General features: G+C 41.5%; 2 protein-coding genes and 1 non-coding gene across 21 annotated transcripts; 2 read left to right on the plus strand and 1 right to left on the minus strand.

Annotated features, from left to right (window-relative positions):
- Positions 1-3,690: 3,690 nt before the first annotated feature.
- Positions 3,691-12,862, plus strand: HNRNPH1 (heterogeneous nuclear ribonucleoprotein H1). Of its 13 annotated transcripts, none has more exons than XM_022563414.3 (14): positions 3,691-3,792; positions 4,278-4,406; positions 5,731-5,886; positions 6,096-6,239; positions 7,723-7,861; positions 8,814-8,992; positions 9,069-9,140; positions 9,196-9,329; positions 9,475-9,610; positions 9,999-10,058; positions 10,150-10,209; positions 10,906-10,998; positions 11,459-11,508; positions 12,104-12,217. In XM_022563414.3, exons 2-13 carry the CDS (start codon positions 4,310-4,312, stop codon positions 11,506-11,508), a joined length of 1,320 nt encoding a protein of 439 aa, XP_022419122.1. In that variant the 5' UTR covers positions 3,691-3,792; positions 4,278-4,309; the 3' UTR covers positions 12,104-12,217. The 13 variants fall into 13 exon arrangements, with proteins under 13 accessions (XP_022419122.1, XP_030616428.1, XP_022419117.1 ...); XM_030760568.2 differs by having other exon boundaries at positions 9,217-9,329; positions 10,150-10,239; XM_022563413.3 differs by having other exon boundaries at positions 3,692-3,792; positions 10,150-10,239.
- Positions 5,135-70,702, minus strand: RUFY1 (RUN and FYVE domain containing 1). Of its 7 annotated transcripts, none has more exons than XM_089909826.1 (19): positions 70,214-70,702; positions 60,954-61,127; positions 59,540-59,657; positions 54,722-54,847; positions 53,201-53,324; positions 48,480-48,541; positions 45,335-45,400; positions 43,097-43,166; positions 38,852-38,953; positions 37,997-38,113; positions 37,431-37,598; positions 28,883-28,980; positions 23,795-23,914; positions 22,981-23,110; positions 21,211-21,305; positions 18,142-18,190; positions 17,826-17,996; positions 16,385-16,462; positions 5,135-14,495 (listed from the first exon to the last, which is right to left on the minus strand). In XM_089909826.1, exons 1-19 carry the CDS (start codon positions 70,485-70,487, stop codon positions 14,352-14,354), a joined length of 2,286 nt encoding a protein of 761 aa, XP_089765952.1. In that variant the 5' UTR covers positions 70,488-70,702; the 3' UTR covers positions 5,135-14,351. The 7 variants fall into 7 exon arrangements, with proteins under 7 accessions (XP_089765952.1, XP_089765955.1, XP_089765950.1 ...); XM_089909824.1 differs by lacking the exon at positions 5,135-14,495 and adding an exon at positions 14,653-15,289 and having other exon boundaries at positions 70,214-70,693; XM_022563404.3 differs by lacking the exon at positions 5,135-14,495 and adding an exon at positions 14,653-15,289 and having other exon boundaries at positions 54,722-54,823; positions 70,214-70,677.
- Positions 70,703-127,865: 57,163 nt separating this feature from the next.
- LOC115802253 (U6 spliceosomal RNA) lies at positions 127,866-127,972 on the plus strand. The gene has a single exon (XR_004022672.1). It is a non-coding gene; the product is annotated as a U6 spliceosomal RNA (small nuclear RNA).
- Positions 127,973-144,179: the final 16,207 nt, after the last annotated feature.

Below are 144,179 nucleotides of genomic sequence, written 5' to 3' on the forward strand. Positions count from 1 at the left end.
AAAGAAGAAAAAAAAATTTTTTTTATATATGTATAAGATTATACATATATCTTTTCCATATATGTATAATTTTTCTTTATGCATGTGTGTACTTATATTTCCAGGAAGTTGAGCCATACTGTATTATTGCTTCATAATAATGCATAATAATTATTGTTTCGTTTTTTTTTACTCAATGAATATTGTAAACATCTTTCCAAAAATATAATTCTAGTCACCATTTAAAAAAACTGCAAAGTATTGCATTATATAGGTCAGTTTTTCTCAACTTTTTTTTCCTATGACTGTCACCCAAAGGAACCTTTTTAGACAATTTTTTTCCTAATTCTCCCCCATGTGAAATGTTAATAGCATAGATATACTGTATATCTTTTTAGGTACCGTGGCCAAAAACCATTGTTAATAGCCTAGATGTATTCACTCTTCTCCCCACAATCAAGAACCAATTTTGCCCCCTTGGGAGGCTATATTGACCCCGGTGACAATGCATGATAAAGTTGTACTATAATTTATTCAATACGCCATTAGACATTTAAGTTGCTTTTAAAATTTACCTATTTCACGCTGTGATGAACATTCTTACAAATTTAAATCTGTGCAAAAGTAGATGTGGAATGTATGGGTCCAAGGTAAGTGTATTTTTAAGACCTTGAATATACATTGCCAGTAGCCCTCTAGTGTACCGATTTACAGTCCAATGGGCATGGCACTTCCCTGCATTCTTTCCAGCTCTATTATGACTCTTTTTAGTGGTCATTACTTTTTTGTGTCAGAGCCACGTGGCTTGTTGGATCTTTGTTCCCTAGTTGTGGTGTGCAGGCTTAGCTGCCCCGTGGCTTGGGGGATCTTAGTTCCCTGACCAGGGATCAAACCCTCATCCCCTGCATTGGAAGGCGGGTTCTTTACCACTAGACCACCAGGGATGTCCCGAGGTCATCAATTTTAAGACACACCATGTTTTATGTACCACTTATAAAAAAATTTCGCCAATTAAACTAGGACGCGCCACTGGTTCTTAAGGCACATCCCTGTTTTGAGAGGTTAAACTGAAAAAAATGTGCTTTAGAATTGGTGAAAAAGATAATGAATAAATGTGCTTCATCTCTGTATAGGAAAGGGTTTGCTAAGCTTAAAGGCAAACTCAAAGTATCCAGGGCTTTGACTTCACCAAAATTAAAAACCTCTGTATGTCTAAACATTAAAAACAACAACAATTAAAAGGTAATCAAACAGAAAAATGTTTGGGGCAATTATGGCCAAGGTAATAGTCTTAATAAAGACCAAAAGAGCACTGGAGAAAGAAGCTGAACTGACAATTTATATGAGGGAATCAGCATTAATTGTATATAATTTATTCTATTTTACTAATAGTCAAACATGCAAATTAGAGATACGGTTTTTCTCAGTATTAAATTAGCAAAGATTAGAGGAAAGGAAAATTTCAATGCCAGCAAAACGAAGGGATACGGAGCCCTCACCTGCTGCTGAAGAGTGTTGTCAAGTGCGATAACCTTTTACTATAAGTAGCCCTAAAAATATTCAGATTTTTTCATTGAATAATTTTACTCCTAGAAATCTATCCTGAGGAAATGATCTAATATTCTATGATGATTATACATTACATCTACTTATCATGGAAGAAAATCCTAGAAAACTTTAGGAAAGATAAACATCTTAGGGACTTCCCCGGAGGTCCGGTGGTTAGGACTCCGCACTTTCACTGCTGAGGGCCCGGGTTCGATCCCTGGTCAGGGAAATAAGATCCCGCAAGCCAGGCTGCCAAAAAACAAACAAACAAATCTTAGAAGTGTAGCCGTGTTGTTAAAGGGCGAAAACATGATATACTGTGTGTCTTTTTAGGGTTTTTTTTGGCCACGCGGCTTGTGGGATCTTAGTTCCAGGACCAGGGATTCAACCCAGGCCACGGCAGTGAAAGCGCTAAGTCCTTTCACAAGGGAATTCCCGAAAACATGATTTTATAATGCAATACCAGGGGGATCAGGGTTTTCCCCTCATCTAATCAGAAACTAGTGTTCTTAGGTCATTTTTATTTTGCCCTCGCCCTGCAGTTTCCAGAATCCTAGTTCCCTGAACAGGGATGGAACCCAGGCCCTCGGTCCAGTCCCAACCACTGGACCGCCAGGCAACTCCCTTCTTAGGTCATTTTATTAGACCAGAGCTCTTAAATGCTGTAACCTATTAAGAAACCTTGAGAGATATCTTTGTGATGTCCTGGAGAGATAGCACCCAAAAGCAAAAACTGTTTTTGCTTTTGAATCACTCAGAGATAGACCTTCAATCTGTAAGACTTGGGAATCCCACATCTTGGTGACTTCAGCCAAAATGCCCTCTATTTCCTCTAGCTCTTTTTGCAATTGAGGGCAAGGAGCATCATTCACCATGATTGTCCCGTCTGAGTCCCCTTCACACCCAGCAACAGAGTTTTCCTTTTCAAACAGGTCCTATTGCGCCCTGCTGAAGACCTGCCAAAGCCTTCTCGTGTGCTTGGAGTTATCACCCTTGCCAAGGCCTAAATGGCCTTTTAGGATCGGGCCTCGCCTACGTGTGGGACCTTATCTTGGATCATCTTCTCCCTGTTCCATTGATGTCCTCTCCAGTTTTCTCAAACCTGTTAAAACCCGATACGACTTCCAGACCATTGTAGGGACGAAAACGTGCTTTACTTGCATCTTCCCGTGGTGACACTCAGAGAGGCCTTCGCTGTGGTACCCCTGTGTTTATTGCATGTGTCCACCAGGCCGAGGTGGGGAGGACAGCCGGCATCAGACAAGGGGAGGACTGGAAGGCTACGGGAATGGTCCCAGTTTCCGCAGTGCTGCCGGAAATCACGAACATCACTAGTCTCGGGCCATATGCGCACATGGGGTGACCCTGGAATCTTGCCGAACTGAAGGCTTCCACCTGGAGAATGGACATAACAGTATCTACTTAACTTTGGGAGAATTAAGGGGGAACCTGCTAGGGAGAGCGAAGACCGGCGTGCACCGGCGGCTTACCCTACGCTCACGAGGCGCGACGGGACGCGCATCCGGCGACCCCCTCTCGTGCGAGCGCCCAGCCGGCCGACCCCGGGGCGAGGCAGCGGGGGTCGCAGGGTGGGAGTTCGTTAGGGCAAAAGCGGGGTACAGGACTGGGGTCCGGGCCCCAGGCCCAACGGCGGCAGGTAAGGGGCAGTGGCGGCACGAAAGACTTGGACATGCTCCCGGCGCCGCGGGGGTGGCTTCGGGTGCAGGAAGTATGCAGTCCCGCAGCCCCCAGTTTGTCACGGGATGGCTCTAGGGAGAAAAGGAGTATAGGCAGCGCGAGGGAGGGGAGCACTTGTACTTTCAGGTCTGCTAGGACTGCGGATAATAGGCTACGGACACCTCATCACAACCCAGAGCCCGGTACTGTTCCCGTAGGGAACTAATTGCCGCCACACCCCTCCCCCTTCTGGCGGGTAAGTCGAGCGAACGGTTTGAAGGAAGACGCATGCGCGTGAAACTCAAACCGCTAAGGCTCGAATAATCGCGGTAAGGCGCAGGCGCAAAAAAGCCCGGCGGGTTTAAGGAGGTGGGCGGGGCTGACCCCAATACGCATGCGTATAATAATTTACTGGCGGGAGGTGGGCCGGCTCATAATATTACGCATGCGCCCGAGCTCTGTGTGACGCAAGGGGGCGGTGCGGGAACCTAGCTGCGCGTGCGCAGAGCTTGTTCAAAGGGCCTTATTTAGGTTGCGCAGGCGCCCGTTAGCCATTTCGTCTCAGCCGCGCCGAAGCTGTGTGTGCAGGTGAGTGTTTGGTGTTCCATATTTACCACCTAGCGGCCCCCGACGCTACCAGTTTTCCGAGGATTTCTTGTCCCAAGGTCTCTGTAGAGGCTGCGGGGGCTTTAGCAAGGTGCGGGCTGCCGTTAGACACCAGGAATGGTTCGCCTAGTCCTGGCAGGGCCGCTGAGGCCTGCAGGCCGCGCCGACTCTATTGTGTGAGATGTCGGAGGAGGCGGAGCGGAAGCGGCCGCCGCCATTTCCTTGCCTCCACGCTGGCGCTAGGCCGGGTGCCCCCTCGGCTTGGGGCACTGGTACCTGGTGCGCAGAGCGGCCTCGGGGACCCGGCCGCTGGCCAACTGGGCGTTCGGTGTTGGAGTCGCCTGGGTCGGAACGTCCGCACGGGCTCGACCTTTATGGAGGCGCCGCGGGCCGGCAGGGCGTTTCGAGATCAGAGGGCTGTTTAATTTTAACATTTTTCAGGTCTGACCCTCATTCTCATCTTGCAGGCTGTTTCGACGCCAGGACCCCCTAAGAGACGATGATGTTGGGCACCGAAGGCGGCGAGGGATTCGTGGTGAAGGTCCGGGGCTTGCCTTGGTCTTGCTCGGCCGACGAAGTGCAGCGGTTTTTTTCTGGTGAGTCTGAAGCGGAGGCGGGAGTTCAGCCCGGGCTGCAGGGCGGGCGGGGAGGCGGCGGCGGCGGCGGCGGCGGCGGCGGCGGCGGCGGCGGGGTGGGGGGTGGGGGGGCAGAGCCCAGGGCGCCCCCTGGTGGGGCGCGGGCGGCAGCGGTTCCCGCTGTCCTGCTCGCGCCCGGCCGGCCGCTGTTACGCAATGGAAATTGCGAAAGCCCCACCCGCCCGGCCCTCTTGGGGGAATGCGGCCTCTCTGGCGGATTTTTTTTTTTTTTTTTTTTTTTCATTAAGTACTAGGCATTCTGTGGATGTCTTTTAGAAAGGATAAATGGGGATAGATGGGGTTTCCCTTTCAACCTTGAGAACTTTGACCAGCAGCTGAACAAATATAATACCTTTCCAGTTTTGGCGTTTATTTGAAAAGGGGCATTCTGCTTTGGAAAGATAAAATGTCATTTTTTAATTTCAGACAATTTTCCTAATCAAGATTTTGTAACTGAAGAGCTCTTTCTCATAGTTCTTGATCTGGCTCACTTTACAGTTGAGGACACTGAAGCCCAGGAAAGTTTTCTTGCCTATGTAGTTTTTTCCCCAGTATGTAGGTTTCCTGAATAACGTCTGCCAAATGTCCTTGTTCTCATTATTAGTGTAAGATGAGATTGAAAGATATATTTGGGAGAAATTTACAGGCTTTGGAAGGATATTGTAGTACTGACTTACTATCTGAATTTAGTGTGTGTAACGGAAAGCGACCTGTAAAACAAGAACCAAGTACACTGGAAGCCACCTTGCAGTGGGCAAGACTGGGTTTGGCTTCAGCTGTGCAACTTGGAGCATTTTAGCTTGGTAACATTGATCCCCTTTCAGGTGAGTATTGGCCCTGCAATTCGGATACGAGCAAGAAATTGTAATGTTGCTGCTAGTTAAGGTAAAACTGTCAAATACCCTAAATCAAAACTCCAAACCACGTTTATTCAGAAAATGCCATAAAGTCACAAGGTCCAGACGTAAAAGTTTACTGAGGAGTTATAAAAAGGATGTTTAATGGACACTTGAATAGTGAGGACTTGGAGATAACTTCATTAAGAAAGTGCTTTGAGTATTGGATTTTCTTGATGGATTGGGAATATATTTAGGGAATAAGAAAGTTTGGTCATGAGAGGAAAACTGCTTAATTACTGAAAGAGACACCCTAGGAGTTAGTAATACCTTGCTCATTTTAGGCTTTGCAAATGCTCTGCTTTGTAGTGGGGGTGTGTATAGGCATTTCATCACCCAGAGGTGGTCTTTAGTTTTAAATTCTGTATTAACAGTTGTTTTCTTTCCAGACTGCAAAATTCAAAATGGGGCTCAAGGTATTCGTTTCATCTACACCAGAGAAGGCAGACCGAGTGGCGAGGCTTTTGTTGAACTTGAATCAGAAGATGAAGTCAAATTGGCCCTGAAAAAAGACAGAGAAACTATGGGACACAGATATGTTGAAGGTTTGATTTACATTGCCCTAGTAACAGTAAATAAAACATTAAACCAATAGAAATCTATCTTACCCCTTCTGAATTTTAGGTATTTGACCGCATGGAAATGGTCATCTAAGAGTTTATGGCAGCTCTACCTAGATTATCTAAAGACCCAGGAAGTCTGAACTTGGTTTTCTAACTTTCCAAAGTTGACTAATTCTAAGCACCTCTTTCAGTATTCAAGTCAAACAACGTTGAAATGGATTGGGTGTTGAAGCATACTGGTCCAAATAGTCCTGACACGGCCAATGATGGCTTTGTACGGCTTAGAGGACTCCCCTTTGGATGTAGCAAGGAAGAAATTGTTCAGTTCTTCTCAGGTATGTAGTCCTGTTTGTTGCTGAGCAGTGAGTTCTGGCTAGCCTCTGGCAACATGTGATTGAATAGACCTTAAGTTGAGTAGCTTAGATATTTAAACAGGTTGTGAGTATATGCAGATGAATTAATGTTTTCTTTTTCCTGGAGACCTTCAAATAATTTAAGCCCATCTTAAAGGTGGATTAATTAAGTACTTCCAAAATGCTAACTGCCTATATTTAGTATTGTAGTTCAGAGTAGATCTTTGAGGATTGTCCTCAACAACTTAACTACTTTCCTCACATTGCTGTACAGCTAAGTACTTCAAGTTAAAGGTAAGATCCCTTAACATTAGATTAGTATGTTAGGTTGTTGTAATTTATGGCAAGTGTCTATATTGTAAGAGACACTGGGTCATGGGACCAGAAATTCTCTAATCTCATTCTGTTTATAAAAAAAAAAACTTACGGAAACAATTGGTTTAGCCAGGGAATTAAACTTACTGAAAGTCAATCTAATATAAGTGTGGGTTGAATGTAGTCTTTGTATCTGAAGTACAGAAAGTGTTTTGAAATTGTTTTGGGCCTAAAGTATTTGAATGTTTAGCAGAATGTTAGAGCATATATTTTAAATACTGTTGCTTAATATTCATGTTGTGATAAACTGGAATTAAGAACAAGAAATCCTTTCATGGTTTAGTGTAGTATGTGTTAAAATCTTGACTTAACTAGATACATATCAAGTCCTAATATTTTGCCAGAATTTTTGCAATCAAGTCTGTTTTTATTGTTTTTGTCTAAATTGGTGAGAATTGAATGCTATCTGTCAACATCGTTAAATATGAACATAATTTCATATCTTCTAGGAAAGTGCTTTAAGTCCTTTTTGTAAGCTTGGGAATGTTTCCACGGAAAGGATTTTTCATAGACGGAATTTCCAGAAGTGAATCTTACTACTATTAGAGCATAAGAGTGCATGATTGTGCTGTGTTAGATCAGTTGTTTGTTGAAAGCTTAGATTGTATGTTTGTCAATTATATGACTAAACAATGTTTCAATTTGTATATTAAATGTTTAAATATGTAATTTCTTAAAACTGAAGTTCCACTAACTTTAAAACATTGCAATATGAAATGAGGTAAAAGGTGTATCTTGAATTTAGTAAAACTGTTGTCTTTAATGCTTGAAAATTTGTTAAGTTCTTGTATAATTTTCAACATTAAGTTGCATAAATAAATAAGTATTCTTAATTGTTGAATTCTTAATGCATCCTGTGTTCAGCAAGTTTTTTTCTTACATACCATGTCATGGGGTGTGTTAAGAATTAATAGTTTGTTATAATGGAACTTCATATTACTGCAATGAATTTTTAAAGAGTACTTGTTGAAAGCATACCGTTCACCTAAAGTTAAAATTCTGGTGTATTTAAAGCTATAAGAAGAATCATTTCTGGGCTTGTGATGTTAATATTGCCCCCCTACTGGGGTTATTTGTCCTTGGGTTGAAGGGTTGGAAATCGTGCCAAATGGGATAACATTGCCGGTGGACTTCCAGGGGAGGAGTACGGGGGAGGCCTTCGTGCAGTTTGCTTCACAGGAAATAGCTGAAAAGGCTCTAAAGAAACACAAGGAAAGAATAGGGCACAGGTGGGGATGGATGGTTGGTTGGATTTGTCACTTTTCTTATGGTAAACAATTAAATCCATATTCTCTCTGCTTAGAATCAAGGAAGAAAATCTGATTCCTAGTCCCAATTACTTGATGTTTTGCCACAATTTTCAAACTTCTCCTATGTCAAAGTCCCATAGTGCTTTCAGATTAAATTATAGGTTTTGAAATTGTCCCCAGTTAATTTGGTCTGCTTCACAATTTTGTAGGATTCCTAATTAACCCCAGTCACTGGAGTTGAGAGACTATGGTTTTAAAAATGTTAATGCAAACCTGGCTTTAGCTGTAATAACTCCACCTAGTAAATTAATATTACCATAAGAAAATGTGATACTTTCTGATCTTGTTTTTAAAGTTGAAATGCAACAAACTTTCTTGCTGTATAAATGTTTTCTGCATATGTATTAATAAGCATAGCTTTCAAGAAATTGTCACAAAAGGTTTTATTCTCTTTGCTTGTGACTATTTTTCATTGAAGCATGCGCTTACCTATGCTGATTCCTACTAAAAGCATAGGCTGGGGTATTTATTGGCAGAAGGAAATGTGTAGTGTGGGCTAGACTGTTGGTGGAGGCTGGCTTTTTAGCTCACTTGCTATACATAATGCCAATGGATTTAAGACATGAAATGTTGAAAGTTGAGTGGAATTCTTTCCCTCCTAAGACATTTATTTACAGTACTCCTCTCTACCCCTAAGGTTGGGCTTTCTGCCTCAGAGGAGTGAATTTTTTTTCTATAAAGTTTACATTAAATCTTAAAATTGAGTGAATTTCTGGTCATTGCCTGTACAAATATAAGAAATCTGGCTTTAAATATTAGTCAGTTTCATGGCTATGACTACATTGTTTTCTGTGTAACTGAATACCTGTATGAAATGAACTAATGTTTTCTCTCCCTTCCCCACTCCCTTTCCTCTTGAACAATGCTTTAGGTATATCGAAATCTTTAAGAGCAGTCGAGCTGAAGTTAGAACTCACTATGATCCACCACGAAAACTTATGGCCATGCAGCGGCCAGGTCCCTATGACAGACCTGGGGCTGGCAGAGGGTATAACAGCATTGGAAGAGGAGCTGGCTTTGAAAGGATGAGGCGTGGTGCGTACGGTGGAGGTATGTGTGTTGCGCAGGTGTCACGAGGTCTGTTGTTTATGTGACTTATTTAGTGATTGTACTTCTTGCCTTTCAGGTTATGGAGGCTATGATGATTATAATGGCTATAATGATGGCTATGGATTTGGGTCAGATAGATTTGGAAGAGGTAAGGTAAGAATTGAATTTCTCATCTGAGGGATACTTAACTCTTGTTCATTTAGACCTCAATTATTGTTTTTCAGGAATGTCAGATCACAGATACGGGGATGGTGGCTCTACTTTCCAGAGCACAACAGGACACTGTGTACACATGCGGGGATTACCTTACAGAGCTACTGAGAATGACATTTATAATGTAAGTGTAGGATAAATTCATAAGTTGTATATCTCAGTATAACAGTAAAAACATGGTTCTTATTCTACTTAAGTGAAGCAGCATGTTAAAGTTTTGTTTCCTGTAACAATATTTGACTTGATTCTCTGAAATACCTTATATTTAGTTTTTTTCACCACTCAACCCTGTGAGAGTACATATTGAAATTGGTCCCGATGGCAGAGTAACTGGTGAAGCAGATGTCGAGTTTGCAACTCATGAAGATGCTGTGGCAGCTATGTCAAAAGACAAAGCAAATATGCGTAAGTGTGATTTAAGGATCTTCAGGTCTCTTATAGGTAGTTGTGTGACTGATGACGATAAAGGAATAGTAAGGATGAGAAAGATTTGTAATCCAATAATAGGGTTCTACGGGATGTTTAAGAAGTGTGTGGGTTTTTAAAGTTAGTGTGATTAAAAAATTTGTGATAACACTGACTAAGGTATATGCTTAACTGACAAAGCAATTTAGGTGAATGTTTAAGACTGCTTTTTGAAACTTGCATAAAGTAAATCACCTGAGAGAAGCAGCTAGAATTTTTTTTTTTTACTAAAAGTACTTATAGTTCACAGATCTACTTAAAAGAACTAAAAGTGCTTATCTTTTTCTTTCACCAACAAACATTTTCAACTTTTTTTTTCTCATTTCAGAACACAGATATGTAGAACTCTTCTTGAATTCTACAGCAGGAGCAAGCGGTGGTGCTTACGGTAGCCAAATGCTAGGAGGCATGGGTTTGTGTAAATATCACTTTAGTGTCTTTTTTTAAGCTAACCTTGTATGCCTTTTCTCTCATTTCAGAACACAGATATGTAGAACTCTTCTTGAATTCTACAGCAGGAGCAAGCGGTGGTGCTTATGGTAGCCAAATGATGGGAGGCATGGGCTTGTGTAAATATCGTTAGTTTTTTTAAAAACCAAAACGTTTATATCTGTATAAGTCAATTATATAAGTTAAGTTATATATAAGGAGTTAAGCATAATTTAGGCAAAGAAAAGTTTTGATTTGAATAGTATGTGTGCCTTAAATCGTTGTTACATAAAACTGTTAGATAACAAATAAGTTTGAAGTACTTTTGGGGGAGGGGACTACAGAAAGAAACTAGTTGAATTGTTTATAAGTATGAAGTATAAATCTAAAAGTAATATTTAGCAAAAAACACAGGATCAAAATAAATTTTGGGGCATAATCAGGTGTTTAGTGATACCTGTGTATTGACCTACCCTTAATATATCGAATTATGGGGGGAAATCCCACTAAATCCAGTTAAGCATTTTCATAAGGTCTTGTCAAAATGCCTCTACTTACGGAAACGTGGATTCAGTCCTGCTGATGTGTATGCTGTTGGCCTTGTGGTTTATAAGTGTTTGACTAGCTCAAATGATGTATAGAAAGGTAGTCTGGTCATAGACAGTAGGCAGAAGGAGGGCACAGAGGGTTATATATAGTGATGTAAGATCAAGACTGGAAAATAATAGATTAGAATTACAAGCCCGGTACCACCAGGTACCACATTACATAAGGAACAAGGTTCTAATGTTCTCTTAACTTAACAGCAAACCAGTCCAGTTATGGCGGCCCAGCCAGCCAGCAGCTGAGTGGTGGTTATGGAGGCGGCTATGGTGGCCAGAGCAGCATGAGTGGATATGGTAAGTGTGTTTTTTTATATACTTGAGTAAGTTTCAGGCAGGTTTCTTTAGTTGGGAATATTCAGGCTCCTTTTTGGTGAAATTGGGTTATTAAATGTATGCTCTTGATCCTAATATAACTGTTGAAATAGCTTAACTTTCAGAATCAATCATTGGGAGGGGGAAGTATTCTATGAATTCAAAATAGTCATTATTGCAACTTTGAATAATGTTGAGCCAGAAAACATCTGCCTCCATTTGTTAAAACATTAAATAAAATTGTTCACTTTTTCTGTCTTTTTGTTAGCAATAAATCCATTTTAGATGGAGGGAGAATTTTAAATAATAGAATGGTGGTTGGGTTTAGGACCGTATTTACTAGTCAGTTAACCTAGGATTGGTTTTATTAATTATTTTTTCAATTGGTCTAAAGAATGGTGATTTTGGTATTATAGTCTTACCCTACAAAATCCTTTTGCAGACCAAGTTTTACAGGAAAACTCCAGTGATTTTCAATCAAACATTGCATAGGTAAATATTTTCTCGAAAAGTATAATTTAAATTCCCAATAGCAAATACTGATATGTTGTAGTAACACTTTCTATAGCAGGCAATGGCTCTGATTTAACTCCATGGAGGCTGCCATTTTGGGCACAGTGAGTTGCCTTTAGTCCAACTTCGTCGTCTCACTTCCTGCCCGCCATGAATAGGAAAAGCAAGAGATTGCCCCTGTGCTCCCTATTCATATATGCCATTCGATGGACACATTGTGAATGTTTATGGTAAATTTTTTTTTAAAATGCTTTGTTTAGCTTTAAAAACAACATGAAGTAATTTTGCAATTTTTGAAAAACACTAGTTTTCCTTTAAACTTAATTTTCCACGTTGATCCTGAAGCATCCAATTAAATGGTAGCACAAGAGTCTGGCAAGTTGGTACTGCAGAGAAAAGGGGTTAATTGAGATTTGTTTGGAGTCGGGAGTCCCTTTTCCCAAACATGCTTCTCGCCACTTGGACAGCAGCCATTTGTACTCGTATACTTTTTAAACTTTTTCTTGGAATGCTATATTTTAGTTGACTGATAATCTGATACTTATCCTGACTTGTCAAATTGATCTCTTTGCAGGCAGCCAAGGAACAGTGAACAGCAGCTACTACAGTAGTGGAAGCCGAGCATCTATGGGAGTGAACGGAATGGGAGGGATGTCTAGCATGTCCAGTATGAGTGGTGGATGGGGAATGTAATTGATCCTGATCACTGACTCTTGGTCAACATTTTTTAAAAGAAAAACAAAACTTAAGTTTTAACAGTTTTGCAATACAAACTTGTGGTTTATGCTTACTCTAAGTGGAAATCAGGATTGTTTTAAAGACTTAAGGTTCAGTATTTTTGAACACAAACATTCATTTAGGATGTAACTAGGTTGAGTAATCTGTTACTGTTAAATAATTTTCAGCTTTTCTCAAGTTAGTTATATTGTAGGATGTACTTAAGCAGTAGGTGTATTTAGGTTAAAGCAGTTGAATTATGTTAAATGTTGCTTACACCACATTACACTGAACACTGTTTGGATGCATTGTTGAAAGACATGCTTTTTTGTGAAACTCAATATAGGAGCTGTGTCTACAATTAAAAGTGAAACATTTGGCATGTTTGTTAATTCTAGTTTCATTTAATAACCTCTATGGCACGTAAGTTTAAGCTTTTTTTTAAGTTAATGGGGAAAATTTGAGACGCAATACCAATACTTTAGGATTTTGGTCTTGGTGTTTGTTTGAAATTCTGAGGCCTTGATTTAAATCTTTTCATTGTATTGTGATTTTCCTTTTAGGTGTATTGCGCTAAGTGAAACTTGTTGAATAAATCTTCCTTTTAAAAACTGCACTTTGTCTTGTCTGTGCTTCAGTGTCATGTGGACTGTTTCTTGGTGATCTATTCCTGCCCGGGGCGTAGGTGAACAGTGGCCCACGTCTCTGGCTGTGGCAGACAGGCTCTGCAGTTGTGGCCGTTTTGTAGATGTCTTCAGACCTCTCTTCCCTCCAGTGCAACTGAAGGTAAACGTAGCTCTGGGGCCCTGTGGAAGGGCTTGTATGTCTGGCCTGGCTGCACAGGATCTGATCTGAATTTTTGCCTTTGACTTGCTAAGCACTTGCACAAAGCCAAGGGGGAGGCAGAAGTCTCCTCACTGCATGCTATGCATGTCCATGGAAGCCTTCTGAGCATGGCTGAGGAAGTGCCAGAGGCAAGGGGTGGCTGACTAGAGCTGCCCCTTCCTAGTCTGATGGCATCTTTTGAATTTTGTTTATATGGGGTATCTTCTAGAAGGAGCTAGCTCTTAGAGAACTTTCACATTGAGGTTTCAACCTTTATTTTTACCTCATTCCTCAAGATCAAAACGACTTAAGAGCGACATTATTCCATTTATTTACGAAGCTTCTTAAGTAGAATACCAAGTTGTACTTTAGGAGAACAAATGATTCGTTTAAATCAGTAATTGAAACCATTATCGTATATAAGAACTCAATGACATTTGTTTAGTAAAGTAGTAAGCAGTTCTTATAAGTGTAGTTCTAGGATTCCCTTCAGATACTTAACACTAGTTTGGGAATTGCCACTCATTCATCCCTCTAATAGAAAAATTTCACTGTATTGAGGTTAGAGTTAAGAATCGGAGCTGTGAATATAGGCTTGTGCTGTTTGAAGCCACGTGTACATTTTTACTTGCTGTGACTGCTGAAGGTTTCCTCTTTGGTGAGGTGAGTGTACTCTGAAAAATTGCGTGGAATGATAGTCGTTATTTACAGACTGTAGATGGCAGCATTGCGTGAGGGTATGCGTGAAGGGCCCTGCAGTCTGCCTGCCCTGCCCACATGCGCTCTGAAGGCTGGGTGCATACCTTCAGTTGGGTTGGGGATACAGGAATGTTGTACTTGGTAATTTTCTGGGGAGGCACTGTTGAGCATTGCTGTTCAGCTGCTGCCCCTGAGATCTTTACTGAGTTACTCCATGTCTTAGGAATTAGACACAAGGAGGGTTCCTTACCCTGGTCCTCTAGTTTTTCACAAGGAACATCTTTGTTGAAAAACATGCCTTATTGGAGGAAGAAAAGGGACTAGAATTAGAAACTTGAACTCTACAAACATTGTGGTTCTTTGGAACCTTGTAAAAATCTGTAGTTTGGAATGAATGCAGCTTTGGAGCTGGGCACACAGTTTTAGAGGCTGGCCATACAGATTCGTGTTTTTCTGTAAGATGTTAGGAAAAACAGCGAACTTTTTGGCCAACCCAAATATATAAGGGAACGACTTTTGGGCTTTGGTGACAGGTACTTTCTCTGTGCTTGTTGGACTTATCAGCCCAACTTGTCCTTGGCTCAACTGGGCAGAGCAGCCTGCACCCCAGAACACAGCAGGCTCAGGTCTTCACCTCGAAGGCAGTCGCCCTCACCAAGGGCCTCGTCCTGAAATGGGGGTTGCTTTGGGCATCCTGTGAAGCTGACACAGCTCTCCTTCATTTTCTGCACCAGAATGAAAAATAAATGATTTTATTGCAGGGCTAATGATGGGTATTCATGAGTGTGAAACAGCAAATTTCTTGACTCTGTGAAAAATAAATGATTTTATTGCAGGGCTAATAATGATGGATATTAATTCACAAGAGTGTGAAATAGCAAATTTCTTGACTATGAAAAATAAATGATTTTATTGCAGGGCTAATGATGGATATTCACAAGGGTGTGAAATAGCAGATTTCTTGACTCTGAAGCAGGGAAGGCATGCTGGGGCAGCGGGGAGGGAAAGGAATTGATTCACTAGTGGGTCTGCTGCAAAATAGGTTAAATTCTTTGGAAACTGAAAAATGACAATAGCAAAATCATGAAGGTTATATCTGAACCAAAGCCAGTGGTGTCAAGGGAGAATTTCAATCCAGAGGAGCTGAATCCATACAATTTGGAAAGGAGAGGCGCGCAGTTTCTGGTTCCTGCATGTTGTGTTGCAGAGTGACAGCAGCCCAGGCGAGGATCTTGTTCTCTTGGGAAACTAACCTCCCAAGTCCCTGGCCACCTCGAGACCCAAAGAGTTTGGCACTGCTCTGAGGCTGCCCATGCCCATGAAGACAGGCTGGCAACTGGTCCAGAAAGCAGGCCCTGCTGATGCCCCCACCTTAGGAGCCGGTGGAGGAGGAGCAGCGCTGAAGGAGCAGCGTGTGGCAGCTGTCGCACACACGTACTGGCTTGGGGTAGGAGGGCAGGGCCAGCTCATTACTGGAGCACGTGTTGCAGAAGATGTGGCCACAGTTTCGGCAGTGGTGCTAGAGGATGGAAAAGAACTCACGCTCAGAACACGCTGAGCTGCCTGGGTCTGCACACCCGCTCTAGTTTGACCTTTAGAAGTTTAATGCTTTAAAATCCCTCCCTCATGTATCAGTGAGGCATGTACCAATTTGGAATGGGTTCTTGTAGACCTTGTTTCTACATTTATGTTCCTGTAAAATCCATGGAATTTTGGAGGGGTGAGTTAAAGTTTTTTTTCTTTGTGTTTTGTTGGACTTGACAGCTCTTACTGAGTTGGTAGTCCGTGCTACTTAGAGAGCCTGGGTTCATTCTCTGCAATCGCTACATTCCATGGTGGTGACCCAAGGTTTCTTTAGCCAGCCCCTCATGAGAAGGGCATCTTGCTTTTGTAAACAGGGCTGTTGTTTGAACCTTGGGCACATGGCAGACGCCAAGACAAGGACCTGTGTGTCCCTCTATACATCACTTGTGCCAACTGCCCCCCACTCCCCCAGTCAGGCTAGACAATGGACCTTGAACTGGGCCATTCAGTGTGGGGAGCCTTAGTAAAGGCTCTATTTTGTGTGAGATCTATATCCTGCCCCTGTCCTGCCCAACTGGTCAATAAAGGCCCTGTCAACCCTGGACCAAAGGCTGGGCCCAAGACCTCCTCTTCCGGAACCTGAACGCAGGCTACACAGGCATTCACTGGGGGCAAGTGCCCTGGCCAGATTGCCAGTTACCTTTTGGTGCCACTTGGATGCCTGTCCTGAGACTTAAATTGCCCATGGGTTCCCCATAGATTCTGTTTTTGCCCAACTTAGATTTTGGTCCTATTGCTTCCAAAGAATTTTCAGTTGATATACACACTTAGACCATTTCTGCAAACAAGCAGCCCCAACTCCCAAATCATTGAGAGGACTGTGATGGAGACAAGCCCTGTAACTTACCGGCTGGGGTCCCTGAAAGGGGGCAGGCTGGAAGGTTGTCTGCATGGGCCAGCAGACCAGTGAGCATGAATACAATGCAGTGGGCCTAGTCCCACAGGCCTTTTCCAGAACCAGAGGAAGGAGAGCCCAGGCAGGGCACGAACTCAGCCCCTGGGCGAGCAAGTGCAGGGCTACCCCACATACCTTTCTCCGGGAAATGGAAAACTCCTTTTCACACTGCTTACAGTGCGTGGCTTCATCGTCTTTCAGCCAAGTATGGCCCTGAGGAGGAAAGAACACCACAGAATCCCACTTTATGGCTTGGTTCCTGATGAACCTTTAGCTGTGTTCATCTTTCAACCCAGCATCTGCTGTCCCTTCCTAATAGCACCTGGTCTGCTTTTGCGGGACTGCCTCTTCTCCACTAGAAGTGGCCTCACAGGACTGTCCCCCACCCTGACCACAGCTGGAGCTCATGTGCTGCAGCCTGCCCGCCCTCTGGCTTCCTGGTCTCCACAGGTTGCCCCCAGTCCTCAAGCCAGATTCTCCAGCCTTCCCTTAACCTGAGACTCACCCACCCCCTTTCAATAAATGCCCTGTGGCTGAGGTAACCAGAATCAGGATCTGGTTAACTCCAACCCTGGCTGAGACATTATCCAAAGTGCCTCCTGAACTGGCAGGAGGAAGAAGGGCCAACCCTGTCAGCCAGACTAGAAAATCTGTGACAACAGTCCCCACCGTGAGACAGAAGGCAACATGCTGTGGAGACAGTAAGCCCTTCTCCATACACACTGACCCCCAGTCCTCAGGGCATCGTGGGAGGCAGATGTCTCCATTCTGCCCAGGAGCCAACTGAGGCTTAGATGCTTTTGGAGGTCTTTCTAAGGGAAAACTAGGATATGCGATTTATTCAGCCTCAGGGACTGAGGTGGTCAGGGGTCAAGGGCCCTGTGTACTTTCACGGCTCCTTGGCTTTTGTTGGCCACCACTTTCCTGATGACACAGATCTTATGATTGGGAGCTGCAGCACCGCACCCAGGGCTTTCAACCTTGGGTTCACTAGTTCCACGCAGCTCTAGAGTCCCATTTTATGATTTTTATCCTTCCTCTGGCACTGTCAGCTGACGTTTTGTGCACACTTCTGTGCAGTGCAGGGGATACAAAGATAAACAGCTCACAGCAATGACATCCAAGGAGCTTTCGGTCTACAAGGGAGGATACAGTAAACTGATGTGAACTGCAAGTCCAGGCTGCTGTTAGTTGCTGTGACAATTTGCTTCTGACCTGAGGTGCCCTGGTAGTCAGAGGCATTAGGATCTCTGCTCTAGCATACGCTGGAGGGTGCCTTGTGAAGAGGGTGTTTGTGCACTGCTGCCACAGCAGAGCTGAAGCTGAAGGCTAGGAGCTCCTGCACCCTCCTCTCCACACTCTCAGCCCCAGCTTGGTACTGCATGGGGTCACCTGGACCACATGTTCCTGCTCTCCTTTAGCTGTGTGTGCCACTCTGCCCTCCCCAAAATGGTCCAGAAACTTGGCCCAGCTCAGGGCTTAAGTGGTTCCCAGAAATGGCACAGGGCACTTTAGTGGGCCTCTGGCCCCTCACTTGGAGGGAAAGGTCTTACTCTCACTATTAAAAAAAAAATACCTGGATCTTTTCATTTCCTTCATTAGGGTACCTATGATCTGGGCCTAATGTCAAACTACAGCTGACAGCAGAGAAACCAGAACCAGAGGACCTCGGTTCCAGCTTGGGCCCTGCCACTTGCAGCATCGTCATCTCAGCCAAGTTACATGGCTCTGAGCAGCATTTTCTTATCTGTAAATAAGTGACAAGAACCACCAATCAACCACACATTCTCACCTGATTTTTGTGAGAAAACCTAAGAGCATGCTAGGATATTAGCACAAGCTAATAGCTACGAGTAGTGATTCTTATGTTAATAACATTAATAATCCAGTACCTTCAGTGCCTTATTTACTTCTTTGATGTCTTCCATCTTCAGCTTTGACCTTAAAAAAAAAAGAGAGCGAGAAAGAGAGAGATTCATAGCCTCACTAGAGGGGCTTTCAAACTCGAAGTAAACCCACAAAAACTTTTTGGCTTTGTGAAGTCAACAAGACTTGTAAGAGAGGAGTGTGATAACACGAGTTCTTGTAAAATTATTTCCACCTTTTTATAATCCCAGAGTCATCTCACTATTGGCTCATGTCTGGCGCAGTCTGAGGCTGAGCCTGTGGACTGAATCTGGCCTAAGAACAAACTGTTGAATTGGCAAGGATTTAAAAAGACTTTGAAATAGCTGCAAGCATTTAAAAATTGAGAATTATCTCATAAAAGCCCATGTTTCTGGCTTCTCTGGGCAACTATTCCTGAGTGTGACATGTGCTTTAAGTCGGGGCAGGGGAGGGGGGCGCTCCCATATCAGGCGTGGGCTCCCCCATGGCAGGAACCTGAATCTGTAGGCCTCTTAACAGCCCCTTTCCTGCTGCCTGCCTGCTCTGTCTAGAAAGGCCAGGCTCAGGGGGCATGACTGTTTGTTCTTGTTCCATTCTTTTTTAAAATATTTATTTGGTTGCACCGGGTCTTAGTTGCGGCATGTGGGCTCCTTAGTTGCAGCTCGTGGGGTCCTTAGTTGTGGCATGCGAACTCTTAGTTGTGGCATGCATACTGGATCTAGTTCCCTGACCAGGGATCGAACCCAGGCTCCCGGCATTGGGAATCCTAACAACTGCGCCACCAGGGAAGTCCCCTTGTTCCATTCTTGTTCGTGCAAGAATAATTCCTTAGTTCTCCACATAAAAGACAGGACTGAACATTGTCTAAACTGGAAGAATTAAACCACATAAAACGAAACATATGTATTTGTCAAAGCCTTTTTTTAAAAGCTGAGATTAGCCTAAACTGTCACTGGATTAGCCTAATCTAAGTGCCGGAGAGGCAGGCCTCTGAGACACAGGCTAGACTTCTAGGGAAGGATTAGGAAACCAAACATCAAGGCCTTTAAAAGAAAAACCCCTGTGGCCTTCAGGAGTGCTTGGAGGTGCTCCTTCTGTCCCCTGACTGGCTGCAGAAATAGGCCAGTGGGCTGACAGGGCCAGAGGCTGTCTGGGATGGACAAGGTCAAGATGGCAGCCTCAACATATAAGAACTTTCCTGGGAAATACAATTTGAAAAGAATCCAGATGTTCCCAAGATAAACTGGGCAGCTGTGCCTGGAGCTGGTGGAGGCATCTGAGAACAGGCTTCTCTGTCATCTGGTGTTGGCTTGCAAAAAGAAGGGAGGAGGGGAGAAAGCACTAGCCTTGCCGTGGTATGTATCCCTGACATGGCAACACCTACACAACCCGGCTGTGAAGGACATTCTGAAGCTGGGTCAGGCAGCAGTGCTGGGAGGCTGCCAAGTGCAGGGGTGCGTTTTCAAGACCAGAGCCTGTCCGCTTTTCTGAGGCCTGTGGCCTACTAGGAGTGTGTCTCTAACTCTGTTTGCTGTCTGTCCAACATGAAGAGGACAGGCAGGAGAAAAAGTGGGGCTAGCCACCTGAGAAGGGGGGAGGGCACCCCGAGGACACCTCCCTCTCCGTCTGTCTAAACACCACTGCAAATCCAAGAAGCCAGCACCATGCCAGCCTCCACATCTGGTTCTCATTAGTCTCAGGGACGCCCTCAGACCTGGCCTGTGCTCTGAGTGTGGGGTTGACACCTGGCCTTGCCCACTCTCCAGGAGCTCTCCCCACGGTGGGGGCAGCAGCACAGGGCACTCGGCCTGAGAGGTGGCAGGCAGCCCTCAGGGCACAAGGGACCAGCAGCCCTGGGCTGATCTAGAAAGATATGGTGAGTGGGAGAGGATGGCGAATGGGCAGCATCTTCACGTCAAACTATTGAAAAGACCACATTCCCACCAGAGTTATAACATTTTCCTTTCTTGTTTTTCTTCATACTTTTGTGGGTCAGCCCAGAGCACTGCTTGAAACCTTCCAACTTTCCAGACAGAAAAATCCTAAGGTTGTGCACATGTGTGGACTACTTCAGTGTCTAGTTTCTGGTTTATCCTCACGTTATTTCCTATCTCTGGTCCTTTTCTGGTCACAGTGTCTTCTGCACTGGGCCTGAGCCCGGGCTGTGCTGCCCACTATGCCTGCATCAGGACTCAGGTGGGAGCAGTGAGTCAACCTGGGGTCTCTGTGTGAGTGATGGGGAAAGAGGAACTTTCGTTTCTCTGATGGACAGCTCTGCTGGGTGCCACACTGCCCCCGTGGGGGCCAGACCCACCTGTGAGGTAAGTGACAGAGCTGGGAGGTAGAGACTGATTCCTGATGACTTTTTTGCTTAAGCAAGCCAGTGTGAGTTGGATATCTGTCACTGGCAACCAAGAGTCCTGACTCAAAGAGAAAAAGCTACACACTGGGTTTAAAAATGCAATCATCACACAAACGGGCAAGTTCCACAATCTGCAGTGTGACCTATCAGACTGTCCAGAGCAACCTGGCAGGACTGGCACACCAGGGAGGACAGCTGTCAAGTCGAAGGGGAGACAGAACCAGCAGGGTCTGCACTCCTTCAGCATCACCCACTGGAGACAGACAGACTCTGCTAGATGTGAGTATCCAGTCTCAAGAGAGGTTCAGTGGTCACCATACTTGCACTGTGGCAGGCTTACATTCTCAAGCCATAGTCCTCCCTCTGGAGCTAAACACACAACCCTCTCATCACCCATCTTGTTCCCTTGGGACACAGATACTAAGTTTGTGAACATGAGGGTTCTAGTCACTAGCAAAGTATATTCTTGATGAATTAATTAACCCAAACCAGTGCTGTGTCCCTGGCGCCTGACTTCCTGGGTTTAGTGTGTGTGTGGGGGCGTCACCCTTGAATAGCTGGCAGGCCTCTCCAACTGGCCTTCCCTCCTCTGACAAGAGGACACAGGTTTGGGGCTTGAGTGATGCAGTGGGTAGGCTGGTGTGACTCTCCAGGGGGAGGGAGGCCTAGTGGCCCTAATGGAGGCGGTAGACAAGGGGAGTGGGGTTCTTACTGGCTGAGGTGCAGACCCATTTCCTGGAGGGCTTGTTCCTGCTCGTCACAAACCTTCTGTAACTCTGTCTTCTCATCCTGGAGCTCCCGCAGCTCCTAAAGTGAACAAACCAGGTGCTTGACACAGACTTGAAAGTCTTTTTTTTTTAAGGTTTAGTAATCATAGTGACAATTAGGTTGGAATGTTTTTCTTTTTTTTTTCTGTTGTGTTTTTTCTTTTTTGGCCACTCTGCGAGGCATGCAGGATCTTCATTCCCTGACCAGGGATCGAACCTGTGTCCCCTGCAGTGGAAGCGCCAAGTCTTAATCACTGGACCGCTAGGGAAGTCCCTGGAATGTTTTTCAAGAGCAAGAAACAGTTTTGTTGTATTAACCTTCTTCAAGACAGGGTTATTTCATAGGTTCCCTCATGTTTCACCAGAATGGGCAACTGGAAGGGTGAGCACTTCAGGAGTGGCTCTGCAGTGCAAACAGTGACGTGGGGCGAGAAACGTTCAAAACAGACCCTCACGGTGCAAAAAAGGCTTTGCCTATCTGAGTTTCTATGAAAAGACAGATTTGTATCAGGGCAAGCTAGTTTAGGAATAAACTGTTTTTCAGAAAGGGCTGGTCAAAATTTCCGGAGAATGAATGAGCAAGGCTGATGAAGGCCAAGATCTGGGATCTCTTTCATGGCCCTGAGAGTGGCAAGCCCTTCTGGAGGCCCCGAGCCACGGAGTGAAGCTCGCTGGGGATGATGCTGATGACTTTGTAATCTGGGGCCAGCACACCTTGAGGACAAAGGCTGGCAAGGGCAGAGACAAAGACCCAGAAAAGTAACTTGGGTTTTCAGGGCTGACCCCGGGGCAGCAGCGGGGCTTGGGCCTGAGTGGTGGCAGTTCCCCCTTAGCCGCTCCTGGGCCCTGTGCTCCAGAGCCTATTAACACAGGCTCACAGGGGCATGCTGAGGCTTCCCAGCAATGTTAGACACATTGTTTTGTTTCTTTTGCAGGGGTGTGTGTAATTCAAATCTTAGATCAAAGTATTTTGAAGGGGGCATGTTCCATCATGCGGCAAAACTTTCTAGAAGTCCTCTCCTCCACCTCTGAGCCAGAGTGGCTCTTGAGGAAGCAATCCCCACACTGGGCCTAGCAGGCTCTCTCATGAGGGGCTCTAGGTACTTTCCAATGGAAATCAAAGGGCCTTTCTCTCAAATTGCAGCAGTACCCATTACCATGCTCAACGAGACAAAATCTAGGTCTGGGAACTGCCCCCGCTGCAGGGATCCTCCTCCAGGGAAGGTGTGGTGCAGGAAGGCTGCCTGAGGCCTCTGCTCAAGCCCTCCTTCCTCTGCTATCACACCTCAGCCACACAGCCCTTCTCTCTGCTCCTTTGCTGCGACAGACCCTCACACTTCCTGGTGGCTCTGCATGGCTGGCCCTTGTTCAGCATTCAATTGTCTGCTTAACTGTCACTCTCTTCCCAGGCCACCCGCCATGCCAGTGTGGGGATGTTTTACTGTTTTACTCTCTTCACTGTTCTCATTACCGAGTCTCTCTGGTTTGCTCACTGGATTATGATGTGTCTTTGCCTCTTCCTCCTAGAGCAGATGTGGGAACAGTGTCCCAGGCCCGTCCCAGGCCTGGAGCCGGCTGGCGCACAGCGGGGACTGGCCCTGCAGCTGCGGATTCACGAGTCACGCATGTGGCTCACTTGCCCACTGGGAGGCTCTTGAGCAGGAGTTTTTGCAGATGCTAGAAGCTCTTTTTCTCCCCGAGACAGTCTGCCTTACCTTTTTTAATCCTTCTACTTGCTGTAGCTCTGCTCGGAGTAGAGAGGAAGTGTCTTTCTCATGCTGTAATTCTCGCTGAAGAGCCTGTCTTTGCTCTTTTTCTGATTTCAACTCTTTCTCTAGACTTGAGCTGTTTTCGCAAAATGAACTTGAGTTAGTCTCAATGAGAGATTTTCATGGAGGTCCACAATCCACAACCCAGGTCACCACTCAAGAAACGGGGGATTCACAGGAATCTGAACTGCCACGTGAGCATCTAGACCTTTCAACAAGCATGGAAATAAGGTTCCCTCTCCCGCAGGGCCATCTGCACCTCCATAGGAAAGACCAGGAACATGTCATGGAAAGCAGGCACAGGCACACACTTGACAGTTATGCGAATGGAGAGGGAGGAAAAGAGCTCTAACACTTGGGGTCACACACACAGAACCCTCTACTGAGATGGACACCTGAGGAAAAGAGACGTTTATTCTGCAACATTTATCTTGCTTTTTCCAACCCAGAGCCAGCTGACAATGGAGGATATTGGGGGGTCGGGGGCAAATAGAAAGCTGTTACAGAGGGGTAGGAAGTGAACCGCAGCTAAATCCTGATGCCCTTCTCACCAGCTGAGTAGCCTTGGGGACTATACTGAACCCCCTGCAATCGTTTTTCTCATTTGTGAAACAGGGAATAGACGTCTCTTTTCTCATCTGAATCCTAGCTTTGCAGGGGCCACCTCTGAAGTGGACACTGGGACACTGCCCCAATTGGGAGATGGCCTTCCCAGTCCTTCCTGCACCGCTCAGCCACCTGCTGCCGCCAGGGCTCCTACCACTGCTCGAGCAGCTGGGAGAGCTGTTGCTGCAGAGCGCTGCTCCTCCCGCCGAGCTCCTGCTGCAGCTTGTGGCTCCGCTCCTCGGCCCCCTGCCTTGCCCTCTCTGAGTGCTGTAACCTAGACCAAATGAACCAAATCTTTGTAAGGAAAGGATCATTCCTCACATTTACCATATAATTTTTGCATATTCTTGCTGGCTTTCTTTTACATTTAAAAATTAACATATGGTAAAATTGACTCCTTTTTGTGAATAGTTCCTGGAGTTTTAGCACAGGCATAAGTTCATGTAACCATTACTATAATCCATTCTACCAGGTGATACAGAATAGTTCCATCACCCCACAAAACACCTTGGCACTGCCCCTCTGAGTCACACCTTCTCTCCACCCCTAATGTCATATACATGAAATTATACTTCATATAACCTTTTGAGACTGGCTTCTTTTAGCATGTCTTTGCGATCAATCCAAGTTTTTGTGTGTATCAGTGGTCATTCCTTTTTATGGCTGAGTAGAATTTCATTGCATAGATGTACCAGTTTATCCATTCATTTGATGAAAGATATCTGAGCTGCTTTTAGTTTTTGGCAACTATGAACAGAGCTGCTATAAGCATCTGTGTACAGGTTTTTGGGTGAACATGAGTTTTCATTTCTTTTGGGCAAACAGCCAGGAGTGGGATTATTGGGTCATATGGTAACAGTATGTTTGGCTTTTTAAGAAACTGTTTTCCAAAGTGGTTGTACCATTCTGCATTCCCACTGGTAATGTATGACTGTTCCAGTTGCTTTGTAGCCTCTCCAGCACCTGGTACTGTCATTATAAAAATATGTAGCTGTTCTAATAGGTATGCAGTGGCATCTCATTGATTTTAACATGCACTTCCCTAATGGCTACTGATGCTGAACATCTTTTTTTTTTTTTTTTTTAACTCAAGTATTGTTGATTTACAATATTGTATTAGTTTCAGGTGTACAGTAATTTGGTTATACAATACATACATATATATATATATATATATATACACAGCTATATTCTTTTTTTTCCAATTCTTTTCCATCATAGGTTATTACAAGATATTGAATATAGTTCCCTGTGCTACACAGTAAATCTCTGTTGTTTATCTAGTTTATATATGGTGGTGTATATCTGTTAATCCCATACTCCCAATTTATCCCTCCTCCCCTTCCCCTTTGGTAACCATAAGTTTGTTTTCTAAGTCTGTGAGTCTCTTTCTGTGCTGTAAATAAGTTCATTTGTATCATTTTTAGATTCCACATGTAAGTGATATCATGTATTTGTCTTTCTCTGCCTGACTCACTTACACTTGGTATGATAATCTCTAGGTTCATCCATGTTGCTGCAAGTGGCATTATTTCATTCTTTTTTATTGCTGAGTAATATTCCATTGTGTGTGTGTGTGTGTGTGTGTGTGTGTGTATGTATCTCACATCTTCTTTATCCATTCATTTACTGATGGACATTTAGGTTGCTTCCATGTCTCGGCTACTGTAAATAGTAGTATTGCTATCAACATTGGGGTGCACATATCTTTCGAAATTAGAGCTTTCATCTTTTCTGGATATATGCCCAGAAGTGGGACTGCTGGATCATATGGCAACTCTATTTTTAGTTTTTTAAGGAACCATCATATTGTTTTCCATAGTGGCTGCACCAATTTATATTCCCACCAACAGTGTACGAGGGTTCCCTTTTCCTCACACCCGCTCCTGCATTTATTTGTAGACTTTTGATGATGGCCATTCTGACAGGTGTGAGGTAATACTTCATTGTAGTTTCAGTTTGCATTTCTCTAATAACTAGCCATGTTGAGCATCTTTATATGTGCCTATTGTCCTACTGTATGTCTTCTTCGGAGACATGCCTACTTAGGTGTTCTGCCCATTTTTTGTATTGTATTGTATTGTATTTATTTATTTACAGCTGTGTTGGGTATTTGTAGCTGCGCACGGGCTTTCTCTAGTTGCGGTGAGTGGGGGCTACTCTTTGTTGTGGTGTGCGGGCTTCTCATCATGGTGGCTTCTCTTGTTGCGGAGCATGGGCTCTAGGTGCGTGGGCTTCAGTAGTTGTGATACACGGGCTCAGTAGTTGTGGCTCCCAGGCTCTAGAACGCAGGCTCAGCAGTTGTGGTGCACAGGCTTAGTTGCTCTGCAGCATGTGGGATCTTCCCGGACCAGGGATCGAACCCCTGTCCCTTGTATTGGCAGGCAGATTCTTAACCACTATGCTACCAGGGACGTCCCTTCTGCCCATTTTTTGATTGTGTTGTTTCTCTGTTATTGAGTCATTTGAGGTGTTTGTATGTTTTGGAAATTAAGCCCTTGTCAGTTGCATCATTTTGCAAATATTTTCTCCCAGTCCGTAGGTTGTCTTTTCATTTTGTTTATGGTTTCCTTTGCTGTGCAAAAGTTTGTAAGTTTGATTAGGTCCCATTTGTTTATTTTTGCTTTTATTTCTTTTGCCTTGGGAGACTGACCTAAGAAACCATTGCTACAATTTATGTCAGAGAATGTTTTGCCTATGTTCTCTTCTAAGAGTTTTATGGTGTCACGTCTTATATTTAAGTCTTTAAGCCATTTCGAGTTATTTCTGTGTATGATGTGAGGGAGTGTTCTAACTTCAATGATTTACATGAGGCTGTCCAGCTTTCCCAACACCACTTGCTGAAGAGACTGTGTTTTCTCCATTGTATATCCTTCCCTCCTCTGTCAAAGATAAATTGATGTAGGTGTGTGGATTTATTTCTGGGCTCTCTATTCCAATGATCCATATATCTGTTTTTGTGCTAATACCATGCTGTTTTGACTACTATAGCTTTGTAGTATTGTTTGAAGTCTGGAAGGGTTATGCCTCCAGCTTTGTTCTTTTTCCTCAGGATTGCTTTGGCAATTCAGGGTCTTTTGTGGTTCCACATAAATTTTAGGATTATATGTTGTAGTTTTGTGAAAAATGTCATGGGTAATTTGTAGATTGCTTTGGGTAGTATGGTCATTTTAACTATATTAATTCTTCCAACCCTAGAGCATGGGATATCTTTACATTTCTTTGAATCATCTTCAATTTTCAATTTCTTTTATCAATGTTTTGTAGTTCTCTGCGTATAAGTCTTTCATCTCCTTGGTTAGGTTTATTCCTAGGTATTTTTTTTTTTTTGATGCAGTTTTCAACAGCATTTTTTTTTTTTTTTTTTTAACTTTCTCCTTCTGACATTTCATTGTTAGGGTAAAGAAATACAACAGATTTCTGTATATTAATCTTGTATCCTGCTACCTTGACAATCTTTTCATGTGCTTATTTGCCATCCATATGTCCTGTTTGGTGAAGGGTCTGTTTAAGTCTTTTGTCCATTTAAAAATTTTTATTTATTTATTTATTTAAGGCTGCACTGAATTTTAGTGTGGCATGTGGGATCTTTTAGCTGCGGAATGCAGGCTCATAGTTGTGGCATGCAGGCTTCTTAGTTGCGGCATGCATGTGGGATCTAGTTGCCCAATCGATCCCTGGATCCCCAGTTCAATCCCTGGATTGAAACCAGGCCCCCTGCATTGGGAGCATGGAGTCTCACCCACTGGACCACCAGGGAAGTCCTTTGTCCATTTTAGATTGGATTGTTCGTGGAGTTCTGAGAGTTCTTTATATATTTTGGATATAAGTCCTTTGTCAGATATGTGATTTTCAAATTTTCTCCAAATCTATAACTTGTCTTTTTATTCTCTTAAGTGTGTCTTCCACAGAACAAAGTTTTAAATTTTGATAAAGTCCAATTTATCAAGTTTTCTCTTATGGATCATGTTTTTATGTCATGTCTAAGAGCCCTCTGTCTAACCCAAGGCCACAAAGATTTTCTCCTATTTTTTCTTCTAAAAGTTTACAGTTTTAAGTTTTACATGTAGATTTATGATCCATTTTGAGTTAACTTTTGTTTAAAGGTTTGAGGTCTAAATTGAGGTTCATTTTTTGGTGTATGGATATCCAATTGTTCCAATATCACTCACTGAAAAGATTATCCTTTCTCCATTGAACTACCTTTGCACTTTTGTAAAAAAATCAGCCACCTGTATTTGTGCGAGTCTATTTTTTTTTTTTTTTTTGCGGTACGCGGGCCTCTCACTGTTGTGGCCTCTCCCATTGCAGAGCACAGGCTTCAGACGTGCAGGCTCAGCGGCCATGGCCCACGGGCCCAGCAGCTCTGTGGCATGTGGGATCCTCCCGGACTGGGGCAAGAACCCGTGTCCCCTGCATTGGCAGGCAGACTCTCAACCACCACGCCACCAGGGAAGCCCTGTGCGAGTCTATTTTTTGACCCTATTCTGATCCCCTACTGACCTGACATTTACTTATTTATTTTAAAAATTTTTATTTTTTGGTGCGGCATGCGGGATCTTACTTCCTCAACCAGGGATTGAACCCGTGCCCACTGCAGTGGAAGCACAGAGTCTTAACCACTGGACCACCAGCGAAGTCTCTGACCTGATATTTGTTTATTTATTTTAAAAAATTTATTTATTTATTTATTCTTTTGGCTGCGTTTGGTCTTCATTGCTGTGCGCAGGCTTTCTCTGGTTGTGGCGAGCAGGGGCTACTCTCTGTTGCAGTGAGCGGGCTTCTCATTTTTGTGGCTACTCATGTTGTGGAGCACAGGCTCTAGGCGCGCAGGCTCAGTAGTTGTGGCTCGTGGGCTCTAGAGCGCAGGCTCAGTAGTTGTGGCACATGGGCTTAGTTGCTCCACGGCATGTGGGATCTTCCTGGGCCAGGGCTCGAACCTGTGTCCCCTGCATTGGCAGGTGGATTCTTAACCACTGCGCCACCAGGGAAGTCCTAACCTGATATTTAAATCTGAGCTCACTGGATAGTTCTAACCCCCTGAGAGGACAATGTGATGTAGCCCTAAGGTTGATTAAATGAATACATGCTTAGGTAAAGCTGGGGAATCCAGTCCCCTTGCTGGGGACCTGAAGGACAGTCATCCTAACTTGTCTGTACTTTTGAGAGACTCTGAGTAAGTCCCCAGGCCCAAATAATGCCCAGCACCTTCTAGGGAATATCTGCCGGGGGAAGTGTTTACCTTTCTTCCATTTGTTTCATGCTGGACATAACTTGATTGGTTTTTTCTTCAAAAGATGTGATGGCTTCATTCTTCTGTTGTAAACTGCTCTCCGCATTCTATAAAAGCAAAGAAGGAGGGTTATTTTCTGCTTCTCCCTCACCCTCCTGCCTGCTCTGGATTACAAGTGGGTTCAACTATTCTTGTACTTTTTTTTATAACACTTTCAAGAGCGTTTAATTAATTGCTGATCTTCCCCAAAGCCCTGGAAGACAAACTAGGCCAAGGCTCCCACGTCATCAACATAAAGAAAGGTAGAGGGGGAATTTCCTGGAGTTCCAGTGGTTAGAACTTGGTGTTTTCACTGCTGTGGTGCAGGTTCAATCCCTGGTTGGGGAATTAAGATTCTGCAAGCCAGCCGGCCAAAAAAAAAAAGAAAAAAAAAAAGGCAGAGAGGGAGATACTGAAGCCCTCTGTTTGAATAGTCCATGCCCCTTTTTGAAAAGGAATTTCAGAGTCGGATTTGACTCAATGTTACTGAGTCTTCTCATGTGTCAGGCACATCCATGAGTTCACCTGACTCTTGCAGAGTTCTCATGGTGGGCATTGTTAGCCCCCACTTCTCTGAGCAAGAGAGGGAGGCTCAGAAATAGAAAGCACCTGGGAAAAGGTCTGAGCACAAATATGGTGCATCTGGGTTCTTACTCACAACCATGTGACTTTCTGAGTCCAGGCTTTTAACCATGGCAGATGCTGAGTGACTAGGAGGCAGCAAAAGAGCAACATGTTTCTGTGTGCCTACAAGAGACACTCTTAAAATACAAGGATACAGAAAGGCTGAAGACAGAAAGAAGTCCTGATAAATTCTTAAGAATATATAGACTGTAGTGTCTGGCTTTAAAGTAATAAAACTAGACATAAGGAACAAAAGAATAGCTAAACATCTCATATCTGGAAATGGAATAGCATATTACTAAAAACTATTGAGGTAAAAAAAAAAAAGAAAAAAAAAACCAGAAGAGAGATTATGAAATACTTAGAGCTGAAAGACAATGAAAACACTGCAATATTTTACTATATTGAAGATGCACCCTAATTTTATATACCACTATGAAGGAAAAAACTGCTACTTGAAACATGTCATGCCATTGACCGTAAGATGCATCTTGATTTCAGAGATGACAAATGTGAAAAACATGCTTTTTAGGTGAAATACTTCCATCAAAATTAGAGGGCCATAGCTAAAGCAGTTCTTGTGGGTAATTTTTAACTTTAAATAAAATGTTTAATGAAATTAAAAAAGATAAAACAGATGAGCTAAGCATGCATTTCAGAAGTTGAAAATGAGCCACAGAGCAAACCCAAAGAAATAAGAAAGAAAATAATAAAAGTGAGGGTAGAAATCAATGAAAAAGAAATAACAATACACAATAAAGAATATTAGAAAAAAAGCTGGTTCTCTGAAAAGATTATGAGGACAGACACACCTCTGGCAAGACCGGATAAGGAAGAAAGACAAAAAATGCAAAAAGAAAATGCTGAATAAAAGAGATTTAAAAATTCTGCAAAAGAATGTTATAAACAAAAACATTTGAAAACCTAAACAAAATAAGATACATTTTGGAAAAAAATATACCAAAATTGGTCTGAGAAGAAATGGAAAATATGAATAAGCCAGTAAACATTCAATAAATAGAAATGGTAGTCATAGTCTCCCTGCCCAAAAAGCCCAGCCCAGATGAATCCTACAACATGGGTGGGTTCTCAAAACTTTTGGAGAATAGACACTTTCTATCTTATAAGCATTATTTCAGAGAAAGAGAACAGGAAACCTTATTTTATAGTACCAGTCCAACCATGATTCTGAAGCCAAATAAGGCTAGTAAAAGGAAAGAAAGAGGTCTGTCTCGTATATAAACACACAGATTATATATAACATATTGGCTAACTGACTCAAGAGTATATTTAAATATATCACAATCAAGCAGGAATCCAGGAACATAAATGTATAAATTGACACATAAATAAGGGAGAAAAAGAACAGGACTATCACAACAGATAAAATGCAAAAAAGCCCAAAACATTTAATAAGGTTCAATATTTATTTATGAGGAAAACTCTGAGCAAACAAGAAATAGAAAAGAACTTCCTTAACTAAGTAAAGTTTATATATCAACCATCTAGTAAGCATTATTCTTGATGGAGAAATTTTTACACGCATTACTTTTAAGATCAGGACCACAAATCTGCTTACTATTCCAACTACTGTTTAATGTAGTCATGGAGGTCCTGGCCAATGCTAAAAGAAACAAAAAAGAATGAGGAGTACAAAACCTGAGAGTGAAGAAATTAAACTGTCTTTATTTGCCTATGATATGATCAATTACATCTAAAACCAACAGGATTAATAGACAAACTATTAGAACTAGGTGGTGAGCAAGGCTGTCAAACACAAGATCAACCTATAAAGCACAAAAGCACTTCTCTACATCAGCAAGACCTCACTAGGGGATGCAGCCAAAATAAGGCACCCAGCACACTAGCAACAAGAACTAGACAGAATTGAGGAGTTCACCTAGAGAAAATGCAACTCTTACGGAAGAAAAAGGACAAAAAGAGAGTAAACTATAAATTCAATGCAATTCCCATGTAAGAAATTCAGCTGAATTTTTTAAAAAGGAAATTTATACCTTATTCTAAAATTTTTATCAAGAATCAGACTATACTACAAAGCTACAGTAACCAAAACAGCATGATACTGGCACAGAAACAGCACACAGATCAATGGAACAGGATAGAAAGCCCAGAAATAAACCCAAGCACTTATGGTCAATTAATCTACAGCAAAGGAGGCAAGAATATACAATGGAGAAAAGACAATCTCTTCAGTAAGTGGTGCTGGGAAAAGTGTACAGCTACATGTAAAAGAATGAAATTAGAACATTTTCTAACACCATATACAAAAATAAACTTGAAATGGATTAAAGACCTAAATGTAATACTGGATACTATAAGACTCCTAGAGGAAAACATAGGCAGAGCACTCTTTGACATAAATCAGAGAAATATTTTTTTGGATCTGTCTCCTAGAGTAATGGAAACAAAAGCAAAAATAAACAAATGGGACCTAATTAAACTTATAAGCTTTTGCACAGCAAAGGAAACCATAAACAAAATGAAAAGACAACCTATGGAATGGGAGGAAACATCTGCAAATGATGTGACTGACAAGGGATTAATTTTGAAAATATACAAACAGCTTATACAGCTCAGTATCAAAAAAAAACAAACAACCCAATCAAAAAATGGGCAGAAGACCCACATCAACATTTCTCCAAAGAAAACATACAGATGGCCAATAGGCACGTGAAAAGATGCTCAACTTCCCTAATTATTAGAGAAATGCAAATAAAAACTACAATGAAGTATCACCTCACACCAGTCAGAATGGTAATCATCAAAAAGTCTGCAAATAATAAATCCTACACTGTTGGTGGGAATGTAAATTGGTGCAGCCACTGTGGAAGACAGTATGGAGGTTCCTTAAAAAACTAAAAATGGAATTACCATATGATCCAGCAGTCCCACTCCTGGGCATATATCCGGAAAAGACGAAAGCTCTAATTCAAAAAGATACGTGCACCTCAATGTTCACAGCAATACTATTTACAATAACCGAGACATGGAAGCAACCTAAATGTCCATCAACAGATGAATGGATAGGGGCATCCCTGATGGCACAGTGGTTAAGAATCCGTCTGCCAATGCAGGGGACATGGGTTTGAGTCCTGGTCCGGGAAGATCCCACATGCTGCGGAGCAACTAAGCCCATTCGCCGCAACTACTGAGCCTGCGCTCTAGAGCTCGCGTGCCACAACTACTGAGCCCGCGTGCCACAACTATTGAAGCCCACGTGCCTACAGCCCATGCTCCGCAACAAGAGAAGCCACTGCAATGGGAAGCCCATGCACCGCAACAAAGAGTAGCCCCCACTTGCCGCAACCAGAGAAAGCCCATGCACGGCAACAAAGACCCAACGTGGCCAAAAATAAAAATAAAAAGTAAATAAATTTATATAAAAAAATAGATGAAGGATAAAGAAGATACGGTATTATATACATTGGAATATTATTCAGCCATAAGAAAGAAGGAAATAATGCCATTTGCAGCAATACGGATGGACCTAGAGATTATCATACTAAAGTGAAGTCAGACAGACAAAGACAAATATCATATATCACACATAGAATCTAAAAGAATGATACAAATGAACTTATTTACAACACAGAAACAGACTCACAGACTTAGAAAAGAAACTTATGGTTACCAAAGGGGAAAGGGGCGAGGAGGGATAAATTAGAAATTTGGGATTAACAGATACACACCACTATATATAAAATAGATAAATAAGGACCTACTGTATAGCATAGGGAACTATATTCAGTATTTTGTAATAACCTATAATAGAAAAGAATCTGAAAAAGAATCACTTTGCTTTACACCTGAAACTAACACAATACTGTAAATTAATTATACTTCAATTAAAAAAAAAGAAAAAAAGGATAAACATTTACAAATAGATAAGTCAATCAAAAAAAGAAGAGGGGAAAAAAGGGGGAAAGGTAGGCAGGCTTGACCTACGTTATGGGCCGAGTGTGTCCATCCCAAACCCATTATGTTGAAGTCCTAACCCCCAGTACCACCCAGGATCTTATTAGGAAAACGGGTCACTCACTGCAGACATAATTAGTTAAGATGAGGTCACACTGGAGTAGGGTGGGCTCCTAATCCAATATGACTGGTGTCCTTTTACAAAGGGGAAATGTGGGCACAGGCATGCACACACAGGGAGAAAGCTGTGTGAAAATGAGGGCAGAGATGGAGGTGATAACTTCTCCAAGTGAAGGAAACCCAAATATTGCCAGCAACCACCAGAATCTAGGAGACGGATGGGACTGACTTCCTCACAGCCCTCAGAGGAAACCATTCCTGCCAACACTTTACTCTGAAACTTCTGGCCTCCAGTACTGAGACGGCAAATTTTTGTAAAGCCACTCAGTTTGTGGTACTTTTAAGCAGCTTACTATATGGAGAAAAAGAAAACTGGATCCCTAGGTAAGGCCATATACAAAGGTTAACTCTAGATACATTAAAAACCTAAATGTGAAAGGTTTAGACAACTAGTGTGGAATATCTTTGACACCTAGACGTGAGAAAGAGTTCTAAAACAAAACCCCCAAACTTCAAACCATATATGAAAAATCAACACATTAGACTACATCAAAAATAGGGACTTAAGGACAGTAGATGACACTAGGAGAAGATATTTACAATCTGTAAACCAGTAAAGGACTAAAATTTAGACCATACATGGAATTACTACTAATCAACAAGGAAAACATAGGAAACCCAAAAGAAAAAAGGACAAAAAATATGAATAGGCAAGCCACAAAGAAGCATAAATGGCAACCAACATGAAGGGATGCTCAAGCTCACTAGACTGAGAAATGAATATTAAGTCAACTGTACCCTTGCAATACAGGCACCACAGGACACAGCTGGAGGGAGCGTGTGTTGGTGCAGCCCTTCTAGAAAGCAGTGTGGCTGGGCTTATGCAAACCAAGGACACAAAGGAGGAAAGGAAGTGTCTGGCTGGGAGGACACTACAATTATGTCTGCCAGAGAGATTTCAGAGGGAGATGGGTACACTAGCTGCCAAGGTGTTGCTTGTGCTAGCGCAGTGGAGGAAAACCATTTGTCCGTCACCAGGGGAATGGGCAAGAAAACACAGTGGGTACAAACGCTGGGAAGCTAAACTGCACTAAGAAGCCAACAGCAGATATACATGAGGATGAATGTAGCACTGAGGGAGAAAAAGTAAGGAATAGAATGTGATCCACAGCACGATACCACTTATGTAAATTAAAATTCATGTCCTCAAAATGATACATGTTTTAGAATGACAAATATAAATAAAAAGATAAACACTTAAGAATGCTGGCCTAGAGGAAAGAGGATGGGAGTAGGGGTGGGGGATAAAAGGAAATAAGAAAACAGGAAGGGTGTCTTATTATAGTGCCCCAAACAGAGGGATATGACTGACTCAACCTTCTGCATCTGAAGCCCAGAGGGAGAAAAGGGTATGAAGCCAGAATTCCAGCAGCACCAGAGACGGACTTGGGGGTGGTGCTTCCCCAGGGAACCCAATGTATGCTGTGATGACTCAGCAGCCAGGGGTTTGGTGCTGCCAAAGCAGATGTTGTGACCCTTGTTAGTTATGGCAAACATTTAGTCAAACTGTCGCTTGCCCAAACTTGGAAGATGGAATCCACGCAACTGTGCCAGGGCTCCAGAATGCTAGGATGTGCAGTGGGGCTTGCCATGTGAACAGGTGCTATAAGCAAGGGGTTTGCAGGGAGAGATGGACAGGGATACAGAGGCCAAAGGTTAGAAAAGTCAACTGCTTCTGGACTCAGAAGGAAGAGAGAGGACTGAAGAGTAAGCCATATGGCCCTGTGACATCCTGCAGCGAAGATCAGAGTAGGCTGCTTTCCTCATGCCTCAAGCTGTTGTTCCAGATGACTGGTCACTGACATAAGAAAGACTGACAGAGCAAAGAAACGGAGCAGGTGTGGGAACTGTGTTTACTCATAACAAACTACGGTCACTGACACACGGATCAAGTGGATGCAAGCAGACCAGAGGCTGTGACAGAGGGAACCGGATTGTCCAAGAAACCACCAGTCTGGTCTGAAAAATATCTGACTGTTGGATCCCTTATACAAATTCCAGGCCCGTAGACTGACACTGGCAAGAAGCTGGCCGTCAAAGCTGTGTAGCCCACTGCACGGGAGCCCACTTCCCATCAGCCATTGAAGATGGTGGTCTCAGGGGCACAGAGGTCAGCAGACATGCTCTCTAGAAGGCAGAAGCGGTAGCCAGACATGCTAAGAAATGGAGTCCTCAGTACCCCAGGCAGCCTTCACGGTTCCTGCCCAGAGGACAAAATGACCACCGAGGGCCAGGGACTGCCAGGTGTGTCCCTTGTTTCCTTTTTCCCAATAGGCATTTCATCATGGTTATCCTGTTTCTGCTCTACCAGTTCATCCTGGGCAGGACAGGCTAACGTGACTGACAGATAGTCTTCTAGTTGGAACACAGGCCCTATGGGCTTGAGGCAGAGTGCTGCCCATCACCCAGGGTTGTGGACTCTGAGGAAGCAGGGCTTGCCAGTAGCTCAGTGGGGTCGACTGTTGTAGTGACAACTACATCTACCCACACCTACTTTCCCCTTCACCTGGCCTGCAGCCCAGAAACAACAGCCCCAGGCTCCCCTTGCAGCCAAGCCTGGCCATGCTGACTAGCCCTTTCCTATGTGATCGGAAGAAATGGTGGGTGCAACTGCTGTCTCACTGTTTGAGAACAAATCCGTGGCTCTGGACTTTTGCTCTTCTCCCCACTTCTGCTGGCAAGAATGGTGACAACTCAAGTGGCCTTGAGAGCTGGAGCTGCCATTAGTCTGAATCCCTGAATGACCGTGGGGAGCAAAACTGCTGGTCTGCAATGCTTTAAGCTATTACAGTAGTTTAGTTTCCCCTAACATGTATTAACAGTATGTCTATATGCCGACCAAAACCAGAAGAAAACATGAAAAAATTAAAATAGATAATTTGTTGGGAGGGTAAAACTATTTTTTTCCTTTTCTCTTTTTGCTTCAATTTTCATTGTTGCAATTACAAAAATATTAATTACGTAATAATTTTTAAAAAGACGGACAAAATAGCACAGTTTATTTGTACTGTCTGCTCTCACATTATCTTTGACATAGATGTTACTACTAGTAAGACTGAAACCACTCTATGGAAAAGGAAGTGGGACTGTTTCGGCAATAAAATAGGAAAGAGAACTTCAAAAAAGGAAAAGCTTCGAGGACACAGAATGGTACCCTTCTGGGTAGCTTCTGGGCAAGAAAGTGTTGCAGTGTTTAGATGCTGTCTTTCAAACTCTGGCGTGACCAGTTCTTTCTGGGCTAGCTCCCCTTGACCACTCTGAAATGACGAGGGAGGTGATCTTGGAGACTCAGCAAGATTAACTAATTGGCAAAGCTTGAAAAGGCAATACTAACTAATATCCTTAATCCACTTCTCCATTTCTTGGGGCAAACAATTAGTACCTGAAGTAGACAGAAACAGACAGCAGGGGGACAGTGAACGTATGACAGGCAAAGTTCAGATTTAGATTCAAGAGACACAGTTTTCAGCTCTATTTATTAGCTGTGCCACCAGGGACATGTGACTTAGCCATTTGATTTTACCTTGTCACTTACATTTCCCCCCATTTTATAAACTTTTGTCAGGGACTGCCGGGAGACTCAAATAAAATAAATGCAATAACATGTAAGATGGCCTAGGACCAGGTCTGCAAATACTAGGCCCTCACAGATGTGTCTATTCTCTCCTTCTGCGGAAAGAATGACCCAAGACTGGAAAGGCAGCACGTGACAAGCTCTATCACTGTAGACAAGCAGCAGGAAACAGGGTTGTGATGTGGACATAAAGCCAAGTCCCACCTGAACTTTGTGAAACATCTGTAAGTTAATTGCTTTGACTTCCTCCAGCTGCTGGCGCAGGGCAACTAGAGTGTCCTGCTTCTCGTGAGTGTCCTTTTCTAGTAACTTCATTGCGATTTCCATTTCGGTTTTCATTCCAATTTGTAGCTCCAGTTCTTTTTCTAGTTCCTTAAAAGGATATTAATAAGGAAAATATTATTAAAGCACATCACAGAAATGAACTTAACTGATGTTGTATCTTGGGCAGTGCTGAAAATACAAACGGAAGGTCAGAATAGGTTAGGGAGATGCAGACAAGTCTGTCTGGAGCGTAACTAGATTAAGTTTTCCCCCTTTCCTCATTTTACAATGAACACTGGCTCTGCATCAAGTCAACAGAAAGCAGGTAGGTGGCAATGAGGAATACTCCACGAGTATTTTTTTTCACATGTTAAAAACTTTATTTGCATAAAAACTCACTTGTTTTTAAAAGCAGGTTGAAGCATGTGTGTGCAAAGCGCTGACAGAAGTAACATAGAGGGAATAAACTGAGGAATCTTTCTGGTAACTCAGGCTCGCAAACTCACCAAACGGGCTTTCTTCTCCTCCTTCAGCTGCTTCCACACATCATTGTACATTTCATCCAGACCTTGCCGAGTCTGCCTGTAAGTCTCCAGCTCAACTTTTGTATCCTGTTTTGTTATCTGTGATCAAACAAGAGCACCAGAGAAATGGTTTGCTTACAGAAGCAAGCTAACTACAAAGTATTTAAAAATATAACACATATATATTTTTAAACAGTAGCATAATTTCTATTTTTTTAAGCATAATAGAGAAAGGCTAAAATTTTAAAGGTATTTTGAAATATCTTTGAACATGAAGGATGAGAGCAAGCCAATAGATTTTTGAAAAGGTAGGTGCAGAAAACAATTTAATTTTCTTTAAAATAGAATAGTCGTTCTGAGTGGGAAAGGTCCCCATTCAGTATTTATCTAGCACATTTTTAGCACTGGGTGAATTTCGAGATGAATCAGATATGGTCTCTACTCTCAAGTCATCAGGTGAGACAGCTGCAAGCCAGCAATTCTACACAACAGTAAGCGGATTCTATAATGGAGGGAGGTGCAAAGAGCTATGGAAACACGGGAGAAGAAGGGTCCAGGCCTACTGATGGGTGCCAGAGGCAGCACCACAGGGGACCGGGCTCATGAGAGAAGCTGAAGAGGGAATAGGAACTTTCACTCGCAAAGGCCCAGAGGCAAGGGAGCAGTGCACTTGGGAAACCCCAAGCGGTCCAGGTGGCCTGAGAGTGACACGGAAGGGCACTGCGGCAGGATTTTCTGGTGTCAAACAAGGCATCTTTGCACGTTCTGGGCTTGAGATCTCTGATGGACACGTCTGAGTGGGGAACATGCCGCCCAGCTGCAAGGCCTACTTCTCACCTCTACGCTTTTTTCGCTTTTCTCACGAATTAATTCATTTTGTTCTCTTAATTGTTGCTGTTCTTCTTGAAGTGAACAAATTCGGTCTGTTGCAGCTGAAAGCTGATTAAGAAAGATTTTTAGATTTCTTAACATCAAAATGAATCTTACTGTTCAAATTAAAAGCTAACATTTGGCATCTTCACAATTGACAATGTATTTTCACATATGTGATATTTTATTTTTTATCCTTGTTTTGAATAGGTAATACATTCACATGGTTCAAAATTCCAAAGATATAAAAACATAAACAGTAAAATCTCTCTTACCCCTGCCCCTAGCCATCTCTGCCTTCCCTAGATATTCTTGTTTTACAAAAATGATAGCATACTACTTCACGTGGGCAAAGATTTATGGACACAAATTAGAAACAGCTTAAATGTCCAATACTAGAAATGGTTTAACAAATCACAGTAAAAGCATAAAACAGAAATATGTAGTTATTAAAATACTTACAAAAGCTTTTAATGACTTGAGAACATACTTATGATATAATAAAAATAAAAAAGCAGGTTATACAGTATGTTCTCACGTCTAGTTTAAAGAAAAAAACTTAACTATGTTAAAAATCATTAAGAAAAACAAAAACAAACAAACAAAAAAAGCTTAAGAAAAGATGGGGACTCTATATACAGCTGTCACTTAGCCAAGGGATTATGGGCTTTTTTCCCCCTGATTCTTCATTCTTTTTAGTTTTTCTAGCCAATGAGCAAAAGGATATCTTATCACTAGAGAGAGAATTAAAGAAGCTGGGAGAGGAATCACAACCAAACCATTAAAGATGTGCCCGAGGAAAACATCTTCCTTGCCCTGAACAAGTTAATGTAGTTTAGGCTAAAGTGTACAGGAGCAGGTGCCTTCATGTACCTGCTGAGGAGAGGCTAGCAGGAGAGGTGAGTAAATACCCCAACCAACCTCTCCTTTCCCAGCCTCTGAGCCAGCCTGGTGAGAGAAGGTGAGGCTGGAGAAGGAGAAAGAAGCCAGACATTTGCCCTCGATACTTGGCTGTGCTCTTAGCGTCATTCACTAACGGGGGGCCCTGAAGCACTGAACTCCTCACCTCCTCTTGGTCAACAGCATCTAGGTCCACTCAGACTCAGAACCCAGGACTGGGGTTTCTAAACATAACTGCTGTGCCCACGTAAGAAACTTTAAGGCTTGAAAGGAGGTGCTAGTTGCTGCAAGGGAAGAAGCAGGCAAAAACCATAAGCTAATTCCCATCCTACTCTCTGAAGACATAGAGAGCACACCCTGAAGTGAGAGATATACTTTTCTCTGAAGTACATTTTCTATTACATCTGTTTGCCTTTGAAGGAAAAATAAGCCAGTTGTTCAGTTTCAAAAGCTAAATTAGACTTTCATTCAAACCATGTCACCTCCCCTCAGAATGGGAGAAAATATTTACAGATGAAGCAACTGACCAGGGATTAATCTCCAAAATATACAAACAGCTCATGCAGCTCAATATCAAAAAAACAACCCAATCGAAAAATGGGCAGAAGATCTAAATAGACATTTCTCCAAAGAAGACATACAGATGGCCAAAAAGCACATGAAAAGATGGTCAACATCACTAATTATTAGAGAAATGCAAATCAAAACTACAATGAGGTATCACCTTACACTGGTCAGAAAGGCCATCATGAAAAAAATCTACAAACAGGGCTTCCCTGGTGGCGCAGTGGTTGAGAGTCCGCCTGCCGATGCAGGGGACACGGGTTCGTGCCCCGGTCCGGGGAGATCCCACATGCTGCGGAGCAGCTGGGCACGTAAGCCATGGCCGCTGAGCCTGCGCGTCCAGAGCCTGTGCTCCGCAGCGGGAGAGGCCACAACAGAGAGGCCCGTGTAACGCAAAAAAAAAAAAAAATCTACAAACAATAATTGCTGGAGAGGGTGTAGGGAAAAGGCAACCCTCCTATACTGCTCGTGGGAACGTAAATTGGTACAGCCACTATGGAGAACAGTATGGAGGTTCCTTAAAAAACTAAAAATAGAGCTACCATATGATCCAGCAATCCCACTCCTGGGCATATATCCGGAGAAAACCATAATTCTAAAAGATATATGTACCCCAATGTTCATTGCAGCATTACTTACAGTAGCCAGGACATGGAAGCAACCTAAATGTCCATCAACAGAGGAATGAATAAAGAAGATGTAGTACATATACACAGTGGAATATTACTCAGCCATAAAAAAGAACGAAATAATGCCATCTGAAGAAACATGGATTGACCTAGAGATTGTCAGACTGAGTGAAGTAAGTCAGACAGAGAAAGACAAATATCATACAATATTGCTTATATGTGGAATCTAAAAAAGGGTATAAATGAACTTATCTACAAAACAGAAATAGAGTTACAGATGTAGAAAATACACTTACGGTTACCAGGGGATAAAGGGCGGGGAGGGATAAATTGCAAGATTGGGATTGACATATACAAACTACTATATATAAAACAGATAACTAGTAAGGACCTTCTGTATAGCACAGGGAACTCTATTCATTACTATGTAATGGCCTATATGGGAAAAGAATCTAAAAAAGAGTGGATATATGTATATGTATAGCTGATTCACTTTGTTGTACACCTGAAACTAACACAACATTGTAAATCAACTACACTCCAATAAAAATTATATAAAAAAAAAACAAAGCATGCCACCTCATCTGGGAGAACAAAGAGTGAATCTGCTTTTCTAAAATCAACTAAGGGGACTTCCCTGGTGGTGCAGTGGTTAAGAATCCGCCTGTCAATTCAATGCAGGGGACACGGGTTCAAGCCCTGGTCCAGGAAGATCCCACATACCGCGGAGCAACTAATCCCGTGTGCCACAACTACTGAGCCTGCACTCTAGAGCCCGTTAGCCACACCTACTGAGCCCGCGCACCACAACTATTGAAGCCCGCACGCCTAGAGCCCGTGCTCCACAACAAGAGAAGCCACCGCAATGAGAAGCCCCTGCATCACAATGAAGACTAGCCCCCACTCACCACAACTAGAGAAAGCCCGTGTGCAGCAACGAAGACCCAACGCAGCCAAAAATAAATAAATTAAATAAAATAAATAAATTTAAAAAATAAATAAAATAAAATCAACTAAGGTCTCCTTGAGTGCCTCCACATGCTAAGTGTTGGGCAAGGCACATTTATATGGTATTAACCTAACTTAATCTTTACAATACTATTGTAAGTGTGTTGAATTATCACCCAATTTAGAGATGAGGAAAGTGAGGCCCAAAGGCCCACTCCACCCCCCAGGTGAATTCGAGTCCTTCAGCTCTAAGTGTGATGAAGTCTCTCCCATGAGGACCATTTTTGAGTTTCTTTCTCCTGTTACAAATCTGAGCTCCTCTCCTGAAAGCTGTTCAGGCCTGGCCCCTCAAGAGGGCGCAGGAAATTTAAAGTGAGCCTTAAACTGGGTCCTCCGTTACAAAGGTACGCTCTGCGACTCTCCTTTCGGCTGTAACCTGCCTCCACACTGTGGGGGGGTCACTCTCCGGCCCCCCTCACAGCCCTCTTCCTTCCCAGTGAGACTTGGTGGGGAGGGTCGAGCAGCCAGGACCGCTACCTGTGGAAAGCCTCAGAAAGGCTGAGCAACCCCCCTCCTGCTAAAAGGAGACAAGATGTGTCCACCAAGGAGACTGCCGGGCAGCTGGCAGCAAGCTTTCTTCCTCAGCCTCAGCCCTCCTTCTTCCTGTCCTTTCATTCTCTCTCTTCCTAGTGAGAAAGCAGAGAAAGACCACACTGTGGGGAGACTGGTTCCAAGCTCCTGAGAGGCCGAGACATGGAATGGGGGGGTGAGGGTACTTTTACCCCATAAAAGAGCCTGTGCCTTCTGGGCAGCCGGGAGACACACTACATCATAGGAAAGGTGGGAAAAGAGGAAGAGGATAGCACATTCACAAAAGGAGTGGGGCTTTTCCAACTACGACTTGTCTTCTACTGGACCACTGTGAGGTGATAAAACCTAAGTCACTTAGAACTGGCTCATGATCCGTTGCACTGGCTCATGGGAGCCCCGGCCAGGGCAGAACACGGACATTCTGAGGAAGTGAAATTCTGAGAATGTCTGTCCTGTGTGCAGCTCAGCCCAAGGTTAGCAATTCCCATTCCTACCAGTGAGAAGCTCTGGTCAGATATACCAACCATACCATTTCTCTTCTTGGGTCATTCTGCTTTAAGAATTTCAATAAGTTACAAACCTCTTCTTGAAGCTTTGAATTAGTCTTTTCCAACCCTTCTATCTTGGTTTGAAGATCCCCAACTGTGCAGCTGTAAAAAAGAAAATATTAAGTAAATGTGAACTTATAAAAGCTGACTGTTTTCCCAATCTGTAAACAATGAGAATAGAGATTCCTAGATTTCCTATATGAAATGGAGAGTCAAAGGGTCTCCAATTAACTCATAGATGAGAATTCTAAATATATATGTAAGCTGTGTGTGTGTGTGTGTATGTGTATATATATATATATATATATATATATATTTTTTTTTTTTACTGAAAAGTTTTCAATGTTTTCTCCAAGTATGCTACCCATTTCTTGTTTAGCCAACTGGAAAGAAAACAGCATTTCCCCCAACACAATATATGGGAACCAAAACGCACCAGCAGTCATATATCTAAAGTAATATTCATAACAAGATATTGGTACTTTTGGGTAGTAGGATCAAAGGTGATTTTTAAATCTTTTTTATACTTTGTCCCATTTTTCACATATTCTTTAAGTAATATGCACTACTTTCATACTGAAAAATACGTAAAAAGCTAATGTAGACTTGACAAACAACAATAATAATAACCACAACAATAATAGTAGTAGTTTTCTTTTTGGACAATGTGTCAGGCCCTGTTTGTTTTAAGCACTTTAAATGCATCAACTCCCCACAATTCTGTGAGGCAAATCTTATTGTTAATCTGTTTTACAGATGAGGAAACCATAACTTTATATTGAAAAACTCACTTAACTTCATACCCCTATGAACCCAGGTGGTCTGGCTCCAGAGCCTGCACTTTTAGGCAACAGACCCTACTGCCAAAAACTGGGGCTTTTTGCCGGTGAGGGGGGGTACCAAGAAACAAACCTGACAAGGCTAATGAACCAAGGTTCAAGAATTGGGTGGGAGAAAAATAAAAATACAAATTGACACAAAATGAAAAAGTCAACAAAACAAAACATATGGAAGGAATTACAAGTTTTAAGAGTATGCCATTTTCAATTCTGTACCAACTACATAACTCAGAAAATATCAACAAAATTTCTATTTTTCCTTAGAAAACATAAATTACCAAAAAAGGTATATCCTCACGAGGAGAAAAGCTAGATGAATTAACAGCTAAGGAAAAACTGAAAAGCTGGCAAAGTATTGCCTCCACACAGTCTTTGAGCTTCAAATTTTCAAGGAGCAAATAATGCTCACGAAATAGAAGGTGTTCCCAGGCACAGAAACAAGGCAAAGCTTCCTGATTCATTTTGTGAAGCTGCATAACCCTGATACCATGCCAGAGGGGAAACTATGGAACAACTATGTTAAGTGAATGACTAAATTATTAAAGCTATGATCAAGTAGAGTTTATCCCTACGAAGAAATCCATTAATAAACTATATTACATCAATAGATTAAGGGATAAAAGTCATGTTAACTTAATGGATGCTAAAAGGCATTTGATAAAATTCAACATCTATTCCTTATAAAAGTTCTCAATAAACTAAGCATGGATTAAGAATCTCACTCTCAAAATAATAGCCAGCATCACACCTCAGGAAAGCTCAGAGCAGCATACCCTAGGTATGTTCTGAAGAACACACTAGCTCCTTTGCCTGCTTCATTGGCTTTGGGGGCCAGAGAGGCTGCTCCCGCAGAGAACTGCTAATGTGCACAGTGTACTCTCTAAAGAGGATTCAGAGAGAGAATTATTTTTCCCAAACACGTTAGGCTGAGAATCTCCATCCACTCTCCATCAAAACCTGCAACAACTAGTGTTTCATGAAACACAGGAGCAGCTTTCCAATTAAAATGAAAATTCAAGATAAAGATACCTGCTATCACTATTGAATTGTTCTCAAAGGTCTAGCCCAGTGGTTTTCAACCCCTTTTTCCTGCCCAGAACATTGGAGGGATGTGTGTTGATTCCCAGCAGCAATAATGCTTCCCATGCAGTGATTTCCAACTAAGTTGCGGTGGGCTAAGGGGTGGAGAGGTTTAATTTATTACTCTCTAATTTGCATAACTAGACAGAACAAAAGATCAAAGGATTCCCCAAAGCTCTTTATCAAGAAATCATACTTCTACAGTCTGTACACATGAGCACTGAACAACAACCTTTTTTCTTGGTTTGGAAAAAAGTTAGTATAAATATATGGCAACTCAAAAAGGTTCCATGAGGCAATTATCGGGCACTGAGAATGAACTGCAACACTGGAAAAAGGAGGGAGTCCTACCTTAAGTGCCGGTTAAGTTCTTCCACATAATTTTTTTGATCAAGGACATCAGTAATTCTTTCATGCCTTTTAAAAAGAATATAAAAAGAGAGAAATTCTTTTTACTCAGGGTTAATACTTTTAATTGTCCCCCAACCTTCCAGTCACCTTGTAGGAGTACCAATGTCATCAGGAAACCAAGAGATGGTCAGAGCTTAGTAATGTCTGCACGGTCCTAAGTGAACCAGCAAGGCGGGCTAGGAAGACATGGGACACACTGGAAACAGGCTGCCTGGAGAGGAGCCTCCCTGCAGACGCTCCTCCCACCTCTCCCCTAGCATTTGAGAAAGCCACTGGCAGGCAAGGTAGAAACACCAAAAGCCACATGTAAATGGCTCTCCAGTTAGGAGATGAAGCAGCCCTTGTTATACTGAAGGAAAAGAAGCTGCCTCAGAAAAGAAGACCACAAGACTCTTCAAAACACAAAGCTGATTAGTCTGGGTTAAAAAAAAAGACTCTGGGAACTCTTTGGCAGTCCAGTGGTTAGGACTCCGCACTTTCACTGCCAAGGGGGTAGGTTCAATCCCTGGTCAGGGAACTAAGATCCTGCAAGCTGTGCAGCATGGCCAAAAAAAAAAAAAAAAGCAAAAAGCAAAAACACAACACAACAAAACTTCATACATCTTTATAAAAAAAGCAAAAAAGACTTTATCATTTTAAAGTTAGGCTCCTCCCACCAATTTCTTTACGTACATATGTACATAAATGGGATCATGTGACCCAGGTTCATGCCACAGGTGCTGGATTTGCTGGTCAGTGCAGTCATTTTTTTCTTTTACCTTTCTGCCCTTTACATAGCTCTCCCAGGTAACACATACTGATAGCTTGTTGAGTATCCTATGTGTATATAATCATAATATCTATCTATATTTTTACATATAGTATATGCAATTAAAATATAAAATGTATATTAGAGAATTTGGGGGTTTTAAAAAATGGGATATATATACTTCTCAGTATTATACTTTTCTCACTCAATAATACCTGTGGAAATCCCTCTAAATCTACTATACAGTAGGTCAAATTTGTTTTTCTTTCATGTCTGTATAATACATAGTGTGGAATACTTCAGATGTTCTACAATTCATTCAATTGCAGATGTCCCTAGGTATCCACGGGGGACTAGTTCCAGAACCTCTGTGGATACCCAAATCTGTAGATGCTCAAGTCCCTTATACAAATGGCATAGCACAGCTGACCCTCTATATCGGTGGGTTCCACATCTGCAGGTTGAAAGGCTGACTGTATTCCCTTAATAGTGGATAATCAGTTTATTTCCAGTTCTTTTTGACATTAAGAATGTATTTTAAATTTCAAGTGAGTGAATCCTTGTACTGTGGGTGCATGAAGCATTAATGGGATTCCCGCTGGTCCCTTCCTTGGTAAGGTGCACTGCCAAGGCACTGAGAAGGAAGAGTTCTCATTACAAAGACGTGTGAAAGACAGGTAACAGATGTACGTGGTAAAATATTCAAACACAGCGCAAGGGTTTACAGTGAAACTCCCTCCCATGCCTGTCTCCTGACCTCTTCCCCACAGGTGGCCTTTTTTCAGGTCGATGTGCCTCTCTAGAAATGATCCATGTATATGGAAGTACAACATATAAATATGGGTGTATGTCTTTTTTGTTATAACATAAATGGTAGCATGTTATATACATTGTTTGCTTTCTTTTCTTTTCTTTTTTTTTTTTCCAGGATAACTTCTTTTAATGCTCTTGTTAACAAGGATGAGGTAGAGCTACAATGTGGCATGAAAAGACACCCAAGACACAGTAGGATCAAAGAATAAGTCTAGTGGCAACTTAAATATATAATAGTACCTTTCCATTTACATCCAAACCATAAAGCAAATTACACTACCAACAAATATATACCTGCAAGACAGTAAAGAAAGGCTTGGAAGGAGTCATGCATGAGTAGCTTCCTCTGAAGAAGCAGGGGGAGTGGGACTGAGATGGAGACGAGGGGATAGTGTTAATGGGGAAATTTGCCTTGTACTCTCTATTCTTCCACAGAGCCTAATTCCTTAAACAATGGGAATAGGAATGTATTACCACTGTAATTAAAAATAGCTAAATAAAAAATAAAAATTCAAACAACACAAAAACAAAAGTAGCATTCTTTGCCAACAGTTACATGAAAAGATGCAACATCACTAATCATCAGGGGAATGCAAATCAAAAACCACAGTATGCTATCACGCCATACCCGTTAGAATGGCTATCACCGAAAAGACAAGAAGTAATAAGTGTAGGCCAGGATGCAGAGAAAAGGGAACACTTGTGCACTGTTGGTGGGAATGTAAATTGGTGCAGCCACTATGAAAAACAGTATGGCAATTCTTCAAAAAATTAAAAAATAGAATTACTAAATGACCCAGCAATTCCACTTCTGGGTATTTATCCAAAGAAAATGAAAACTAACTTGAAAAGGTATATGCACACCCATGTTCACTGCAGCATTATTTATAACAGCCGAGATATGGAAACAACCTAACTGTCCATCAATGTATGTGGTATATTCATATAATAAAATACTATTCATCCATAAAAAAAAGGAAATCCTACCATTTCTGACAACATGAGTGGACTTTGAGGGCATTATGCTAAGCGAAGTAAGTAAAACAGTTGAAGACAAATACCTTATGATCTTACTTATACGTGGAATCTAAAATAAACACAAAACCAAACTCACAGATACAGGGACTGGTGGTTGCCAGAGGTGGGGGGGTGGGGGAGTGGGTGAATGGGGCCATAAGGCACAAACTTCCAGTTATAAAATAAGTAAGTCCTGGGGATGTAATGTACAGCATGGTGAATGTAGTTAATAATACTGTATTGCATATTTGAAAGTTGCTAAGAGACTGGATCCTAAAAATGCTTATCACAAGAAAAGAAATTTTTTGTAACTACGTATGGTGATGGACGTTAACTAGACTTATTGTGGTGATCATTTTGCAATATATACAAATATCAGATCTTTATGTTGTACACTTGAAACTAATATAATGTTATATGTCAATTATACCTCAATTTTAAAAAAGGAGCATTCTTTGCCAGAATTTCATTAAAAACGTGAAGAACAGCATACAATACAGAACTTACTCTTTGCCACCATCAAGATCCTGCACATCCTTAATGTAGAGAGAAAAATCGATCACTCCAACCTGATCGAAATAAAATGTACCAGTTTAAGTGAAAAATAACTTTTCGCACTTTCCACAAACCTTACAGTCTTTAAAATTCAGGGTATTTACCTTCCTATCTCAGGATAAAACAATAGGATTGTTAGGATAACCTGACAATCAGTTAGGTTAACCAGCTTAAAGCAGCAATCAATCAAACAAACAAACCAAAAGAAAAATAACCCCATCACCTTCTAAACTTACTAAAAATCAGAATTTAAGGGAATATTCTGAAGTTTTATTTATTTATTTATTTTACTTATTTATTTATTCAACAATCAAATTGTTGACAAAGATCAACAAAGTTCTTTGGGTACAAAGTAATAAAAAAAAAAGAGACCTGTATCTCTAAAGTGGTGACCTTAACTGATAACTCTGACCTTAACTGATAACTCTGACTCCTTCTTCCCCCAAACTGAGGTGAAAAGGTCCAGTATTTCAGGGAAAATTCTCTGCTGCTGTGGGGAACTAGGGGCTCCAAGACCCCTCAAAATCTCAAAGTCAGGGGCTTTGTCCAGAAATAAAGCACTTCAGAGAGAGTGAATGAGAGCCCTAGTCTGCCACCATCCACTCTAGTGTAAGTGCAGCCATTCCTTCGAAATATAGGAAAATTGGGTCCATCAATAGAGAAATATTTAAATCAGTCATGTTACAGCCATATTGCAGAACCCTATGCAACCATAACAAAGAATGCAGAGAATGAATATGTAATGAAATGAAGAAAGCTCCAGGATAAAATTTTAACTCAAAGAATACTATGTACAGCATTAACTCCTTATAGTAACCTCCCTTATGTTAAAACCAAAGCTATACATGATGTTTTCTGCAACTCCTCTGTTGCGCCTCCCACCAATCTATATTCCTGACCCTTGAACCTGGGTGGCCAGTAAGGCCTGTCTTTATGAGCAGAAAGCAGCAGAAAGGATGCTGTGACTTCTGCAGCTAGGTTAACAAAGGCAGTACAAGCTTCCTCCTGGCTCTTTCCCTTGGGCATATACCTTTGAAGTTCTGAGCTTCCATGGGAAAAGTCTGGCTAACCTTGAGGCACCACACTGGAGACCAAGTGGAGAGACCACGTGTAGACAGAGATGCCCAAGAAGCCCCTGCTGCTCCAGCCTCAGCTCCCTGAGCCTTCTCAGCCCAGAGGACAGAGAGTGAGAGTGCATATGCCTTCAGCCACTCCAGCCCCAGCCACCAACTGCCTGTGATCACAGGCATGCTTAAGAGTCACCGTGCTGAGCTCAGCCATCCCTCAAATACGAGGGACTGTAATCATTTAGGTGACTGTTAATTTGTTACACTGCAACAGAAAACCAGAAAAGATTTAATTAAAAACAAAACCTATGTATACATAAATGCATAGGAAAAGTAGAAACAGTCCCTCAAATTTTTACCATTATCTGTGGGGACAAGACTGGGACTGAAGGGGGAGAGGAGAAGGGGAGCTTGAATTTCACTTTTCACTTTACATTCTTCTGTAATTGCTTAACTTCTTTTCAACAACCATGCATTTCTTTTGTAATACAAAAATAATTTAAAAAGAAATATATATTTGACTGGAAAAAAAGCAACAATAGAAGGAATGAGAAAGAATACCCAAAGTAGAAATTAATGGAATAGGAAACAAAGCTCTCCTCTCAAAGCAGAAGTGATGTGTAAAAGCAAGACCTGGTTCTTCGAGCTCAACACAGTAGACAAATCTCTACCAAGTATTACAATTTAGAAAAGTGAGATTTTAAAAAGCTGTAAGAAAATACTCTCATGCAACTAATAGATCTGAATGAAACAAATGATTTCTGGAAAAATATAAATGACTAAAACTTTTTCTAAGACTTAGGAAACCAATAAATTGACCAAAGCTATGCAAAAAATTAAAGTGGTCAAAGCATGAGGACCATAAAGCTTTTGCATAAAGCTGAAACTGTCACACTAGCCAGTTTTAACAAACCTTTAAAGAAAAATATTTCCTGCTCTAATAAACTGTTGTAGAAAGCAAGAAAGAAAAGAATATCATCCAGTTTATTTTATGAGGTTATACAATCCTGACACTGAAAAGTGACAAAGACAGTACAGAAAAGGAAAATTCAGGCCAGTGTCACTTTTAAGGAGAAATACAAAATTTCCAAATAAACCACAGACATATTAAATCTAGGAGTATACTACAAGAATAACGCACGATGACCAAGTAAGGTTTATTTTATGATATTACAATAGGAAACCTAAGAATTGATTCAATTATTATTATGGGTTAAAAATGGATATGACATCTCAATAGATGCCAAAAAAGTTATTTGATAGCATTCAATGTTCATTTTTAAATAAAAATATAAAGTAAGCTAGAATAGAACAGTACTTTCTAAACATAAGAAAGAGGATCCCTCAGGGTGCAATAGCAAATACTCATAATTTATGGTGACATACAAGAGGTATTAAAGATAAGAATAGGCCAGGGGGCTCAATCACATCTATTACTTAATAAAAATCCCAATTAAATTTTTATTTTGGAATCTGACAAAATGATGTTCAAGGTCATCTGGCAGAATGGACAGCCTCAACTATATCTGAAAAAGAAGTACAACAAAGTAGGCAGGAGGTGAACTGCCAGAGCTTTGGTAATTAAAAGACTACGTTACTGGCATAGAAATAAAAAGATCCAGAGACTAAACAGAGAGTCCAGAAATAAGCCTCAGAACATAACGGATATTTCAACACATGATAAAGGTGGAATTTCAAATTAGTAGGGAAATAATATTTGATACATGATATTGAGAAAACTTTACTACTACTGTAGTAATAGTTTACTACTGTACTTATATAAGAAATCTAGACTTCTACTTCACACTATGTCAAAACGAATAACAGGCAGATCATTTAAATGTAAAAAATATACATGTGATTTAAAAAATTAGGTTAATTTTTAGACGTGGAAGGACCTTCTAAGCACAATACCTTAGAAGGTATAAAGGAAAAGTCCATTAACTATGACCGGCAAAAAAAAAAAAAAAGTCTACAGGGAAAACAAGCCCCAAGACAGCAGAAAAAAAAAATTTATAACAAATATTCTGACAAATGGTAAATATCCTTAATCAATAATAAAGGAGTGGAAAAAGGTGGAAAACTCAAAAAAATGGGCAAAGGATATGAACAGGTGAACCACCAATGGCAAATAAAACATGAAAAAAATAGTTTATCTTCCTAGTTCTCAAAAATATAAATTTGAGATGAAGAGTTGTTTTTCTCTCAGATTAAAAAAGACCAAGAATGCTCACATGTAATCACAACACTCATGCAGAATGTGTATACTCTGACACAGCAATCTCAAAACTTAACCTAAGAAAATAAACAGATAAGAGTAAAAAGAAGTATGAGGATGTTTATAACATTATTGTTGTAACATGGAAACAACTTATATTAATAAGTATTGGTTAAATAAATTATGGTACATTCATAAAATGGATTACTATCATTTGTTTAAAATGGTTTATATCTCTTGACATCAAGAGCTATGTGGAACATATTATTAAAAAAATTGCAAAATGGTGTGCTTGGAATAATCATATTTTGGTTTAATGAAAAAAGAGAACTCCAAATATCTGTCTCTGAAATATAAATACACACATACACCTTTCTTCATGTGCTTCAAGGATGTATCCTGAAATGTAACACTGAATTAGCTCTTTCTGTGCAATGGGATTTTATATGTGATATTTTGTTTCTTTTCAAAAAAACTTCTTTGTATTTTTTGAAAAATATTTAACAGGCAAAAACAAGAAAACTACTAGAAAAAAAAAAAAAGAGAGGAAAGGTTACAATAAAAAAAGCTGACCTGGTCACGGAGGGATTGGGGAAGCTTTAGATTCATGTCCAAACATGTAGTGGGAAGAAGCCTGGGCCACTGCCCAGTTACAGATGCCCTGAAGAGGTGCAGGTGAGGGTGGGGCAGGGTGTCGTGACTTACTGCCCCTGCCACCACGAGTTTAGGTCTCAGCCCTGGTCAAGAGGGCTGTCCCACCCCATGGGGCACTCTGCATCTTACTGCCTACTTTCATTTGTGCTCCATTTTACCATCTGACTTCCCAAATCTCTCCTGAGTCTATTTTCCCATTCCTCATGCAACCCGGGGCTTCCAGACTTGTCTGCTCAATGTTTTTGCTTTCCCTATTCTTGGCTGCTTCTAACTCATGAACTGGATGGTTGCTAGCTTGATCTTTCTCAATCCCAGGCCTGATCATTTCAGTGTACTGCTTAAATACCTCCAAAGGTTTTTAAGTTCCAAAGTTCCAGGGACAAAAACTAAAGCCTCTAACATGGCACTGATGGCCTAACAATTGGGCCAGCCTCTACCTTCACTTCACTCATCGAGCATCCTGTGTTCTAGCCATGGATAACTGTTTCCCGTTCCCAAACACGCCATGCTCTCTGTGTGTGCCTCTGTGCCTTTGCCCAAGCTATTTTTCACCCTTCCCCAAGACCTTTGCCAGCTGCTCCCCACTCTGGTCCAGCACAGCACCTTGCACAGCCCTGTGCCAGATGCCCCCTGCCATCTGCCCCTTCCTTAGGTTCAGCACATGTCTGCAGATCCTGTGTAAAATCCCTGGCCCAGACAAGGCATTCGATCTGGAGTCAAAATTCCCATTTTACCTGAGAATCCAAGTCTTCTCCTTTTAAACAGAGGTTGGCATCAAGCACATTGAGTCCCACCAGCAGACCAACAATCACCATCCCTTCTTCCTCCATCATTAATGCCTCAGGCTCATAGAACTCACTGAAAGAGATTGATACAACAGGAACACCTTCACCACCCTTCTCTTGGACCTACTCTGCCTTTTCACCTCTTAGCTCATGGCCTGGCTGCCAACTTCATCAGGAGCCAGAGGCTCCCTTGTGTGAATTCCCTTCTTCCTTCTATTTCCTCTCCCACTTTAAGTGCTGCTATCTCTTCTCTGGCCTCTCCTCTCTTCCTGTGGCTTAAAATGGACTCCTCCTACCTCTGGTCTAGGATTAACTCCTCTGTTTGGACCCTGGAGCCCAGTCCTCCTCATCTCTTGGCTCCTGTGTTCCTGAACATCACTCTGCCCCTCCTGTCCACTCTGGCTCCTTCTTTTGTGTTGCTATGAACTACTTCTACACTTACATTCATGTCTACATAAAGTGGGATCCCACAGCCTCCCCCACCACCCATCCAAGGATAAAACTCTTCCCTCTTCCCTGTGTCCCATGGAACAACACTGGCTGCTTTTACTTCCTTGCCTCCAAGTCACCTCAGCCATTACAGTGAGGCTCCAACCATTACTGCTCTGGTCACCAGCGATTAGCTAATTTACCATTGTGTGTATGAGTACATGAGAACTTATTATCCTAAGAATTAGTTGTTTAGAACAAAATCTGTACCTCAGAGTTACTCAGTATAACAGTACTCAAAGAAGAGTACAAAGTATGTGAACTATTTGAAACCCATATTTATCATGAAAAGATATGTTCAATAATAAGCCATGACTTGAAAACAATGGAAAATTTTGGGTGACTGTAAAAGACATTTTAATTTCAGTTAGGTAAAAGAATTATCTCTGGAGAGATCTGTTCCTTGTAAATGATCATATCCTGGAGAAAATTCCTCTTATAATGGTTACTTTTGTTTATAGAGTTATAAATATAAAAAATGAACCCAGTCATAAATTTCAGAGATAGACAGTTCGTCTTTACTGATGCCAAGAGATATAAAAGTTTACAAACTGAATGTGGAATCCTAAAACAGGTAATCTAGATATGTTCCCTTACAAAAAGCAGGGTTTTATACTTTAAAATTGCCCACTGAATCTAGTTCAAGTCATTTTTCCCCTATTATCATCCAATCAAATACCATTTTGTTGAAACTTAATGGAGTACGCTGTCAGGGTGCCTAATCTTAGGTATTTTTGAAGAACTATCTTCAAAATGACTTTTCAAAATGAAAATATACATCTTCATTCATAAAGACTTTCAGACATCAGTGCTCAAAAAATAAAATACTGCTATTTTAAAGCTAAGCCACAGAATAGTTACACTTAATAATAATTTGAATAAAAACTGTACAATATACATTATTGTTTTAATTCCGAATGATATACAGAACTGTGTTCTAATTACGAAGCAAAAGCTAAGCAAAGATAGGTGATGAAATACCTTAAGAGATGTTTATTGTCTACAAGCACTTTCAGATAATCTGCCAGTTTCTTCTGCATGAGTGCAAGATAAAGCCAAGCTCTGCCCCTTCCCACAGCTGTCCTGGAATTCAAACAGAGAATCAAACTATTATGGCATAACAATAATAACAACAAAAAACAAAGGGAAAAAAACCAACTTAGCCAAGGAGAAACACATGTTCACGCATACATATGCTGGTGAATGCAGAGAATGCTGTAATAGAGCTGCCCTGGGGGCTGGAGGAGCGCACTGTCTGGGAAGGCTGAGGAAATGGCTCATTGCATTCTTTTGGGTACTGTTTGAAGTCTGTATCATGGGGCATGTATTCTGCACCACCCCCCCAAAAAAAAACAGGAAAAAAAATTTAAGCCACAAACATCTGATTTCTGGAACAAATACAATTAGATAAAACTTTGCATGTATTCATAAAATTTCACAGGGAGTCAGGAAATACCAGGTTAGATTGTATGACGGATAAATTTTCTTTCAAAAGACGAATATAGAACGTAGTTGTTAAAGGGTTGAAGTCTCACAAGATTTCTAGGGCATTAGCTCAAAGGTACAATTTTATTTCTGATGTGGTAAAATACACATAACATAAAGTTTACCACCTTACCCATTTTTAACCGTACTGTTCAGTACTGTTAGATACATTCATGCTGTTGTGCAACCAATCTCAAAGGCGTGATTTTGAAAAGATCTGTTTTAAACATTAAAAGAAAAGGCCTCCCAATTGTAGACCTAACATTATTTAAGGAAAAAAAGATCCTGTTCCAAGCAGAGTAACTGCATTTGTAACACCCAAGAGAGTATTAGAGGTACTGCTGTAATCAATATCAGCCTCAAAGGGTCAGAGGGCACCCAGCTTAATCAGTACAAAAGACTGGATTCCCCCCTTCTCCCTTCAATAAATGATGTAAAGCCAGAGTAAAAAAGAAAGGAAATAAAGTAGGAAAAAAAAAAGACATCTGATGTTGGCATGATAGGAAAAATGGACACTGACATGTGCTGCTTGGTGGGAGTGCCAACTGGTACAATTCTTCTAGCAGGCAATTTAATGACAGTAGGTTATCAAAATTCTACATCTAGTAATATAAGGAAATAATTTAGGAGGTACACAAAGACGTATGTTTGGGGGTGGTCACCACTGCACTGTTTGGATAATGAGAATTTGAAGACAACCACAAAGAGCAAAGTGGGAGGAGCTATACAAAAATGATGTGGATGACTATTATGGCAAAAGGTTTAAAATCTAATATTAAATGGGAAAAAAAGCCACAAAACAGTATGTACAGTTTAATACTTGATTTTTTCCCCCAGTTCCCCACCTCTGTACAATATACTGCTCTTAGTTTAGGTTCACTTCCAAAGCATTTTTATGCACATGAAAATAAATATAAATTCTATTTTTCTCTCCTGTTTACAAAAAAATTAGTATGCTATATATGCTGTTCTGCAACTTGCTTATTTCACTGAATATCTGTCATTTTGAAATTCTTTCCAGACACAGGGAATTTTTCGTTCATTTTTTCATAGCTTTAGAGTGTTTCAGTATTGGACTGCCCTATAATTTATTTAGCTGGTTTTTATCTAGGCTGTTTCTAATCTTCCGCTGTTACAAATAATGCTGCAACAGGTATTTCTGTACATGTGTCATTTTCATGTGTTAGATTTATGAGATAAAACTCCTAGAAGTGGAATTGCTGGGTCAAAGGGTAGATGTATTGGTGGTTATTGTGGATAGTGCCAAACTGTCTTCCATGAGAAGCAGTGCAATAATGAAGCCACTGGGGGAGGTGGAGGGGAATAAAAATAGAATCTTATTTGTCTGTCCGACTATGCACTGAAAGGATCTAAAAGGATACTGACCACGATATTAACTGTAGTTTTTTTTCTGAGTAGTAAGCTAACAGAAGCGCCTTTTTTGTTTCTTAATTAAAAGTTATGTAGGGCTTCCCTGGTGGCGCAGTGGTTGAGAGTCCACCTGCCGATGCAGGGGACGCGGGTTCTGTGCCCCCGTCCGGGAGGATCCTGCATGCCGCGGAGTGGCTAGGTCCGTGGGCCATGGCCGCTGAGTCTGCGCGTCTGGAGCCTGTGCTCCGCAACGGGAGAGGCCACAGCAGTGAGAGGCCCGCGTACGGCAAAAAAAAAAAAAAAAAGTTATGTAATAAGAAAAAAGGTTGTTTTTTGGGTTATTTTATTTTTTTTAGAATTTATTTATTTTTGGCTGCGCGCGGGCTTTCTCGAGTTGCGGTGAAGGGAGGTTACTCTTCGTTGCGGTGCGCGTGCTTCTCATTGCGGTGGCTTCTCTTGTTGCAGAGCCTGGGCTCTAGGCGTGTGCACTTCAGTAGTTGTGGCGCATGGGCTCTGGAGCACAGGCTCAGTAGTTGTGGCACACAGGCTTCGTTGCTCCGCGGCATGTGGGATCTTCCCAGACCAGGGATCGAACCCATGTTTCCTGCATTGGCAGGCAGAGTCTTAACCACTGTGCCACCAGGGAAGTCCCCAAAAAGGTTGTTTTTAATTTTCAAAAAAGAGAGAGACAAGCTTTGTCTGTTATCTGGGTTTAAGCGCCAATCTTAAGTGTAACTTATTCATTGTGTAACAGTTTGTTTAATAATAAACCATGACATGAAAACAATGAAATATTTTGGGTGATAGGCCATACTGTAAAAGATATTTTTATCTCAATTAGACAAGGACATTAAACTCTAGAGAGATGTCTCTCAGGATGCAAAGTTCATCACGCAAGTTTCAAACCACCTTAGAGCAAATAGTCTCTACCCTCAAAAAAAATTCTGGTCATAACTTCCAAAATACTGCAGAAATTTTAGAACTTTTGTTACTATTTAATGAAATAGTAAAAACACTGCAGCTCTTTATAGGCAAAGCAGTAGCCTTTTCTCACATGGCTCCCAACAAGGCTACTCCTCCAGAGTCATCAAGAGGAGGGAGCTACTATGTATTTCCTTTTTGGCAGACAGAGGGAGGATTTTGGTACTTAAGCTAGTTACCTGTTCAGCATCCACAGGGAACAGAAGCAGTGAGTTTAGCTGACAACAAGCTCTTTGTTAGCACAACAAGACTTCAAAAATGCCTCCTGTGCCTAAGTGGAAATAGCCTGAGTGCAGGAGGAGGGAGAGCCCTGCTCCATCCAACCAAACCACCCAGAGACACAGTCTAGTGCTGTACTCTTGAGGGAGTGAGCTTGCTGGAAGGGAATGGACAATAGGACCACATAAAGAACAAATGAAGGGACTTCCCTGGTGGCGCAGTGGTTAAGAATGCAGGGGACACGGGTTCGATCCCTGGTCCGGGAAGATCCCACATGCCACGGAGCAACGAAGCCTGTGTGCCACAACTGATCAGCCTGCGCTCTAGAACCCACGAGCCACAATTACTGAAGGCTGTGTGCCTAGAGCCCGTGCTCTGCAACGAGAAGCCACTGCAGTGAGAAGCCCACACACTGCAATGAAGACCCAATACCACCAAAAAAAAAAAAAAAAAGAACTGAAGAAACAAGGCAGAAGACGTAGGAGGCTCATGAGAGGGTCACCAAATAAATATATGAAAGGTTGTCGCCTGCTAAAGGTTCTCACCTTAGGTGGTATAGGCCCAGAGGGATGAACCAGGGACAGAGACAGAAGGCTTAAGTCCTATGAATGCACAGGGCTCAGCAAAGATGGAGTTTAGTGGGATTTAGAGGGTTTAGTGGGATTTAGAGGGCTTCAGAGACCAGCAGACCTGTTTTCTTCCTGGTTCCACCACTCCCTTGCCGAGGGACCTTGAGCGAGTTACTTAACTACTCTGAGTCTCAGTTTCTGCACTTGTAGATGGGGACACCAACAGCTTAGTTCCTAGGGATTTGTGGAGGATAAAACGAGATAATGAAATGTCCTTAGCACAATGCCTGGCACATGGCAGGCCCTTAGTTAATTGTGGTGGCTATTATTATTATCTAAAAATGGAATAAGCTGGCTCTGCAGGAGAAGGTCAAACAGAGGCTGGACAGTTGAGTCCCCTGTGAAAGACTCTGCCGGGAGAACTTTTGCATTGGCCTAAGGATCTCCAGGGCCCCTTCTCAATGCAGATTCCACGATACACCTTTTCGTGTTCCATTCAGTTTTTTATTTTGAGCCTATACATAGGGATCCCAAGGGCAAACCCAGATAAGGCAAAAAGGCAAAATTCATTAGTGCCAGCCTTTCCACAAATGTTTCTTATCCTGGAATCTAAAATCTGTTCCAAACTGTATTATTCAGAAAACTGCCCAGGTGCATCTGTCTTTTTTTTTTTTTTAACATCTTTATTGGAGTATAATTGCTTTTTAATGGTGTGTTAGTTTCTGCTTTATAACAAAGTGAATCAGCTATACATATACATATATCCCCATATCTCCTCCTTGCATCTCCCTCCCACCCTCCCTATCCCACCCCTCTAGGTGGTCACAAAGCACCCAGGTGCATCTGAAGCAGCAATTCCAGGAGTGTAACAACTCTTTTTCCTCCTGTAACTGCTCTTTGGGTGACAACACCTTTTCACTATTTGACCTTGTATGACACGCAATCACTGTCCCCATTTTAAAGAAAAGGAAACTGTGGCTCAGAGAGGGGCAAATTTTCTCAAGCTTATGTGGAGAATGAGCAGCAGAGCTGGGACTAAAGTCTAAGTAGAGTGTAGCTTTTGCTACAATTTGTTCTAAATTAGAAAACGCTTTATCAGCAAGGAATAGAGAAATTGATAAATACAAAGAAGTTTTCTTAAAACATCAAATTGATGTAACTACTTCTCACTCACTTTAATTCTGGCAGATTTCTGACACTAGTGGCTATATCTGATGCTTCTGGACAAAGTTTCTCCACCAGCTCCAAAGGACCAAAGAAAGATTTATTTTGGCCAATAAAACTCTTCTTAACTAAAAGGGAAAACAGAAGTGTTATTCATAAGAACAGGTTGCAAAATGTCTTCAGGGTCCCACAGTCTCTCTCCCAAAAGCCAAATGAATGCTGTGGAGCTGCACTGCTTACTCCTTCTGATTCAGTCTTGGGGACTGGGAAAGGCCAGGTACCAAATGAGCTCTCCCTTCCTCTAATGTAAGGGTTTCTCTGATATACCCACTAGGCTCTTTCTTTCAAGTATTTATTGACCATGAAATAAAACAAGTCAATTCTTGATTTCAAATCATCACCACCATCCCTCATCTGAACTGCTGCAATAATCTCCTAACGGGTTTCCCTGCTCCTAATACCGTCACCTCCCCACCTTTCTAATCTGTCCTCCACATAGCTGGAAGTTCTTTTACAAATGTAAGTTAGATCTTGTTTTTCCCTTGCTGAAAATCCTCTAAATACTCTTAGAATAAAATCCAGCTCCTCACCTGACCTATAAAGACCTACCGTGATCCAGCCCATCCCAACTGCCCTGACCTCACCTACTCCTTCTCAGCATGCCTCAGTTACCTGGTGTCTTCCTGAAACCAAGGTTGGTCCCCCTCAGGACTTCGCTCCTGTTTTGTTCTGTCTTTCTAGGAAGGCTCTTGCCCCAAACATTTGCAAGGTTGACTCCTTCTCTTTTAGGTCTCAGCTCACATTTTACCTCCCCAGAAAGACCTTCGCCTCTCACCCTAGTTGAAAGGTTTTTCCCTTTATTCTCTATCATTTAACCTATTTTGCGTCCCTGAATTTGTAGCATTTTGTAATTATGTTTGCTTCTGAATTTGTTGTCTGTCTCCTCTTCTAGAACTGTGCTGTCCAAGGTAGTCACTAGCCACAAGTGCTACTGAAATGTAGCCAGTGCAACTGAGATGTGCTGTTAAGTATAAAACACACGGTGGATTTTTAAGCCTCAGTGTAGAAAAGAATGCAAAATATCTCATTAGTAAGGTTTATACTGATTATATGTGTCAAAATGATAATATTTTGGCTATATTGGGATAAATTACTAAAAGTAATTTCATCTGTTTCTTTTCCGTTTTTTAAAACGTGTCTACTAGAACATTAGAAATTACACATGTGGCTTGCATGGCATTTCTATTGGACAGCGCTGCTCTAGAATGTCGCATCTTGTGGGCAGGGAACTTGTTTGTCTTGTGCACTGTTTGTCTTGTGTGCACAAGAACAACACCAGCACCCAGAACAACGTTTGGCACTGATGATGCTGGGAAACAGCTAGCCCGAATTTTTCAAGCCCCCGACCCCGCCCTCAGGCTCACCTTTCAGCCCATGTTTGAGGCAGTGCTCCATCACTACAAAGAACTGCTGCAAGGGGGCATGGTCTGCATCCAGGCTGCGGCCCAGGCTCAGGGCGGACTGGAGCAAGACCTTGATGCTGAGTTTCATCATGTGCATCAGGTTGACACGCTCCTCCATCATCTGGCACTTGGAAGCTGGAGGACAGAAGCGGGGACAGCTTCGTTAGTGGACTGAGTGTAGCCCGGGGTGAGGAGGCTGGACGCGGAACAATGGAAGCGGTCTGCTCGGAGCGCGGACGTGCGGGTAAACTGGAGATCGCAGCCAGCCGGGCCCTGGCCCCGGGAGGTCACAGCCGCACGTGGGCGGCGGGGGCCTTGGGTCAGACTCTAGAGGCCTCTCCCAGGTAGCTCAGCGTGTTGCTACGGCGACGACCCTACCAAGAGTCTCCGCGAATGGTTCCTCCCACGCCCCCATTCCATTTTTGACTAATGGAAGGGCGCAAACTCCAGGAAGCCCTGCCCCAAGCTAGAAGGCTTGCTGGGAAAGTGCTCCACCCCCTCTCGTTCCTATTGGAGGAGTCCAGCTCGAGGCCACGCCCATGGAGCTAACGGGCGCCATTTTGACTTTTCAGCCAGGACGGAGGTAGCGGCTTCCGGGATTGGTTGGGTTGGTCCGCACACCAGCCACAGGGCTTTCTGAGCCGGTTGTATTGCCTGATAGTGCCAGCCGGAGCCTTCGGGGAAGGCTCCTCAGTTCCTCAGTAATGGACTCAAATTTTCGTTGTTACCCATCTTTCGTCCACAATTAGTGGACAATTACGAGTTTTACACTTCTTTTGTAAATAAAACCGTTAGAATAAAATGAACTCAGCTGCTTTTCAACTCCATTAACCTTGTCACTTTGAGAGTAAAAGTTTGTAGTCACTATCAGATATCCATGACAAATTCTTACCAAGTGTCATCTCAAGCCCAGGAAACTGTCATTCGAGAAATTAATAATATAGACCCCAAACTATAACCTACTCCCGGCAGGAAAAATATCCCGGGCCAGCGCGCCCCTCTCTCCGCACCTGCGCCATCGTTCGGTCATTTAAGTGGATTGGGTGGGGTGGGGCTCTTATTGTTTTAGTTTGCAGTTGTTCATTACAGATGTTAAGCAGCTTTTCATGTTTGTCTCCTAGTATTCCTTCTATGAATTGCCTGTTAAATCTTTTAACTTTCTTTGTTTGCCTTTGTTTTATTGGTCCGTATATTCTGGATATTAATCCTTTGTCTCCCTGCTTTATTTCATGGGCAGTAAATAATATGGACATATAAATAGTTAAAAAAGCATATATATGTGTAGCTAAACCGAAAAGAATGATATTATGACTGTGAATTTATAATACAGGTATTAAGACTAGAGACAGCCTGGGACTGAAAATTCTAAATTCTCATCAAAACCCAAGAGGACAGTTGCTGGGAAAGAAAAATCGGCCTAAACCTTAATCATGGTGTGGAAAAAGAAAAGTGGACTTTAAGTAAAGCATTTGGGTGGGAGTGGTATAATTATTTTTAAATTTTCAGAGAATCCTATGTATTACATTTATAAATTTGAAAAGTTTAATGAAATGGATGATAGGCAAAGGGAATAGAAACTGTAAAACCCCAACAAGAAGAGGGAGAAATCCTGAATAGACCAATAACCACAGAAGCAATTTGTAAAGATTTATTCAAAGAAGATACCAATCCCCGGTCTAAAACGAAGTCTAGTGTTGTTCGAATGGGAATACGTATGCAGGAAGTCCTGCGGAGGGCTAGGCAGGCCCAGATATTTTAAGGAAGTCGATTTCTAGATCCTCAAGTTTCACAGGCACTCTTTCTTCTTCCACTCTACAGAAGAACCACAATTCATTCCTTGTCCAATATCTTGTCCTCTTTTTAAAAAAAATAAACTTATTTATTCATTTATTTAATTTTTGGCTGCATTGGGTCTTCACTGCTGCAGGCGGGTTTTCTCTAGTTGCTGAGAGTGGGGGCTACTCTGTTGCGGTGCGCAGGCTTCTCATTGCAGTGGCTTCTCTTGTTGCAGAGCATGGGCTCTAGGCACGCGGGCTTCAGTAGTTGTGGCACACGGGCTTCAGTAGTTGTGGCTCATGGGCTCTAGAGCGCAGGCTCAGTAGTTGTGGCGCGTGGGCTTAGCTGCTCCCCGGCATGTGGGATCTTCCCAGACCAGGGCGCAAACCCGTGTCCCCTGCATTGGCAGGCAGATTCTTAACCACGGCGCCACCAGGGAAGCCCCCATATCTTCCTCTTGATGCACTGACCTGGGGTGCAGAAAGTCTCACACACCAAATGGAGGTGAAACCCCCTTTGATGATTAATCAAGTCACCCAAAACATGAAGAGCCTCCAGTCTCTCATTGCTTTGTTGAACTTAGTTAAACTCGGTCTTGGGAGAGAGGGTTGGTCTCCAGCCCTCTGCTGGGTATCCTGAATTTGGAGAGTTAAAAAAAAATTTCCCCCACAAATATGAATATATATAATTGTTTTCAGTCAGTCTCAATACTCATCCCTTGGATATGCCATTAACTTGATGGACACGTTCAATAAATTAAATGAGCCAAACTGAAGCTCCAAGTTTTTGATGAAAATGGATTTCAAGTACATGTAAACTAACTTTTAAATAATTAAGTAATTAATTAATTTTGGCCATATGGGACTTAGTTCCCTGACTAGGGATCAAACCCGTGTCCCCTGCAGTGGAAGTGTGCAGTCCCAACCACTGGACAACCAGGGAATTCCCTAAACTCTTTTTGTCAAAAAATATTGTATTGGCAAGGTGTAATGAAATAAGCAATGTTTAGATATCCCCAACCATTTTGAGTGTTCTGAGTTAAACAAAGTGAAAGAATTATAAGGCATAATTATCATCTGATAAGTTTTGATAAAGCCTTTTTTTGGGAACTTCCCAGAGGTAGAGAAATTTCTTTAATGTGACTAGGTTGTATCCTTTTGCAAGTAAGGTGATTTTCATTTGAACAAAATGAATATTTGAACAAAAATGAGCAAAATTTTGACATTAGATCAATGTGATTTGGGGCATATAACTTAGAAGGAGTTCAAAAATTGAACAACATTACTATAACAAAACTGTCCATTTCATACCTGAGTCACTTTGCTGTACAGCAGAAATTAACATGACATTGTAAATCAACTATACTTCAATAAAGCTTAAAAAAAATATTTGGTAGAATTTACCAATGGGGAAAAAAACCCTGTCCATTTCTATTTCTTATTTATATGAGCCAGATTTCTCAAGGATCACATCTATAAAAAATCAAAAAATAGGAATAAAATTGATTCTGAGTCCTATCACATTTTATCAGTAAATATATATATTCATCTACAAGTACATGCTAATGAAAAAACCAACACCAGCTCATGAAGAGAAGTAATTCCAAGAAAAATTTATGTATAATTACTTATAAAATTATATTTATATTCCTTTAATTAACTTAGCATTACTAATAATTCTAATGGTAATTTGTTCCAGAAGAAAAAAAATTTTTTTAATTTATTTATTTAATTTATTTATTTTTGGCTGCACTGGGTCTTCATTACTGAGCACAGGCTTTCTCTAGTTGTGGCGAGAGGGGGCTACTCTTCGTTGCGGTGTGTGAGCTTCTCATTGTGGTGGCTTCTCTTGTTGCAGAGCATGGGGTCTAGGCCCGCGGGTTTCAGTAGTTGTGGCTTGCGGGCTCTAGAGAGCAGGCTCAGTAGTTGTGGTACATGGGCTTAGTTGCTCGTGGCACGTGGGATCTTCCTGGACCAGGGCTCGAACCCGTGTCCCCTGCATTGGCAGGCAGAGTCTTAACCACTGCACCACTAGGGAAGCCCAAGAAAAAATATTTTATACACTCAGCTTTAGTCACAAGAAAAGTTTATTACATTTTAATTAATTTACATATTTTTTTCTGAGATGTATGATAGGATGACCAATAAAAAAAATTAAAACATATGTAAGTGGATTGGAAATTCAAGTCCAAGAAATAAAAGGGAAAAATGTAAAACTTTCAAATATTAATTAACTTGTTATTTATTTTTAAGATGGATGGTAGTGTTATCAAATCATTAAGGTATTTATATACCACTTGATACACTTAAAAGAATGATATCATGGTTTTATTTTAAAAAGTCAATTTTACAATAAACCAGAAAATGTATTCTAAACTTTAAAATTATGATGAAGAATTTTATGTATCAACTTTAAAAGCTGAAGATTTTTTGTGGGGGGGGGGGTCATGTGAACAAAAAATGTGAAGACTAGTGCTTAAGGCAGTGGCTCCTACCATCGTTCCTGGGAACACAGCAGTGTTCTGCAGCCATCTCATCCATCCCCTGGTTGAGTTAGTCACCTATTCCCATTTGAGCTCAATTTAGGGTCATGGAAAATTGGAGCTGGAAGGATCTTTAAGCTGTTTCATCTCTCAGTTTTATTAGCTTTGTGACCTTGGCTAAGCTGTTCACATCTCTAAGCTTTGTTAATAATAGTTCAGCACAACACACAGAATGTCACAAAATTCCACACTTATTGAATTGCCAAGTAAATGGTCTGATCAGGGATCTCAACCTTGACTGTTGTAGAGGGGCTGGGCCTGTAACATAAAAGTGACCCAGTGAGAGGACAAGCTGGAGAGAACGTGCAGCCACCCTCTTGCTGGAGGAATGCTGATTGATCATATGTGCCAGATGGGAGTTTTCAGGAGAAGCTGGTGATCTGGATTTTTAAGGAAAACCTGGTAATCGGCTAAAAAAATTTTAAATGCTTATAAAAGCATTTAAGTATAAACTATGCAGGAGAGAAAAAAATGCAACTACCAGCCACAAACATCTCAAAGGGCTGCTCTATACCTTTGGTGTAGAGAATAAGTATTCACTTCAGGGAGTGGATTCTACAGATGTTTTTTTGTATTTTGATCGGGCTCTGAATTATAGAGAATTAACTAGATTCTTTATAAATTTGAGTTTTAGTTTTGATTAGCCCTTTGGTGTCTTGAAAGATCTTATAATACAGTATGGTGTTACCCTGTACTGACAATGAAGAAAACCATTTTACACTTTCCTAATTTTCCGGAATTTTCACTTATCTCAATGGCTAACTTAAGGAGTTCAGCAATGTGAAATGAAAAAGTCATTGTACTTCATTTTGGAAGGAGCAATATCACTTGTGAAGAAGTGCTGTGACACATGGAAAAAAAATTTGCCATGGAAGACAACAGAGAAAGGCATAATACATATCACCTACCTAATGCCAAATATATATCTAAATACTTTAAAAATTAAAGAATGACTTCTTCAGTGAGTTTTGTTATTCATCCTTTAGGACAGGGGTCTCTATCCACCGGGCCACGGACCAGTACTGGTCTGTGGCCTGTCAGGAAGTGGGCCACACAGCAGGAGGTGAGTGGCGGGTGAGCGAGCGAAGTTTCACCTGTATTTACAGCTGCTCCCCATCACTCGCATTACCACCTGAGTCCTGCCTTCTGTCAGATCAGCGGCGGCACTGGATTCTCATAGGAGCACGAGCCCTACTGTGAACTGTGTATGCGAGGGATCTAGGTTGCATGCTCCTTATGAGAATCTAATGCCTGATGATCTGAGGCAGTGATGCTAGCGCTGGGGAGTGGCTGCAAATACAGATTATCATTAGCAGAGAGGTTTGACTGCACAGAGACCATAAACAATTGCTTGCAGACTCATATCAAAACCCTATCACTGACTGGCAAGTGAAGACAAGCTCAGGGCTCCCACTGATTCTGCATTATCGTGAGTTGTATAATTATTTCATTGTATATTACAATGTAATAATAATAGAAATAAAGTGCCCAATAAATGTAACGTGCTTGAATCATCTCAAAACCATTCCCCCCACCCAGTCTGTGGAAAAATTGTCTTCCATGAAACTGGTCCCTGGTGCCAAAAAGCTTGGGGACCACTGCTTTAGGAGGAGGCATTACTTTAAAAAGCACGATGTAGAACGCTGTGTGTGTATACTGTGGTTTGTGTGAAAACTGTGTGTATAGAGATGAAAGCACATGTTACATGCACAGACACTCTGAAATACAGTAGGATTGGGGACAGTTTCTGGCAAGGAGGACTTATTCTACACTGAGTGTCCTTTAGTACAGTTTGATTTTTGTTTTTGTTTTACCATGTGTATTACCTTTAGAAAAAATACCAAAAAACCAAACAAGATAACTACAGAGAATGCAATCATTGTGGCAAGTTGTGCTACCAGACCCCACGTGGGATAACATTTTAAAACAAGTATTCAAAGCATTCCACATTCCATGACATTCCACAGCTTTTTCCTTAAACCTGTATCACCAAAAAAATTTTATCTGGCAAGAGTGCTGCTAACATTCAGTCTCCGCTCCTTCACCACTCCCTCTGAATAATCTCTGTTCTCACTGCTTTTGTAAGCAGATAAGCAGATCAATGGAAAAGAGATGAAATGAGCCAGCCCTGACTGGAGTGGTGGCCGCCATCTTCTCCTGACCTGCTTTTCTGAGGCCTCTGCAGAGCATGCTACCCAGGGTTCAGTTCCTTTTCCCCATCTCCACTCCTGTCCTACCTGATGGCTTCAAATCTGGGTTACTCTTGGAGTAACAGCTCATCCTAGCTGTTCCCCACACTTCTGCCCTCAGTAAGCCATGTTCACAATTTTCACCAGATTTGAGTGGCAGTTATTTACTTAATATTTTCTTTAAATTGACTAATTAAAAATCCATATGTATATATTACAGCATTTTACTTATAAAATTATTTAAAGGCATCAAGGCATTGAGGTGATGTGACTAAGAGCACAGGCTTGAGAGGCAGCCTGGCTTGGTTCAAGTCCTGGCTCTGCCATTTCTAAGTAAACTTTGTCAAATTACTTCTCTTTAATGCAGTTTCCCTCTTTATAAAATAGGGGATAACAACGGTACCTACCACGTGGGGCAGGCTATGTGGGCGGAGGCATGAAGTCAACCTCTCCCTCCCATGGCCCTAAGTGACAGCAATTTCCTGCAGGGATGCAGTCCCTATCTGGTTGGGTGGGTGAGAGGCTGCTGCCCAGTGCCTGCCTAATGTGCTGTGGCGCTGCCAGCCCGGGGCAGGCCAGTGCATACCTGGCCCTGCCCTGAGAGTCAGACAGCATAACCCTAACCCTCCCTGCGGCAGCATTGGTCATGCAGCGTGGTCAGGGAGGGGTGGGGAGAAGCCTTAGGGCAGTTCAAGTGGACCAGAGCGGCCAAGAACCTGTCCCAGGAAGACAGTGGAAGATGGGACCACACAAAAGCCGGCTCCAAGGCCCCCACACATGCTCCTTTGTCCCATCAGACTTCACTTAATACAAATTCAAAGATAAAATTAGTAAGAATTTCTATCATGGGGCACTTCTGAGTACCTGGCCATGCACAATCACACTGATTAAAGCCTGCGTTGATTGCATATCATGAAGCCAATTCAGCGATCACCTAGGATTATTGTGAAGATTAAATGAACTAATGTATGTACAGACCTAAGACTAATATCTGGCACCTAGGAAGCACAATATAAATGCTGGGTATTATTTATAGCATTACCATAAATAGAAAACAAGTATTTTTCAAATATGTATTTGTTCAACAAATATTTATTATTCTGTGCTAGGCACAGTTCTAGGCACTGGCACATTTTATTTATCACCAAACAGCTAACATGTATTATTTGCTTACTAAGAAGGCTCCAGAAGACCCCATGCCTTGACTCTCAGGACTGACCACCAATGGTGGGCATACAGTCAAACACCCATTGATGCGTGTAAAGGTAGCGAGCTAGTGGCAACTAGATTCCTGAGTTAAACAGGCTCCTTCGTTACCTTCTAGTCCTACTTTCTATCGCCAAAGAAATATTGTTTTCTATCTCGTCAGATTTTAAACTTTCCTCAGTAATCTTTCTTAACCAATGAAACTGTCACAATCCACTATCCTTGTGCCAGTGCTGACTTCTACATCAAATATACATTGGACAGGATGGAATCAAGAAACCTCAAAGGCAGGGACTTCCCTGGTGGTCCAGTGGTAAAGAATCTGCCTTCCAATGCAGGGGATGCTGGTTGGATCCCTGGCTGGGGAACTAAGATCCCACATGCTGCGGGGCAACTAAGCCCGCACGCCTCAGTGAGAGAGCCCCCATGCTGCAAACCACAAAGCCCAGGCGCCCTGGAGCCTGCGCGCCACAACTAGAGAGAATCGTGTGCGCCTCAGTGAAGATCTCAAGTGCTGCAACTAAGACCTGACGCGGCCAAAAAAATAAAGTAAAATAAATATTAAAAAAGAGTACTTGTTAAAAAAAAAAGGAACCTCAAAGGCACACTATAATATAATGCTTCTTAGAGAGCACTCCACAGTCTTTAGTGAACTCTGCCCCACAGCACTTTGTGTGATGAAAATGTTCTCACTGCACAATCCAATACAGTAGCCACTAGCCACGTGTAGACTACTGAGCACTTCAAATGTGGCTGTTGTGACTGAGGAACTGAATTTTTAACATTTAAACATCACATGTGGGTAGTGGCTACTGTATTGGTTGGCACAGCTCTAAATATCTGGCTTTACAGGGCTAAGTCACACTCTAAATATCATAATCATTTAATGTTTCCGTTCTCACTCATTTGCTAAAACTCTGTTATAGATGACAAAGGCTTAAAAGGACTATAAGAGATCATTGGGTGAACCACAAAATTCCTATTTAACAGGCTGGGAAATGTGATGACTTTTCTGCATGACACAGGTTGTAGAGCTCACCTGGAACCCTCACCCCCTTAATTCCGCCTTGGTGCTTTGACTCCCCGGTGAGTCGGGATGCGCCGTCAACAACTGGAGGTGTGAGCCAGGATGGCATTTTGAGATTTAAAGCAGAGAACAGTACGGTTTCATTTCTTAAGTAAGTTCTTTAAAAATTAATAAGGACTACCTAAGCTTAAACTCGTACATTTTAAAGTATAAAGTTCACCAGTGAGAATAAGAATGCTGCCTGGGGAACACAACTAGAAGTGAAGTCGCCCCGATCTCAGTCCACCCACGCCCACGTATTTATCTCGGCATGGACACATGGTATAAAGAAAACAGACGAGTAGTTAGGCGAGTTAACAGGATGGTTTTTTAACAACCTAACAGGCTGAGTCGGTTAAGCGCCCTTGCCAGCCTGGCTCCCACAGTAAAACGACCACCCGTCCCACAGAAAGCTCGTAGGTCGCGCCCAGCCGGAGCCTACCTGCGCGCACCGCGCCGTCCGCGCCACCGTCCGCGCCGCCCAGCCCAGCGGCCGCGCGCAGCGCGCTTCCGCAGCTCGCCGACAGGTTGCCAGTGGCCCTCCGCGCCAGGGTCAGGATGGGTGCCGACCAGCCTTCCGCCGCCGCACGCGGCTTCGCCACCCTCCGCAGTTCGCCTGGGCCCGGCAGCTGGCTCCGGTCCACGATCTCAAACTCTTCTCCCGGCTCCGGCCCCGGCTCCTGCCCCGCCCGGCACCGATCTTCCCCGTCGGCCATCTTGGTCTTGTCACGTGGCCCCGGCAGGCAGCGGACTCGGCGCGGGCGGGCGCTTTGCCCTTGCTGCTAGTTTTTCGTGTTCGCGACGGGCTTTCCTCTTTATCGCCCTCCTTTCTTTTCTGTCACTTTAAAAAAGCTCGGGAAAGTGCAAATCATAAGGAGCACCTACGTTCTCATCACCTGGGAGGACTTGTTTTCGTGGAAGTTATTCTTGGGCTTTCTCCTTTTGTTGTGGTGCATCCAACCTGGCTTGGGCACAGCCCACGTGGCCGTAGTTTTTTTTTTTGTGACACTATTTCCTCTTTTTCATTTTCATTTCATACTTTACTTCTCCTTAGTGATTTTTCTGCAGCAGTTTTCAGAACAAGCCCTAAAAGAGCGGGTAACGAAACTGTGGGACAGGTGAGGCAGGAAAGCAGGACTTTTTTTTTAATAACTAAAATCTACAACTTGGCAGGAAAGAGCACACTATGGTGGACTGGGAATCAGAAGATCCGGACTCTGCTATTAATTAGTTAAATGGTGATAATAAGAAAAATAAGAAAACCAATTAAGTAAGGAGCACATGGCAGACGAGGATAATTGTGATGACTAGCTGTGGCTTGGGCCAGATGCTCGCAGCAACTAGAGAAAGCCTGTGCGCAGCAGTGAGGACCCAACACAAACAAAAATAAAAAAAAATAAATTAAAAAAAATTTTAAGTTGCAGATATTTAGAAATCAAAAAATTTTTACATTAAAATTTGGATATTGGCCTTCTCTTGAGACATAAGAAGTCTTTGCAACTCTGTATATTCTCTGATGGCAACAAACTGGTGGATTGGATGTTGGCTGCCCTTTTCAAAAAATTGTTTTAATTAAAAAAATTTTTTTTATCAGAGTGTAGTTGATTTACAATGTTGTGTTAGTTTCAAGTGTACAACAAAGTGATTTAGTTATACATATATGTATTCTTTTTCAGATTCTTTTACAATTTAGGTTATTACAGAGTATTGAGTAGACTTCTGGTGCTATACAGTAGGTCCTTATTGATTATCTATTTTATATATAGCATTGTGTATATATGTTAATCCCAACCTCCTAATTTATTCCCCCCCCCTTACCCTTTGGTAACCATACGTTTTTTTTTGTTTTTTTAAATTTATTTTGGCTGTGTCGTGTCTTTGTTGCTGCATGTGGGTTTTCTGTAGTTGCAGCGAGTGGAGGATACCCTGCGTTGTGGTGTGTGGGCTTCGCATTGCGGTGGCTTCTCTCGTTGCGGAGCACCTCTCGGCATGCGGGGCTTCAGTAGTTGCAGCACGCCGGCTCAGTAGTTGTGGCTCATGGGCTTAGTTGCTCCGTGGCATATGGGATCTTCTTGGCCCAGGGGTCGAACCCATGTCCCCTGCATTGGCAGGCAGAGTCTTAACCATTGCGCCACCAGGGAAGTCCCCATAAGTTTGTTTTCTGAGTCTGTGAGTCTGTTTCTATTTCGTAAATAAGTTCATTTGTATCACTTTTTTAGATTTCACATGTAAGTGATATCATATGATATTTGTCTTTGTTTTACTTCAATTAGTATGATAATCTCTATGTCCATCCATGTTGCTGCAAATGGCATTATTTTATTTTTATGGCTGAGTAATATTCCATTGTATATATGTACCACATCTTCTTTATCCATTCATCTGTTGATGGACATTTAGGTTGCTTCTATGTCTTGGCTGTTGTAAATAGTGCTGCAATGAACATTGGGGTACATGTATCTTTTTGAAGTATGGTTTTCTCCAGGTATATGCCCAGGAGTGGGATTGCTGGATAATATGGTATTGGGTTGGCCAAAAAGTGCCTTCGGTTTTCAAGTAAAAATAAAAGACACTTTTTTCATTTTCACCAAGAACTTTATTGAACAACATATTCACCCGTTTGTTCCACTACCCTCTGCCATTTTTCAGGCAACTTCATAATTCCATCTTCCCAAAACTTTTATCTTTTTGAGCAAAGAACTGTTCCAGGTACCGTTTACAGCCTTCCAGGGAATTGAAATTTTTTCCGTTAAGAGAATTTTGTAAAGACCGAAATAAATGTAAATCCGAAGGTGCAATGTCTGGTGAATACAGCGGATGGATCAGAACTTCCCAGCCAAGATGTGACAGTTTTTGCCTGGTCATCAAAGAAACGTGTGGTCTTTCATTATCCTGATGGAAGATTATGAGTTTTCTGTTGACTAATCCTGGATGCTTTTCGTCGAGTGCTGCTTTCAGTTGGTCTAATTGGGAGCAGTACTTGTTGGAATTAATCGTTTGGTTTTCCAGAAGGAGCTTATAATAGAGGACTCCCTTCCAATCCCACCATATACAAAACGTCACCTTCTTTGGATGAAGACCGGCCTTTGGTGTGGTTGGTGGTCGTTTATTTCACTTGCCCCACGATCTCTTCCAATCCACATTATTGTACAGTATCCACTTTTCATCGCCCTTCACAATTTATTTTAAAAAACAGAACTTTTCCATTATGTTTAAGTAGAGAATCGCATGCGGAAATATGGTCAAGAAGGTTTTTTTCGCTTAACTTCTGTGGAACCCAAACATCAAAGCAATTAACATAACCAAGCTGGTGCAAATGATTTTCAATGCTTGATTTGGATATTTTGAGTAGGTAGGCTATCTCCCGCGTGGTATAATGTTGATCTCAGTTAATGTCTCGATTTGATCGCTATCAACTTCAACTGGTCTACCTGACGGTGGAGCATCGTCCAGTGAGAAATCTCCATCATGAAACTTCGCAAACCACTTTTGACATGTTCGATTGTTTCGAATGAAGTTAAAGACAACTAAGTGCTACTAGAGCCATCTTACAGAAAAAACTGAAAGAACATTTTGGCCAACCCAATAGCTCTATTTTTAGTTTTTTAAGGAACCTCCATACTGTTCTCCGTAGTGGCTGTACCAATTTACATTCCCACCAACAGTGTAGAAGGGGGTTCCCTTTTCTCCACACTCTCTCCAGCATTTATTGTTTGTAAATGGCTGCCCTTTTAGAAGCCAGGTTCTTCTGGCATCTTGGTCTAGCTCCTTTAACTAGTTTTTATGATCTGTCTGGTCCCTAGAGGCCAGTTATTTTCTGTGGGGAGAGTGGGGTGGGGAGTGACTGAGGAATTTGTGGGTTTGCTGTTTGAATTTTCACAATGTTTGAGGGGATGCTACTAGTCTTTACTGGAATAGGGTAGACGGGGTATTAGGTAGTCTGGAAGAACTGTCTGGATCCTTCATTACTTTCCAGTGTCGCTGGACAATCATGTAGGTGAAAAGCTTGTTTATAATGATCAGAGGCTGGAACCTAATTCCATTTTGCATAAAAATGTAAACTTTTTGGGGGGAGTAGTTTTAATATTCTGTTGGGCTAGGTTATGCTGCAGTAACAAATAACCCCCAAATCTTCGTGGTTTAACATAACAGAAGTCTTTTTCTTATCGAGATATTGAATATAGTTTGCTGTGCTCTACAGTAAATCATTGTTATTTATCTGTTTTATATATGTAATGTGTATCTGTTAATCCCATACTCCTAATTTATCCCTCCTCCTGCTTCTCCTGTGGTAACCATAAGTTTGTTTTCTATGTCTGTGAGTCTGTATTTGTTTGTACATAAGTATATTTGTACTATTTTTTAGATTCCACATATAAGTGGTATCATATAATATTTGTTTTTCTCTGTCTGACTTACTTCACTTAGTATTATAATCTCTAGGTCCATCCATGTTGCTGCAAATGGCAATATTTCACTCATTTTTATGACTGAGTAATATTCTATTTCATATATATATATATATATATATATATATATATATCACATCTTCTTTACCCATTCATCTGTTGATGGACACTTAGGTTGCTTCCATGACTTGGCTATTGTAAACAGTCCTGCTATGAATATGGGGTACACGTATCTTTTCAAATTAAGAGTTTTTGTCTGTTCTGGATATACGCCCAGAAGAGCATTTTAACAAATGCCTTCTGTGTGGTTGGACCTAGTCCTTTTCTCCTCTCTTCTCAGACTTGTTTCTCGTGTCTTGGATTTCTTTGGTCTGCTGCCTCCTGCTGAGTGTGATTGCTTCCTCTGCCCATTGCCATCACTCTCACTTAAAAAAAAATCTTTTGGAGGATTCTCAGACTCCATCTATCAAATCAGGCCCTGCCTGTCTATGCCCAGTACCACTGCCTGAGTGGATTCTTGCCTGGTTTGTAGTCACTCTCCAGGACACCTCCTTGTGCCTTGCAGCTTTACTTCCTCCATCTGTTCTAGACACCTCAGCCAAGGACTTCCAAGACCCAGGGCTGATCTTCTCACCTTCCTGCTTTCAAATCTCCCTTTGCTTCCCTGTGGCAGGAGGCTTTGTCTTGTCTATGTGCTGCAGTTGCAGATTGCTCATTTTCTCCTTGGTGTGGACTAGAGATTGAGTTTTGCAGCATCCCAGGAGGTTTGTGTGACTTGATTGAGACCAAAGTGGTAGCCAAAGAGATGGATCCTTGTGGCTTCATTGGGATTGTGATTTGGCCTATCAGTAGGGAGCACTTTACTAATTTTGTCTCATATGTATATATTTTGTACACTTGGACTTGAATTTCATAATCTAGGAGAGTTTCGCTATCTGGACATAATTGGTATCCTGGAGCCAAGAATGTCCAATTAAGTTCAAATTATTTTTCTGAACAATGCAATATGAAGCACACACCATTGGCTATGGTCTTCTGCCGTAAGTGTTTACCTACAAACAAAACAAGCTTTTAGAACAGCACTGTCTGATAGAACCCTTGGATGTAAATGTTTTAGATATGTGCTGTTCTGTATGGTGGCCAGGAGCCACAGGTGGCCACTAAGCACTTGCAATGAAGCTCGTGTGACTGGGTTTTAGGAAACCTAGGGGAGAAAGGAAGAAGGGAGACAGCACCTGTAGTAAACAGTGAGACACTCCTAGAAGGGGAAGCATCCCCTGGACCAGGTGGAACAGGCAACCCTGATGAGACTGGAACTACCTGCTGGAAAGACTTCTTTTTGTCAGTTGGGAACATTTGAATACGGATTGCATATTAGATATTATGGAATTATTGTTAATTTTGTTCAATGTGATAGTGGGTTGTGGGTATGCCCCAAAACACCTTTATTTTTTAGAACTGATTTAGAGTATCAAGTGGTAACACCTCATGATGTCTGTAATTAACTTTAAAATACTTCAGCACAAGAAAATATTTGGTGCAAACATGGCAAGATCCTGACAGTTTTGAAATCTAGGTAATGAGTGTAGGAGAGTTATTATGTATTCTCTCTACTTTTCTGAATGTCTGACTTTTCATAATAAAAAGTAAAAAGATATATAAAAAAGTGAATCCATATGAAATAGAAGCCAATGTTTCATACAGACTGCAAAATCCTAGGGAGTTTCCTGGTGGTCCAGTGGTTAGGACTCAGCGCTTTCACTGCCGTGGAGCCGAGTTCAATCCCTGGTCGGGGAACTAAGATCCCGCAAGCTGCACAGTGTGGCCACAAAACAAAAGGACTGAAAAATCCTTACAAAAGGCTTGACTGAGATTTTATTTTGAATAATGAAAACAAAAATAAGTTACCTTTATCATATATTTATCAAAATTTAGAATGTGTTTGCAACCATGTGCTATTTTTATAATGAGTAAAGAATGGATAAGTGCTAATTTTTTTTGCACAATTTTTCTGAAGAAAATCACATTATATAGATTTATTCATTTCACATCTGACTCACAGTGGAGTCAGAAAGAGGGTCCAAAAATATTTAGGCTTCATATTTTTTCTCAAGGCCTCTTTAATCCTGCGATAGATAAACCATACCTTATTTTGGCTACCTTTTCATTTTATTTGTATCTCTTTTCATGTAGCTAGTACTCAAGCTAGTTGGCCCAAAGTGGAAAAGTAATTATCCCATTCACCATGCTATTGTCCTTCTAGATATTTTTGTGGGATGCCTCATACGAAAAAACAAGCTATTTTGCAATATTATTACTCTATGTTTGAGCCCATCTAAGCTCACTCTTCCCTTTTAATATGTTCTAAATTTACTATTTTTTTCAACCATTCTGTTTTGAAGCTCCTGCTGGATCAGCAGCATTGGTTTTCTTTTCTGCCGATCTTATGTGTCAGTGGCTTTGTGTGGGATTGGGTGGGACTTGAGCATCACTTTTGTTTACTCTGTGAAATCTTGCATCGTGTGCAGATTTACAGCTTCACTGTACAATTGATTTGCATTGTAGACATCTGACACTCAGCTAGAGACTGGCTAGCCATTGGCCCAGTACATGAGGTGTGATGCTTTGGGGTTCAGCAGGAAATGAGCTTTGAGTAGGGATGGATTTTATAAGTGGTAATATATTTTATAAATGATAATATTAATATACTCATTAGTAATATTTTAACATTATCAAGACTTCTGCTTCTCTGAATGGCCTTGTAACTGCAGGGACTTGGGTAAAATATCCTCAGGTGATGAGTTTAGAACTGTAGAACCTGTTGTGGTGGTTGGTTGTAACTGAATGGGATGTAGGTGCTGTTGCTGAGATGGTATCAAAGTATGGCAGTTGAAGGGGTAGCCAACTGAAAGGAAAACTCAGTATTCCTACTCACAGTACTTCTGACACTAACTGCCCAGAGTTAGTGCAGATCCCACAGGGTAAGGGCTCAGTTCTACAGGACTGTTCCCTCAGTTCAGATGCCAATCTAGGCCTCCAGTGAACTGAGTCCCCCTAAGACTGATCTCATCATTAATGTACAAACTCAGGTTGTCTCTCCAGGGCAAGATGAGCTAACAGACCCCCAAGCCATGGACCACCTGGCTAGAGAATTTCAAACTGGAGACATCCTGACCCCTGAAATTATGATTAAGAAATGTCACAAGACGATGATTAATCCCAGCTTCTTTGTTCTTCCCCTTCAAAAACACCCCAACTCAAAGATCAGGTTGGAGTGGATCTGAGGCTTGTCTCCCACTCCCTTGCTTGATGCCCTGCAAATAAACCCTAACTTTGCTGCAAACACCTGCTGTCGGAGTTTGGCTTTCTGTGCTGTGGGCATAAGAGCCCTTGCTTAGTGACACAGGTACTTCTGACTGACCAGCTATAAATAGGCAGTTCCCACAACCCCCTCAGGTTTCATAGCTTGCTAGAATGACGGAACTGAGGAAAATGCCTAACTTAACTATTACTGTTTATGGTAAAGATATAACTCAGAAACAGCCAAATGGAAGAGATGCGTAGGGCAAGGTATGTGGGAAGGGGTTTGGAGCTTCCATGCCATCTCTGGGTGCATTACCCTGTCAGCACCTTGATGTGAACCCTATTGTTTAGGGTTTTAATGTAGGTTCAATTACATGATTGACTATTGACCATAGGTGATTGAACTCAATCTCTAGCTCCTTCCCCCTCCCAGGAGGTGGGGGTGGGGTGGGCATGAAAGTTCCAACTCTCTAATCACAGGGTTTGTTCTTCTGGCAGCCAGCCCTTATCCTCTAAGGGTCACCTCATTAGCATAAATTCAGGTATGTTTGAAAGGGGCTTATTAGGAATAACAAAAGATGCTCCCATCTCTCTTTCATTCAGGAAATTACAAGAGTTTTAAGAGCTCTGTGCTGGGAACCAGGAGCAGAGATCAAATATAACTTTCTTATTATGTATCACAGTTATTTATGAAAATAATTGTATTAATTAAAAATAGATAGCTCACTTATAAAAAAGTTAACCAGAGTATTTGCATAATGAATTTGCATAATGTGTCCCTAAGGGAGAGAGCCCTCCTTATGTCAATGAGTGACCTGTCCTTTCCCTGCTTGGCACCTTGCAGTCACCATGGAACAGTGGAGAGAATCTTGAGTGCAGCCCAGCTCATGCTTTCGGAGGAAATACCAAGGGCCAGAAAGGTGGGCTTTAAAGCCCCTGCCAGAGACTTAAAAAACAATGGACTTTCTGTTTTGTTAACATTTTTCCATAACAGATCATATAAATTTACCTAGTACTCTCCCCTGCCCCACATTTTATTATGAAAAAATTTAAACATAGAGTACGTATAACACCATGTCTATGTATTTATCCCTGTGTGCATCCATTAATCCAGCTTATTTTTCATGTACTTCAAAGGAGATTCCAGATCCTAATACTTAAAAAACCTTTTTATTTAGAAATAATTTCAATCTTAAGAAAAGTTGCAAAGAATAAAGATAGCACAGAGTACAACTGTATACCCTTTACCCAGATTCACCTGTGCTTAACATTTCACTCTATATACGTTATCATTTGCATGTGCTGTCTCTCTATCTGTATTTATATATGTACATTTTTACCCTGAACTTTTTTGAGGGTATATTACATACATTATGACCTGTTACACTTAAATCCTTCAGGATATATTTCTTAAGAACTGGGATATTCTCTTACATAACCATGGTAAAGTTACCATATTTAACACTAACATTTATATCAATTCCTAACTTAAAAAAATGATTGTACAGGGACTTCCCTGGTGGTCCAGTGGTTAAGAGTCCACCTTCCAATGCAGGGAGCGTGGGTTCGATCCCTGGTTGGGGAACTAAGATCCCCCATGCTGCATGGCAACTAAGCACTTGCACTGCAATGAAGAGTCCGCGTGCAGCAACAAAAAAGGATCCCACATGCCGGCAATGTGATGTAGCCAAATTAATTAATTAGTTAAAAAAATTGATCACACAACATTGTATGGATATTATTGAATGAAAGTTTGTGTGCCCGATGCACAGTGAGGCCAAACAAACTGAAATGTTGGAGTTTGGAGCAGAGAAAGGTTTATTGCAGGGCTGAGCAGGAGAATGGGTTACTCCTAAACTCCTCAAAGTGTTTCAGCAAAGTATTTTTTTTTACATTAATTAATTTTATTTTATTTATTTATTTTTGGCTGCGCTGGGTCTTTGTTGCTGAGCGCAGGCTTCTCCTAGTTGCGGTGAGCGGGGGCTACTCTTCCTTGCGGTGCACGGGCTTCTCATTGCAGTGGCTTCTCTTGTTGCAGAGCATGGGCCATAGGCGCGCGGGCTTCAGTAGTTGTGGCTCCCAGGCTCTAGAGTGCAGCCTTAGTAGTTGTGGCGCATGGTCTTAGTTGCTCCGCGGCATGTGGGATCTTCCCTGACCGACCAGGTCTCGAGCCAGTGCCCCCTGCATTGGCAGGCGGATTCTTAGCCACTGCGCCACCAGGGAAATCCTCAGCAAAGCATTTTTAAAGGCAAGGTGAGGGAGGGGCATCCCAGGGTATGTGATCAGATAGTGTACAATCCTCTGATTGGTTGATGTAACAAGGTGGTTAATGTTATCAGTCCTTAGGCTCCTGAAGTTCTGGGGGCTGCTATGTGCTCATGATCATCAAGTAATTAATTGCTTCCATTCCCTGGTGACTTTAACATCTGAAAAGCTAAGGAAATATTCATCATGTGCATCAGATACTATTATCTGGGTACTTCAGAGAGGAGCTAAAGCAGAGGATATGGGGGAGGGGTCTGTTCCCATAAGTTCCAGCTCAGTTACATGGAGGTATCTTCATTTATTTTATCAATTCCCTATTGTTGGATATGTGGATAGTTTCCTAATTTTCAATATTTAAATACCACTCTATCTTTGTGTACTTATCTCCTAGATAATTTCCTGGGAATGGAATTTTGGGTCAAAATATTAACATTAAAAAAAATCTTGATTTGCAGTAGATTGTCAAATGAAGATTGTACATTCTACCAAGAAGTTATGAAAATGTTCACTTTCCTCCATCTTTCCAACACTAGATATTTATCAGCCTTTAGAAAAATGGGCCAATTTGATAAATGAGAAAGATGTCTCATTTTAAGTTGCATTTCTTTGATTATTAAGTATAGATGCACTGTTAATTGCATGCCCAATATCAATTCCCTCTTCTTTTTTGCTAATTGAATGCTGATTTTATTAGTAGGCCAAGTCCTACACGGGATACTCATGTTTATTACCTCCCTGGTAGCCAGGGGTGCCATGCGGCATAGTTCTGACCAATGAGCTTTAACTGATGTATTGGGGCTTTTGGGAAGTCTTTTGCTTTTCCTGATAAGTGGGAAAACCTATAACATTTATCATGTCTGTCTATGTATTCATCAGCTGATTATCCACTTCCTTGCTCTTTCTTTCCTGCCTTGAAGACATGATGCCTGGAGCTATGGCAGCTATTTTGGCATCATAATGTGACAAGCATGAGGGAATAGTCAAGTAAATAACTCTATTTGTTTAAGCCACAGTAAATCTCTTACTTGCAGCTGCAAGTATTTCTAAGTGATGTATACCTAGTGAACCTGAACTTCATTTTGTGTGCTAGTTGCACAGTTTGTTTACTGCTGTATGATAATCCTTGGTTTGCCTGTCTGGCTCCTCTCTATAGTGGGAGCTCCTTGAGAAAAGGGACCACCTGACAATAACACTCACTTCTGTATGGCAGAGCAGACACAGATTGAGTGCTTATTAAGCATGTCTTGAAGGAATGAATGATATCATTTAATTCCATATGCAAATTATTTTTATTTATTTATTTGTTTATTTTTGCGGTACGCGGGCCTCTCACTGTTGTGGCCTCTCCTGTTGCGGAGCACAGGCTCTGGACGCGCAGGCTCAGTTGCCATGGCTCATGGGCCCAGCCGCTCCGCGGCATGTGGGATCTTCCCAGACCGGGGCACGAACCCGTGTCCCCTGCATCGGCAGGCGGACTCTCAACCACTGCGCCACCAGGGAAGCCCTATTTTTATTTTTAAAAATTATTATTTTTTATTTATTTGGCTGCATCGGGTCTTAGTTGCAGCATTCAGGATCTTCATTGTGGCATGTGGGATCTTTCGTTTTGGTGTTCAGGCTCTCTAGTTGTGATGCATGGGCTCTAGAGCACGCGGGCTTAGTAGTTGCCGTGCACAGGCTTAGTTTCCCTGCAGCATGTGGGATCTTAGTTCCCTGACCAGGGATTGAACCCCTGTCCCCTACATTGGAGGGCAGATTCTTAACCACTGGACCGCCAGGGAAGTCCCCCATATGCAAATTATTTTAGAAATGGAGAGTCCAGGATGGATATTTACTTGTTAGGGTAGATGGCTCCTCCAGGTCATTTCCTGAACCAGTATTCTCAAACTCTTTGGTCTTTTTACTCCTTTATCAGTATGAGAGATTCTCATTCTCTAAGGCTGTGCCTCCTAATCTTTTTCATATCATGACTCACTTAGAACATGATAATGTTTGTTGTACAGCACAGCATTGTAAATGGATGGAGGGCTTTTTGCTGCAGAAGTAGCACTTGAGGAGTCTGGCTTCTCCAGACTTCACTGGGTCACCCCTGGGCCAAAAGCATCAGCATCTCTGAACAGCTGATTGCCCAATAGCTTCACCAGTCTGGAAGCTTTGCTCTGCCCTGCTCTAAGGAGAGGTGAAGGCTTTTCTACTTCCCAGTGAGAAATATCATGAATACTTTAAAATTTATGCCAAAAGAAAGACACACACGACTATGTAACAAATATCAATGTTTGGCTCCATCTAGAGGTCTAAAATGGATTTGCGTTTCTAACAATCCAGGATTTGACAGTTTGCATCCATCCATCCATTCTTACCCACCCACTTATCTTTATCCATCTTCCAATTCATCCATACCCATCTTCCCATCCATCCATCCATTCATCCTCCCATCCAACCTTCAATCCATTCATATCCATTTTTCCATCCATGTAGCCATCACAGTCTACAAGGCCCTATGTGATCTGATACTTGAGAATCTTTCTGATCCCATTTTGTATCATTATATGTGGATTTGTTAAGTTATACATGATTTTTTTGTTGCTTAAACACATCAAGCTTATTCTTTGCATATGCTTTTCTCCCTCTGCTTGGAATGATTTTTCTCCCAGGCTTAGCCTTACTGACTTTTGATCATCATCCTTCGTATCCAAGCTCAATTCAACTTTTCAGAGAGACCTTCCCTAATCACCCTAAAATATATACCCCTTCCAGCCTCCAGTCCTTCTTTGTCACTTCACACAGTTTTACTTCCTTCATAATATTAATACTTATGACGTTTTCAGACATTTTCCTGTTTTTTCGGTATTGTTTTTTTTGGTATTGTTTCCTCCCCTCACTGGAATGTAGCTCCGAGGGAAGCTTATTTCTCTTGTTTACTGCTGTATCCCCCGTGCTCAGAACAAACTACCACCATATGTTAGTGATTTTAAACAAAAAAAAGTTATTGTTATTTCATGCTTATATCACACAGCCACCTCGATTGGCAGAGTTGTCCTCTGTTCTTCTCACTTAGAGTTCTCCCAGTTGGCTGAGAGCCCCTAACTCTGGAACTTCCTTTATTACCTCAGTAGGAGGAAGGGAGCAGAGAGACAAGTGACCAAGTGACCTGCTCCTAAAGGCTTCCTCATAGAAGTGAGCCATGCTCTCCTGCTCATATTTCATCTGTGAGAGTGGATGCATGGCCATGCCTAAATTCAGGGGTGTGGGAAATGCAATCCCATCATGCGCCTAGAAGAACCAGAACTGGAGGTGACCAAGACTGATGATTTCCACCTTAGTGAGACAGGCAAACAAGAAGTGCCATGAGGGGCTCTGCTAGAAGGGGTAGCAGAGCACAATACCTCCTGATCCACAGAGGAGCCAGTGGTCACCCTCTTGGGCAGTGGTGGGGAAGTGCCAAAAAGGATGCACAGGGAGCTAATATGGCCTGAGTTTTGAAAGACGAGCTGTTGCTCACCTCCGTCAGAGCTGGGGGTAGGCAGAGGAAGCAGTCAGAGTAAAGCACAGAGGCCTGTAATAGCTCTAAGACCTGCAACTTGTGAAGAATGGGATGTGGGCTTTGACTGATGGAATGGGTAACAGTGGGTCTGGAAAAATGCCTGAGTGCAGACCTTGGAGGATGCTGATGTTATCCTGTGAGTAACAGGGACAGTGCTGCTTGTAAAGCAGGGGAGTGACTTGTTCAGTATTGTGCTCTAGAAATTAAAGTATGATGTCACGCAGCGTGGTTTGAGGGCATATGAGATCAAAGACAGGTAGGCTAGTTGGAAGACCATTCATGGTCATCCAGGTGAGAGATGAGGGGATCTGAAATGAGACAGAAACAGTGGGGATTACAAAAAGTGGTCTAACGTCAGAGATGTTTGAGAAGGAGGGTCTAGAGGACTTGGATATTGGTGAGACATGGGGGTGAGGGGGAGGAAGAATTGAAGGATATGCTCAGCTTTCTGACCCAGGTGAGTGGATGTGTGGTGGAGTGGGGGAGAAGAAATGTTCAGTGTGGACATCCAGGTGGAGCAGTCCAGAATGGGGTAGGACGTGTGGACCCAGAGCTCAGGAGAGCCTGGCCGAGTGTGTCTCCTGCCATGTGAATAGTAGTGAAGGAATGCTGGTGTTAAACGTTAACTCCAGCTACTTGTGAAGGAGTGGGGCTGTGGGAGATGTAATGAACCCACTTGAGGCCTTTCCATCAAGGTCTCTACCTGCAGGATCACAGGACCCGGTTCTCGTTCCTGATCTCCAGTCTCTCTGGGAACCTTGCATGGACCACTACATCCATCTAGCCCTAGATTTGCTCTTCTGTGCCAGAATGATACCTGCAATGTGAGTTTATGGGAAGCTCACATGGTGATTTTTTTCTTAAAAAAATTACACATGGTTACATGTCTATATGTTCACTGTAAAAAATCAAAACACGAAAAAGCAAAAGTTCCACTTTTTGTCTCCCCCATCCTTCCCTTCTCCAGCAATAACCACTCTTAAAAGCTTTCTGGGTGTCCATATAGACTGTTTCCTTAGCATTTACTTATATATGTATAGACTGAGATACACAAATAGTTTTGTTTTTGGTGTTTCCTCCCAAAATTTTATTATGAAAAATTTCAAATGTACAGAAAAGTTGAAAGAATTATAGTATCAACACCCTCAAACCACCTAGATTCTAGAATTTACATTTTGCTATATCGCTTTATCACATGTTGATCCATTTATCCTTATTTCCCCGTATTCATCCATCAATTCATCTCTTTTTAAAAAGTATATTTTAAAGTAAGTTTTTGATATCAGGACACTTAATTCGTAAACACTTTAGCATACAGTGAATTGCACCAATCTAGATTTTCCATTCTGTAAGTTTTGACAAATGAATATACTCATGTAACCTAAACCTGTATCAAGAACATTATCATCACCTTCATGCCCCTTTCTGGTCAATCTCTGTCCCCACACTCCAGGGGCAGGCAACCATTCTCTCCTCCTCCTTCTTATTAGTATAGATCAGTTTTTGTTTTTTGGCTGTGTTGGGTCTTCGTTGCTCTGTGCAGCCTTTCTCTAGTTGCAGTGAATGGGGGCTACTCTTAGTTGCAGTTTGCAAACTTCTCATTGCAGTGGCGATCTTCTTGAACCAGGGATCGAACCTGTGTCCCCTGCATTGGCAGGCAGATTCTTAACCACTGCACCCCCAGGGAGGTCCTATAGATAGGTTTTTCCCGTTCTAGAATGTTATGTCATTTACAATTTCCATTTGAATCATACAGCATGTATTCTTTTATGTGTGGCTTCTTTCACTCAGCATAATATTTTTGAGATTCATCCATATGAATGAATTAGTAATTACTTTAAAAAACAGCTTTATTGAGGTGTAATTGACATACAATAAACTATATATGTTTAAATTGTACAATATAAATTTTGACATAATGCAAATACCTTTGATACTATCACCATGATCAAGATAATGAACATCACCCCCCCCCATATTTTCCCCATGCCTCATTATAATCCCTTTCTCCAGTCATTCCTGCATAATCCTCCCAGCCCTGGCTTTTTGTCACTATAGGTAGTTTACATTTTCTAGAGTTTTATATAAATGGAATCATGCATTATGTACACTTTTATATCTGGCTTTTTTCACTCGGCATAATTATTCTGAGATTTATCTTTGTTGTTGTGTGCATCAACAGTTCCTCCCTTATTATTGCTGAGCAGTTTTCCATTGTATGAATACACCAAAATTTACCTATTTACCCTGTTGATGGACACTTGGATTATTTCCAGTTTTTGCAAATAAACCTGCTATGAGAAATTCCAGTCATTTGGATAATTGTTTCCCTTTACATTGTGTGTCTTTTTTATGGCTGCTTTAAAATTTTTTGTCTTTTATTTTTAGCAGTTTGATTATTATATTTCTGAGCATGGATTTCTTTGGGTTTATCCAGCTTGGGTGTTCACTGAGGTTCCTGAATCTGTAGATTTAGGTCTTTCACCAAATTTGGGAAAATTTCAATCATTATTTATTCAAATATTTTTTCAGCAGTTCATCTTTTTGCCTCTCCTGTAATTCCAATGACATGGATTTTAGACCATTAGGTATTGTCTTATTGTCTCACAGGTCCCTGAGGCTCTGTTCATTTATATCAATCTTTTTTACTTTCTGCTCTTCAGATTGGGTAACATCTATTGGTCTGTCGTTAAGTTCACTGATTCTTTCCACTTTCTTCTACAGTCTGCTCTTGAGCTCATCCAGTAAATTTTCATTTCAGTGATTATAGTTTTTCGTTATAAAAATTTTACTTGGCTTCTTTTCTTTAAGCTTCTGTTTATCTGCTGAGATAGTCTGCCTTCTATTTGTTTCAAGAGTGCTTGCCCTTACATCTTGGAACCTGGTTATAATAACTGTTTTAAGATCTGATAATTCCAACACCTGGGTCATCATGAATTGGTGTGTTAATTGCCCTTTTTTTGGGAAAATTGATCACAATTTGCTGGTTCTTTGCATATTAAAGAATTTTGGATTGTATCCTGGGTATTTTGAGTATAATATCTTATGAGACTCTGAGTATTATTTAAATCTTGTGGAGATTTTTTTTTTCTTAGCAGGCAGTTCACTTGGTTAGGTTTAGACTACAAGTTCCAACCTGCCCTCTGTGGGTTCTGATATCTGTTCAGTTTTCATAGCTGACTTGAGCCCTGGTCACTGACCTAACTTGTAATTCAGTTCTCAAAGCCTTTGGTATCCTGTTTGGGGTCAGATCCACGCATGTGCACCTTGGGGGGTGAGCCTAGGAGTTCATATACCACTTTAGGGGACCCTTATTCACAATCTCCTCTACACTGTCTCACTCCTCGGAGCCCCCTTCCTTGTCCTCTGGCTAGAATACCAGGGCTGCAGTCTTCCTTCTCTGCACACTTTCTGTGAAGAAGTCTGCCTTCATGGTTAAGTGGTGGAAGGAGAGAGAGGAATAAAAAAGCACAGGGCTGCAGCTTCAAGACTGAAATCACTTGGGGCCAGGGCCATGATAGAAAACCAACCAACCAACCTGGGCGTACTCTCCATTCTCTCTCTCCATTAGGGATTCCCTTCCTGCTCCTCAGACAAGAAAGGGAGGGCTTCTCTTGGAGCAATTTCTGTTGGTGCCCAGTATCCAGTTCCAGGATTTGTGCTGCCTTTGAATCCAGACCAGGAGCTATGGAGGCCAAGAACCCCAGGCAATCATTTGTACCCCAGATCATTTGTATTTGAGTTCTGGATTCTTCAATCTGTCCATCACCACTTATTTTTCAGACCCTCAGAGAGCCGCCCCACAGATTTTATCCAGAGTTTTTAGCTTCATTCAGTGGGAGAGACAGAGAGGGCTGTGCTGACTCTATCTTACTTGGAATCAGAATCTCTTAATTGTTTTAATGAAGATTTAAGAAACATTTGAAGTTGCATCATAATTTTTCCTGGTGGGAAGATTTGTTTGAATAAACTGCCATTACTAGTATCAAAATATTTCAGAGTAAGTTTAAGTTCTGCATTAAATTCGACTGAAATTATAATGGAATTGCATTAAATTTATAGATTAATATGAAGGAGACGTTGGTGTGTTTCTTCACTTCTTCAGATGATCTTTTATGTCTTTTAAAAGAGTGTTTAAATTTCCTTCATAGTGGTCTTGTACATACTTGTACCACTTGGTTAATTTACAAATAATTTTTATAACCACATATATCTTTGCCATTGTGTGTGATATCTTATTTACATTAATTTTGTGTTGGTTTAAGCTAGTGTGAACAAATGTAATTAATTTGTATATTTTTATAAGAAATATATGATCTGTATTTAGATTTCAAAATTTATAATTGAAAAAGTAGATCCACATACCTGAGTTATTTCAAACGTCTGTAAAAGCTTTCTAATAGGTACATCCATAGGTTACATGCTTATTATTCCACTTACAGGACATTCTGGAAAAGGCAAAACTATGAGAACAGAGAACAGATTAGTGGTTGCCAGAGGTGAGGAGTGGAGGAAGGGTTTAACTAAAAAGGAGATGTATGAGGGACAGTTTTGGGGCAAGAGAACTGTTTTGTGTCAGAATTGTGGTGTTGGTTATACTGCTCTGTGCATGTATCAAAACTCACAGAACTGTACACCAAAAGCAGTAAATTTTAATTAACTTCATATAAATTAAAAAAAAATAAAAAAGACTCCACAACTGAATAAGTTTAATAAATGTTGAACTTAACAACATTAAAAAAAGTCTTCTGATAATGGAATTGAGTATCAGTTGTTTAGTTTGAACTTAAAATTAATTAAAGTGAAATAAAACTAAAAGATTCAGTTCCCCAGTCATACTAGCCACATTTCAAGGGCCCATAACCACAAGTGGCTAGTGGCTACTGTATTAGAAATGCAGTTCTAGAACAACGAGTATAAAGAGAAGAACCAGTTCTGTCTTGCAAATTTGGAAGGACTCACTTATAAAATAGGTGGTTTTTTTTTGGTCTAGTCTTGAGTTGGAGGAGGTCTTTGATGACCATTTTAATTAAAAAATAATTACCAATTTATTCAAATTATCTTTCCTCTTGTGCAGTTTTGGTATCTTAAATTTTGTCTCTGGATTTATCCATTTTGTTTAGGTTTAAAAATTATTAGCATTTTATAAGTTATAAATATCTGTTCCTTTACTAATCTTTCCTATTATCTTTTAATCTACAATTATCTCTATTGTATTCCCCCTCTCATTTCTTTGGATTTGGTCTATTGTTCTTTTTCCAACTTTTTGAGTTGAATGCTCATCTCATTTATTTTTAACATTACTTGTTTCACAATAAATGTATCTAGAGATATATATTTTCCTTCAAGTACTGTGTTAGTTGAGTCCCACAAATTTTAACATCTCCATGGTTCAGTTTTTTTTTTTTTTTTTTTTTTTGCGGTACATGGGCCTCTCACTGTTGTGGCCTCTCCCGTTGCAGAGCACAGGCTCCGGACGCGCAGGGTCAGCGGCCATGGCTCACGGGCCCAGCCGCTCTGCAGCATGTGGGATCTTCCCGGACCGGGTCACGAACCCGTGTCCCCTGCATCGGCAGGCAGACTCTCAACCACTGTGCCACCAGGGAAGCCCCATATGGTTCAGTTTTAAATATTTCTTAGTTGGCTTTCTGCTAAGAGTTATTTAGTAATACATTATTTACTTTCTTTCTTTGTTTTTCCTTTTCTTTTTTCCCTCCCAGCTCCCTTCCTCCTCCTTCCCTCTCTTCCTTCCTTCTCTCTCTTTCTTTCTTTCCATTTCCATTAGGGCTGGAGAACACAGTTGGTATGATATTGAGTTTTTGGAATTATTAAAGTGTCCTTTACGGTGCAATCATATGTTTACTTCTTATAAATGTTCTGAATGTGCTTGAAGATTATAAGATTCTGTTTATTGTGGCTATAGACACATACACACATATACATTTAAAAAGCATTGTGCAGGTCTTTCATATCTCTGCTTATTTTTTTTATCTGCTGGGTTTATTGGTTTCCGAGAGAGGTGTGTTAAAATTATTGATTCTATTACTTCCTACCATTCTCTCAGTTTCTGAGAATGTATGTTAGCATTATTGACTTATTATTTCTCTTAAAAATTCTTCCAGTTGTGGCTTTCCATGACTCAAGATTCTAAGTTTTGGGCCAAATATGCCTGTGTGGATATATTTTTTTCTATTAGGGTAAATGTATATGTAATTTTGCTAGATATTGTCAATTTCTGCTCCACAGGGTTATAAAATGTGGGCTTCCTACCCAAAGTATATGAGAGTGACAGTTTCCCCAAAACCTTGCCAATAGGGTGTATGGTTAAGTTTTTAGATTTTTGTTACCGTGATGGATGAGAAATTATATCTCAATGTAGTTTTAACTTGCACTCCTCTTATTATAAGCTAAGTTGAGTCTTTTTCATAGATTTGAATGGCATTTCCATTTCTTTTTCTGTGATCTGTCTCTTCATTTCTTTTGTCCATTTCTCTATTGGGTTGTTGATTTTTTTTCTTTTCACCATTTAGAAGATCCTCATATATTAACCATAATAATCCCTTGTATTATAAGTTTCAATTTTTTTTCTCATTTATCTTTTCACTTTGTGGTGGTTTTTGCCATGCAATTAATACTTTAATGTAATCAAATATATACGTCTTGTCCTTATTGGTTTTGGATTTTGAGTCATATTTAGGAAATCAGAATTTTGTTTCAGATGAGAATCATTGTGTGAGAAAACCTCTGAGGACCTTTGCCTGAAATGATTTCTTTTTTTATTACTCTCTCGTATTGGAGTAAAATTTGCCTGGATATTTGGCTAGGTTCAAGTTTCTTTTACTTTGAAAAATTTGACTTGCTCATTTTGTATCATTCAGTGTTCTACTGAAAAGTCTGATGTCAATCAGGTTCTTATTCAGTAGTAGGTGAACTGTTCTTTTGTTTAGAAGTTTTCAAATATTCTCAATGTCTTTGATCTGCTTAAATGTCATTATACTGTATCTAGCATGGTGTTTTTCCTTACATCTCCTCTGTGTCACCCTGTGACTTTTTCAATTCAAGAACTTCCATCTTGCTTTGATTCTGGGAAATTTATATCCATTTTTGTTTTCAGGAATTTCTTCTGATTCCTTCTTATCTTTCTTTTGTGGGTCTGTTATCATCTAAATATTGACATTTCTACCTCTATCCTCTAAATCTCTTTCTGTCCCTTTTAATATTTTCTAACCCGTTACCCTTTCCAGTTTCCTTCTGGGAGAACTCCTTCATCTGATATTCCAAATGACCAATTCTCTTTTCAGTACTACCTCTTGTATTATTTACACCATCTGTTGTGATCTTGATTTCTACTATTACATTTTTGATGCCTAATTTTCCACTTATTTTTATAGTACTTTTTGTTCTCATTTCCTGTTGCTAATATAGTCCCCTGAAGTTTCCTTAAGCTTATTTAAAGTCTCTGTTTGTCCTCTCTAACACTTTTGCTTCAGACGATATATGTTATCCGTCTCTCTCTCTCTCTCTCTCTAGTACATGTTGGTGCCTTTTGAGCTGATTGTACTCCTTGCATGTCTAGCTATTTTGAGGGTATCGGACATTTAAGCTGGCCATGAGATTGAAGAAGTGCTGTCTGAAGGTGAGGTTCTAGACTGGTGATTAAGGAGTGAAAGGGGATGGGCCCCAAGATGGACTCTGAGATACCACAGAACCACCACTGATCACTCCTTGTTTGCTGCCACCACCGGGCATCTCCTCAGCTCTGAAATTTACCTTCGAATCCCCATCTTTAAAGGCAGCACCAAGAAGAGGCAGTTTCTATAGGTTGTAATCCTCTAGCCATGGGGACTGGAGTGGAAAAGTGGAGGAGTGATGCCCTGTGAGCCTACACCTCTCTTCATCAACTTTTTTTCCTAGCAATATGTTTCTTATTGTGATAAAATATACACAATATTTTATAATGTGATAACAGTTATCATTTTAACCATTTGTAAGCATAGAAGTCAGTGGCCTTAAATAATTAAATACATTCACAATGTTGTATATCCAGCACCAGTATCTATACCACAAATTTTTTCATCATCGCCAGCATAAACTCTGTACCCATTAAACACTAGCTTCCCTTTCCCCCCTCCCGACAGCTGCTGATAACCTCTATTCCACTTGGTACCTGATATAAGTGGAATCAGGTAATACTTGTTCTTCTGTGTCTGGTGTATTTCACTAAGCATGTTTTCAAGATCCATCCATGTCAAAATTTAACTAAATTGATTGTGGCAATCATTTTGCGATACATACGTATTTCAAGCCATTATGTTATACACCTTAAATATATCAATATATTTCATATATCAACATATATCAATAATGTTTCAATACTGCTGGAAAATTTTCATTCCTTTTTATGGTGGAATAGTATTTCTCCATCAGCTTTTATCTCAGCAGAGTTTTACACTGCCCTGACACCACCTCACGATCTGCAGCACCCATGGTCCAGGCAGTTACCACGGGTTTCTAGGGAGGACATGGTGTCCCAAGGAAATGGGTGGGTTGGGGGCTGGGGGATGAAGTAAAAAGCTCTCTTCAACCTGCCTTCTCACTGCAGCTTCTGGCTTTACTTAAGTTTTTGTCTTTTCAGAGCTTTCTCAGAGATGTTTTTGGGGAAGGGGGATGGTTAGTTCCTGGTATTCATGCTTCCTTCTCCATTCTTGGGAGCAAGTCTGCAGCTTTGGTTTGCCAAGTTGGCAGGAAGCAGGGCCATTGTGGCCTCTGGATTTTTTCTTTATCTTTAAAATTCCAATTTTATTTTATTTTTTTAATTTCAGTTTTATTGAGATATAATTGACATACTGCATTGTATACGTTTAAGGTATACAGTGTGATAACTTGACTTAACATATATTGCAAAATAATAAGTTTACTTAACATCCATCATCTCATATAGATAGAAGAAAAAAAGAGAAAAAAAATTTTTTTCTTGTGATAGAAACTTTAGGATCTACTCTCTTATCCGCTTTCAAATAGACTATACAGCAGTGTAAACTATAGTCATCATGTTGTATATTTCATCCCCAGTGGATTTTGAATTATGGTTTGAAAGGCCTTTCTTCCATCTAGTGGACACTTTTAATCTGGAAACTCGTATCCTGCTTTTCTGGGAATGGTTTCAGATTATATCTTTGATAATCCTGCCTGCTTAGTTTTCTTGGATTTCTGTTTCTGGAACTTATATTATTCTTTTATTTTATGTCTTTGGGGTTTTCTTAAAATCCATCTCCCTGCCCCACCATCTCAAGATTCTAAACACTCCTATATTTTGCTTTAGTACTATTATAGTTTTATTCTTTGTATCTATATATTGATCTGTCTGGAATTTATTTTTGTGTCTGATATGATACAAGATATAAACTTCTCCCCCAAATGTTAGCCATTTATTCAAACACATTTATTCAAAAGTCCATCTTTCTTCCACTTAACTTGAAATGCAAAATATTGATATTTTGTATGTTGAGATTATAGCTCTCTTTTATTCTTTTATTAATTCTTCACTTACCAATTGATTCTCCTGAACTTTCTAGGCAGACAATCACATCTTTTGCAAAATATTGTCAGTTTTTTTTTCTTTTCCAACATTTATATCTTTGTCTTTTGCTGATTGAATACTTCAGGCTATGGCATTTGTTTCTTGCTATAGGTTTGTGGGGAGACATCTTTTAATTTTATGAAGTTAAACAATCTTATTTCTATTCTTCAACTTTAAAATAAAATCAGGAATGGGATCAACCAGTATAAAATGCCTTATAGACACAGGTATCCTCCACTTTACGCCACTTCACTTTTACAAAGACTTGCATTACAAAGACCTGCTTTTGCTTTGAACTGAAAGAAATCTGAAGAGGATTTTTGCTTTTACAAAACAGGCAAGAAGCAGAAATAGCATTCAGCATTTGTTTTGCAGCCAGACGAGCTGGTATAGAGGCAGCCACTTCCCTGAGCATTAAAGCGGCCCCACCAAGCTCCCTCCCTGGGAAAGATACTCAGCACCTCAGCATGGAGCTGCTGAAGCTGTGAACCATGTCTGTGAGCATCTGTGCTTTATCTTGATTTATTCTGTGCATGCTTTAGCAAGATGTATCCTAAGGTAATCGCTTCCTAGCTTTATTGCTCCCTTTTTTTGTTTTACGAAAGGTTTCATAGGAACGCTCTACTTTTGGAGAGTAGGAGAAACCTGTGTTTATCAATATAGTAATGAAATTTCTCTCACTGATCTGTTAATGTGGTAAGAAGAGATTTTTTACTCTTGAACCATTCTTATATTTCTTTTTTAAAAAAAATTATTTATTTTTGGCTGCGTTGGGTCTTTGTTGCTGTGCACGGGCTTTCTCTACTTGAGGCGAGTGGGGGCTACTCTTCATTGCGGTGCGCGGGCTTCTCATTGTGGTGGCTTCTCTTGTTGTGGAGCACAGGCTCTAGGCGTTCAAGCTTCAGTGGTTGTGGCATGCGGGCTCAGTAGTTGTGGCGCACGGGCTTAGTTGATCCACGGCATGTGGGATCTTCTCAGACCAGGGCTTGAACCCATGTCCCCTGCATTGGCAGGTGGATTCTTAACCACTGCATCACTGGGGAAGCCCCATCCTTATAGTCTTGAAATAAGTTCCACTTGGTTATTACTATTATTCTTTTAATAGAATGCTGGATTCTATTTACTAATATTTTATTTAGAAATTTTGCATTTGGTTTGTAAGGAGATTTTTTTCCCTCTTTTCCCTTTCTTCCTTCCTTCCCTCCTTCCTTTTTCTCTTTCTTTTCTTCCCTCTGTCCATCTTTCTTCCTTTTAAAAAACATCCTTGTTTGTCTAGTTTTGGTGTCATGATTATGGCAGCCTCCAAGAATATTGTGGTCAGGGAAGGCAAATTTATACCCCAAATATGTGTCTGTCTCTGTTAGGACAAATCGCTGTCCCCTCCATGATAGAAGTGCCCAGTGTAATCACCTGGAGTGGGCTGAGTGGTCTCCCTGGGAAGTGGTGCCATCATTGCATCTGCCTTTGGCAGGGTAGGCACTCAGCAGTGGCTGTGGCCAGAGCAGTCTCTATGAAGGAAAGTCTACACAAGAGCTTCCATGGCCACTTTGTACCTAGACCTAATGAACAAGCACTGGGCGGCTGGGGAAGAGGCTGAATGACATCCATAGAAGGGGTATGAGAACATTCTCTTCAGGGGATGGGTGCCGTCTTCTAGGTAGTCTGCTTCATTCCAAGTTCCTGACCAGCTGGCCAATCTGTTAGCCACTTCCCATGAACCACTGTAGACCCATATCTTAGGCCATCTTTCCTTCCATACAACACGGACCACCAGATGCCTTGTCTGAAATTCTGCCTTTGGGAAGATCTCCCCTCCCTACTGTCTTTCAGGGTTTTCCCTGAGTGGCTGTCCACTTCAGGCTGGTGCTGGCATATTGTGCTTTTTTCCTTTTCATTTTCTGGTCACAGGGAGTCCCCACGAGATCATGGAATAGCTGCAGGCATGGCAGCGGAGCAGTAGGGGCAGGTCCTGTGGGATGTGACCCATAGGTAGTTTATTTGGGCCTTCTGGAGCCACTCAGACTGTCTAGCATGTACCACTTCCATGTTATAATGGAATGCTTCTGGGAACACCCAATTTTATGATTTGGTGGGTCAGATAGCACCCAGTTCCTAATGGGCAGTTTGGTAAAGTTATTTCATAAAGAGGTTATATTTTTAATTAGATTTATCATTCACTGGTATTTCTTGTATTGTTTGTCTCCTCCTATCTTAAGGTGATTGTTCTGATTTAATTTTCATGTTCATGAGACTATTCTTGAGTTATTTCCTCAGAAAGGGCATATTTATGGTGGACTTTATGAGAAATATGTTGGAAGTGTGTGATTGTCTTTGGCAAGTATCCTGTTCTTTCTTCCTGGAAACTCCTAAGATTTTCTTTTGACAATCATAGTTCAAAAATTTTACAGGAAATGTCTATACTTATGACTTTAAAAGTTAACTCTGCTTGGTACTTAGCTTGGCATTTTCAATCAAAAAATTCAAGCCTTTTTTTCAGATAAGGGAAGTTTTCATGTATTTTTTTTAACATCTTTATTGGAGTATAATTGCTTTACAATGGTGTGTTAGTTTCTGCTTTATAACAAAGTGAATCAGTTATACATATACATATGTTCCCATATCTCTTCCCTCTGGCGTCTCCCTCCCTCCCACCTTCCCTATCCCACCCCTCTAGGTGGTCACAAAGCACTGAGCTGATCTCCCTGTGCTATGAGGCTGCTTCCCACTAGCTATTTTACATTTGGTAGTGTATATACGTCCATGCCACTCTCTCACTTTGTCACAGCTTACCCTTCCCCCTCCCCATATCCTCAAGTCCATTCTCTAGTAGGTTTGTGTCTTTATTCCTGTCTTACCCCTATGTTCTTCATGACCTTCTTTTTTTTTTCCCTTAGATTCCATATATATGTGTTAGCATACGGTATTTTTCTTTCTCTTTCTGACTTACTTCACTCTGTATGACAGACTCTAGGTCCATCCACCTCATTACAGATAGCTCAATTTCATTTCTTTTTATGGCTGAGTAATATTCCATTGTATATATGTGCCACATCTTCTTTATCCATTCATGCGATGATGGACACTTAGGTTGTTTCCATCTCTGGGCTATTGTAAATAGAGCTTCAATGAACATTTTGGTACATGACTCTTTTTGAATTATGATTTTCTCAGGGTATATGCCCAGTAGTGGGATTGCTGGGTCATATGGTAGTTCTATTTGTAGTTTTTTAAGGAACCTCCATACTGTTCTCCACAGTGGCTGTACCAATTCACATTCCCACAAGCAGTGCAAGAGTGTTCCCTTTTCTCCACACCCTCTCCAGCATTTATTGTTTCTAGATTTTTTGATGATGGCCATTCTGACCGGTGTGAGATGACATCTCATTGTAGTTTTGATTTGCATTTCTCTAATGATTAATGATGTTGAGCATTCTTTCATGTGTTTGTTGGCAATCTGTATATCTTCTTTGGAGAAATGTCTATTTAGGTCTTCTGCCCATTTTTAGATTGGGTTTTTTGTTTTTTTGTTATTGAGCTGCATGAGCTGCTTGTAAATTTTGGAGATTAATCCTTTGTCAGTTGCTTCATTTGCAAATATTTTCTCTCATTCTGAGGCTTGTCTTTTGGTCTTGTTTATGGTTTCCTTTGCTGCACAAAAGCTTTTAAGTCTCATTAGGTCCCATTTGTTTATTTTTGTTTTTATTTCCATTTCTCTAGGAGGTGGGTCAAAAGGATCTTGCTGTGATTTATGTTATAGAGTGTTCTGCCTATGTTTTCCTCTAAGGGTTTGATAGTGTCTGGCCTTACATTTAGGTCTTTAATCCATTTTGAGCTTATTTTTGTGTATGGTGTTAGGGAGTGTTCTAATCTCATATTTTTACATGTAGCTGTCCAGTTTTCCCAGCACCACTTATTGAAGAGGCTGTCTTTTCTCCACTGTACATTCCTGCCTCCTTTATCGAAGATAAGGTGACCATATGTGCGTGGGTTGGGCATTTATGTATTTACTTAACAAACATTTTTGAGCACCTCCTCTTTGCCCAAATTCAGACACTTGGGTTATATCATGAGCGATACAGAGAGCCCTGCCTTCATGGAGCTTCCGTTTTAGTGGGAAGAGACAGATGATAAGTGAAGAAGTGGATTCCATCATATATTCAATATTTGAAGATGATGAGTACTAAGGAAGAAGGAGACAAGTAGGGTAGGGTAAGGAGGGTTGGGAGTGGTGATATAGGGATGATCTGCAATTTAAAATGGGGTGCTCAGGGTAGGCCTCTTGAGAAGGTGAGAGTTAATAAAACAAGGTGAGGGAGTGAGCCTTGCAGGACCTGGGGGAAGAACATTCTACGAGGCAGCTAGTGCAAAGGTCCTAAGAAGGGAGTATACCTTGTGTGTTGGATGAAGAGCAAGGATGCTTGTTTGACTGATACAGAGTGGGTATGGGGGTTCTGATGGGTAACAGAACCTGTAGGGTCTTGTAGGCCACAGTAAAGACTTTGCATTTACTCTGGCTAAAATGAGAAGCCATTGTAGTGTTTTGAGACAGAAGAATAACTTGATCTGACTTATTATAAAAGGGGGAGAAGATTAGGGGTGGGATGGAGTGGGAGGTTGGGGTTAGCAGATATAAGCTATTATATATAGAATGGATAAACAACAAGGTCCTACTGCATAGCACAGAGAACTATATTCAATATCCTATGATAAACCATAATGGAAAAGAATATAAAAAAAGAATGCATATATGTGTATAACTGAGTCACTTTGCTGTACAGCAGAAATTAATACAACATTGTAAATCAACTACACTTCAGTAAAAAACACTTTGTAGTATAGTTTCATAAAAAATCAGAGGATCTCTCTGGCTAACATATTAGGCATAGACTGTACAGGTATAGATTGTATAGGAATAGATTGTAAAGGTAGAAGCAGGAGACCTAACAGGAGGTGCTTCTTTAACGATAGGTGATAGTGGCTGGGATCAGGGTGGTAGCTGTGGAGGTTGGTAGCAGTGGACTCTAATGGTTAGTAGAGTTGCCACAAGCTGAAATGAGGAATGCTATGAGAGTAAATCAATAATTAAAAAGAAAATAAATTTATTTATTTTATTTTTGGCTGCGTTGGGTCTTTGTTGCTGTGCGTGGGCTTTCTCTAGTTGCAGTGTGTGGGGGTTACTCTTCGCTGCGGTGCGCGTGCTTCTCATTGCGGTGACTTCTCTTGTTGTGGAGCACGGGCTCTAGGCACGCAGGCTTCAGTAGTTGTGGCACGTGGGCTCAGTAGTTGTGGCTCGTGGGCTTAGTTGTTCAAAGGCATGTGGGATCGTCCCGGACCAGGGGTTGAACTCATGTCCCTTGCGTTGGCAGGTGGATTCTTAACCACTGTGCCACCAGGGTAGCCCAAGAATTTGGTTTTGAATATGTTAAGTTTGAGAAGTCTAACATCCCAAGTGGAGATGTTGAGTAGGTAATTGGATATTTGAGTCTAGAATCCAGGAGACAGATTTGGCTGAATCTACAAATTTGGGAGTTTTTGGCATAGAGATAGTATTTAAAGCTATAAAACTGGATGAGGTAACTTTATTGGTCAGGATAGGCTAGGCCTTGGTAACAAATAGCTCCCAAATCCCAGTGGCTGACACACAGATGTTTATTGCTCAATGATATGAAGCTTGATGCAGGTCTGTGCTCATTTCCAGGACATCTGTCTTATAGAGTGACTCAGTGATCAGGCTGCTTTGGTTTTTTGGTTCCACACATCAACGTGAGGATTTCTCTGTATAGCTGCAGCTGGAGAAAAGACAGCTGGAGAGTTGTATGCCAGGCTTTGCTGGGAAGTGACCCATCTCTTCTGCTCAGTCTGTTGGCCAGAACCAGTCCCATATGGTCTTCTAGTTGCTGGAAAGGTGTGGGAGGAGATGTGGATGTCCCCAGGGAAGGCAAGTAGATAGAAGGAAAAGAAGGTCATGGAGAGGAAGAGGAACCAGCAGAGGAGATGGAGAAGAAATGTTCAGGGGGTGGAAGGAGTTTCAGGAGATGGTATCCTGGAACCCAAGGATGAAAATGTTACAAGGAGGAGGGGGTGACCAAGATGGGACAGTAAGATGAGGACAGGCCATTGGATCTAGGTGGAAATGATCTGTAACCTTGAGGAGAGAAATTTATTACTGCTGTGTGCAAAAGCCTGGTTGAACTGAGTTAAAGAGAGATGGTGGGTGGGGAGGGAGGAGTTTGAGACAAGTATAGACAAGAAATGAGACAGATGTTGGCAGTGGAAGTAAGTTCAAGACTAGGGTGTTTTGGGGACTTCCCTGGTGGTCCAGTGGTTAAGACTCCTCGCTTCCACTGCAGTGAGTGTGGGTTCGATGCCTGGTCAGGGAACTAAGATACCTCATGCTGTGCTGTGTGGCCAAAACCCCCCCCCCAAAAAACAAAACAAAACAAACAAAAAAGACTAGGGTGTTTTTGCTGGTTCTTTTCAGCTGGGAGAGGTAACAGCATTTTTATATACTGTTGAAGAAGATCTAGTAGAATGAAAGAATGAGAACTGATGATGTAGCAGAGCGAGAGCAATGTTGTTGGAACAGGGCACTTGAATAGGTAAGGAGGGACTGGCTGTGGGTGGCAGCCTGGACAGTCCATCTCAGGGAGTGGGTGGAAGGTAGAAAAGGTGGACAGATTCTGGTGGAAGGGGGCTGGCAAAGGCAGAATATTGGGGGTTGGGGAAGAGAGGGGAAAGTGTGAAACAGCCTCTGGAGACTGGGTATTGGACAGACCAGGGAAATGCAATGTGACCTGGGCAGGACAAATTGCCTCTTGAGAAGTTCACGGTCTGGAATTGGAGTGAAGCCCGTCAGGTCCATGTGGCTTGTGATTTTCCCAGTCATCTTCTGCTGGAGAGTTGGATTTAACATGGTTAAGGTTTCATCAAGAAAGTTCAAGGAAGTGAGGAGGGGCAGGAGTTTGGGGTGTGTGCAAGGGAGTGATAATCATGATAATGTTAGCTCTTCTTTTCGACCTTTGGATCATGAATTATGTTGTCAGCAGCATCCATTTTATTTTTCATTACCTCTACTGAATTTTATAATTTGAATGTATGTATATATGTTATGTATGTATGTATATAGAATAAAAACTGTATTAAAAATAAAGTATACAAATATATAAAAATGTATAAATAAAGTTAAAATTGTAATAAAAATCTAAAAAATAATTGTAATGAGAACTCTTAAGGAGAGTCAAGAAGATATCACAAAGAAACAATAAGAAAAAACAAAGATTTTGGAATATATCTATTCCAAATCTATATCTAATTTCTGTCTCTATCTCTATCTACCTATATAGACATAACTGTCTTCTTAAGCATTCTCATTACAGTGTTTCTTGTGTTTCTCTCAAAGCTATTTTTTGTTTCCTCTCTGAAGTCTGCCTCTCCTGGAGCCACCTGCTCTGATGGTGGGCCTCTGTCCCCTTCCCTCAAGCCACTGGGTCCTTTGTATCAGTGCTCTCACTGTGGTCCTGGACCAGGACATTAGCATCACTTGGGAGCTTGTTGGGAATGCAGATGCTCAGGCTCCGCTGGAGACCCCCTGAATCAAATCTCTGGGGGTGGGGCCCAGGAATGTGCATATTTACTAGCTCCCCAGGGATTCTGTTGAGAACTGCTGCTTATATCCCTGTGGCCTTTACTCTCCTACTCATGTGAGGGATGTGGGCCCCTCCAGACCTGCACTGGTGAGGATCGGGGGCTCTTGGCCAGCTGCACTAGGGAGCTGGCATGAGGCATGGAAGCAAGTCCTTCCTTCTCTAGGGCTGTGGGGACAAGAGAATGGTGAGTGAGCTGGCCAACAAAGGTCTGGCTCCACATTTCTCCACTTCTCCATGTGTACGTTTTGGGTTGAGTTGGCACCCAGCCAGCCCTGTGCATGTTAATTGCTGTTCTTACCTCACTGTTCTCACTGTGATCCTTGAGGGCTTTTTCTCAGGCCTCTTCCTGGCCCAACAAAGGTAGGACACTGAGGTCTCAGACCCAGATATAACGCAAAATCAGCTGAGTTTCGAAATGGATTTGAAGAGCTTACGGGCTTCCCTGGCGGCGCAGTGGTTAAGAATCCGCCTGCCAATGTAGGGGACATGGATTCGAGCCCTGGTCCGGGAAGATCCCACATGCTGCAGAGCAACTAAGCCCACGCACCACAGCTCCTGAGCCTACTCTCTAGAGCTCACGAGCCACAATTACTGAGCCGCCTGCCACAACTACTGAAGCCCAGGCGCCTAGAGCTCATGCTCCACAACAAGAGAAGCCACCACAATGAGAAGCCCCCACACCGCAAAGAAGAGTAGCCCCCACTCGCCGCAACTAGAGAAAGCCCGTGCGCAGCAACGAAGACCCAATGCAGCCAAAATAAATAGATAAACTAAAATAAGTTTTTTTTAAAAAAAAAGAACTTACAACCGAGGAAAGACTAATTTGAAAATCAAGGTTTTTTTTTTTTTTTGATTTGCTTAAGCTAATCCTGAAGGACTCTTGTCTAAACATTTTTATGTGTGAAGAACTGAGTGGGGAAGATGGCAGGTTGATGTAGGAGCTGAGAGATAAGTCCACTGCCTGGGAGCCTGGCGGGACTGTGTGTGGGCTGTGAGTGTGTGCAAGAAGTGCCATGAGCCTGAAAAGCCTGCTGGCTGCAGGGTCCCAGCACTCCAGCACCCCAAGGGCTGGGGACAGGGAGAGGAGCTGGACAGCCTGGGTCTCTTGAGAGAGAACCTCAGGGACGTTCTCAGTGGTGACAAAACACGAAGAGTGCTTCCCCAGCAGGTGGCCGTGGCTGGGGGTGAGCTTCAGTGGATGCAGTGGGCACAGATACCAGTCCATCTTGCGCTGCCTTGGAGGATGCTGGTGGAGCTGGGACAAGGCATCCATCTCCTTGAAGCCGGGGCTCCACCTGAGGAAAGGGGGACAGGGTGGGATGAATCTGCCTGAAATGTCCGAGTGACCTTAGATGGGACTGAGTTTTCCTTCAGGGGACTAGATGAGGTGTACAGAAATTGGAATCAGAAATTCAGATTGCGTTATGAAAAATAGAGAGTTAGGTTTTGAACATGTAACTTTGAGACTGAGAATTTGTACTTGTTATTTATTTATTTATTTAGTTTTGCGGTACGTGGACCTCTCACTGTTGTGGCCTCTCCCGTTGCGGAGCAGAGGCTCCAGACGCGCAGGCTCAGCGGCCATGGCTCACGGGCCTAGCCGCTCCGCGGCACGTGGGATCTTCTCAGACCGGGGCACGAGCCCCTGTCCCCTGCATCGGCAGGCGGACTCTCAACCACTGCACCACCAGGGAAGCCCTGTACTTGTTATTTTATACTTGAATGTGAAAATATCGTGCATACAGTTGGTGCCCAGTAGGTGCTAGTTAATGTCTTTTCACTTATGCACAGAGCCTACATATGTGCCCACACATCAATGGAAAGGATAATGGAGCAGAGAAAATGTCCAGGTGATGCTGTCATACTATTTTTTTTAAAATACATTTATTTATTTTGGCTGCGTTGGGTCTTTTGTTGCTGTGCACAGGCTTTCTCTAGTTGCAGTGAGCTGGGGCCACTCTTCGTTGTGGTGTGTGGGCTTCCCATTGCGATGGCTTCTCTTGTTGCAGAGCACGGGCTCTAGGCATGTGGGCTTCAGTAGTTGTGGCACGTGGGCTCAGTAGTTGTGGCTCATGGGCTCTGGAGCACAGGCTCAGTAGTTGTGGCGCACGGGCTTAGTTGTTCCACGACATGTGGGATCTTCCTAGACAAGGGCTCGAACCCCTGTCCCCTGCATTGGCAGGCAGATTCTTAACCACTGCGCCACCAGGAAGCCCCTGTCATACTATTTTCATTCAGAAATTTGTTTGCCTTTTAGCACATTTTGGATCATACCATGTAGATGATTTTTATAACTTAGAGGTGATCATTAGTACAGATGATTAAATTCCTAGTTGATCAGAAGACCTAGGTCTGAATCCTGGGCTCACCACTCACTAGGTGTGGAACCTTGAGCAAGTACTTTATCTCCAAGAGGCTTCCTTGTCAATGGAGATAATGCCTGATTCACGAAGCTGGTGGACAGCAATGAATGTGTGCTAGGCAATTTAATAGGAGTTTTTTAAACAGTAGAGCAACTAACATAGGGCTAGGCACATATGCAGAAGACAGTGAAAGAGTAATTCTGTTCTCCCATGTACACACACAACACACACACCACATGCACACACACCACATACACACAACACGTGCACCCCAGCAGTACACACTGTAGGCACACATACCACAAACATGCATACTATAGACACGGTGCATGTACATACACAGACAACAAATATATGCATGCACACACAGACACCTAGACATACAGTACATGCACACACACCACACAGGTGCAACACATGCACACATGCCACAACCTCACATATACCACGTACCACCCACCCACACACTTGTATCACATGCGCACACAATACACATCACACATATGACCTATGTGAACACACACACGCACATACTCCACCACACACACGTACATACACTCCATACATTCCATGCATACACACAAGTGTGGTAGCCAGGAACTGCAATAATTAGAGATACCACCAAGTGGCATCATGACACTTTTAATCAGGCATTTTTACTTGTCTGTTTTTATATAGTTGTGATTATACTCTCTATTAGTTCTCAAATGTGGCCAAAACTGTTTTCCTAAAAACACTAAGATGTCATTTGCGTTTTTTCACTGTTTCTCCCAGGAGTATACAGTGGAATTTTCCAGAGACTCCATTTTGTGTGACATTGCAACAGATTGAAGGCTGAGGCAGATCTGAGAATCCAGCTGTCTTCTACTAAGCCAGACATTAAAGAGGTTTGTAAGTGTAAAATAATGCCACCCTTCTCACTACATTTTTAGAAGACATAGTTATTTTTCATAAAAGTGTTATTTATATTAACATGTACCGGGTTTATTATTGATATTTTAAAATAAATAAATAAATATTTCAAAATCTCCTCAGTTTTACTAATACAGTTAAAATCGATAGATATAACTCACATAAACAAAAGTTATTTAGGGGGTCTGCAATATATTTTTTTAAGAGTATAAATGTATCCTGAGGCAAAAACATTTGACAGTTGCTCTTCTATATGTAATCACACGTCCATAGATACATGTCAAGGTTTTTCTTTTATTATAAATTTATAAAGTACCAACACATTACAGAGAAAGGGAAAATCACTTTTAAAAAATACATATTTCATTTTTTATTACCAATCAAAAATAAATTCCATATATTGTCTAGCAAATATTATCATTTTTTTGTGATGAAAGACACAAGGGTTGTAACAACAAAACTCCCTGAGAATCAAACTCATAACAATGACAAAATAAATCACAAAAATATACAAATTAAGATCATATGCAAAATTAATATAAGTTATTTGCTGTGTTGGCTGTGACTTGCCTAGCCATTTGGAGGCCACTTGGGAAGGTCTCCTGTTCATGGGAAGACACACAGGGGTGGACTGGTTCTAGGGTATGGCCAAGAGATGAGAGAGAATTGCTATTGATGTTTTGCCATGTTTTGACCCAGTGTTTCTGCACATATTTCTGCACAGCTGAGGTGTTCTGGATATAAGCTCAGAGTCCCAGGTTGCATCAGCCAAGTCCTGTCTTGTTGATGTTGACATGTGCATGTGGCGGCTCGGAGCCTTCACCTGCTCAAGCTGCAGCCCAGGATCCTAGGCGGGCTATGCCCCTCAGTATTTTAATGGCCTTCAATGGGTCTTACTTGAATAACCCTAGTTGCCTCTAGGTTGTCACCTGTGCATTCGGGCTAAGGTGTGTCCCCAGGTGATTTTACCTGCAGGCAGCAGCCCTCGGGCCCCCTGCCTTTGTCCCTCTTGGCCTTTGTGGGGTGCGGAGGGTGTCTCCCATCCTGTGAGGGGGCCATGGTCTTGTGGTGCCCTGTTCCTGCTCCTCTGACCTCTGCTCACTCTGCCCTCCCGGGTCAGGGCCCCTGCCATGACCTGCTGCTCCACTGATGCTATTTTCAGGCTCTTTGTGGGCCCCATGGTGTCCACTTCTTTAGCATCTGTGGCAGGGCCAGCTCCCAGGACCTTCCCATGCATCTCTTTCCTATGACAGAGCTGAGAAAAGCCTGCCTGGCCCACGTTCACCTCTCAGAGGGTATAGATTGCTGGAACTGCAGAGTTACATAAGACTCTTGGCAAGCCAAGGTGGGAAGGAGGTTCCTTGAACAGAGCAGCCAGTGAAGGGGGACTCCACCCTGCCTCCCCAGGGCCCATGGGACTCCAGGCAGGGCTGCCCAGGAGGGTTCAGGGCCAACCTCCTGCTATTGATACTTCTGCTCGCCAGCACATGCCCTGTTGTTCCCTCTGCTCACCTGCCTTCTTCAGCCTCCTTCCCTACCATGCAGCAGACATGTTTCAATGTGATTGTGAGCCCAGTTGAAGTTCTTTCCTATGATTCGTCTGGGCCCTCAGAAAAATCTAGAGATGTGCCCAGACCCTGAACCCCACGAAAAGTGTTCCAGGCTCTTCATGAGAGCACCGAGCTTTGTCTGCCCAGAACCCGCTGAATGTTGGGGGCTGTCCAGCTCCACAGATGGGCCTATCTGTCCCTCAGCTTCAGCCGGATACCATATCCAACTCCACACGTATACATTTTAAAATTGAGGTATAGTTCAGTCAAATGCACAGATCTTAAGTGTATAGATAGATGATTTTTGACAAATATTTATATATCTGTGTAGCCAACTCCCCAGTCAAGGTATAGAACATTGTCATCACTCTAGAAAAATTCCCATCAGCCCCTTTCCAGTGTATGCATCTCCCCCCTGCCCCCATCCTGCTCCCCAAACAACCACTATTCTGATTTCTATTCCAAAAGATTAGCTTTTTTTTTTTCTCCTGGTTTGAACTTCATATTAATGTATCATAAAGTATGAACTCTTTTGGATCTGGCTCCTTTAGCTCAAAACACTGTTTTTAAGGTTCTTCCTTGTTTTTGCTTGTATCAGTAAACCATTCCTTTTTAAAATTGTCAAGTAGTATTCCACTGTATGAATATACCACAATTTGTTTATCCATTTTCTTGTTGATAAGCATTTGAGTTGTTTTCAGTTTTTTCTATTATGAATAAAGTTGCAATCAACATTCTTATACAGGATTTGTGTGGACACATGTTTTCATTTCTCTTGGGTCAATACCTAGGGGTGGAATTGCTGGGTCATAAGGTAAGAGAATGTTTAACAGTATAAGAAGCTGTCAAACTTTTCCACAATACTTGTATCAATTTATACATCTTTTTAATGTGAACATCTTAGTGTGTGTGTAGTAATATCTTATAGTTTTAATTTGCATATATGTTCAATTTTACATATATATATTTTACTTATTAGTGTATTTAAACTCTGCCTTATTCTAAGAAGGATTTAAGGCAGTTAATTTGCTTTCTATATTTTTTCTATAATATACTGCCTTATATCATAATGTATTTTCAAAGTATTTAAAAAATGATTGTGTACTTTTTAGGACAGTTTGTACCTCTTAATCCCCTGTAATGCTCCTCTCCGCTTCCCTCTTCCCAATGGTAACCACTAGTTTGTTCTCTATATCTGTGAGTCTACTTCTTTTTTGTTATATTCACTAGTTTATTGTATTTTTTAGATTCCACATATAAGTGATACCATACAGTATTTGTCTTTCTCTGTCTGACTTATTTCACCTAGCATAAGAACGTCCAAGTCCATCCATTTTGCTGCGAATGGTAAAATTTCATTCCTTTTTAACAGCTGAGTAGTATTCCATTGTATATGTACACCACATCTTCTTGACCCATTCATCTGTTGATGGACACTTAGGTTGCTTCCATATCTTTGCAATTGTACATAATGCTGCTATGAACATTGTGGTGCATGTATCTTCGTGAATTAGTGTTTTTTTTCATATATATACCCAGGAGTAGAATTGCTGGGTCATATGGTATTTCTATTTTTAGTTTCTTGAGAAACCTCCATACTGTTTTTCACAGTGGCTGCACCACTTTACACTCCCACCAACAGTGTACAAGGGTTCCCTTTTCTCCACATCCTTGTCGACATTTGTTATCTTTGGTCTTTTTGGTGATAGCCATTCTGACAGGTGTGAGGTGATATATCGTTGTGGTTTTGATTTACATTTCCCTGATGATTAGCAATGTTGAGCATCTTTTCATGTGCCTGTTGGCCATCTGCCTTTCCTCTTTGGAAAAATGTCTATTCAGCCCTTCTGTCCATTTTAAAATCAGTTTTTTTTTGATGTTGAGTTTTATGAGCTGTTGTATTAGGCGTTAATATGTTGGATATTAACCCCATATCGGTCATATCATTTGCAAATATTTTTTCCCATTCATTAGGTTATCTTTTCATTTTGTTGATGGTTTCCTTTGCTGTGCAAAAGCTTTTAAGTTTAATTGGGTCCCATTTGTTTATTTTTGCTTTTATTTCCTTTGCTTTAGGAGACAGATCCAAAAAAATATTCCTACAGTTTATGTCAAAAAGTGTTCTGCCTATGTTTTCTTCTAGGAATTTTATAGTATTTGGCCTTATATTTAGGTCTTTAATCCATTATGAGTTCATTTTTTATATGGTGTTAGAGAATGTTCTAATTTTATTCGTTTACATGTGGCTGTCCAGTTTTTCCAGCACCACTTCTTTTTTTTTTTAAGATTTATTTAATATTTTACTTTTTTTTGTCTGCGTTGGGTCTTTATTGCTGCGCGCAGGCTTCCTCTAGTTGTGGTGAGCAGGGGCTACTCTTCTTTGCAGTGTGCAGGCTTCTCACTGTGGTGGCTTCTCCTGTTGCGGAGCATGGGTTCTAGGCACGTGGGCTTCAGTAGTTGTGGCATGCGGGCTCAGTAGTTGAGTCTCGCAGGCTCTAGAGCGCAGGCTCAGTAGTTGTGATGCACGGGCTTAGTTGCTCCACAGCACGTGGGATCTTCCCAGACCAGGGCTCAAACCCGTGTCCCCTGCATTGGCAGGTGGATTGTTAACCACTGTGCCACTAGGGAAGTCCCTATTTTTTTTTTTTTGATAAATTTATTTATTTATTTTTGGCTGCGTTGGGTCTTTGTTGCTGCGTGCGGTCTTTTTCTAGTTGTGGCAAGCGGGGGCTACTCTTTGTTGCGGTGCGTGAGCTTCTCATTGCGGTGGCTTCTCTTGTTGCGGAGCACAGGCTCTAGGTGCGTGGGCTTCAGTAGTTGTGGCTCACGGTCTCTAGAGCACAGGCTCAGTAGTTGTGGCACACGGGCTTAGTTGCTCCACAGCATGCGGAATCTTCCTGGACCAGGGCTTGAACCCATGTCCCCTGCATTGGCAGGCAGATTCTTAACCATGGCGCCACCAGGGAAGTCCCGAGCACCATTTATTGAAGAGACTGTCTTTTCTTCATTGTATATTTTTGCCTTCTTTGTTGTAGAGTAATTGACCATAAGTGTGTGGATTTATTTCTGGGGTCTCTATTCTGTTCCATTGATCTATGGGTCTGTTTTTGTGCCAGTACCATTTTGTTTTGCTTACTGTAGTGTTGTAGTATAGTCTGAAGTCAGGGAGTGTGATTCCTCCAGCTCTGTTCTTCTTTCTCAAGATGTTTTGACTATTCAGGGTTTATTGTGCTTCCATACAAATTTTAAAATTATTTGTTCTAGTTTTGTGAAAAATGCCATTGGTATTTTGATAAGAATTGCACTGAATTTGTAGATTGCCTTGTGTAGTATGGTCATTTTAACAATATTAATTCTTCTAATCCAAGAACATGGTTTATCTTTCCATCTGTTTGTGTCAATTTATTTAATCAGTGTCTTATACTTTTCCGAGTACAGGTCCTTTACCTCCTTAGGTAGGTCTATTCCTAGGTATTCCCAGGGATGCAAGGACTTTTTAATATCCACAAATCAATTAATGTGATACACCACATTAACAAACTGAAGAATAAAAACCATATGATCATCACAATAGATGCAGAAAAAGCTTTTGATTTTGACAAAATTCAAAGTCCATTTATGATAACAACTCTCCAGAAAGTGAGCATAGAGGAAACATACCTCAACATAATAAAGGCCACAAATAACAAACCCACAGCTAACATCATACTCAGTGGTGAAAAGCTGAAAGCATTTCCTCTAAGATCAGGAATAGGACAACGATGCCTATTCTCACCAGTTTTATTCAACATAGATTTGGAAGTCCTAGCCACAGCAATGAGAGAAGGAAAAGAAATAAAAGGAATCTAAGTGGGAAAGGAAGAAGCAAAACTGTCACTCTTTGCAGATGACATGATACTGTACATAGAAAATCCTAAAGATGCCACCAGAAAACTACTAAAGCTCATCAATAAATCTGGTAATGTTGCAGGTTACAAAATTAATATACAGAAATTTGTTGCATTTCTATACACTAACAATGAACTATCAGAAAGAGAAATTAAGGAAACAATCCCATTTACCATTGCATCGAAAAGAAGAAAATTATTGTGCATTTTTAAATGGTTGCATAATAATCCAGAATGTGAGTGAATAGTATACTTTCTTTTGGCTGTTTTAGGCAGTATGCATGGAGGTTAGAACAATGGGCCCTGGAAACAGCAGTCTGGGTTTGAAGAGAAAGTGACTCAATCTCTCTGAGTCTCAACTGAGAGCATGTTGTGAGCATAGAATAAGAAAGTGCATGTGAAAACCTTAGTGGAGTAATGTGCAGTAAATTCTTCTTTCTGTTATAAACCACATTACCCTTGTGCACAAAGCTTTTTTCCTTATTTAAGATTACTCCTTTATTCAAAAGTGAAATTACTGGGTCAGTAGATGTGAGCATTTTTAAGAATCTTGATATCTATGCCCAAATTGCTCTCTAAAAGGAACCCATTTATCCTCCCACCAGCAGCATATGAGAGTGTCATCGTCACCACAACGTTCCTAGAAGTGATGACTTTTTACCATAGTGGAATGTTCTATCTACAGTGGGAGAAGTCATGTTAATAGGCAGTGACTCAGGAATTACTCCCTACATCTGCTGCAGTGACACCTGACACCTGTTCAGTGTCAGTTAGCTATTGCCACAGTTATGCTGCTTAACAAAACATCCCCACATGTCAATAACATACAGTAATAAGTATTTTCTACTAATTAGTTTGCAAATTGGCTTGTGTGCCCCCGTTTCATTCTTCCTGGGACTCTCACCCTCCTCCTGGGACTAACAGGGACATACTCATCGCAGGCGCCTGAGAGAGGGCACACCTGACCACTCAAACACATTTCAATTTTTTGCTTGTGTCGTAGCTGCTAATATCTCATTGGCTGAGCCCAAAGTCAAGGAGTGGGAAAGTGGATCTCACTCACTAGGAGACTGTGGCAAGGGCGTGGATGCAGGGAGGATGAAGAACTGGGGCCAGTAGTTCAATTTACCACTCCCTGCTTCCTGTTGTTGTAAGTTAAAAGAAACTTCTTCATTGGATTTAAAAGGATAAAGGAGAGATTTCTTTTAAGCTTAATATGTTGATATATTAGTAATATATATAATATATATTAGTTATTTTAGAAGTTTTTCATACTTCAGCAATTCAACACTCTCTTTAAGAGAACCTGTCAGGATACAACTTTTCCTGTACAGTTCCTGATCATATATGATCTCTCTTCTATCCCAGGCAGCTCTCCACCTAGCATGATCTGATTTACTGAAAAGGATATGTGATAATTTAAATGCATATCTTAGAGGTACTCCCCACCTTATTTCTGGCCTTGAGTGAGTTCAAAGACAAAATTTATAAACACGTTCATTAGCTTAAAAGAGCAAATCTGGTTTACTAGTCCAATTATTTAGTAAATCAGAGCAATTTATTGAAAATCAAAAATTGAGTTATTTTTACAGAGTATGAGAGTTATAATTGGATGCTTTGTAAAAGATTTGTTCTTGCAGTCGGCCAGTATCATATGAACTTTGAGAATGATTTCACTTCTTTCCGTCCTAGCTGCTCCCATTAACCCTGCAACCAGTTCCCTACCACAGTGAGCTCATTTGAGATTTTAATTCCAGATTGAAATTTAACTTTTTGTTAAACCTAGTGCACCAACTCTAAGTTTTTACTTTACTTCCCCCTCCACTGTTTATTGGATTCTATATCTTCCATTTTCTTTGATTCTTTGGGGCAAGCTTTAAATAGCATGAACTGACACATGCTTGAAGATGTCTTTATTTAGCATCCCCACTTGAATGCTAGTTTGGCTGGGTATTAGATTCTAGGTTAAAAATGATTTTTCCTTCAGATTATTAGAGAAATTGCCCTACCATCTTCTAGCATTCAGGGTTGATAATGGAGATGTCTAATGTCAAGCAGATTTTCATTCTATTGGGATAACCTATTTTCTCTCTTTGGAAGCTAGTAGGATTTTCCTTCCACACTTGGTGTTCCAAAATTTTACCACAATATGTCTAGATTTTTGAAATTCTATTTTACTTTTCATTCACTCTGCTTAGCACTCAATGAACCCTGTTAGTCTGAAGATGGATGTCTTTCTTCAGCTCTTGAATTGTCACCCATCATCCCATTATTTCTTTGAGTATTTCTTCACTTCCATTTTACCTGTTCTTTCCTTTTGGTACTCCTGTTACACACATGCTGGAATTTCTGGGTCTACTGTTCATATCTCATGACTTTTAACTCATATTTTCTATTTCTTTGTCTTTCAAACTTAGCTTTAGGAGAATTCATTGGTTTGATATTCATGTCACTAGTTTCTTCTGAGCTGTGGTATTCTGGTAACACCCTATTTTTTTTTTAAAAGGTATAATTCACTTTGCCTATTTTTCAAAATTTATTTATTTTATTTATTTATTTTTGGCTGCATTGGATCTTCGTTGCTGTGCGCGGGCTTTCTCTAGTTGCAGAGAGCAGGGGCTACTCTTCGTTGCGGTGCATGGGCTTCTCATTGTGGTGGCTTTTCTTGTTGCAGAGCACGGGCTTTAGGCATGCAGGCTTCAGTAGCAGTAGCATGCGGGCTCAGTAGTTGTGGCTCACGGGCTTTAATTTTTTTTTTTTTTTTTGCGGTACGCGGGCCTCTCACTGTTGTGGCCTCTTCCGTTGTGGAGCACAGGCTCCTGACATGTAGGCTGAGGGGCCATGGCTCACGGGTCTAGCCGCTGCGTGGCATGTAGGATCTTCCCGGACCGGGGCACGAACCCATGTCCCCTGCATCAGCAGGCAGACTCTCAACCACTGCGCCATCAGGGAAGCCCGGCTCATGGGCTTTAGAGCGCAAGCTCAGTAGTTGTGGTGCACAGGGCTTAGTTGCTCTGTGGCATGTGGGAACTTCCCGGATCAGGGCTCAAACACATGTCCACTGCACTGGCAGGTGGATTCTTTTTTTTTAACACCTTTATTGGAGTATAATTGCTCTACAATGGTGTGTTAGTTTCTGCTTTAGAACAGTGAATCATCCATACATATACATATATCTGCATATATCCTCCCTCTTGTGTCTCCCTCCCACCCTCCCTATCCCACTCCTCTAGGTGGTCACAAAGCACCAAGCTGATCTCCCTGTGCTATGTGGCTGCTTCCCACTAGCTATCGATTTTACATTTGGTAGTGTATATATGTCCATGCCACTCTCTCACTTCATCCTAGCTTATGCTTCCCCCTCCCTGTGTCCTCAAGTCCATTCTCTATGTCTGTTTCTTTATTCCTGCACTGCCCCTAGGTTCCTCAGAATCATTTTTTTTTTTTAGATTCCATATATATGTGTTAGCATACGGTATTTATTTTTCTCTTTCTGACTTCACTCTGTATGACAGACTCTAGGTCCATCCACCTCACTACAAATAACTCAATTTCGCTTCTTTTTATGGCTGAATACTATTCCATTGTATATATGTGCCACATCTTCTTTATCCATTCTTCTGTTGATGGACACTTAGGTTGCTTCCATATCCTGGCTATTGTAAATAGAGCTGCAATGAACATTGTGGTGCATGACTCTTTTTGAATTATGGTTTTCTCAAGGTATATGCCCAGTAGTGGGATTGCTGGGTCGTATGGTAATTCTATTTTTAGTTTTTTAAGGAACCTCCATACTGTTCTCCATAGTGGCTGCATCAATTTACTTTCTCACCAACAGTGCAAGAGGGTTCCCTTTTCTCCACACCGTATCCAGCATTTATTGTTTCTAGATTTTTTTTTTTTTTTTGTGGTATGTGGGCCCCTCACTGTTGTAGCCTTTCCCATTGTGGAGCACAGGCTCCAGACGCACAGGCTCAGCGGCCATGGTTCACGGGCCCAGCTGCTCCACAGCATGTGGGATCTTCCCGGACCGGGGCACGAACCCGTGTCCCCTGCATCGGCAGGCGGACTCTCAACCACTGTGCCACCAGGGAAGCCCTGTTTGTAGATTTTTTGATGATGGCCATTCTGACCAGTGTGAGGTGATACCTCATTGTAGTTTTGATTTGCATTTCTCTAATGATTAGTGATGTTGAACATCCTTTTATGTGTTTGTTGGCAATCTGTATATCTTCTTTGGAGAAATGTCTATTTAGGTCTTCTGCCCATTTTTGGATTGGGTTATTTGTTTTTTTGATATTGAGCTGCATGAGCTGCTTGTAAATTTTGGAGATTAATACTTTGTCAGTTGCTTCACTTGCAAATATTTTCTCCCATTCTGAAGGTTGTCTTTTCGTCTTGTTTATGGTTTCCTTTGCTGTGCAAAAGCTTTTAAGCTTCATTAGGTCCCATTTGTTTATTTTTGTTTTTATTTCCATTTCTCTATGAGGTGGGTCAAAAAGGATCGGCAGGCGGATTCTTAACCACTTCACCACCAGGGAAGTCCCAACACCCTATTTTTGAACTTAATCTTCAGTTTTTACTATTTGCAATTAATTTTTATGGGTAGAATATCCTCTCTTAACTTTCTGAAGATAGAAATTATAGTTATTATAATGTCTTTACTTTCCCTATTGACTGGTTGTAGTTCTTCTATGTTATGTTTGATATCTTTTTATTATGGTGTTGATTTTTCTCAAATGTTTGGAGATTCTTGGTTACCATTATGTAATTCTTTTTCCTTTCCTTTTCTCCCCCCCCCTTTTTTTACTTCTTTTAATTAAACAAGTCTTTTCTGTCACTTATGGGATTTTGATTAGGAAGGAGGTCAAATGGGGGTGCTTGGTCCTCCATCTGGGTCTGATCTGCATTTTTACCAAAACAACTAAGTTTGGAAGGTTGAAACAAACGACACTAGGGCTGAGAGATTTCTTAATGTAAATATATTTCAGCAGAGTTAATGAAAACTTGGAGTGCTTACAAAGTTGGATATATTACATGTGTGACAAATTATATATAAACCAGATTTCATTTCCTGTTTTTTTTTTAATCAGCAAAGGAAAAATGGCAAGAAAACCAAATCTCCTATATTTTAGCTACACATTTTAAGGGATAATACATATTTAAACATTTTCAGCATTTGCTGCTAAAATGAATAAAACTTTACAATAAAATCCCCCCAAAGCATAAGTTCTAGCCAGCGATTAAGCCCCTCATTCGAATGCTGACCAGGTTTTGCCTCAGAGGGCCTGCCGGCCTCAGGCTGCTGCTGTTAGCAACCACAGAGCCATTTCTCTCACTTGTCTCTCATCACTATGGAGATTCTCGTTAAATAAAGTGAACAGTCCTAATCATGTGCACTGGCCCTTATTTGGCATTTTATCTGTGGCTGTCAGTTTCCACAAAACAACTGCCACCTAACCAATAAATACTTGTTGAATGCCTACTATGTGCTTGGACTGAGAGACACAAAGATCAATAGGACAAAATGCTTTCCCTCAAGGGAAGAAAATGCAAAATGTGTAGATTGCATAGATCATCAGCAAGTGCAGCCCAACTTGACACATTTTTGTGGTTCCTGAATTTAAAAATGTTTTGTTTGTGTAGGTACAATCCTTTAAAAATAATGTTTAATTTTCAAATGAGAGGTAACTTACAGGGTTCAAAAATCAAAATGACATGAAAAGTTATCCCCATCCACTCTTTCCTCATCTTCCACCCCCTCTAGCTAACCATTTTTATTAGATTCTTGTTTCTACTTCTAATGTTTCTTTATGCATAATATATGGATACGTATTTTAATTTTCCCTTCCTAACAAGGGTGACATGCAATATACTTACCAAAATACCCTGCAGATCTTTTCATATCAGTCCACAGAGATCTCCCTTGCTGTCTTTCACAGCTCTTAGTAGTCCCCTTGGTGGATGTATCATAGTACATTAACCAGCTCCCTATTGAGGGCCACTTGGGATGTTTCCAATCTTTTGCAATTACAGTGAACACCCCAATGAATAATCTTGTGTTTGTCATTTGTATGTGTGCAGGGGTAATTGCAGCATTGATTTCCAGAAGTGGGATTGGTACATTAAAACGTACTTGTGTCTATACTTTGGCAGGTTTTGCCAGCTGTCCCTTCAGAGCTGTCCCTTTACATCTTCCCCTCTCCCAGCAATGTCTGACAGCACCTCTTTCTCCAGGGTGAGAATATTTCTAATCATTTGTTGTCATCTAGTACCAAATAATACCTTTTCCCCTTTTCTTTGCAGTGTTGTCTTTGTTCTCCAGTATTGCCCAGGTTTCTTTTAGCACAAGTTTCTTATAGCTGCTCATAAGTAGACAATGTGTTATATTTGCTTTGTGGTATGCCAGATGAGGAATTGTTGAACCCAGAATATTTAAGGGATGGTGTGGAGTTCAGGGTGGCTGGGGTCCATGTTCAAGCTGCTGAGTAGTGAGAAGGAAGCTCAGGGACAGATTGTGCAGAACTTGGGCTGCCAGATACCAAAAGCTTTGGATTTTTCCTGCAGGCAACAGGCAGTCACTGAAGGTTTCACAGTAGAGGGAGGAGATGGTTAGAGCCATGTCAAGGCAGATTTTAATTCCAGTGGCCTCAGGATGGGGGAAGAGACTAAAGACCGCAATTCTTAATTCTTACATGTACCTGCTGTGGCTTGCTATGGTAAGAAATGTGTAATATTGCTATTTAGCAGTTGTCTGTTATATCACATGCAGGGGGTTCGGGGGAGAATTCATTAGTCAGGAGGGGTAATTTCTCTATTATGCTTTCTGACTGGAAGGGGCAACGGGCCACTTTCCCACTTGGCCCCTCAAGGGTTGGCCTCATCATTGTCATTCAATGCATAATAATCGAAACACTGAGTCCCTTTAAGCTCACAGAGCAGCTGGCGTCTTTGAACCAGGATTTCTTATCCGCTATTCTTTTGATATTATTTCCCATCCTCCAGGGAGAGGCGGTCCTCCTGATGGGGCAATCCCTCGTTCCAGACATAAGAAGAGAGGGTGTCAGACCGGAGAAAAGAAGGCCAGCTTCCCAAGGTTTCGCTCAGCTGTTTTCTATCCACCGAGTGGCCTTGCCAAACACTGTCGCCTGCTCCGTGAGGGTGCGAGAAGCCGTGATGCTGTGTGCGGTTTCCATGGCAGTGGGCTGCGGAGGCCCGCGGGGACCAGCCAGGTGGCTGGCTCGTTCCGCTCAGAGCTGGCTCACCTGCTTTGCTGTTGGTAGCCTCCCTCTTCGCTCCTCTTATTTCCTGGAGCTTTAAAATTTCTTTTGTTACTCCCTTTATAAGTCTGGTCTCTGTGTGAGAGAACCTTAAAGTTCTGAGCTTATAAAAAGTGCGACTTTAAGCGATTGAATGGGAGGAATTCAGAATGCGAGGGTGGAAAAGTACCGGGAGATAGCACGTCTCTCAGCATGGAGGCTGAAACTCCGAGGTGAGGCCGATTCTGAGGGCTGAACTTCCAGCAAAGGGTGGCAGGAGGACGCATTCCACAGCGGAAAGACAGGGTCGCCCCCAAAGGGCCACGGGATTCTCTTCACAGATGTCATTGGCACGTGGGTTGTTAGAATTAAGAGTCTGGCCATCTTTGTTTCATAGGATCTCTTCATTTAATTAACTTCAGGGAATTCCCTGGCGGTCCAGTGGTTAGGACTCCGTGCTTCCACTGCAGGGGGCCTGGGTTAGATCTCTGGTCAGGGAACTGGGATCCCGCAGGCCCTGTGGCAAGGCAAGGCAAGGCAAGGCAAAAAAAAAAAAACTTCAGAAGATTGTATGTGTTGCAGTTACTTGCTGACAGAAATGTCAGTTCAATCATTGTCCATAATTTTCCAGTGAGGACACATTATCACAGGATTACTAGGAACTCAGGGTCATGGAAGGGAAATGAAGGATCTCAAATGGAGAAGGATGTCAAAGTCAGGCCCCAGTTCCCCAACGCTTTTTCAGCAAGTGCTTCTGGTTTCCATGTCGGCAGGCTGCAGTTGCTATGTTTTCAGCCCTGTGGTGTCTGGGACCAGCCAGCTCTGCAGGCATGGGACCCTGTGGGCTCTGCCCAGCAAGGACACCAGGCTCAGGGCTCTGCCCTCGGGGTAAGTTCTGGTGGACCAGGCTTTATCTGATGAGTTAACGCTTAAAAGGATTCCATGATGGGGATGGAGACAAAGGCTTGAGGTAAGGGACAGGACTTTGACTTGGGAAATGAAGATGGAGTGGGTTCCATCCAAAACAGTCATGGTGGCACAAACAGCAGGGGCCGCCAGGACATGGAGCAGAGCAAAGCTCTTCTCAACTGCTTAAGACCCTAAAGAAGTGGCCCTGAAGCCACATATTCTCCTTGGACATACTGAAGAATCACTGAACAGAGTGGAACATATTTTAGTATCAAGTGCCACTGGGAAACAAAATATTAAACTCCTTTTAAACCCATATATGAGTCAAAGCAATTTATTTAGTTTTCGTCAGGGACAAAATATTCTTCATCCTAAATCATCTGCAGTTAGGTCATGAACAGAGACAATGAAATTCCCTTTGGTAAAACCCCTAAACTAATTAAACACATTTCTTTGGTTCTGTATCATGACCAGTAAAAGGAAAATGAGAGAAGGGAAGAGCGAGTAAATTAGTCCATTTGATGACTCCTTGGGTAGACATTTTTTGAGCACTTACTGTGGTTCTTGGCTCTGAAGTAGGAACTGAGTGAAGCCAGCCCAAGCCCTCGCCACCAGGGACTGAGTTTGCTGGGGATTCAGGGAAATAAGCAACCAGCCAGGTGATAGCCCAAGGCCTGACAACTTGGGCTTAGACCCGTGGAGCAGTTGGGGAGGTGGGAAAGTTGAAGAAAAGGTGCAGAGGTGAGAGAGGGAGGCCCATTCCAGGCACGGAACTGAAGCGGGCAGTGGCTGAAGTAGGAGGTGTGGGGAGAGATGGGCAGAGCTCACTGGCTTAGGGGTGTGGACTCCATGCTGTGCAAGGGAGGTGTCTTTAGACAGGGAAAGTGGGTTTCTCAGAGGCCACTGTTGGCTGGTGGGTGGATGGGGAGGGTGAAGCTGTCATGGGGGCAGGGAGTCCAGTGAGATGGCTACTGCCAGAGACAGAGGGAAAAGAGGTTGGGGTAGGGGTGGAGGGGTGGGCACAAATTCGAGAGAACCACACTACCTCACCCGCTCCCTCTGCCCGGCTGACTGGGTATATGAGGGATGGGATGGAGGAGTCAGGTCACACCCCAGGGCTTCTGACTTGGGGAGCTGCCAGGCAGGCCATGCAGTCCATCAGGATAGGACCGTGGGAGGGCACCTGGGTGGGAGCAGTGGTGGGGCAGAGGGAGCGAGAATAATGAGTTTGAGTTTAATTAATGGTATTAAGCAGTGTATCATTCAGGGTTCTGCCAGAGAAACAGAATCAGCAAGATATTAAAGAGAGAGAGAGAGAGAGGTCGATTTATTGCAAGGCTTACATGTAGAGTTGCCTAGGCAAGTCTGAAATCTGTAGGGCAGGCTGTGAGGAATGGCAGGCTGCAACCATCAGGGAGGAGCTGACACTGCATCCACAGGCAGAATTCCTTCCTCAGGGAAACTTCAGTTTTACTCTAAAGACTTTCATCCGATTGGATGAGGCCCATCCAGGTTATCAAGGATAATCCCCTTTACTTAAAGTCACTTGATTGTAGAAGTGAATCATAACTGCAAAATATTTTCACAGCAATATCTCAATTAGTGTTGGGTTGAATAACTGGATACTACAGCTTAGCCAAGTTGATACATAACACTAACCTTCATAGATGGCAAACCACAGAATCATGAAATATTCAAGTAGTAGGGAATGAGTAAAGTAAAAAAGGTGTTCCCCCCATCCCAAACTCCTGGACCTTCTCCCCAGAGGAAACCACAGTTAAAAGTTCATGTATGTCCATCTACAGATGGGAGAGGGACCTGGGCAGAAAATAGAGGTCTTAAGCATTTGGGTAGGATGTGAAGCCATAGGACTGGGTAGGAGCACCTAAGGAGAGTGTGAAAGTCATGGACACAGGAAGAGAAGGGCAGACTCTGAGGATACCACAGGTGGGGACTTGACAGGCAGGGGACCAAGAGAGGGGGCATATCATGCAGCAGAATTCCAATCAGCTTGTGCATGGCGAGCAAGTCCAGAGCAAGTACCAAAGAAACCAGTCTGGGTGAGCAGCAGAAGGACAGACAGAAGACCCCCTGGGAGGATGGTGTTATTTGTCTCTGGTCTGGCTGGTAAAGTGGGAGGAAACACCTCACCCTAGCCTACCCTTGCAGTGGGGGCCCTGCTAAGAACAGACCCAGGTGTGTTGAAGGAGGAGGGGGTCAAATCTTCCTTTCTGTGCTGCTGAGGGCAGAGACCAAGGGTCCTTGGTGTTTTGCTTAAGGTTCACCTTAGTGAGTTCATAGTTGAGTAGAGGTTGTCCTGGATCCTCATTTGGGGTTTTGTATGGGAATTTGAGGATAAGAGGCTGATACTGCGGGAGAAGAAGAGAGTAGACCCAGACCATGGCAAGAGGAGGTGTAAGGAGGATAGATGGCCAGTGAGCTCTGCTCAGAGGGGCTTTTGCAGACAATGCAATTTTGATGCTGCATCCTGTTGTATACAACAGTGGCTCCCCCATTACTCCACCTTCCCCCATTACTCCAAAAGCTGGAGGGGCAGGTTAGCACAGACTAACAAAACGTTTACTGAGTGTGCATTGAGGTCTGGGCACTGTGCTGGGCCCCTGTGAGTTTCAGTGATCCTTAGAGGTTACCTGGTTCCTTTCCTGAAGAAGGGTCTTTTCTAGCCTCCCATCACATGGGAGCCCAGAGATGGCAGCCACTGGCTTACATGCAGGTCCATTGTTGTCTCAGAGGAGTTCAAGTAGGAGGGACATTTTCTCCTAGTGATCAGCCTGTTTCCTGGGCCTGGAATTGCCTGTTCTTCTGAGCCCAGAGGAATAAGTCCCTTGTAGCTTCTTATGGACACAGCTCTCTGGTCTGCCATCCTCTCTTTCCCAAGCCTTCTTTCTTGGTCCCCTTGACTGCTCTGAAGACAGGTTTCAGCTTCTCACTGTCTTGGGCACACTTATCTGGTAGTCCTTATGTTGTATGATAGAATTTGTCTGGCTTTTGTCTTGGGTTTCTGGGATGAAGCGTCTAAACTCTTGAAATTTTCCAAATGACAGGACAGTCTTTGTTATTAATGGTGGCCCTTGAACCACGCCTGAGTTTATGCTAATAAGATGACTCAGGGGACTTCCCTGGTGGCACAGTGGTTAAGAATCTGCCTGCCAATGCAGGGGACATGGTTTTGAGCCTTGGTCCGGGAAGATCTCACATGCCACGGAGCAACTAAGCTCATGTGCCACCACTACTGAGCCCACGCTCTGCAACTACTGAAGCCTGCACACCTAGGGCCTGTGCTCTGCAACAGGAGAAGCCACCACAATGAGAAGCCTGGGCACTGCAACGAAGAGTAGCCCCTGCTTGCCGCAACTAGAGAAAGCCCGCATGCAGCAACGAAGACCCAATGCAGCCAAAATAAAAAACAAACAAACAAACAAAAACTTAAAAAAAAAAAAAAAAGATGACTCAGGATGGGCTGGTCAGGCCAGGAAGACTATGGGATTGGGGCTTTGAGCCATGGGATATTAGCCCAAACTCCCAACCTCTGGGGATGGAAGAGGGGCTGGAGACTGAGTTTAATCACATGGCAAATGATTCAGTCAACCATCCCTATGTAATGAAACCCCAGTAAAAACCCTGGACACTGAAGTTCAAGTGAACTTCCTGGTTGGTGAACACCTTGATGTGACAGGAGGGTGATGTGTCCTGATTCCAGGGGGAAGGCTATGGAAGCTCTGCATTTGAGCCTCTCCCAGACCTTGTTTTATGTGTCTCTTCATTTGGCTGATCCTGATTTGTATCCTTTATAATAAAACTATAAGTCTAGTGCTTTCCTGAGATCTGAGTCATTCTAGCAATTGACTGAAACTGAGGGGCTCATGAGAACCCCCAAATTTGTAGCCAGCTTGTGTCTGAAGTAAGGAAAGGCTTGTGGAATCTGATGCTAGCTCTTGGTGGTTAGCATCAGAACCTAACTGAAGTATTGTACTCTGGCTCAATAATCCCAGTAAAAATGTGGCATTGAGCATGCAAGGGGACAGTAACCTCTGTTCCTTGGTGTGGGAGCCATGTTAGTGTAACCTAGGGTACCCCCGATACCATGGGCTAGGACAGCCAGCCCCCTGTTCCCTCTCACATGAGCTGTGGTCAAGACTGAGTTATTTTGTGATAAAGCTCCTTGGAACACCTGCAGGGGCTCAGGCAGGAGTTTGGCAGCAGCGTAGTTCCAGACCTTCACACTTCTTTTTTGTGGGGGGGCTCACTTTAGCTTTATTTATTTATTTTGAGCTGTTCAGAACATTTACTACTCCAGAAATGATTTCTTTTATGAGTATACACTTAGTGGACTTTTAAAATTAAAAAAAAAAAAGAAAAAACCTTGATTTGCCATAAATAAATGAGAGGTTATAGGGAATTCTCTGGTGGTCCAGAGATTAGGACGTGGCGCTTTCACTGCAGGGCCCAGGTGTTTTGTTTTGTTTTGTTTTTTTATACTGCAGATTCTTATTAGTCATCAATTTTATACACATCAGTGTATACATGTCAATCCCAATCTCTCAATTCAGCACACGACCATCCCCACCCCACCATGGTTTTCCCCACTTGGTGTCCATACATTTGTTCTCTACATCTGTGTCTCAACTTCTGCCCTGCAAACCGGTTCATCTGTACCATTTTTCTAGGTTCCACATACATGCGTTAATATACGATATTTGTTTTTCTCTTTCTGACTTACTTCACTCTGTATGACAGTCTCTAGATTCATCCACGTCTCAACAGATGACTCAATTTCGTTGTTTTTTATGGCTGAGTAATGTTCCATTGTATATATGTACCACATCTTCTTTATCCATTCATCTGTTGATGGGCATTTAGGTTGCTTCCATAACCTGGCTATTGTAAATAGTGCTGCAATGAACATTGGGGTGCATGTGTCTTTTTGAATTATGGTTTTCTCTGGGTATATGCCCAGTAGTGGGATTGCTGGATCATATGGTAATTCTATTTTTAGTTTTTTAAGGAACCTCCATACTGTTCTCCATAGTGGCTGTATCAATTTACATTCCCACCAACAGGGCAAGAGGGTTCCTTTTCTCCACACCCTCTCCAACATTTGTTGTTGGTAGATTTTCTGATGATGCGCACTCTAACTGGTGTGAGGTGATACCTCATTGTAGTTTTGATTTGCATTTCTCTCATGATTAGTGATGTTGAGCATTCTTTCATGTGTTTGTTGGCAATCTGTATAACTTCTTTGGAGAAATGTCTATTTAGGTCTTCTGCCCATTTTTGGATTGGGTTGTTTGTTTCTTTAATATTGAGCTGCATGAGCTGTTTATATATTTTGGAGACTAATCCTTTGTCTGTTCATTCATTTGTGAATATTTTCTCCCATTCTGAGGGTTCAGACCCTCACACTTTTTGTCCTAAAAACCATGCAGAACAGTGGAGACCCTGAACTTTCCCCCATCCCCCAATAACAAAACAAAGCTCCACCTTCGGTGAATCTAGGAGACAGAGTGAGGTAGGAGATAGATGGGCCCCTGGGCCAGACAGCTGGTGTTTGTCAGGTGGAGTAAAGCTGAAGCTTTTTTCTCACCCAGACACTCCAAGGACAAAGCTAGTGGCAGAAGCTGAGCTCTGCTAAAGTAAAGAGATAAGGTGCCCACCCCTGAGGTCAGGGAAAACTTCCCTGTCTGCACATGTGCAGGAAGGCTCCTTGGGGATCAGAAAGGGAGGTGGCGCCACCCCATAATATGTATGGACATACACCCATATATGTCCATATAGTGGGATCCATCTTAGAAAAGAGTTGTGCAGGCATCTTGGGGAGGGTCCTAAGACTAGTCAGGTGTGAAAAAAAGAAACAAGATAATTGGCCAAATGTAAAAAAAGACCCAGAAGAACTGTCCTATATAAATGATTTAAATCACCTCTTCATGCACTCCTCATTCAGGATGCTTGCACTCCTCTCCGGGTGTGTATTTCTGCTTTAAATAAATAAACTGTTTCTCTGTGTGCTCTCCCATATGTTGTGCTCTGTCTCTAACAATAAACTTTTTACCTGTTTTGAAGTTTTTGCCTCCTTGAAACATTTTTGCTTTCAAATGGGGTAAGAAGCAGGGAACTTCGCTTCTAGCCTCTAGCCCCTGGTGGACTGGCAGCTAGGTTCAATCCCTGAACAGGGAAGTAAGATCCTTCTTCAAGACTACTGTCCCTCCAAGAACAAGAAGAAAGCTCCAAGCCTCAAATTGCATTTAACTGGGGCCAAAAGCTCTCACAGTGGAGCACTAGGACTGGCAGAGAAGCAGGGGGAGTGGGGAAGAGTCTAATGAGCAGGTCCTAGAAAGAGAAGGCCTCACCCTGAGGAGAAGCTGCTGTGATAAAGATTGAAAATCAGCTGGAGGAGGTTGAGAGAAGATGTGGATGGGCCTGGAGGAGGCCCAGATGTGGCCAACATAGGGATAACTGCTTTGGAAAAAGAGTAGATCTCTGGAAGGCAGGCTCAGTGTCCCTTGGAAACAGCAGCTGCTGGTGAAAGAATTGAAGGAGCTCAGAGGCTGGGAAGGCACCCTTCCTTAGGATTGTTTGCTCTCCTTTTTCCAGTGTCTTAATGTAAACCATTAGGTTACTGATTTTAGATCTTTCTTCTTTCTTAATACAGACAGTAATAGCTATAAATTTCCCTCTAGGCATGCTTTAGCTGCATACCATAAGTTGTGGTATGTTGTGTCTTCATTTTTATTCATCTCAAAGTACTTTCTGATTTTACTTTCAATTCCTTCTTTGACCCATTGGTTATCTGGGAGTGTGTTGTTTAGTTGTATTTGTGAGCTTGGGGGAGCCCTTCTAGTCTGGTGGCCTGGCTCTGCAGAGATATAGGTGAAAGAAACTGTCCTCTGTAGTCACAGAGGAGGGAGCCCTGGAGCCATGTCCCTCAATCCCACTAACACCCAGGACTCCCCTGATAATAGCTACTCCAAGAAAATAGAACTCACCTAAATATCAGCAACATAATAGGTACTGCAGCACATTCATAAGAATACCATAAGAAAAATCCTGAAAAGGGACAACAGAATTATTCTGCAGATGAAGAAAATACATCGGAAAAAATGCTGCTAAAGGAGGGGGAAAATTGTACCCTGACCGTACAACATATATTAATAATAATAACAATACCTCAATGAAGTATTTGCAGCTTTGAAGAAAGACAGCAAAGCAGAAATTTAAGACCTTAGGAAAGAAAAAGCCAAACAAGAGGAGGAGATGGGCCGATAGTCAGTGGACATTAGGGCCTGGTAGAAGTTAGGAGAGAAGCAGAAGAAAATAGAAAATCACAAATGAACACAAAATTTAAAGGAGCTCAAAAGAGAATAGAGCAGAAAGCATGATAAGACATATAGAGGCTATCAATGAGGAAAGAACTTGAAACAGAAATAAAGTGATAAAACAGATTAGAGAATCAGTACAAACTGTGAAAGACTTTGAAATGGGCCAAAAGAATTATTGGGCATCTTCAATGGAAAACTATGCTTTGGAGTGGGATAGAAAACTAAGCACTACCTTCTGGATTATTCCCGCATGTTCTGCGCCTTTCATTGTCTTTGTGCTATTTTATAATTTTGTAAATTAAAGATAACCAATAGCAATGCAAATGATTTTAATCTGTACATATGCAAATTAATTCTTTATGATGGAAGGAACAATTGACCCCCCATTTTGGTAGGCAGAATAATGCCCCCCCAAATGTTCATGTCCTAATCCTTGTAACCTGTGAATGTGTTACTTTCCATGGCCAAAGTGGTTTTGCAGATGTGGTAAGTTAATGATCTTGAGATGAGGAGAGTCTCCTGAATTATCCAGGAGGGCCCAATGTAATCATAAGGGTCGTTTTGACTGGATAGTGTTAGAGAAGGAGACATGACAATAGAAACTGAGGTTGGAGTGATGCACAGGCCTGAGCCAAAGAATGAAGGAAACCTGCCTAAGCTGGAAAAGGCAGGAAATAGATTCTCCCCTAGAGCCTCCAGAGGGAAACAGACCTGTTCACCCATTTTAGACTTCTTGACCTCTGGAATTGTAAGATAATAAATTTGTTGTTTTAAGCCAGTAAATTTGTGATAGCAGCAGTAAGAAACTAATACATACACCCCTAAAAAGGTCAATTTTATATCTATTTGTAGATTCATTTCAGGCTCTATGTATGTCTCTGTCCTTTGAATTCTCCTTTAAACTGGTTGCAGCATCTTATTGATTTTATCATTAATCAATGAGTTAAATTAAATATTTAAATGTATTTATTTTATATTTTTATGAATTCATGATTTCAGTCTTTTAAAAAAGTTATTTTTGACAGTGTTGCCAAGACCATTCAATTGGGGAAAGGGCAGTCTTTTCAGTAGTGTGGCGAAATGGTGCTGGGAAAATTGGATATCAACATGAAAAAGAATGAACTCTACCCTTATCTAACATATGCAAAATTTAAGTCAAAATGGATAAAAGACCTAAATGTAAGAACTAAAACTATAAAACTCTTATTTATTCTTTTGGCTGCGTGGCTTGTGGGATCTCAGTTCCCCAACCAGGAATTGAACCTGGGTCACAACAGTGAAAGCACAGAATCCTAACCACTAGACCACCAGGGAACTCCCAACTATAAAACTCTTAGATGAAAACATAGGGGAAATTTTCATGACATTGTATTTGGTAATGATTTCTTGGACATGAGACCAAAGGGACAGGCAACAAAAGAAAAAAATGGACAAATTAGATTTCATCAGAATTAAAAACTTTTATGCATCAAAGGATACCACCAACAAAGTAAAAAAGTAATGGGATGGGAAAAAATATTTGCAAACACCAGTTTGATAAAAGATTGATATCCAGAACGTATGGAGAACTCCTAAAATTCAATAACAAACCCCCCAAACAACCCAATTCAAAAATAAGCAAAAGACTTGAATAGACATTTATCCAAAGAAGATATATAAATGACCAGTAAGCACATGGAAAGATGCTTAATATCAGTAATCATAAGGGAAATGCAAATAAAAATCACAATGAGATATCACTTTACACCTATTAGAATGGCTATGATCGAAAAAACAGAAAATAAGTGTTAGTATGGACATGGAGAAAATACAACCCTTGTACATTGCCGGTCGGAATGTAAAATACATTTGACGATATTAAAACAGTCTTCCAGTCTGCTTCTGGAAAGATGGAGTAGATATAATTTTCCCTATTCCTCCTGCTAAGTGCAACTAAAACTCCTGGAAGTTATTTATAAAACAGATGTAAGAAGACTCTGAAAGGTAGAGAGATAAAAGCAGACTGACTAAAAGACTCAACAAAGCCTGCTCTCTGTGGCCAAAGGACCAGAAAGAGACAGCCTAGCAAGACAGAAAACTTTTAGACAATAACCACTTTACTTCAGCCAAACTCCACAGAAAAGAAATGATGGCCTCACCCCCATCTCCATCGTTAAAGGCTGTGAAGAAAGCCTAGACTTCATTCTTGCCAAGCTGTAATGAGATAGCTCGATCTATGCCGCCATCAGAAGCTTGGTGGCAGAGAAGGCCAAGTGAGGAGCCAGGACTTCTATCCTTGTTGGGTGAAAACAAAGCATTGCCACCCCAACACCCTGCTTGTCAGTGGAGACCACATGGGGAGCCTGGACTTCCACCTCCATTTCAGCAGTAACAGGGCACACCTTTGCCTCCTTGTTGGGGTGTTGTCAGAGGAGGCCTGAGGGAGGGTCAGGAATTTAACAATTGCTCAGCAGTAATGAGGCCGCCTCCTCAAGGGGATCAGATGTGGGTTGCAGTAATGAGGTACTCCTTGCCCTCCTGGCAGGGTGGTTCATTGGAGGCTTAGTAAGGAGCTTGAACTCCCATCCCTGCCCAGCAATAACAAGGAGCCCCTTCTCCAACCTGGGTGTCAATGGAGGCTGAGTGGAGAACCTGAACTTTTACCCCACTTGGTATTAATAAGGCAGCATTCCCTTCCCCACTGGAGTAGTGTCAGAGGCAATTGGCTAAAATACAATATTTAAGTAAGATCCAGAGCCCTATAGCATAATCACCAAAACATCCAAGTTTCAACAGAAAATCATTCATCACACCAAGAAACAATAAGATCTCAACACGAGTCAGAAAAGACAATCAACAGACACCAACACCAAGATGACATGGATGTTAGAATTATCTGACAAGAAGTTTAAAGCAGCCTTCATAAAAATGCTGCAGTGTGCAAATTATGAATATGCTTGAAACAAATGAGAAAATAGGAAGCCTCAGCAAAGAAATAGAAGATATAAAGGAGAACTAAATGCAAAATTTTATAACTAAAATGTACAATAACAGCAGCAACAAAAACCTCAATGGATGGGTTTAATAGCAGATTGGAGAGGATAGGGGAAAGAATCAATTAAATCAATTAACTTAAAGATAGAATGATATGGTGCTCGCTTCAGCAACACACACACTAAAATTACAATGATACAGGGAAGATTAGCATGGCCCCTGTGCAAGGATGACGTGCAAATTCATGAAGTGCTCCATATTAAAAAAGAAAGATAGAATGATATATATTACCCAATTGAAATAACAGAGAAAATACAGAGTGATAAAAAAGAACAGAGCTTCAGGGACATGTGGGTCTATAACAAAGATCTAACATGTATGTCATCAGGGTCCCAGGAGAGGAGAAGGCATGGGACTGAAAAGTATTTGAAGAAATAATGGCTGAAAAATCCCCAAACTTGGTAAAAAACATACATCTAGATGTAAGAAACAACTCTAAATAAGATAAATCTGAAGAAAGCCATGTCAATACACAACAGAGTCAAACACCTGAAAAATAAAGACAAATAAAAAATCTTGAAAGTAGCTAGAGAGAAACAATATATTACCTGTGGAGAAAAACAATTCAAATTACAGCAGATTTCTCACCAGAAACCACGGAGACTAGAAGAAAGTGGTACAATATTTTTCAAGAGCTGAAAGAAAATGACTGTCAACCCAGAATTCTGTCAACCCGATGAAAATATGCTTCAGGAATAGAGGGATAATCAAGATATTCTCAGACGAAGGAAAACTAAGAGAATTTGTTGCCAGCAGACCTAACATAAAAGAATGGCTAAGGAAGTTCCCCAAACAGAAAGAAAATGAAAAATGGTGGAATCTTGGAACATCAAAAAAGAAGAACAATGGAAAGAGCAAAAATATAGATAAATACAATAGACTTTCCTTCTTGATTTTTCCAAATTAGTTTTGATGGTTGAAGTAAAAATTATAACACTGTCTAATGTGGGTCTCAATATATATAGAGGTAACAGTTAAGACAACTATAAATGGTAGAGGGTAAAGGGACTTTAAAGGAGGTAAGGTTTCTTTCACTCAAACTGGTAAAATAGCAATACCATTAGACTGTGATAAATTATGTATATATAATGTAATACTTACAACAACCACCAAAGGGCTCTACAAAAAGATACATTCAGAAACATCAGAGGGCTTCCCTGGTGGTGCAGTGGTTGGGAGTCCGCCTGCCGATGCAGGGGACACGGGTTCGTGCCCTGGTTCTGGGGGGATCCTGCGTGCAGTGGAGCGGCTGGGCCCGTGAGCCATGGCCGCTGGGCCCGTGAGCCATGGCCGCTGAGCCTGCGCATCCGGAGCCTGTGCTCCGCAACGGGAGAGGCCACAACAGTGTGAGGCCTGCGTACCGCAAAAAAAAAACAAACAAAAAAACAAAAGAGGGAAAGTCTCAGATCAATAGTCTAAGTTTTCACTCAAGAACTTAGAAAAAGAATCCAAAGCAAGCAGAATGAAGGAAATAATAGAGATAAGACCTGAAATTAGTGAAACTGAAAAGAAAAAAGCAACAGAGGAAATCAATTAACAAAAAGCTAGTTCTTTGAAATGATCAATAAAATTGACAAAGCACTGGCAAGGCTGACAAAGAAAAAAGAGAGATGACACATATTACTAATATCAGGAATAAAACAGACCCTGCGGACATTGAAAGAATGAAAGGGGAATACTATGAACAACTGTAAATACATACATTTGACAATTTACATGAAATGGACCACTTCCTTGAAAACACAAATTCCATACTCACCCAATATTAAATAGTTAATTGAATTAACTCTATCACTATTAACAAAATTTAGTTCATAATTAAAAAACTACCCCAAAGGGAATCTCTAGGACCATGATTTCACTCCTGAATTCTATCAAACGTTTAAAGAAGAATTAACACCAATTTTACACAATCTCTTCCAGAAAACAGAGGAGGAAAGAATACTTCTCAACTCATTTAATGAAGTCAGTATTACCCTGATAACAAAAACAAAGACAATGCCAAAAAAAAAATAGAAAAGAAAAAAAAAAGAAAACGAAAAAGAAAAAACTACAGACTAGTGTATATATCCTTCATGCATATAGACATAATGTATATATCCCTCATGCATATAGATGCAAAAATTCTTTTTTCTCTGCTAATTTAGTTTTATTTTACAATTTCAGTTTTATTGAGGTATAACTGACATATAGAATTGTAAGATATTTCAAAAATTCTTAACAAAATATTAGCAAAGAGATTTCAGCAATATATAAAAACAATTATACACCATGATCATATAAAGTTTGTTCTAAGGATGCAAGGTTGGTTCAACATTCCAAAATCAATTAATGTAATCTGCTATATCAACAAAATCACAAGCTTGTATCAATTGATATAGAAAAGCATTTGACACATTTCAACATCTATTCATGATAAAAACTCCTAGGTAACTAGGAATAGAGGAGAACTTCTTCAATTTGAAAGAGAACATTTACAAAAAACCTGTAGCTAACATTGTACTTAGTGGTGAAAGATTAGATCCTTTCCCCTTAAGATCAGGAACAAGGCAAAAATGTCTGCTCTCACTGCTGCTATTCAACATAGTACCAGCAATTCTAGCTACTAAGTGAAAAAGCAAGGTGCAAGATAGTGTGTAAATTATGTTATCTTTCTGTAAGGAAAGTATGGAAAACAGGAATAAATATATTTGCATTTCCTTATGTTTGCATAAAGAAATACAGAAAAAATAAATAGAAAACTAATGAAATGATTACCTATAAAGAGGGTGTGGGAGTTAGAATTCTCTGTGTATATTTTTACACTTATTTTATACCACTTAATGTTCTTTTGACTTTTGAACCAATGTAAACATTCAACATATTAAAAGCCAATTCAGGTGGTAAGGAGGGAGTGGGAATGGGGAATGACTATTGATGTGAATGGGGTTTCTCTTAATGATATTGAAAATGTTCTAAAATTAGATGGTGGAGATGGTTGCACAACTCTGTGAATATGCTAAAACCACAGAGCTCTACACTTTAAATGGTGAATTTTATGGTATATGAAATATATCCTGATAAAGTTGGAAAAAAAGGGCACACATGCACACCAAAAATTTCAGAAAGGAAGAGGAGATAGACTCAAGATAAAGCAAAGACAACAGGAAAATAACATGGAAGATTTGATGCCCTTAAATCCAGAACTTTCTAAAAACATCTAGAAAATACAATTAAACAGCACTGGCTCAAGGAGGAAGAAAAATACCCTAATAATATTTAAAGAAACTAAATTATTAGTGAACAATACTTTGTAAATGAAACAACAGACTGAGGTAAGTTTAATAAAAGTTTTTTTTTTTTTCCTCCCTGTCCCTCCCCAATAAAAGTTTTAAGGAGAAGATCATTTCAGGGTTATATAGAATCTGGAAAAAAATACTCTCCAATTCAAATTTTAATACTAAAATAACCGAGATACTAAAACTAGACAAAATTAGAAGAAAAGTAAATCATAGGCCAATCTACTCCTGAACATGGGTGCAAAACCCTTCTAAGTAAAATATCAGCAAACTGAATCAAAGCAATATATATATTAATATAAGCATGTCAAGGTTGTAATATTCCAGAAACTCAATGTTGAGTTAGAAAGTCTACTAGTGAATTCAACACATTAATAGGCTGAGGGAGAAAATAGCAAGCGATATTCTCAATACATGCACACAAAGAATTTGATAAAATTCAAAAGCTGCTCATGATTAAAAAGAAACAAAACCCTGGGCTTCCCTGGTCGCGCGGTGGTTAAGAATCCACCTGCCAATGCAGGGGACACAGGTTTGAGCCCTGGTCCAGGGAGATCCCACGTGCCACAGAGCAACTAAGCCCGTGCACCACAACTACTGAGCCTGAGCTCTAGAGCCCGTGAGCCACAACTACTGAAGCCCATGTGCCTAGGGCCCGTGCTCCGCAACAGGAGAGGCCGTGGTGGTGAGGGGCCCGTGCACCACAGTGAGGGGTAGCCCCCGCTCAGCAACTAGAGGAAGCCCATGCACAGCAACGAAGACCCAACACAGCCAAAAATAAATAAATAAATAAATAGATAAAAAAAAAAAAACCCTAATGAACTTTTGGCAAATTAGAAATAGAAGAAGCTATATACTATATGGCAAACATTACACTCCAGGGTGAAATGCTAGAGGTAGTTCTTAGCCAATCAGGAATAAGATTGGATACCCAGTGTGCTCTTTCCATCCGGTATTGTCCTATAGGTCCCAGACAGTGCAGACAAAGAAGAAAAAGAAATTCAACATAAAGGATTAGAAAAAGGAAACCAAATAGTAATTATTGTCTGATGATATGCTTGTATAAATAGACCCCCTCCCTCCATTTAGAGACAGAAGACTGGAATTAATAAGGTAGTTTAGCAAGCTGCTGGATATATAATCAATAAACAAAAATCAATTGTCTTTGTATATACTCCAAAAAACAATGAAAATAAATAAATCTACTAAGGCAACAAAAATATGGGGTGGTTAACAATAAAGTCACAAATATTTTGCAAGGGACTTTTAAATGTCACAGTTCCAACAGCCTTGGGTCCAACCCAAGCATGGCAAAGGAGGAGAGAAAAGGTGGAGTCTGGGGCTGTCACCTCAGACACAGTCTTCTGCTGTGGGATTTTCTGGTACCAGCCTCCAAGATAGAGTCAGAATGTCTTGAGTTAAAGAGAATATTAAGTAGAGCAGCGGTCCCCAACATTTTTGGCACCAGGAGCCAGTTTTGTGGAAGACAATTTTTCCACAGACCTGGTGGCGGGGGGATATGATGGTTCAGGCGGTAATGCGAGTGATGGAGAGCGGCAGATGAAGCTTCGCTTACTCGCCCACCGCTCACCTCCTGCTGCGCAGCCGGTTTCTAACAGGCTGCGGACCGGTATGCGGGTTGGGGATCCCTGAAATAGAGGGCGTAGGAAGCTGCCCAGCAGCGACTATCCTAAAAGCTTCATCCTGCTTTCCCCTAGTTGCAGCTGGTGGCATTGACCCAGCAGGGGCATCTTCAATCCCACCTAGACCACTCACCCTCACCAGATGTGTCTGCCGGGCCCAAGGGGAACAAAGGGCTTTGGCGGCCGGCCTGGTATGTTCCAGCCTCAAGCTTCCATACATATTTTTAAGATAAATTTAATTTTGTGAATAGGTAATACATTTGTATTGTTAACCAAACCAAACCAAAAAACCTTGGTGATGGGTTACAGATGGGACACAGAGCTTGGAGCAGGAAGCAGCTTATTTGGAGTGAGCATCACTGGCTGTCTCAGGGCTGCTGTCCCAGCATCCCTTTCCTTTGTAGCTATCTTCTGCCTCTTTCTCTGACTCTTCCCTTTATCCTTTGACTCTGTCTCCTGTAAAAACTGCATTCTCTGGCAACCTCCTAGAGGAAGGAAGAACAAAGACAGCGTTTCCTTAAACTGCTCTTCCACCTAAGAAGACAGCCCAGCTCCTCCTGTTCCCTGGGCCTGATGTGACCAAGAAGCAGCTGATGGGTCTAGCTAACCTCCAGGGCAGATTTCTCCTTGTGTTCCTGACCCCAGTCCCACCCCGTGAGCCATTATTGCCTTCCCTACATGGGGAGACAGGCAATGGCCGACCGTGGGAGCATGACTAGCCCGTCAGGGTTGTCTACACCAGAGATGTGGGGGACTCCAGAATGGAGGTAGTTGATCTTCTTTGGTTGCTGGGGTGCAGGTGAGGGAAGCCACCATGAGGGGTGTAGTCCTGGTTTAGGGGCAGATGGGGAGGGGCATTTTGGTCCAACAGCAGCACTGCAAAGGCATGAAGGCAAAGTGTGCTTGGGGCCCACATTTCAGACAGGGTTCAAAGCCTTCCTGGTCAGGAATGCACTGCCTGGCCGGCACAGACAGAAGAGGACTACTGCACTCACAGTGTTTCCTTTCCACGTGTGCTCCCTCCTGGGGACCTGGGAGGGACTGGGGAGGAGGCCTGTGTGCGTGGCTGAAAGGCCAGGGTCCCAGGATAAGGAGAGCCTGAGAGCAGAGATCTGGCAGAAAGCGAGGAGCCTCCTCCCCCCAGTCACTTGGATCCTGTTTGGGACCCTGGGCAGAGGTGGAAGCTAGTTGTCACCGTGGTCTTGGGACTGAGCCTGGAGCAGGGCTGGGGGCTCTGCTCACCCAGTCCCCTGACCTTGTGTGGCTCAGTGAGTTTCTGAAATATATGCCAACTGCCCATTAAAAGCATCCCAAATTGTCCGGAGCAAGAAGGTGGTATGTTGTGATAATAGCCTCAAATTTCTGGAGTGGGCAGTGGCCTTGGGTTGTTGGCCTTGTCATTCCAAGGACAGGGAGAGGGGTTGTTCCTCTGGGTAGTGATGGATTAATGACAAACCTTAGGAGTCTGGGTGTCCTTGCCCTTTAAATCAAGCCCCAACATAGGATTTAGCATTTTCATTCTGATTGGAATTTAGGGCTTATTACTGCCACTAGAACCATCCCAGAGAGTGTGGCTTAAATGTCAAGATATATTTTTCAGGTGCATAAGACACCAAAGATCACAGCTGTCTGGAAGAGTGAATTTTAATTAGCAAAGGGATCCCATAAAATCTCACCAGCCCTGATGAAACAGCCATGCCAGGCTTTGTTCAGCCCCGGTATTTATTACATACTCAGATGGCTGGTGATAATATCCAAAGGACCTCGGGACTGTGTTAGTGGGAACCGGTTTTAACTTTCAAACCTTATCTGTCAAGTCCCTTATGCCAAATACTTCTGGAGAAAGAAAGAGGGCTGCATAAAGGCACTCTATGAATACCTAATAGTGTAGTGTTGCCCCTAGGGTCTTCCACGCACTGTGCTTCCTTAGCAGTTAATTTATATGGTCTAGAAAGAATTTGTTCTTTGAGGGCTTGGGGAGCCACTCACATTTGGAAAGGAGCCCCGTTACTAGTTCTTACTTCATTTTCCCTCACACTCGCTTTCTCTACTCCCACTCTTTGAGTCCTCAGCACTGCCAGAGAAAGCCAAGGGTATCCCCTTCTTTGATGCCAGCAAAGACTCATCCAGTTCAGTGACAGTCCAGCCAGCCCTGCCCTGGTAGCTGGGTACTCAGAGATGAGTGGGGATGTCTTATGCTTTGAAGAACTCACAGTCTCCTGATGTGTAAGCAAGCCGTCTGTGACACTGAGTGACAAGGTACCCTGGCTACAGTGTGACTGAGGTAGGCAGTGAACACAGAAGAAAACTGAGGAAGGTGTGTGAGTGTGTGTGTTGGGAAGGTGGTGAACTCACTAAGTAAGAGCTAGATTTTACAAGATGAATAAGACTTTACTAAGCAAAAGAGGGGATATTACTACCGACGTTACAGAAATGAAAAGATTATAAAGGAATATTATGAACAGCTATTTATCAATAAATTAGATAACAGATGAAATGAACAAATTCTAGGAAGACGAAGTGCAAAAGCTGACTCAGGAGGAACTCGAAAATCTGAACAGACCTATAGCACATAAACAGATTGACAACAAAAGCACAGGCAGCAAAAGGAAAAAGAGATAAGTTGTACTTTGTCAAGAACTTTTGTGTTGTGAAGGACACCATCAAACATGTAAAAATATTTGTATATACGATAGGGCCCTGTGTTTAAAATATTGAAGAACTCTTACATTTTACTAAGAAAAGACAAATAACCCAATTAAAATGGGCAAATGGGGAATTCCCTGATGGTCCAGTGGTTAGGACTCCACGCTTCCACTGCAAGGAGCACAGGTTTGATCCCTGGTCGGGGAACTAAGATCCTGCATGCTGTGCTGCATGGCCAAAAAAAAAAAGGACAAATGATCAGAATATACATTTCTTCAAAGAAGATATACAAGTGGCTAATAAACACATAAAAAGATGTTCAACATCATTAGCTATCATGGAAATGAGAGTAACATCGACATATATACTCTACCAATGTAAAACAGATAGCTAGTGGGAAGCAGCAACATAGCACAGGGAGATCAGCTCGGTGCTTTGCGATGACCTAGAGGGGTGGGATAGGGAGGGTGGGAGGGAGGCTCAAGAGGGAGGGGATATGGGGATATATATATACATACAGCTGATTCACTTTGTTATACAGCAGAAACTAACACAACATTGTAAAGCAATTATACTCCAATAAAGATCTATTAAAAAAAAAACCACAATGAGAACCACTTCATACTTGGCTTGGCTAGAATAAAAAAGTCACATAACAACAAGTGTTGGTCAGAATGTGGAGAAATTGGAACCTTCATATACTGATGGTGGGAACATAAAACAGTACAGTCATTTGGGAAGACAATATGGCAATTCCTTGAAAGATGAAACATGGAGTAACAATATGACCCAACAATTCCACTCCTAGGTATATACCCAACAAAAGTAAAAACATGTTCACACAAAAACTTGTACAGGCATACCTTGGAGATATTGTGGGTTCGGTTCCTGAATACCATAATATAGAGAGCCACATGAATGTTTTGGTTTCCCAGTGCATATAAAAGTTATGTTAACACTATAGTCTATTAAGCGTGTAATAGCCTTACATTAAAAAAACAAGGTATATACCTTAATTGAAAAGTACTTTATTGCTAAAAATTGCTAACCATAATCTGAGCCTTCAGTGAGTCGTAATCTTTTTGCAATAGTAACGTCAAAGATCACTGATCACACGTCGCCATAACAAACATAATAATGAAAAATTTTGAAATATTGGGAGAATTACTAAAATGTGACACAGAGACACAAAGTGAGCAAATGCTGTTGGAAAAATGGCACCAATAGACTTGCTCAACACAGGGTTGCCATAAACCTTCAATCTGTAAAAATTTCAATACCCTTGAAGGCAACAAAGTGAAGTACAATAAAATGAGGTATGCCTGTACAGGAATATTCATAGTAGTTTTATTCATAATAGCCCCAAAGTGGAAACAACTCCAAAATCCATCAACCGATGAATGGAACAAAATATGGTATACTCATACAGTAGAATATTATTTGGCAATAAAAAGGAATAAAGTTCTGGAATAAAGGAATAAAGCATGGATAAACCTTGAAAACATTATGTTATGTGAAAGAAATCAGTCATAAAAGACCAATTATATGATTCCATTTATATGAAACGTTCAGAAGAGGCAAATTTACAGACAGAAAGTAGATTACTGGTTGTTTAGGACTGGAGGGGAAAAGGGGGTGAAGGCTAATGGGTATGGAGGTTTGGGGGAGAGTAATGAAAATGTTCTAAAATTGATTTTGGTGATGGTTCATAACTCTGTGACACACTAAAAACCATTGAATTGTACACTTTAAAAAGGCGAACTTCATGGTATGTTAATTGTATCTCAGTAAAATTGTTAATAAAAAAAGAATTCACTAAGCAGTAAGAAGAGCATGCTGGGCTGGGGAATGGCATTATAAATGGGTGTGTTTGGGAACTTGGAACATTTGATGTGATGATGGCAGCTGGCAGTGAGTTGGGGGCACTGGTGTAGCAGAAAACGAGAGCAGTGGGCATGGGCTGGAGCACATAGGCTGTGGTGCCTGGATTTTCTTTGAAGGCCATGAAAAACATGAACAGGAGGGTGGTAAGCAGAAGAAAGACTACTCCAAAATGAAGAGCATGTGGCTGAGGCGAGGGCTGAACCGGGGCAGTGGGTGCCAGGCATGGGGAATAGGAGGTGGATTTGAGAGCCAGGTGGAAGGTACTAATCTTTTCACAGCTTTCTTGATTTTATTTTAATTGGAAAAGACGACAGAAAAACTCAAAATGGAATTTGAAAACAAACCAACAAATGAAAAGCCTCTGAACAGTCCTCCCTACCTTCAATGAATGCTCCTTTTCCTTGGAGAGCTGTGGCTGGGGATCACCGTCAAGCTACTTAACTCTTTCTTTTTAAATTGATTTTTAAAATTGAAGTATGGTTGATTTACAATATTGTGTTAATTTCTGCTGTATGCAAAGTGACTCAGTTATACACATACATACATTATTTTTTATATTCTTTTCCATTATGGTTTATCCCAGAATATTGAATATAGCTCCCTGTGCTATACAGTAGGACCTTGCTGCTTATCCATTCTATACGTAATAGTTTGCAACTAATAACCCCAAACTCCCAGTCCATCCTGCCCTCAACTCCCACCTTTTGTAACCACAAGTCTGTTCTCTATGTCTGTGAGTTTGGTTCTGTTTTGTAGAGAGGTTCATTTGTGCCATATTTTAGATTCCACATATAAGTGTGGTATCATATGGTATTTGATACCATGTCATATGGTATTTGTCTTTCTCTTCCAGACTTACTTCACTAAGTATGATAATCTCTGGTTGCATCCATGTTGCTGCAAATGGCATTATTTTATTCTTTTTTTATGGCTGAGTGATATTCCATTGTATGTATGTATCATATCTTCTTTATCCATTCATCTGTTGGTAGGCATTTACATTGTTTCCATGTCTTGGCTATTGTGAATAGTGTTGCTATGAATATAGGGGTGCATGTACCTTTTTGAATTATAGTTTTGTCCAGATATATGCCCAGGAGTGGAATTGCTGGATGATATGGCAATTCTATTTTTAGTTTTCTGAGGAACCTCCATACTGTTTTCCACAGTGGCTGCACCAACTGACATCCCTACCAACAGTGTAGGAGGGTTCCCTTTTCTCCACACCCTCTCCAGCATTTGTTATTTGTAGATGTTTTAATAATGGCCATTCTAACCAGTGTGAGGTGGTACGCCATTATAGTTTTGATTTGCATTTCTCTAATAATTAACCATGTTGAGCATCTTTTCATGTGCCTATTGACCATCTGTATGTCTGCTTTGGAGAAATGTCTATTTAGGTCTTCTGCCCATTTTTCGATTGGGTTGTTTGTTTTTTTGTTGTTGAGTTGTATGAGCTGTTTGTATATTTTGGAAATTAAGCCCTTGTTGGTCACATCATTTGCAAATATTTTTTCCCATTCCATAGGTTGTCTTTTCATTTTGTTGATGGTTTCCTTTGTTGTGCAAAAGCTTGTAAGTTTGATTATGTCCCATTTGTTTATTTTTGTTTTTATTTTTACTGCCTTGGGAAACTGACCTAAGAAAATATTGATACAATTTATGTCAGAGAATATTTTGTTTATGATCACTTCTAGGAGTTTTACAGTGTCTTGTCTTTAAGTCTTTAAGCCATTTTGAGTTTATTTTTGTGCATGGTGTGAGGGTGTGTTCTAACTTCATTGATTTACATGCAGCTGTCCAACTTTCTCAGCACCACTTGCTGAAGAGACTATCTTTTCCCGTTTTATATTCTTGCCTCCTTTGTCAAAGATTAATTGACCATAAGTGTGTGGGTTTATTTCTGGACTTTCTATTCTGTTCCATTGATGTATGTCTGTTTTTGTGCCAGTATCATACTGTTTTGATTACTGTAGCTTTATAGTATTGTCTGAAGTCTGGGGTTATGCCTCCTGCTTTGTTCTTTTCCCTCAGGATTGCTTTGGCAATTCTGGACCTTTTATGGTACCATGTAAATTTTAGGATTATTTGTTGTAGTTTTGTGAAAAATGTCATAGGTAATTTGATAGGGAACGCTTTAATTCTGTAGATTGCGTTGGGTGGTATGGCCATTTTAACGATATTAACTCTTCCAATCAAGAGCATGGGATACCTTTCTGTTTCTTTGAATCATCTTTAATTTCCATTATGAAAATTTTATAGTTCTCAGCATATAAGTCTTTCACCTCCTTGGTGAGGGTTATTCCTAAGGCTACTTCTTGAAGCCTCGGTGTCCTACCTCGGTGTCCTAGCCTACCTGCCTGAGAGCCGTAGTGAATGTTAAATGTGATAGTATGTGTATGTCACTTAGCACCGGTACCGGCATAAAATGAGGGCCAAATAAAGACCCATTCTTGCCCACACATGTGGTTACTTCTTGTATATTTGGAAGGATGAGATGGATCTCATTCTGAGTTCTTCTTTCCCTTAATTGGGCATCATGTGTGTTTTTTTCATACTGTGTGTTTGTGTGTGTCTGTGTGTGTTCCTGTTTGTTGATATTGAGGAGGAGTTTTTTTTTTTTTTAAGTGGGAAGATGCACAAAAGAGACTATTTACTTTAAGCTTTTATTTATTTATTTTTAATTAATTAATTAATCCTTATTTTGGTCTCCTGCACTGTCATGGAGAAGAGATGTGAGCTTAAGCTTTTAATATTCATGTGTCTATTATTCTTTATATCTTCTGTAATTTTTGCTTTATGAATATTGATGCTATGTTATTTGTTATTTAGGTATCATTATCTATGTTGAGAATTGCACCTTTGACTGTAACAAAGGCCAATCTTCATATTAATTAATGTTTTTCACCATGAACCCAACATCCTTTATACTTTTTCTCCTGCATTTCTGATATAAGTTGTTCATACTTTTATGTTTATCTTTCCCAATTATTCTGTTTTACTTATATCTCTTGTACCTAGAGTGGAGTGGGATGTTGCTTTTTGGGACATTTTTGATTGCGTAGGTTTTTTTTTTTAAATTACAAAAAAATTATTTATTTATTTTTGGCTGCGTTGGGTCTTTGTTGCTGTGCACGGGCTTCCTCTAGTTGCGGTGAGCGGGGGCTACTCTTCATTGTGGTGCACGGGCTTCTCATTGCGGTGGCTTCTCTTGTTTCGGAGCACGGGCTCTAGGCACGCAGGCTTCAGTAGTTGTGGCTTGCAGGCTTTAGAGCTCAGGCTCAGTAGTTATGGCTCACGGGCTTAGTTGCTCCGCGGCATGTGGAATCTTCCCAGACCAGGGCTTGAACCTGTGTCCCCTGCATTGGCAGGTGGATTCTTAACCACTGCGTCACCAAAGAAGTCCCAATTGTGTATTAATCTATGTACTAGCCCACATGACAAGTGTGTTTTGTCTTAGTTCTGTCATATAATTTAGTTTTTAAGGCTGTTAAAAAACTCCGTATATTATGTCTTTTTATGTGTATTTCTTCCGATAATTAGAAAGGTATCTATTAGTATTATTGTTTTTATTGAGATAAAATTGACATGTAACATTGTATGAGCTTTAGGCGTACAACGTAATGATTTGATATATGTACTACTTAGTCTTTATATCATTTTAAGGCCACATCCGATTCTATTGTGCTGGTGTGTCATCATTGCTTTTTAGTAAATCTTGTGTGGTAGACTGAGATTGTCTCTAATTTTGCAGAGATGCTCTAAGCATCTCTGTGTTTAGTCCTGGTTTTAGTCAGGACTCTTTTGTTGTAAGTGACAAAGATGACTTGAGTAGCTGAGGGATATTGGTCTCTAGGCTTCCTGGGGGAAGGGCCTTGCCCAGGAGCCCCATGTGCACCAGTGCACAGATTTCATCATGCCCTTGCCAGCATCCAGAGCTACCAGTTAACTTTCCTATTCTTTGCTAATTTAATGGGTGTAAAATGAAACTTCAATGTAGCTTTAATTTTAATAGCAAGGGGTGAAGATGTCTATGGATTTGTTTGGTGTGGGTTCTTTCTCCTGTGGTGAGACTGTGTTTATTCCTTAGCTACTGCCCATGGGGCTGCTTTCAGACTGTGCCGGAGAATTGGGGCACAGGGCCTGGCCTACACGTGGTCTTCCCATTTCTCAAGAATATACAGAGCACGTCTCCAACTGTGTAGCAAAGGCCAGTGTGTTCTGCTCCCACCATGGGGCCAGCTCTGTTTCTGTGGGCTGCCTGAGAGGGGCCAAGGAGGTGATAAGTGAAAATCCATCACAACTTCTGGAACCAACTCAAAGGACACACTCGCTGCAGGAACACCAGCAGGACTCAGCCAAGCTCAGAGATGTTGTCAGGAGAATGATTCCATTTCAACAGATGCAGTCCTTGTGTGGGGAGGTCTTTGGAGGATAGCTTACAAAAAGCCTAAAAACTGTCTGAACGGTATTTGTGTAGGAGGAGAGAAGGAGAAGGGAATTTGGTCTTTGCTTGAATCCAGTGTCCTTTGTGTTCTTCTTTTGTGGGGTGTCTGTGCAGCAGCTTCACCCTCAATTGTCTAGTTTCCTCTTCTGGACAGAGCTGTGAGCAAAACATGACAAGTGGTGCTTGGTGTGGCAGGAGTATAAATCAGTAGTGGGACCTTGGTTTACACAGTGTCTTATACAATGTCATCTATGTCTTATACATTGTTTTACTTGAATAACAACCTTTAGATTTCAGGAATTCCTGAGTGTGCTTCAGTTTTCTAAAATCTTTGAATGGAAAATGGTTTATAAGATGAATAGAAAATTTTATCTGATTAGTAATATTTTTCCTTATTAGAATTTTGGATTTCATCTCTGCAGTGTAACTGCAGGCACATGCCCTGGGTCTCAGGTACGTTTGGGTGTCGGGATCCCTTTGCAAGAGCAGCAAAGCGGTTTGGTGTGAAAAATAAATCCTCACCCAAAATGAAAGTTCCTCTGCTCTGATTTCTCTCATAAGTTGGATCTTATTTGCTTTCTATTTTTCAGAAATTCCTCAAAGCATGTGGTCCATCAAGAGCATCATTTTTATTTCCCCATATTGTTGGGGGGACTTATTCATTTGAAAATGCTGTTTTCTCCTGCTATTTCTTAGCTATTTTGGAAGTAGGGGATATGATATGAATATGGTTCACCATCTTGAATTGGCCATCTCTGTTTGGCTCATTTAGCTTTAAATATTTGATCCATGAGAACTTTATTTTAGTGAAAGGAGTATGGTTGTGACCTGGCATTAAATTTTTAGTATTATTTTTAACTGATTAAATTTCCAGTTGTCTTAATGCCTTTTATTGAATGAGCTATGTTTGCCCTCTGATTCAATGGTTCTCCTCTAACACATATCAAATCCCTGCTTGTACTTATACTATTTCTGAACTCCCTTGTCTGCCTCGATTTCTCCTTCTTGGCGGTGGTGCCGGGTGGGTTTATCACATCCAGGAGAGAGTGCTAGTCCTGTTTTGTTACTTTTGGTTTCCAGAAATTTCCTGGATATAACTTTATTTTCCTTCTGATAGATTGGCTTTTATTTATTTAAATGTCAACATTTTATTTATTTTTAATATTTATTTATGTATTTATTTGATTGCACCAGGTCTTAGTTGTGGCTTGCGGGCTCCTTTAGCTGTGGCTCACCAGCTCCTTAGTTGCAGCACATGGGCTCCTTAGTTGCGGCTCCAAGGCTCCTTAGTTGCAGCATATGAACTCTCAGTTACAGCATGCATGTGAGATCTAGTTCCCTGACCAGGGATTGAACCCAGGCCCCCTGCACTGGAAGCATGGAGTCTTATCCACTATGCTGCCAGGAAAGTCCCAATATTGGCTTTTAAATCTCTTCCTTTTCCAAAAAAAAAAAAGAGAAGAAAAAAATAGAACAAGATACTATCCTAAACCAGAAAGAAAGAAAGGAAGGAAAGAAGGAAGGAAATGTCAAACCAAACCAAACTTCAAACCCAACCAAATCCTGTTAGGATTTTGTTTAGGATTGAATTAAGCTTATAGTTAATATGGGAGAGAATTGAGATCTGTATTAGTTTTCTAGACTTCAATGACAAATTGCCACAAACTACATGGCTTAGAACAACGGAAATTTAATCTCTCACAGTTATGGAGGCCAGAGGTTTGAAATCAAGGTGTCAGCAGGCCCTGCTCTTTCTGAAGTATCTAGAAGAGAATGTGGTCCATGCCTTCCTCTTAGTGTCTGGTGGTTACTGGCAGTTCTTGGCATTTATTGACTTGTAGACATGATTCCAATCTCTGTCTCTGTCATCACATGGTGCTCTCCCTGTGTGTCTCTTGCCCTTTTCTTATGACACCAGTTGTTTTAGATTAAAGACACACCCTACTCCAGTATGACCTCATATTAACTAATTACATCTTCAATGACCCTATTTCCTAATAAAGTCACACTCTGAGGATTCAGGAAGAATATGAATTCTGGGAGGACACTCAAACCCTGTAGAACATCTTTAAAATTTGTATCAGTATTGTATTCAAGAACAAGGTATGTCTATTTATTCAGGTCCTCCTTTACATCATTTAATATTTTTTTCATATAGTTCATTCCTAGTTGAAAATTTTTTTGTCCTTTTTGTGAATGATATAGTTTCTTCTGTTACACAAGCTAGTTGGTATTGTTCTATGGGAAATCAATCTTGTTTTGGATATAGATTTTATAACTCAGTGTATTATCTTATTATTTTTAGTAACTTTCAGTGAGTTCTCTTGAGTTTTACAGGTTTGTAATTGTATCATCTACAAATAATGATACTATTGCCAACTCTTTATGAACAGTTAAACTTTGTATTTTGTTCTCACGTTTAATTGTGAGATTCCAGACTTTGGCTAAAGTGGTATTTTGAGGTCTTCACCTTCTAGAGTTACTTCTCATCTGGATGGAGCCTGGGGTGGTGA

This window comes from Delphinapterus leucas, chromosome 3, assembly GCF_059928025.1.
Source record: "Delphinapterus leucas isolate spDelLeu-1000000601 "Yukka" chromosome 3, BTC_Dleu_Yukka2, whole genome shotgun sequence".
In the NCBI taxonomy this organism is placed as follows: Eukaryota; Metazoa; Chordata; class Mammalia; order Artiodactyla; family Monodontidae; genus Delphinapterus; species Delphinapterus leucas.

Coding starts and splice junctions, on each gene's coding strand:
- RUFY1 (XM_089909824.1), bottom strand. CDS start 70,487: ATGGCCGACGGGGAAGATCGGTGCCGGGCGGGGCAGGAGCCGGGGCCG. Junction 48,542..53,200: donor GAGAAGACTTGGATTCTCAG/GTAAAATGGGAA, acceptor TATTTCGATCAG/GTTGGAGTGATCGATTTTTC. Junction 38,114..38,851: donor AAAGCGAAAAAAGCGTAGAG/GTGAGAAGTAGG, acceptor GTTTGATCACAG/ATAACAAAACAGGATACAAA.
- HNRNPH1 (XM_022563409.3), top strand. CDS start 4,310: ATGATGTTGGGCACCGAAGGCGGCGAGGGATTCGTGGTGAAGGTCCGG. Junction 8,993..9,068: donor GCGTGGTGCGTACGGTGGAG/GTATGTGTGTTG, acceptor CTTGCCTTTCAG/GTTATGGAGGCTATGATGAT. Junction 9,611..9,998: donor AAAAGACAAAGCAAATATGC/GTAAGTGTGATT, acceptor TTCTCATTTCAG/AACACAGATATGTAGAACTC.